A 101,241-nucleotide genomic window follows, 5' to 3' on the forward strand; every position below is an offset into this window, starting at 1 on the left:
GGCTGATTCTGAGCAGAGAGTGCATGCTTCAGGATTCATCTTGGTACTTCTGTTAGCAGTCATATCATCTAAACACTAGAGACTCAGTTCCGCTGGCAGCCTTACACGCCCATGTCTCCACCATATGTAGCAGACGGTGTCAAACATGGTGGAGGCAATTGGATCGTGAGCTGTTCTTTTCCTTCTCCATGTTTTTATCTCGCCATGATTCTGGTACAAGCTAACCTTGGTTTCAAGTGTCAATTTCTTTTCAGAACTATGCAAGTCCTCTGTGAGATATTTTATAGTAAATTCTGAAATTCCTAAGCAGTATTTAATCCTTTGAAGCCAAAAGTGACGTGGTGATTGACACATTCACTTTGCAAGTGAAAGGTTTGTTTCCAGCCAGTGACACAAATGAGCATACATCCTAAAACTTGGCCAAACATGTGGAGTCACCCGCTGAAGCAAAATTACAAACACTGTTTAATCATCCAGATTTATACCTAAAATCAGTTTTGATAAATTGTAAAAACAATACAGTCTGTTCAGATGATACTGAGCAACTAACAGTAGTAACACTACTGTAATAACACTCGTGCTCACATGTCACAGCGATAGTCACTATATGACTATCGCTGTGACATGTGAGCACGAGTTGTCACAGTGATAGTCATCTAGTGAACACAAACCGGGCATTGTGACAATGAAAACACATCCCTGTACAACTACTTCACCAGTTTTCTTTATTGACATTTGCAAATGACAAAAAGAAAGTTATCGTCTGATTCAGTGTGTTCACTGACAAACACACAGACTGCAGGTGCTGACGGATCCCTCTTTACAGGCACATTTTAATACATTTGAAAAAATATATATCATATTTTTAAAGTTTAAAGTAAAGGTAAAAATAAGCTACATGTATTAAGTGTTCTCTAATAAATCAGAGAAAAGCATTTAGCTGTGCAACAAAAACAAATCTGAAAAAAAAACAGATGCATGTAAAAATGTGCAAAAAGGAGATTTTCAAAGTAAAAATATGGTTGCTTGATATGTTCTCCAGCTGTTATCAAAACAAGGAGGACGTAAAATAGAACGATGCAGCGCAGGGTTTGCTATCAACTTATAAATATCAAAGACTGTAGATGCCTAAACAGAGGGAGTCTGAGGGAGGGAGGAGGAAGCGTCGTGAGTGATGGGCGACTGGAAAAAGCAGTTGCTTTTATGCGAAGGTAAGGAACCGGGATCGGAGAGAGAGGGGGAAGACAATGGAGAAGGGAAAAAAGCGAGATGGATCACTTTCCCATATTGCATGTGTAGAAGAATCCATCATCTTGTGGAGCCAGATGTGCGTCATTCACATCAAACTTTCCAAATTAAAAGGCCACCTCACCCTTCCACTCCCCTCCATAATCCAGGCTCCATCTCCCTCTCTCGTACCATTAAGCCTCTTTCTGCTTTTACACACACACATGCTGGCAAACTTAAACACATACTTAAACGCACACGTGCTGTACATTGAAACTCACTAACTTTTTCTTCTTATTTTTCCAAGGGAAGTTGCTGAGAAGGCTCATTTCTGATGTTTTTGCAACAGCGACATAGCCTTAGGATGCAAAACATTTCTGAACTGCCAGACGAGGCATTGTGGGTTATCTTATCTGATGTGAAAAGGGGTGGTGAATGTTATTTGCATGCTGCATTGATGCTCAAATAGCAGTTTGAATGCTTCCTCAGCAGAGGAGGACTGTGATTGTACATTTGGCAAGCAAACAAGTGTATCAGATGATATCAGCCTTGGCCTACTTAACTGTCCTGGGTGAGACACAAGAGTCTGTACCATAAAAACTTCCCTCATCTCATACTGTACGTACATCTTTATCCAACTCCAACTTTCCTCAAACTTACATACATATGCGTCCTTTCTGTGTGTTCAAGTTTCTCGACCCTTTGTCTGTTGCACTTTATGACAGCGTTATGTTAAAACCCCCGCATTACAGCCATTAAAAAAAAAAAAGTAATAGAAAAGCTCTGTAAGTTGCTGGATGCAGTTTAAAGCTGTGGAGACAATGCTGCCCTTTAGCCTGATACACAGACGCACACTGGACTCGTTGCGCTGCCGAAGCCCTGTCTGTATTTCACGCGCACGGGAAGTGACAAAAGCAAGAGAAGCCAGACGAGAGAGGATGGGAGACAAGTACTTTTGGACAGGAGAGGAACAGAAACAAGACGGGAGATGAAAGGAAAAGGTGGGAGAAAGACAGTAATAAGGAGTTGAAAGTGAGCGAATTGTAAATGAGTAGACGACATTCTGACAGCCGAGCAGCCGGACACATGATGGAACTTTCATCCTTCACCGTACTGTGTCATTGCCCTAATAAATGGAGAGTGAGAGATATACTTTTTTCCCCATTTTCCTTGGGATAGGTGGGCACGTGATAAGTGAAAAAGCAGAGAAACACCCTCACCCGAGAGTCTTTTGCTCTCTTTCTGTCATTCTTACACACACACACCCACGGTAAGGAGACCAACTTTTCCTTTCTTTGAGGGACTACTCTTTAGCTGCGCTGCCAGATGAGGTCTGATACCTGCGATTCCACAGTTAATCCTGGTTAGAATTCAAATAGCGGGGAAATTACGGTCTTTCTCTTACTTTCCTTCCTTGCTTCCATTTTCGCTGCGACATCTCCCCTCTTTCAATCTCACTCGCTCTCTTTTCTCGGGGCCGGGCGCAGAAAAAGCCTGACCTCTGCGTTTTCTCCCGTCCTTAAGATTGGTTTTAAATACTCAGCAGATTAAAGCACAGGCATGAAAGCTCACATTAGCCATATATTTAAAAATCCCCCTGGCCGATAATCCATGTATTTGTCAGAATCAAACAGGGGAATAGAAAAGGGACCAATGACATGATGAGTAGCCTGAGCCAGACGTATTGTGAAGGGGAATTAGAAGGAGAGAGATACATTTAGTAGAATGTGGCCCAAGAAGAAAAGTCCTTCAAGATGATTATTGAAATTCACTGAAGACTGGCTCACGTGAGCGTTTGACAGGACAAAAAGCACTGTTGCAATTTGACGACCTCTGATGGCCTTCACTGTCTTTCTATTTCTCTCTGCAGTGCACGCACACACATACGCACACGTATTGAGTGACCTGTTATGATGAAGGTCTGATCTAATGTGTATTTCCTGCACCCTGCACGATGCTTAAAGGCAGTTCCTATTCTTGAAATATTAACATTCACTGTTTTTCTATAAAAAAGGCAATTTTTGTAAACCAGAGGAGAATGAATATTAAAGCCAAAATGTGCTCTGTATTTTTATTAATATTCCCAGAAACCTAATATTTGGACATTGTTAACCAGTGACATAAACCTACAGTAAAAATGTATTATTTTTTTTAAATTATTAAGTTCAATCTTCAATTTCAGACTCACCACCACCGTCTTATCTGATGCAGCCAGACCACAAATTGCAAATATTAATTTAGGCACTATTTGGATATTACACTTTAAATACAAGCAGAAATAGGATGAATAAATTATTGTGGCATGTATTTGTTTGATGTTCTTGTTTTACAGAAATTTGCAAGAACATTTTTACCTTATATGTGTGTATGTGTGTGTATTTATATATGTGTGTATACATAATACAGTGAGTAATATTCATAAACAGTTGTTAGCTAAACTACTAATATTAAGCTGCCAAGAGAAATTAAAGATGAGCAGATGAATAGTCTGGGGAACTTAGATGTGTAGGTCAAAAGAAATCATTGAGCCTTTCACAACCACAGCACATATACACAAACAGACCCAGCAAATGTCAATAACCAGATACATTGAATTGGAGATCAAAACTTATATTAAAAAGGCGTGCTGCATTCAATGGCATAAAACATCCAAGGTTGCAAAAAAAGAAAAAAGAAAAAGAAAATACAAGACATTAATTTTTATTAATTATTTATTTTTTTTATCCGATTCATCTCCGATGAGTGAACATTATTAAAGAGAGCATTTAATGACACAAGGGGACAAAAAAAAAATTGCGATGCATTCTTGAATGATTGTGAGGGGAGAGTGGGCTTGTTTGCAATAAATGAAGGTTATGTATTTTCAATGTCAACAACATCATAGTGATTTAATTAAATGTGTTTTTTTGTGCGTTTCAGTTGTCGGTCCTTTGAAGTGTGGGTCAAAGGGCAAGGAGTTCTGCAGCCAGAGTGTGAATGTGCTTGCTTCATTGGCTAGGTGTTGCTTATAATTAGCTTTTCTCACTTCATTCTTTACATTTTTTTTATTATTTCTATCCCCCTTTGGTGATTCATGTCCTTTACATACTGATAAATTCTGATGTTTTGCATAAAAATGTGCAGCTCTCAATCACAAAATTCATATTTGACTTTCACCTTATTTTCTTTTAATATATGATGGATGATGAATATTCATTTCTGTTTTATTCCTGTAAAGCAAGCATTTCTTTCTGACACCTTTCAACTTATCCGGTCTAGTTTGTTGTTTTGAGGTTGTTGCATTTGTCAGCTTAATAGTGACAGCCACGCTAGTGTGGCAGAGCTCGCTGGGCTAAATCTTCAATACAGTATAGAAAAGCCACACACCACATCTTCAGAAACACACGCGCACATCAAAAAGGTTGCCCAAGAAAGCCAGTTCTATCCTATCCTTTCTCTCCATCTCTCTATAGCCTCTTTCTCTCTCTCTCACTCTCATTTCTTAAACCAGTCACTGACAGCACACAATGCAGAGGTAAAAATCATAGAGGCTTCCACATCTTTCCGAGTGTGTGTGTGTGTGTGCGTGTGTGTGTGTGTGTGTGTGCGTGTGTGTGTGTGTGTGTGTGTGTGTGTGTGTGTGTGTGTGTGTGTGTGTGTGTGTGTGTGTGTGCGTGCAATGCTTTTAGAGACAAAGACCCCTGCTGTAGGGAGTCCTGTGGGAAAGGCGTGCGGCCGGAAGATGTGAGCGCACTGGCGAGTGATAATGTCAGCTAGAGAGATACGGCGTGTCATTTTACACAACCACACATCAAAAAAGACAGTGGGGGGAGAGAGAGGAGAAGACAGCATGTCATTTGTTTGCTTTGATACAAGATCGCACCGAGGGAGGGAATGGAAGGCTCTGCAAATGCGTGTCTGTGTGTGTGTGTGTGTGTCTGTGTGCGTCTTTTTTGACAGTGTGTTTGTATATCCAGCACGTGAGCAGATGAAGGGATAATATTTCAGGGGTATTTACTAAATGTCTTATATTGAGTTACACTTAAATAGACACACATGAAGACTGGCACGGTCCGGCTAGGCATTTCTTCTGTACGCAGCATCGTGAAGGCCCCAGTCGAACACCCTGACACTGAAGATTTGTGTTTAGATTGACATTTTCCTCTACTTTCAGCCAGTATCAAGGGATTGCTTTGACCTGTGAGGATTATAAATTTATGTTATTCACTATCTACCATAAAGTTGTCTGAATACATTGCTCGGCACATAAAAGTGACATTTTGCGTTGTTGATCTGTGGCATGTATACAAAATGCATACCTGTGGTCACTGAGAACTTGTGTGTGGCTAAGGGAATGATACTCCACTAGTGTACTCTATTACAGATACACACCCTGCACTTGAAATGTGTCAAAGTAAAGGCACTCATATTACAGTAAAATGGGACTGATGTACAATTAAATATAATGCTACATTATTAATTGCTGATTAATGTGCAATTCTCATTTGAATCTAGCTGCCAGGGGCAACCAGTAACTACAGCTGTAATACAGATTTATTGGGGAAAAGAAGTGGAGTTCCTTTTAAACTGTAATGGGGTAAAACTGTAAAGGGCTATAAAAATGTAAAAGCGTTGAGAAGAGTAGAGAAGTTTTACAACAGTATCAAGAACACTTCTATTTAATTCAATTCAAATGTATTTACATAGGACCAAATCAGAACAGCAGTCACCTCAAGGTGCTTTATTTTGTAAGATAAAGATCTAATACACAGAAAACCCCAACAATAGAACAATTCCCTTTGATCAAGCACTTGGCGACAGTGGGAAGGAAAAACTCCCTTTTAACAGGAAGAAAGCTCCAGCAGAACCAGGCTCAGGGAGGGACAGACATCTGAAATGGGCAGGTGGGGGTGATGGGAGGGAGACAGGACTATATATATATATATATATATATATATATATATATATATATATATATATATATATATATAGATAGATAGATAGATAGATATAGATATATACACGTGTGTGTGTGTGTTTAAATTTTCACTGTGACACCTGCACCATAACACATAATAAGCTTCATCACCATATTGGTATTAAAGATGAGGTAGGAATACGTGCCTATATGAATGCTTACTTGTGTGTGAAAATATCCACACAGAGATGCTTTTAAAACGTAACACAGCGTAGACGTACACTGCTGCACATTTTCAGGCTGTGGGGCCATCTAATCTTATGCTTTAAACTTGAACTTTAAATGTGTTTAAGAAAAGAAAATGTATAAACTGTCATAATCAAAATGAATCCTTGTGCTTAATAGTCAAAATGCCAAGATTTTAACTTTCCCTAAGAAAGTTCAAATAAATGATAATTAAAATCCTTCTCCAGCTTTGATTCAGCAGCTACTTGGACAGTTAATCCTTCACTCTTGAAACACAATTCTTTTTCTTAAAGTGTGTATTTTTTATGCTGAAAACTTTGCTTCAAAGAAAATGATGTTTTTGCTGGTTGAGGGCATGGGCTTTCTCGAACGTATTCTTTAGCTCTTTTCTGGGTAGCCTCAGTTTTTCTTGTGTTTTTTTGTCGGCGTGAGTTTGTACCTGTCAGATTTCCACAGCAGCTTGGCGGGAACTCATTCCCTTGAATCGACTGCTCAGCCGCAAGTGCTTTAAAGTAAAGTGAGTCCTTGAGTTTCAGTCTCTCTGGCCATCTCTGCGTTTTGGAAGAAGTGTGCGGGTGTGTGTTAAAGCAGCTTGTTAACACGTACGCCACTGCCTTGGCCGAGCCTCTCTAATTATTCCCTTCCAACGAAGGGCCGAGACAAGGAGAGAGTGGTGATAAACACATTTTCTTAGCACGTCTTTCCCCTTTCCATTTGCTTCAGTAAGTGTGCGCCTGTATGTGTGTCTGGTTGTGTGATGCGGAGCAGCTGTGACAGTAAACAAGTTAATGAGTGGCTAATAGAAAGCAGGTGGTGATTGGTTATGATCCTCCCAGCAATCAGTGTATATTCAGAGATTTATACAGATGCCACTGTCTGCACCAAGGTCACATAGGCACAATCACCCTGTCTCCACAGTTTCTGTACTAGAGCAGATGAAGAGATGCTCTGTAAAGATTCCCCCAGTCAATTATTATTGTTGCATTCCCAGCTGTGAGATAGCATTGGTGCATTTGAGCAACAGTCTGCTGTTGTCTTTGCATAACCACAGAGGCGGCATGTGTGTTAGTGTGTGTGTGTGTGCATGCTGCCTCCCCACTTTGTCTTTATTTGTAAACATGCACACTCACATGTGTAGGAAAGTGGGTGTATGCACATATGAGCGTGTTTGCGAATGTTTGGATAATTTGCTCTCTGTGCACTGTTCCCTCTCTGTTTATTTGTATACGCCTGTTTGTTTGAGGCCCCTCTCTGGGTTCGACTTTCAAGGCATTGTGGGAGATTTTGTAGGAGTTGTTTGTAAACATCAACAGCAGTAAGTTTTATTTTATTGTAGCTTTATTTTATGACATTATTCCCAGATGGCTGAATAAAGCCTGCAGGTTTTTTTTGCTAATGCGTCTACCACACATCCTGCAGTCCTTTAACTCGTCCTCGCCACCACGCAGATGTTTTCTTTTTCTTTTAGATGCAAACCGACAACACGGTCTTTCCTCTTTTTTTCTCTCTCCTCCTCTTACAGTATACACCCAGGACCAGAATCCCCTCCTCTTTTCTATAAATCCCAAACCCTGTGTTGAATGGATCAGGACTTATTCAAGTTGGAGGCAGGAGCTTTTTTTTCCTCATTTTTACCAGCTCTGTGACACTGTGGGTGAGCGCTCCCATATTTCTCTTTAATTAAGCCAGGGAAAACCTTGTAGTACAGCCAACCCAGCTCATGTAGCCACTTATGTTTTAATTTAATTACCTGTCCACTTTGATAATTATTCCTCCTGATTAACAGGGAGAGAAGGGTTCCTAAATGGGATGGAAGATGGGTTAGAGGTCCAAACATCGTTTTCCTCCTTTCACCAAGAACAAGAATGAGGGTACTGAATTTAGATGTCCAGGTCAGCTTGGACTGGCTTGACTTTATTCAGGCAGTGCAGAGCACCGAGTCCTCTCATTTCCCTGTTTTATATTTAATCCTGCGATTTTATGCAGCTGTAACCCCAAAACAGACAACAACACACAACTCATCATTCTGCAGGCAGGCGGGGGTGATTGAAATCTTTAGTCAAAATGTCAGCAGTTACACAACAACAAGCACAAGAATGATTCAGCCTCTTTGCTCTCTGCTGTGCTTCGCACATAGTTTTCAGATGCAGGATGCAGGTTGATGTTAACTAACCATGTTCACCCTGCTGGGATTGGGTTAGAAACTTTCTTTAAGAGCCCTTGCGTGGGTTTTTCCAGATCCAACTTTAAAAAAAAAAAAGAAAAAAGGTGCACCTTCCTAATCACATCCACTTAGAAAAGCATCACTCATCACCATCCAGTTGCTCACATTAGCGCCCGTCAATTCTCGGGAGATTTATTTCAGACATATGACAAAGTGTTCCTGGCAAAATCCGTCAGGCTCAGAGGAGTAAGTAAAGGAATATATGGGTGCTCATATACACTCACACACGCAAACACACACCCAAACATTTGCACGCCGACACACACACATGTGGAGACACACATATTTTTAGTGCTATTGATCGTGTTAATGAATGTGTTGTGATTTACTGCAGTGGTGGCCGATTGTTAGGTGGTGTCGTGATGGACTGCCATCATTTTCCAAAGGTAAAAGCATAGATAGAGGAAAGGCAGGAGGGCAGAATCCCATTTAATGGCCAAAGCAAAATTATTCCTTGATCTTTCTTTGAGTTATAGCTTCGTTTTTTTCCCCTCCTCCTCCCCCACTTTTTTTTTTCTCCAGCGACAGGTATGATGTAATTTCCAAATTTCATCAGAGACAGTAATCTCAACACTGATTATCCTGTCAATTAGTAAATGAATGTGGTGGCAAGGGAGGGGGGGGAAGCTGGTAATAACTCTGCAAAAAGGAGTTGTCAAGCTTCCAAAATACATAAAGGACACAGTGAGGTAGGCAGACAGTAAAATTTATCTAATCACAATATAACTGTCTATTCTGAAGGGAAGTGCATAACAAGAGTGAACCTACTAAAACGGATTTTATACCTGTTTTTATTTTAGGAATACAGCATTTTTTATTATTATTTTTTTTAGGATGGCATAAATCTTTCCGACATAAATCCATATAGGATATTATTTGGCATAAAAACCTTTTTTAATGAAATTACATTAACAAAAGTCAAGAGGAACAAGCATCTAAGAGACAATAAAGAAGCTATATGGAGAATTTTGCCATTTTTTTTTAAGTTTGCAAGGTTTATTTATTCTTTTTACGATTTACTTTTTTATTTACAGATACATTCGTAACTCTGACATGCAGACACGTAGAAAAAGCGATCATTTCATGGCAGACTTTGTCCTGTTTTAAACGATCGTTCTTTGTTACTGGTGGGGTTTTTTTTTTGGGAGCTCAAACTTTGCGCAGGATAACATCTGTTCCTCTCTGCCGCCACAATAGCGCAACTCAACCAGGATGCAAAAGCGAGGTCAAAAGATCAGTGCCTTCCCTCATCCGTGCGCATGCACGCCCACACACGCGCGCACACTTCTCCGGGGAGCGACGGAGAGATGCCTCTCACTGGCTGCTGTTTTATTATGCGCCGGGGCTTTGCATGGATAGGACGAAAACGCGCACCTGCTTTAGAGGCATTACGGTAGCACAGCAAACTGTCCTCCCGCAACACACACTCCGCACTCGTACACACACTCGTACACACATACAGCTCCAGTGATTCAACCCTGATTTCCAGCGAACGAGCAAGCAACAGACGGGATGGCAAAAAAGTGAAGACCGTTGGAGAGGTTATACGCGCTGAGTGAGCCTGCTGAGGAGAGAGCTGGGGCTTGGGGGGAGAGGAGAAAAAAGCGGAGGCAACTAAACAACAAACAGAAACGAGAAGCTGCGTTGTTTCTCCGCGGCAACTTGCGCTCAGTGCCAGAGTTTTAGCGGCAGTATTGTTCTGACTTCACTCCAGAGGGGCCACTCCGAGGAGAGAGGACGCACACAAAAGGGGAAAGGAAAGGACTAACGAGCACGTTTTTTTTTTTTTTTTTTTTTTTTTTGGTCGTTTAAAGTAATGGTCCTGCCGTCTTAGATCCTAGATTTCTCTGTCTCTCTCTGCTCTCTGTTTCTTTCCACTTTTATTTTTATATTTTTTTTTAAATTTTACGTCCCTTCGGTTTGTGTCCCCCCTTTTGTCGCCGCGAGAGAGTGGACGCGCCGGGGTTTGAGGAGCAGAAGCGGGGCTGCCCACATGGTCCAACCACTGGCGTGAAAGTTGACTTCTTCAGAAACCAAGAGAACAGGTTGATGCATTATCTACACGTTTCCCCCTTCTTCTTATCTTCCTCACTTTCCCCTCACTCTGTGCTCCCATTGAAACTCTCCGACACACACGCTGCTAGACGCTTTTAAAGCGACGCACTTCAACTTTTCATGGCACGTTGTGAAACTCCTCCAGGTCTGCCTAATAATGTGATAGAGTATTAAAGTAGGTACGATCCAGCGGCCACACTAGGGAGGTTTTTGTTTTTCTCTTTTTCTTTCTCCCTCCTCCGTACTTTTTCTGTTTCATTCTAACTCTGACTTTTTCCTGGCGTGAAACTTTTTTATTTTTATTTTCATACTTTCTGTTCTAAAAAAGAAAACATATTTAAAGCAGCTGTTTTCGTCCTTTCAGTGTTCTCAGTAGAATGAAAAATCGAAGTTTCTTTCTACCTCATCACTAGTTTCACGCCAACCTATATCCACAGAGTTCAAATCCAGCCTCCTTTAAATCGTCGTTTATTTAACTGGATATTACGGTGTAGTTTGTAAATTCTCTAGAGCCTACTTTGGATGACTCGGAGGGATACCATTTTTTGCGTAATGTGTCATTGTCCGAGGTTTTCGCTTATGAGACCAGAGAAAGGAAAAAAAGTTTATTTCTCACAGGTTTAGGACGAGCTAAGATTTCGGGAGTGGACTCAAACGTAGGGAATAAACTTGTTGATATCGCTCGTTATATTTGATCATACGCGTGGACGTGGCTTATGTGGTGGCAATTTTACACGAACGGTCACAGGCAGCCGTGTGAGAACCACTTGCTTTGCCATCGCTTCATACCTCTCTACCTCACAGCTGGGTTTAGTGTCTTTTATTATTGAACTTTAGTTTCCTACAATTAAACATTAACGTTTAAAAATAAAAAAGAAAGGCAGTTAAACTTCTTACTTACAGAAAATCCCAGAACAAAAGAAACAAAAGAACAAACAACTTTCTTATTGACACGTTTAGAAGGTCTGAGGACATTAGTGCCTTTAGGATTTAGGACTTTTCTCTGACCACTGAGGTTTGAGGTGCCCGTTGTGGTTTCCTTATTTGAGCTGAATTAAATATCCTAAATGATATCTTAAATAATAGCAGCTCTGTTCTTTAGAGAGGGACGTTTTACCAGCTGAACGTGGAGGAAAACTTCTCCCTGCGTTGTAAAACTTCCAGTTCCAGTTTCAACGTGAACTTTTGAACGCTTTATGTACATAAGCAGGATTATGGACAGTGATTTTACGTACATTATAACCCTGACGCGTTTTAGGGTTTTTTTCAGAATCTGTAATTTAAAGTGATTTAATTAAAAAGAATGCACGTTATATACTTTCTAGATTATAATATAATAAATCTACTGACATAGAATTTTTTTTTTAAGAAATTGAACACAACCTCTGTGTGACACATGTTTTTCCCTTCTTCTCGCGCTCATAAACCGACTAAAAGTAGGCCTGCACCACAAAGGAAAATACTTCTTTTTTCTTCCCGCGAACTATTTACTGCGACTTGTTTTAAAAAATAAGAAAAGTATTCTGCAGAGATAAAAACGTTTAATGTGGATTTTCTTGTGTGCACGGCGTGCAGCACAAAAGCAACTTTTGGGCCGTTGAAACAAAGTTGCTGATCTTTTTGTCTTTTGAGGGTTTTTGATTTTCTTCCATTTCCATGAAATAAAATTGCCTTTATCAAATATGAGATATCGGGCTGGGCACACAGAGACTCTCGATTGAAACCTTCAGATCAAGAAAAAAAAGAGGGCGAAATGAAATGACAATTCGTTGCTGTTAGTTGTCTGTCACCGAGAGAAAAGCGTACAGGCCGTGTGGGTGCTCACCCTGACACGGGCATTATTGCCCCGTGATTGATGGGCGCCGGGGCATTTGGCATAATTAATTTTATTTACTGTGTCCTCTCTCTCTCTTTCTCTCCCTCTCTCTCCCTCTATCTCGCTCGCTCTCTCCTGTTGTGCCCCCTCCCACCCTCCTCTGTGGTGGCATTTCCGCGACGTGATGACATACTTTTAATTGCACTTTAATAGAAGATCCAGCGGGAATGAAAAAGCTCTTAATCACGTTTTATGACCTTGTCACAGTTCTGGTGTCAGACAGGAAAGCAGGTATTTTGTGGTGGCTCCGAGCCCGTGCTGTAAAGTGTATACCGATTTTCTTTCCTTCATTTTTTTTTAAGATTATTTCATCTTCATCTATCACACCACAAGCTGTGGAAAACGCACCTTAAAATAGTTAATGCACAGTGGCCTTCATGCAGATACAAACCCTGTTGCTGTTCATTTTAGCCATCTATCCTGGAAGGGAATTTAAACTGTGTGTGTTGATTGGTAAATGTAGTAGAAGAGGCTGACTGCATGTTTTATAAGATGTTTTATAAGCATATTTTTTTTAAAATCCTGAATAACTGGACCAAACCAAGCTGGCAGTAACTCAGTACTATCAGATAAACCTTTTTTTTTTTTTTTTTTTTTTTTACAGGCTTAACCATTTTGCCAAATATGGTAAAATGTTTCCTAAAATTATGGAAAATGTAAATCTTATATTTGTGAAGGTTATTAATATTATTAAATTAGGTATTTCACAGCTGCCTGATCTTTCAGCTGCTTAAGTTCTTTTTGTTGCAGTAAAAGCACAGCAGCTGTGTTGACTCAGTTTAAGAATGATCTTTGGAGTTGGAGCTATGACTTCTCAGCACCCATGCCAGGTTACTACACAGTTTTAGCTGTTTTTAAGTTTCTGTTTCAAGTGACCGCGTTATGAAGAAGAAGCCTCATGGAGCTCAAGTAGAAGTGTGAAACACTGCTGAAGAATAGAGTACAGGATTGTTTTTATTTCTTCTTCTCCTTTAAAAAAAAACATTTGCCTACCACATAAAGCCTGAAAAAAAATCGGTGTGAAGTTATCATTTTCGTGTAATGCTTATCATTGATAGGCTATCACATTAGTGACAGGCTTTTCATGAAAACACAATAAGAGACAGTGAAACAAAAGAGTGTTTGAGAGGCAGAAGTAGTTATTTAGTTTTTTTTTGTTGTAAAAAGAGTGTACGTGTGCAGGAAGCCAGAGGTGTCAAAGGCAGATTGACTCTCTGCTCTTTGTCGGCTATTGTTTGCCTGTGTCTGTGTGTTTGCTTGGCATTGCCACCTTTTTTTCATCTGACTTGCATCAACACTTTTTCCCGTCTTTGGTGGTGTTTTTCTTCTTTTTTCTCTCCTCCCTCCCAGCAGCTGTGTCTTTTCCATGTCCTGTTTCTCACATACTGCTGATTTTTAATCGCTTTCAGATGCACAGTTGTCTCTGTTATGCTTTCTGACACCTTTCCTAAATGATGATATTTTATTTTTCAGCTTGGTCCCAAGTATGTGATCGTGTGCCGGGGTGTGACTGGAAGAGTCATGTGCGAGACCGTCTAGAGACGGGTAGTAATGGCTTTGAATCTCGTGCGCTTTAAAACCCCTTCAGCAGGATTAAAAGCCACCAACATGATTGTGTTAGTCCATAAACTCGCTCAGAGAGTCCTTACATGAGCGCATGGGAATGTATGTGTGAAAAGAGTGTATATATCAGAGTGCGGGAGTGTGTGTATACGAGAGTGCTTTTTCTCAATTCACCTGTCCTGCTCGAGTGAAAATGGACATTATTTCAAGTTTTAAATGTCCTGTGCGTCGGTAGCATTGATGGCTCGCCTGTCCGTCTCTTCATCTCTCGTGCTCTCTTCATTAAAACCCTCCTGCTATCCGAAACCCACAAGTCTGAGTGGGCTTTTGGCTCCAAAGTGATGTTGAAGAGCACCCGTATATGACACTGCTATACATGTAGGGTTTGACCTGTGATAGATATTCACAGATTTACTTCTATTGCAGCACTTAGTGCTTTACCTGCTTAAAAAAAGCTGAAATGGTTAAATTTTCGATATCCTTTATTTGAGAAAAGCAAAAAAAAAAAAAAAAAAAAGCACAAAAAAGGAAGAAAACCCGTGCTGGGAGAGGGAGCGTGTTTTTAGATGGGCTTATTTCAAGTGTCGGTCCTGAAGCTGACATTATTGCAGGGCTGCATGTATTTGAGGTGAACATGCGTCGGGCTTTAAGCGCGGAAAAGACAAGGATATGAGATATTCTGCTGATCGTAGCAATTCTATAAATGTTTGTTAAAATTTCAATTTGAATTAGGTGTATCAGAGATTTTCATAGAAATGTTTTTTCCCCCTTTTCACATTTTTCTGTGATTTAAAAAGAAATTAAGTGTAATAACAATTTGGCATTACAGTATAAATTATTTTACATTGTTAAAAAAATTCTTGAAATTGTGTATGTGTTATTGTATATGGACAGCTCAGAGGGTGGGTTAATGTTCTGGTTGTGAATTAAAGTCGGTGAGTGCACAGTGAAACTGCCGGCACATTGCTTTACACTGAGGCCTGATTATACATGTGGTTCTAATTGAACCTGTTATTTAGCAGAAGTTAAAGGCTGAATAATTTCTATGAAAGCGTGAACATCTGTCTGTGTGTGTGTGTGTGTGTTTGTGCGCGCGCAATAAGTCCCAAACATTTTTCAAAGATAAGATGTGTGGTTTTTTTTTTTTTTTGGGGGGGGGGGTGTTGACAGGTCAGAAGAGGTGTTGTACAGTGAAGTTTCAGGAAAAGTAAAAACAAAAGAAGGAAGATGTTTTAGCAAGTTGAGCAGCTGTGCAGGAGAGATGATGTTGTTTGCTTGCTTTTTCCTTTGCCTTTTGTGGCTTTTGAAAGAGCTGTCACTGCTTATGTGGTGACAGCTGAGCCGGATTCCTCTCTAAAATTTAGGCGCTCTTTCCCCCGCGGTGAATGATAAGGTAATCATTTTGTCTGACACGGTGGTTTAGCCTGTGGTCATTAACATGTCAGAGCATTTATGATGAGACGTTTCATACGTTTTTCTATTTGTGTTTGGGATGACTAGGATGCAGGCTGGCTCCGGAGATGTTCCTAAAGCTCCACAGAGCGCCGGCCCATTAACAGCTGATTGATGTGGGAAGGAGTGACCCGAAATCTCAGAGAGGAAGCGACTGTTTCCTATGGGCGGGGAGTGAGGGTGGTGGGGTGTGGAGAGAGAGATAGAAAATATGAGAGAAAGCCTCTGCGAAGTGAAGGAAACAGCGGCACGAGGGTTATAGGCATGGGTTATTATAGCTGAGGAAGCATTAGATCAGCCTCTCCAAAGTGCGCTTGGCACCTGAGGCCATGTGGAGCAGAGAGTTGGAGCTGAAGGAGAGGGCCGTGGCTGTGGAGCTCGAAGGACTGAAAGCAGATCGCGAAGTAAGGCAGTTGTGGCGCTATCAGGTTTGATTTCAGAGACAGAGAGGGAGGATCTCAGAAGATCGTGGCGTCAGTGGCACTGATCAGGTGGAGCACTTGAGATGGTCAGTGTAAGCAGAAAAAAAATTACCCTCAGAGAACGCTATTGTGTTCAAGCGGAGCATCTTCATAAAGAGAAAAAAAAAATCAGTGGTTGCATCCCCCGCTAACTCTGCATTGCTTCTGACAGCTGTATTTGTGTTATGGATTTTCCTTCACTCTATCCCATCTCCCTTTTCCTTTTCCCCTGCCTCCCTCTCTCAGTAGTCGGCTCCCCTCCTCTCCATCGCCTCCACCCTATGACCTTTTGTAAGCACTTCATCAGAGAGCTGTTGGTGTTTTCTAAAGCACTGCGACAAACTGACAGGGCAGCCGTCAATCGAGCGGGTAACCGAGGGAGCGGAGCAGTGGAAAGCTTCACTCAGAGCAACAATGTGACTAAACTTTCTGCAGCACTGCTTTAATGTGTATTGAAAGGATGGCTGTGAAGGGTAGGTGACAGCTGTGAAGCACAAGACTCAGGATCATATAGATGCACGCACACACATTTTTGCACATTTCATAAACGCTCTGACTGTAGAGACGCATTAAACAGCACTTGAGTGCTCGTTTGTCCGTGGTGCTGTGGCGGTATAATCTGCCGAGGATGAGTGAACGCTCTGATGAAACGCTAAGATTCACACCAGAGTAGCGCGCAGTCCATAAAGTATTACCTACAAAAAAACCCTCCTAAAATCTTTGCTTATTACTTACTTTCGACATTATAATTTCTTTTTTTCAGATCTAGCGCTTGTGTGATGCATTTTACCTTTTTTTTTATTAGCTTTTGTGATTTGCATCAGATTCTTTGAATTACCTCAACAATAACGACTGTGGATTAACACACGATGACAGGGAATAAGCACTGCAGCAGTTTTCCCTTGTCCCTGTTGTTTTCCATCCTGGTCCAGGGAGGTAATAACCATTCAAATGCGTCTCATTATATTTCAAATCCGTAAAGTATCGGGATGTTGGCTAACCCAGGCGAAAGTAAGGCTGGATCGCTGGCATGCACTCCTCTTTTATGGTATTAGTATTTGTGGTATTAGTTCCGGGGGACATGGGATGCCTACTTAAGCTATTAGCATGTGAGGCGCCGTGGGATGATCCATCCCCTGACAGGACGAGCTGTTAACCAGTGTTAAACCAAATCACAATAGGCTGCCTGGGTTGACGGATTGACGGCGCCTCTCACCACTTGACTGGGCCGCCCCTTCCTTCCCTTTTCTAAACTTCACGCACAGATTTGATTTTACTTCCTTAAAACTTCTGAAAGAGATTTTTAAAAATGTAAAATAGGGGAAAAAAACAGACGATTTGGCCAACAAATGCCAACTCTCTCTCTTAACTTCTCGCTTCACTCTGCTTACTTTTTGCTTTGGTCTGAAGGTGAAGAAGACTATGCAGGCTTTGCCCAGTGGGGTGCGGACTCTGGCTTTTGTGGTGGGCTTTCAGATAGTGAGAGGCAGAGGAGGGGATGACAGCTACTGCTAGAGGTTCGCTACATGGGGGATTGCTTATAGATGCAAAGGACACAGTTGTGGTCCGCATGTGCGTACCCTTATTTTCTCTGCATGTAAGCGTGCACATCCAACTGCAATTAACTGTCAGTCAGTGGGTGACCCTCCACCCCGTTCTCTCTCCCTTTCTCTGGCTCTCTCCCAGAATTCATCAAGTTTCGGGCTTTGTTTTTCAGACAGCTCGCGGAGGGAAAGAAAAGCAAACAGGTCGTTACTTTTCCGACATGTTTTTTCAAAACGTGTTTAACCGATAACGATGCTACCTCTCGTTATTTTTATAGGCTGTTTCATCTGCACTGAAGACCGATTTAAAATTAAGGAAAAAAACAAAAAAACTTTTCAGGGCAGATTGTGCGAGCTGTGTGCTTGAGTAGCTTCTGGAGCTTCACTAGCGGCCGTGTTTTTTTTTTCTTCCACCCTTTGGCTGCTTGCTGAGCATTGAAACTCTGTTAGTGCGCATACACATGCAAGCCTGTGTGTGGTGGGCATTGTTGACCGAGAGACATCTGCCACTAGATTATTCCCAGCTGTTATCTGAATAATTGTGTAATCCCCCCACCACCGCCGCCACCCCCACCCATCCTCGCTGCCTCTGTCTTTTACTCCCTCCTTCGATCCCCTGGCTCACTCCTCCTCCTTCTTCTCCTCCTTTGCTCCCTTCTTGCCCCCACATCTCGTCTTCCTCAGACTGATGAGACGGAGAGTGATGAGTCTCTTTTCTGGGTGTCACACTGGGCCTTCTCAGGAGTGTTTATGAATGTGTGAGTTTGAGTATGTGCACATGTGTGTGTGTGTGTCTCTGTGGCTCCTGGTCACCGGTCATTGTCTGACATTTGTAGGAGGATTTGAGCACACCCCACACATGCACACTCACCTCCCTCCACCTCTCCTTCCCTCTCGGGGAAATAAAAGTAGCCTAATCCTGCCAGATCAAGGCTGCTGTCCACCACAGCTTTACCAGCCTGTGAATTAGAGCCCGCTCTCATGTTCCTGAGGAGAGGGAACGAAGAGCATGTAGGTGGGTGTGTTTGCGTTGTGAGCCGCTGGCCTGTGAAGCAGCGTTAACTGTCTGGAGGGGGGGAAGAAGACAGCAAAGAGCGATGAGAAAAAAACAAGGTGCAAACACAAGTGGAAAAGCAGGAAACGTGATATTGGTTGGAAGAAGTTGGGTCTTTTTGTTTTAACAAAATGCACCTACACTTTAAAAAAAAAAAAGAATTTACATGTGCCGTAGTTTTTTTTCTTCTTCCAGTTCAGTACATCGACTTCAGATTTAAAATGAAAAACAGAGAGAAGCTTTAGTTTAGGCTTTAAAAAATTAATTAAAATCATATTTTCTTGGATTAAAAGAAGAATACATCATTCGAATACACTTCTGTCACATTCTCACTGTTTCGCTGTATCTACAAAGGGACAACACAATGTTTAAACACAGACACTTTTTCCGCCTTCACAGACAGTTTCGGTTGACTTTTAATGAGACACATGTGTCTCTCATTAAAAAAAAGAAGAACATTTAATCAGGTCTTTTTTAAAAAATATATAGAGATTGCAGTAAACAGTCAATTTCTTCTGCTCTGCTTGTGTGTGTGTGTGTGTGTGTTTTAAACAGGCTGTTATACAAATCTATCAGGTTTGCTTCACTCAGAAGGGCACTCGCGTATACTCAGCATGCGTGCCTGCATTTGCTAGGGCTGCCTTCTCTTCGGGTCCATGGTTGGTCGAAAAGTGTTCTTTTCCCTGTTGGAGCTCCAATAGTCGCTCAGTGTGAAGGACTCAACACTTGCTGTCTGTCTTCTCTCCTTCTTGCCTCTTATTGTGTTGCACTTTCTCCTGTTCATGTGTTTTTTTTGTTGTTTTTTTTACCCCCCCCCCCATCCGCACTCTCCCTCTCCGGTACTCTCCTCCTCTCCTTGTCAAGCCCGGTGTCTAATTATCACAGCTCTGTGTTCCCTCAGCCTCTTCATTACATCCAAGATGTCATCACAGTTTAACTCCAACATTTGCTACCTCTGCTTGGGCCCCTTTTCAATAGCTATAATTTATTCCGGATTACTGAAATGACAAGCGTGTGAGTGAGAATTTTTCAAAATGACTAAAATGCTTTTACAACAAATTTAAAACGTTACAGAAAACAGCTATAATAACCCGTGCCTTTCTTTTCTTCTTTTTTTTTTGTACATCTATTTTTTTTTAAAAGAAACATTTTATGGAAGTTTATGCAAGAAAGGCAGGCAACTATTACTTTATTCTATATTTTAAAAAAACGGCATTTTTAGCTGCAAACTTATTCAACTGTGCTTCTACTCTTTGAATGGATTATGTCGGTGTGTTGAAATACATCTGAAAATTTTATTCAGTCCGTTTTGGGATTGTTAAAAAATATTGTAGTGTTTTGTCAGCCCACCTACTTGTCCCTGGACAAAAGGTTGTCCCTCGCACTGTAAAGATACACAGACCTTAGAAATGATTCTCTGACAAAAACAACATAGAGGAGGAAAAAAATAGATTTCTGCTTTGTATTTTGCCTTTATTATTTCCAGAATGATGTGTTTTTTTATTAAGAACTGGAGTGAACACTAGAATATTTTTTTCATCCAAGATTAAGAGCTTGAATAGTAGCCGTAGGGTTGTGAGATTAGCAGATGCCACAAGGCCGATTTTTCCCGCTGAAGGTCAGTGCTGCCGTATGCAACCTGTAGCCCTAATCGGTAACTTCTGCTACTGCAGGTTTCCATTGTCTAAAGGTCAGTCAGGAACAGCGCATTAGCCTCGGAAAGTAGTTAGCATAAACGAGGGAGGGGACTGAGGGAGGAACGAAGGACTAAAGTACAAAAACGAGGACAGGAGGGAGGGTGAGTGGCAATGAAACCCTGGCATGCTTTGTGGTGTCAGGCAGGCGTACGGCTTCTGGGGGCTTTGTGAAAAGTTTGCCTGCGAAACTTTGCTGAAGGCTGGGTTTGGTTTGAGCAGCTCCCCCAGGGGTTCGCTCAGCGAGAGAGAGAGAGAGAGAGAGAGAGAGAGAGACGGTGGAGGTGGAAGAGGAGGAGGAGGTGGGAAGGGACGCGAAAATGCAAAGACAAGGAAAGGGGAGCAGAGCACAGAGAGCGGGGATGCCATCACAGTTGTCCGTTGTTATGGGGCACAGGCCCTTAGTCGCTGATCTAAGAAACACAACCATTGACTCACGCCCCCTCCTAATCCCTCCCCATTTTTTCCTCTTTCCTTTTCACCCTCCCCTCTCTTTCCTTATATTCTCTTTCTTCCTACTCCGCCTGACTTCTGTCTATCTTTTCCCTTATTTTTGTCTTATTTAATTTTCTTGACAGATCTGCGCTGTGGACTGGGCGCTGGTTATTAACATACACTCCTATTTGTTAGAGCACTGGCTGGGACTATTTACTGGTAATGAGGATAGGGGTCCTGTGCTGTTAGTAACTTGCTTGACCTCCAGTCGCGGGGTCAAGTTCATCCCGAGGAGGGGCAGATCTCTAGTTTCTCAGCCCAATCACGTGACTGCACCATCAGGGGTTGTCGAGGTGTGTGTGTGTGTGTTGAGGGGGACCATAGTGGGAGGAGGTCCTCTTCATCCCAAATTTGAATTTCTCATCCCCTTCTCTTCCCTCTCCGTCCGCTCCTTTGTCCCCTCTCTTCCCACAGGGTTAATTGAAGGGGAAATTGATAGTTCTGTGCGGTAATTGTGGCTTTGAGAATTCTGCGTCTCCCACAGAGAAAGATGAGGGCAGCTGTACCAAAGACAGTGTAATGTGTTGTAACAGGGGAAAAAAGAGAGAAAAATATGGTCAGAGAGGCAGATGGTAAAAAGAAGAAGAAGAAGAAGAAAAACGAACACCCACACCTCTACCATTTCCCCCCTGGGCGGGGGTTTGATTGGTTGATGAGGGAGCTGGTTGATTGGCTGATTGGCTGATGAACTGAGTTTTTTTTTTTTTTTTTTTTCGTGCAACTTTACTAGCCAGGCTCTAATAATCATTCAATTCATCATCCAATCAGAGAGACTCACCATACTGCTCCGTATCCTCACTGATTCTCCTTTTAATTCTCCTTTTGACCACCCCTCACCCCCTCCACCCCTCTACCCTTCTCCAATCCTCCCATACCTCCCCAAGGAGTCTGGGATGGACAGATGAGAGGAGCCCGCTGTATCTGTTCCGTTCTGCTCTGCTGCTTTCTGAAGTAGAGAGAGACAAACTTATATTCCACCGATACCAGCCCTGAATGGACTCTCTCTCTCCTCTCTCGCTCTCTCCTTCAAGAGGGGCTTTTCTTTCCCAGGGGCAGAGCTTCATAATTAGTCTTCTTCTGGAAATAGAAAACTAGTTTTCTGAAGTGACGTCAACCTCCAATGTGTATTTTTTAAGCTGCACATCTGAATTAAAAAAAAAAACTGAAGTGAAATCTGTTCTAGGTATCACTAAATCATTTTTTTATTACCATTCACTTTGTAGCATTTTCTTCTTCTTTTTTTTTTTTATCTGTCTTACAAAAATGTCAAAACTGACACTTGGATTTCTCAAATTTATTGACTTAAAGCGAGCATGGTTGGATAGAGGTTTTCTTTTTTTTTCCCTTTAGGAAAAGCAGGTGTTGTTTTAGCTCCTGCTTTAGTTGTTTAGTCTCAGCTCAGGCCACCTCAAGGCTGTCACCCAGGCAACATTTCATTGTTGTCTTTACACTATTTAATTTTCATCAGTGTGCACTAAAAATCTGTCAGTGTATTCATTTCTCTCTTTGACTTTATCTCTGCTATTGATTTAGATTTTTCGGCCCTGTTTTTTTCACCTCTTTTTTTTTTCTCTACCCCCCCCACCCGCCTTCAGCATCCACACCCACCCGCCCGCTCCCCTCTGTCTCTCCCCGGCACTCTCCTTTTCTCTTCCCCTCCCCTTTTCCTTTCGCTTTCTCTGTCCGTTAATGAGAATGTGTTAACGAGAAAGAAAGATCTATTGGGTATAGCACAATTTATCAGAAAGGCAGAGGTTTGGTAGGGGGAAAAAAAAGGCGACGGGCCCTTCAAAGAAGTCCTATTCTTGTGGTTGTGAATGTTTGATGAGACAGTGAAAAGTTCCCCCTCTAACGTCATGGTGTCTGAACAGAAGAGAACAGAACCGTTCTAATCATGCCGCACAGAAAAAATGACTTCCAACCCGATTTAATTAACTGATAAGAAACGGCTTCAAATTAATTTTTCAAGGATGTTAGATTTTGATTAAGAAACTCCTAAAAGAAATAGACGAATAATCAATTTTTTAATCAACTTACCCAAATGGTAACTGGTTAATATGATAATTCTAGCAATTAGGGCAAATATTGTCGAGCAGCAGTTTCTATGCATCCTGTTAAAGGAATTATAATATCTTTACATCTAATTATCATGGTTATTTAATTTTTTTGTATGGCTACCTCTCAATTTTACCATTCAATTTTTTTTCATCTGCCATTATAGGGATAATGAAAAGAGAGTTGGAAAGTGTAATAAGATGAAACTTTTATAAGGGCCAACCTGAATGGGGCTTTTCACGCGCCCTGATTGGATAGATATTTAGGAAAAGGAAAGGCGAGTTGCTCAGAATGACATTATTTCAGCTCGTTTTACATGTAAAGCTGAGATGGATCTTTAGATGTGGGATTCTTTTATTTCGTCAGCAGATTAAAGTAGCTAATAGCTCCTGGCTTCTCCGTGTGTAGCCTCTCTTATTCATAGGCAGGCAGGTAGGCGCGCCCATGAATATGCACACCATGCCTAATCCGCAAAGTTTGAAATCATCTATTTAATTTGGAGAGAGAGGGGAAAAAAACAGATGCAGCTTTTTCAAGTGAAGGAAAGGTTACGCTGTTCACCTGCTAGTGGCCATAAAGTGTTTGCGTGTATCCATTTGTGTGCACATGTATGTGTGTGTGTGTTTCCCTAATTGGACAGGTACTGTAGCAGAGGTGAAGAGGGGCCAGTTAAAGAAAGGGAGGTGGCCGGGGGGAAGCACAGAGATAGAGCTGGCAGGGGGTCTGGGGCTTTGGGAGAGCATCAGAGAGACAGAGTTCTTTACTTCAAAGACGGCTTACAGCTTGGACAAACGCAAACCGTGCTCACATGCCACTGCAGCACACACACACACACACACACACACACTCCACATTCAGTGGCTCTTTTGCCTCTCATGAGATGAATATCCATCCCCTCTCGTACTCCTCTCTCTGCGTCTCTGCTATATCCCTCGCTCCCTGCATGCTGAACATCAGTGGAGTCATGCGTTCAGAGGGAAATATTGACAAAGCGTTTGGAGAGATGGAATGGTTCCTTTAATTATATGCTGCTCTTATGATGCATGGTGTTTCTGTCTGGCTGCTTACGCACCCACACATCCAGACACACACACAGAGGCACGAGCGTGCTGATCAGCTGAATAGGTATTCCTGGCACAAGCCCCTGTATTGAGCGTACATATTCAATTAGCAAAACTCATTAGCAAAACTTGGCATTTGTTGTTGTTTTTTTTCCCCCGCCTTGCTCAGAATTAATGGTTTTGATATGCTAATTAGCGGGTAATTTAATTTCAAAAGGCCTCAATTAACAGCAGCGTTGTGGACACGACGAAGTTAAGCAGCATAATCTAATTTGCATTAGTAACGAGCAGGGAGTAATTAGTCTCTAATTAGCCACTTCAGACAGCACTTGTGTTTACTTTCCTAATGAAGTGGAGGGCCTTTCTTTTTTCATGCAGAGAAGCCCACGTGTGTACATGCAAGTGTGTTTATGAGGGGGCAAGCGTGTGTGTGTGTGTGTGCGTGCTTGTCTGTGTGTTCTTGTGCATGACTGGTAAGGGGGTGGGACCAAAGGCAGAGCGGCATATGGCTTACAGTTTGGCTCCAGTTACACACAGCCCCCCCACCACCCTCCACACAAAAATACTTACTCGCACACAAACAAACACTCAGACACACTCAAACATAGAGGTTAGGCCTCGCCGTCTTACGTAACTGGACACGCACGTACAGTAGCGTTCGCTCCACTGAAACATCTCTGTGAGCTCACTTACACGTGCCACAAGACACTGGTTGAGTGTGTTTGAGTGGATTTGTCTCGATAGTATTTCCCCTGGTGTCATTTTTTTGTGTTTGTGTTGCAATAGCTTGCAATGTTTACCTCTTTTAAATATATATAGTCATGTATTTTCTAATGGCTCTTTTTATATTGCGGTGTGTGTTGTTACAAACCCTTGTTGCCAGTTTGTCTAATGCAGGGTTTATTTCTGGTACATGGAGGGCAAGGAGCAGCTCCGCAGATGGATAAACAAACAGGCCACGTGGCTGTTTTTATTCTTTGCATTGCTGTGTTTTAAAGGCTCTGGAAACTTGTGCTGAGTAACGATACAGGAAAATATTGGACAAAATAAAATGCAGATTTTTTGTGTGTGTGTGTATGTGTGTGTGTGTGTGAACAGTTTGAACTTTTCCATTCATAGTTGTGTCAAAAACAAGTTGAAAACAACAGGCTTCCTCCTGGGCTTTTGTTGGGAATCGAGACGGTGTGGAAGGGTTTCAAGGGGAGTAACATAGTGGGGTTTTAGGGAAGGGGGGACAAGCAGCTGCCCTCTAAGCCCAAATCTGTTGTTCAGAGGAGGTGGAGGAGGGTGGAGAAACACCACAAGAGTCCCACAAAGAAAAACGCACACTTTGTTCACTTTGTGTGCAGACAGGGCTATAGTCTCAGATTATGCTACATATGTTTATCCCTAGATATTATTGTCTCATAATCTTAATTTTTACCCATAATCCAGTGCATAGGACATCAGAATACTTTAATCCCTAAGGAAATTATGTACATTGGTGAACAACTAGAGCTCATCCACGACATTAGAGACAATGCCAGTAACTGGTAGCCACTCTGATGGAAGGTGTTTCTTCTGAAGGCTTTTCTCCAACCTTCCCTGGGAACAATAGACACAGAGGTCACAAAGTTCGGTGACTTTCTTCTGAAAAGTGCAGGGTCAGAGCGCTGGTTGGCAGAAGTAGTCAGCACTCAGTGGACAGGACTTGGAAGCCATATAAACACGCGCGTGCACACACACACACACACACACTGTGAATGCACGGCAACCCGTAGTGTTGAACTTGTATGATTTACACGCGCCAAGAGCAGAAGCTGGAAAGAATTCAATAAATATAATGAATGAAGGCGCTGCAGTGATTATGAGCCTGTTTCCAAAGCTGACCTCTACCATAACACACACACTCGCAGATTTATAGGCACAAACATCCACAGATATACACGGAAACACTAACACATACACATCCATAAATAGGCAACTGATTTACAAATGAGCTGACCTGTGTGTTGGCCTTGCTCTCAGATAGGCTCGCATCCCCGCCAGGATGCATAAATCACTATGGACATGCATATGCATGAGCATCTGAGGAGGTGGGATAAGTGTGTGTCCGCATGCATGTGTACGTGTGTGTGTGGAAAAACCAGGCAGCAGCAGTGTTTGTATCGATCATTGAGGCTTAGTTAAGTGCCTTTTATTTCACTGAGTTAAAGTCAAGGACCATGGACAGGCCTCTCTCCAGAGCGCGTTGGTTTTGAATGGAGAGAAAGCAAGAAAGAAAGAAAAAGGAAGAGAAACTCTTAACTGTTCTTTTTCCCTCTTTTTCTTTTTTCTTTCTTTCTTTTTTTTTAGTGGCATCTAGGGATAGCACATCACATTAATGGAACAGAGATGACGTTTCACATCTCGTCTCTCTCTGGAAGAAGTGGTTTTTGGGGTTGGACCTTTGCCTGATGTATATATGTGTGTGTGTGTGATGTGAGCTGCTTTAACCTCCTCTTGTTTTATGGACTTATACACGGCTCTGGATCTCACTGCCGCTAGATTAATTTACACACCACTCACACAGGCTTGCCAAATCTCCCTCTGTCTCTCTCTCTCTCTCTCTCGCTTCCTCCCTCCATCCAAAGACAGAGCAGAAATTGCCTAGTGAGGTAAATAAATTACTTCCATCGATTGCTGTAGTTGTGGAGTGACTTTATCGCAGTTTGACTTGTCCAGATACAGATCAGCATGTGACAGCATGTTTTTATAATGTGCCACTACGTGTGCGATTTAGTTTGTGTGTGTGTGAGTGAGGGTATTTGTCGGCTGCAGAAATCACTAATTGATGGGTATCTCGGCATATTAAAAGTTACTCTTAGTGGTGCAGCATTTTCCACAAGCCGTGTGTGTGTGTGTGTGTGAGAGAGAGAGAGAGAGAGAGAGCATGTGTGTCTAACTGAAACAGGCCTCCATATGCTATGCATATTGAAACACAGAAGAATTAGGGTTGGTGCTTTTAGAGAGGGGTTTGCAGCCCACATTATGGCCACATAAGTTGTTGTCTGATTGCGTTTATTGCTGCTTTGTTATCCATTAGCACTAAACTGATAGCAGCTGCAGAGAGATGATATCTTAATATCGCTCACGCTGATACCCACCTCTGATAAGCTTTATCTCATAGCTGTTTCATGTGTGGACACTGCAGTATGTGTGTAATAAGCCTTTAGGCATACCCTAACCTCCATGCTCCAGATTTCACCTAATTGAAAAAGGTTAAAAGTTCACCCCAAAAAAGTGCAGAGGCCTCGCGCCCGTGCATGTATAGCAGTCTGGGCCACATGCTGTTTTAATAGTCGCTGCGCTGACGTTACTGCCAAGGCCAAGAAGCCACCGTTAAAAAGACAGGGCTCTGGAAAAAGAGTGAGAAAAGGCCCCATCTGTTTGCGTTAAACAGTGGAAGAACTGACCAGTGAGGGAGCAAATGAGCGGCAGACTGCTAAAAGATATCTGCCGCAGCTTTTCTTCACTCGTTCTGCTCAACCTTGATTGCTCAGTAAGCAGCTTCTTTTATCCTACAGCTCTTCTTTTATCTCACTAATTTAACACTTTTTTTCCTCATTGAGGTAATGGTATTTGCTTTTGTCTGACAGCATTTTTTCTATTCTAAAATAAAGACACTTTAACGGGCCTAAAAGAAAAGTAGCACGTGAATGCAGTTCAAATGACAAGGAATAAAACGGTTAAGCCTGAGAGCTGGCAGCTTTTTAAAACTATATATACACACACACATATATATATATATATATATATACACACACACACACACACACACACACACACACATACATATATATATATATATATATATATATATATATATATATATATATATATATATATATATATATATATATATATATATATATGTATGTATGTATATATATATATATATGTATGTATGTATGTATGTATATGTATTTTATTTACTCTTGAACATTATTACTCATGTTTTATTCTGACCGGCCTGTCTGTCATCTACCATATCAGATTATTTTCTGAATCAGATGCTCCTGATTTGGGAATTAATTAGGCAGTGCGGTGGCGTCAGGGTTGAGATGTTGGGCTTGTTCGCTCGCTATTTTAGTAGCTAATTACTGAGGGGGAGAGTGTTAATTGGAATTCTCTTAGATAATGTGAACTCCTCTTTCCCTTTTCTCCACCACCTCCATTAGAGTTTAATACAAAACTGCAGAAATAACAGACTCTCTCTCTCTCTCTGTCTCTTTTTATTCTTTAATTATTTGTTTATTTCCTTGATGTTTCTGACAGAAGCTCAGCTGATCCACTTGGACAGGTCATGCTGGTTCTGTGTACACGTGTAGCGTAGCCTGTGGATTCGTGTTGTACTGAACTGACATATAGATCAGTAATCCACTCAGAGTTCAACGGGATATAGACTTCTTTGCCCTCACTGACTAGCAGCCTGTTAGCTTTAACGTGGCACAAAAGGTACAGAGACGCAGTGGCACAGAGGCATATCACGCCGGCAAAGAACAGAAGTGTTTTGGTAAAAGAGGGCTCGATTAAAACCCTCATTTAAAGTTTAACTTCATTTAAAGTTGTGTAAAAAAGTGTAATTTTGATAAAAACCTTCTATGAGGACTTGATCGTTTTATTTATTTATTTAGTTTTTGCTGAACTTAATGAGTAAAAGTGGTTTAATGTGCATTTTGAGTTTTTTTCATGGGGGGGGGTGTTAAATTGCTAATTCTGTGGTGTGTACGTAGGAGGATAAAACAAAAAAACAACAAAAAAAGATTTCAATTTTAACGACTGAAATGAAACAATAGTTGCATTTGGATGTTGTTATAAAGGGAGCGAATGGCTGACTAGATAAACAGACTTCTATTGCTGGCGCAGGAGCACCCACTTGGGGGTCTTTTTCATATCTGTGCTCTGTTTAAAAATTTAACTCCTAGCCAGCATCAAGCAGAGAGGGTAAAAATTAATATACAGCGAAAGAAGACTAATCAGAGATCTGTGGTTTTATTAGAATTCCTCTGTCGTGTTAAACTGTGACAAAAACATTATTTAACATCTTTACCTCCACTTCAGCCACTCAGAAAGGCTCAGCACACACACACACACACACACACAGAAGGCCGTACAGTATTTTAATATCACTGCTTGTATATTCTAATCCTGACACCACTTGAAATATAATTCTTTCCCCTATTTTAAATCATGGATGTGAAATTGCATTAAGGCAAGAGTGTGTGGGCATGAAAGCAGGGATGTTAAATGGACATATGAATGCAGGGGTGAATCCTAACCTATTAAGTACTTTCCTTATTATTTCTGAAAGTGGAGCGTGATAATTAGTTTGGTTGAAATCCTATAGTGGGGTGGAGGTATGGGTCTCAATAGTTGAGCCAAATTAATTTCTTCTGTCACCTTGAGCATACGTTCCTCTTAATAGGTTTAATTTATTTCACGGTGATTATCTTCTTCTATTTTTTTCTTTTTTTTTAAAACCACTTGACTGTGATGTTCATATTCACAGCAAAATCCGCTTCAGCCTTTTGCACATGAATGGTATATTCATACCTAAATATGATATATCTGCACAGCGTCATTACTGCCTGGCTGCTGAGTCTGTGCACTCTGAGAGATGGCACTGCGCCGTTTTCCCAGGGGTCCCTGCTGCCGCTGCTATTGCGGCCCAGTTGTCATGTGATCCATGTGTCTGGCTAAGAGCTCAGTTTTTCTCAGGAGTCACTCCAAGTCTTTTTAGTCCTAAAAGTTAACAATCATTCTTGATGTTAAATCCATCAGAAACCTCCATGTGCCACGAGGTCGCTTTAATAATCTCCCCTGTGTGTGTGTGTGTGCGTGTGTGTGTGTGTGTGTGTGTGTGTGGAGGTTAGGGTGGGCCATGGGAAAGTGGCATACCTGAGCGGATTACAACGATCCCAAGGACAGCTTTCCGTGGGACAGATTGAAATACTAATTTCTTGCAAATCCGAGCACAGTGCCATTTTGTAACATCTCACACACCCCGGGCCCTTTTCTATCCAAAAGAACATGAGTCACTGCGAGACGAGCATACCTTGAGGGTATGCTTGTGTGGGTGTGTGTGTGTGTGTGTGTGTGTGTGTGCATTGCGCCCCACCCCGGTGTGTATGGTTTGTTTTTGATCCACCAAGGATCACTCTAGTTGCCCTCTCTGGTTTCAACTTACACTGGTAAATTACACCCAATCACTGAAATTACATCCTATTTGCTCTCTCTCTCTCTGTGCGTGTGTGTGCGTGTGTGTGTTTGTCTTGATTGTTGACGTCATCTCGCAGAGCTGTTCTCGATGTCAGGTTTGATTAAACTGAATGAAGTCCAACTGTTTTTGTGTTTTCGTCATTTAGGGGAAGTAAAATGGAAATGCAGCTGTTGTGTTGTGCGCGCGTGTGTGTGTTGGAGAAAACTGGTTTGTGGTGTGCGCCGGCGAGTGTGTAAGACTGGTTGTCAGCTGGTGAGCAGCAGAGACGCGGTGCATATAGAGAAACTGGTGTGCAAGTCTCAGTTTTCATTTGAGCTGCTGCAGTACGGGAAGTCTGATGGGTTAAAACTCAGATGGAGAAGCTGCAGTCTGCCAATTAGTGCACCAGATGTCAGTTATTGTTGGACTAAGATTATGGCAATAACTACAACAGGCCAACGGTTATGAGCGTGTGTGTGTGTGTGTGTGTAAGTGAGCTAACTCCAGCGTGATAGATTTTAAACAATCTTCGTTTGGGACTTGCTCTCCTATTTTATTACTCTTCTGGCACCTGTAGTGTTTTTCAGAATTCCATCTCTCTTCTTTCTCTCTTTCTGTGTAGTTTTTCTGCATTTTGGAAATGTAAACACTTACAAAATACATCCAGATGTTACCAGCTGTGCTCCGCCACCGCAAACACTGGGCAGGCAGCGTGTGTGCGTGTGCGCCTCAAAGGCTCCTTTCTCAACTCTTCACTCTCAGACAGACAAAATGATTCTGTTGTATACCTCTGCTTCTTTGTCTGAGCGCGAGCAGGTTTTTAACTATGGTGTAAAACAGTGTGTTTTGACTATTGAACTATCAAAGTTGTTCAAAGCTGCTGAATTAAAGGCTCAAAAAAGTAGGAAAAAGAATGATTTCATCAAAAAACTGACCTCATGTAGAGCCCATCTTCTGCTCCTCTCTCTCCCTGGCATAAGCACGTGCTCCAGCATGCAGCCTCATCTCCTGCAGGACTACCCTTTTTATGGCTCCATGCAGATTTGCCATCACGACAGATTGGACCGAGTTCAACTACTCTGCGTAGGCAACGGTGATAAGGGTCTAATTGCGAGGTGAATGGTGTTAACGTTTGTTTACAAAATGCCCTTTACGGTGTGCACACATGCACATACGCAGCCTCACACACAATTACCTGTTCGGCGGCGTTCTAATTAGCAGATGTCCTTCGTTAATGATACGATGGTATTACTGGTGTTTCTGTCTCGCTCAGTCTCACAAATGCTCCTGTACCCAACAGGTGAACATATTTAAATGCCAGCCACATGCTGTTTCAGATGTTTCAGCATGCTGTATATTTGGATGATGTGTGTGTGTGTGTGAGTGTATGAGTGTGCATTTGTTGATGCGCTATGGTCATTGCTGAATCCTTGCTCCTTGGGGAGTAATTACAGAGGAGATCTTCTGGCCGCTTTCTCTCATTAGTGTGAATATGGAAAGAAATTGTAGGACCTCAGTTTGCATGAGTAACACACAAAACACACACAGAGGTCTGTGTGTGTGTGCGCGCGCGCGCAGTGCCGAGGCTAATGCCATGACTTCAGCCTGGAAGCACATGGTGCACTTCTTTTGCCGCATGTCTATTTCAGCCATCGCCTCTGTGTGCGTTTGCATCTGTTTGTGTGTGTTTCTCCTATTCCGCAGCATCTGGCCTGAGCCCTGCTCGGTCCTTCAATTCAAACTGCAGGTTGTTTGTTTGGGTTTGCCCTTACAAACACACCATTAGCCATGTCCTCTGCTCTCAGGACTATTCCTGGCTCTGGCCTCAGTTTAGCTCAGGCCTGCTGCCTGGCTCACTTGGAGGTCCCTGCAGGCAAACCTCAGTCCTACCAGAATCCAGGAAGATCCGAACCACAGCGCACCGCCTAGCCACCACAGGGAAACTCTAGCTGCTTCGACCAGGCTCACCCCACAGCAAGCCTTAAAAGTCAGCTGGAGGGCTTTAATGTGTGTTTTCTAAAGCACATCCTTTCTGTTTGATAGTCAACCAGTCATGATGCAACAAGTCCACTTTTTTCTGCAAACAAACAGGAACGGGCAAGATACAGGCCCCAGCCTTTGTGACTAACACTCGGGTGAAAAAACAAAAAGGATTTGGGAATGAGAGATGAAAAGTGAAGGAGCCAAAGAGAGAGTGAGAGGCAGCAGAGACAGAAAGAAAACAACAAAGGTGGTCAGGACAAAAGCAGTATTGTATCACTGGAATGACTTGTGAGTTGAAAGCCTTAAAAGTCCTCCCTAGAGCCAGGTCATAAAGCCCAGAGACGGGCTTGGCAGCCGAGGCCAGAGCCAGACAGCCCTGGCAGTCGAGCCCAGAGAGCTTCCAGTAACAGGAGATGTAAAAGTCAATTTGCCGTGAAAAAGGTAAACAATCGGAAATGACAAATATGCAGGTTCTTTCCATTGCTCTTTTTTTCATCTCTTGCTATTTTCAGTGTTATTACAGAAGACAAATGCAGGAGAATGACTAGTCGGGAGTCATGTAGCGAGGGATCCCAGAAACATTCAAGGGGGAGAGTGAGAGAGAGAGGGATTTTTGCCTCCCCCTTCTTTTTCACTTCCTGAAACAGTCATGCTTGACTTTTCCTCTCAGCAGTTGAAATACATAGACTCCACATTTGAGTGCGAACAAACAGTTTCGCAGAAGGACAAGTAAGCGGTCCTGATTAAAGAGGTGTAGGTCAATACAACCATGCGGATGGAGAAATGATTGAGGGATTTGGAGATGACAGGAGGGAGAGAAGGGGGGGATGAATCCCTGGGGGCCTGTTTAGTGGTTAGGGGCCCTTGGGGGCCCCGGCGGAGAGCTCCATTAGTGGAACGATCTAAGCATAGGGGGAGCTGGTCCTGTGGCGGGCCTTTCGAGGCAGGGGCCGATCTGTTTAGCAGCAGTTTGTCTGCATTGCTCATAACATTGATCCTGTGTTGAACTGCAGCCGTAGGAAAGCTCTTTGCTGCTGAATAGACTGAGCAGCGGAGTATTGATGAAGCAGAGTGGACCAGCGGAGAGCCCTGCATCCCGTTGGTCATCGGTTAAGACAGACAGATCTTGGTCAATACATACACCCTACGGCTGCCTTATGGCATGTTAAATCGGTCCGCATATGTGCATGTGTGAGCAACATTTAATGTCTTATTGAATGTAATCCTCTTTGCTTTCTCCACTCGTCCTTCTCAGATTAACAGATCTGCCGTGACTGGCTGGAGGGAAAAGAAAGAAAGAAGGGGGGGGGAACAAGTGAAAAAAACAAACATGTTTCCCAGGCTCCAATTAGCCCACTTTTATTGACCCTAGATGTACCCCCTCCTCTTTACTCTATGAAGTCTTTCTAGTCATAGTGCACCGCAAATTGGCTCCTCTTTTTTATTTCTTTAAAATCTGCACATTTCCAGATTGAGACACATTGACGGGAGCCGTGTTTACGTGTGTTTTTATATGCGAGTCTTTGCCACCGTCTCCTCGCGTCCCCGTGTGTCTGCACTGTAGGATATGTGTGTTTTGCGGTTGTTGTGTTTGTACAACATCAGTCGCTGAACGCTCACAAACAAAACAGTAGAATCCTTCGCACAGAAGCCCTCAATTCTTAATGAGATAATGACATGCTAACATACTCACAGCAGCAGCTCTGTTTACAGATGAAGACAAACCACAAACAAGACACAGACATGCTGAGCCCTTTAGCTTTCTTTTTTTTTTTCCTACACGCTTTCGTTTTTTTTCTTCCTTTTACTCCTTTCCCCTCTTCCCGAGCTATGACTTTGTGTGTTCGCCAAGACATTGTGAGAATAACAGGTGGGGAACATCTTGATGGTGTGTGTTTCTGTGTGTGCGCGCCCAGTGAGTGTCTCTGATAGAAATGCTCATAGGCAGTAATGAGACAAGCGCTATAATGTGGCTGCAGACCAGATTCCCTAATAAGAGAAGAATGCTGTCCGTGGCATCCAGAGTTTTCCACTGGAATCACACATTCATCCAGCCTGTTTCCTGCCCCGGGGTCTTCCTCTCGGCATGAGCAGATGAGGAGAGGGAACCCTCTGTCTCCCTGTCCTGCTCCCTGCTCTTCCCATTGTCCCTATCCCCTCCCTCGCCACATCCTTCTTCTCATCCATTTCATCACCCCCCCCCCCCCCTCCCCTCCCTCATCGGTCGGGGTCAGTTGATGTGGGCTATCGCAGCTCTGACTTTCTTTCTCTCTGTTGGATCGTGCTACTCTGCCTCTGGAGTGAAAAAAAGCACATGACTCACAAAGTGAGTCAGACCAATTCTGGCTTATTGCTGAGGAAATGGTGGTGGATTCGGAGGGAAGGTGTCTTTCTCGGGTTGTTACAGGAAACACACACATACCCACGCACCCAACACACACTTATGCACGCATACAGCTGGGTAACAAAAAAAACCCCAAAGTCTCCGAATTAATGGAATTCTTAGTCTAGCTTTAGAGCAACTTTAAACAAACCAAGACAGAAGTTTAAAAATTCACATTCAAACACTTTAACCTTGAAATCTCCCCTGCCAAGGCACTAGCTCCCTCTTTTTTTTCATCTGTTAAATGTTTGAGTGTTTGATAGTTTGAGGTCTATAGCAGAACCCGCCCGGGAATTAATGTCATTCATATGCCCTGCGGAAATTACTTTTGAAATGCATATAATCTAAAACATGCAAATGAGGCTGACTTTGTGCACCCTGTTTAATATGAATTATCATTTTGTGAATACCTATTATTACTGCGTACATTTCTCCAATTATATTGTTCTTTTTTTGTCACTTTTGCATACGAACGCACACGTGCACATCAGGAGCGCCAGAAACGAGCGTGCACGCGTGTATGCTCGGTCACGGCGGCGTGCGGGCGCACACGTAGGCCCGCACGCGCAACACACACACACACTCAGAAGAATGTCTTTGTGATGGGTGTATTTTAATGAGGAGTAATAAGGATGGTAATGACCCAGTCCACTTCACTCACTCTCAGTCTTTGTTACTCCCTCTATTTCCCTGCGTCTCTTGCCCACTGCCTGGCACACAGCTGTTAGTTTACATAAAGCCAATGAGAAGAGTTCATTTAAAGAAAAAAAATGGGGGGGGGGGGGGGCAATTAAATGCATGTAGATGCCTTTTGCAGATTCTGCACAACTCCAAAAGTCCTTAAACAGCAAATGAAAATAACAAGGCAGCAAATACAAGTGTTGCTCATCCAATTTTCATCAGCTGACTGAAATATTGATGCGTTTTAAAAGTGAACTGTGCGTGTTTAGTTTTGTCTCTTCCTTTTCTGGTGATAGAGCACAGCTATTAATGTCCTTGTCCAAGAGGCAGACTTCTTTTTTTTACTCTTTTCTCCTAAATTGAATTGAAGGCATCCCCTTTTCAAACGAATTACTCTATTAATTTATTTATACTGTGCCATAAATTATTCTATTAATATTAGCATGTACCAAATTAGTATTACTTCTCTCAGTGTTCCTTCTACTTCTATTAATTAGCATGCTTGTCACTATAACAAAGATTTTTCTTTCTCTGATAAATTATAAAGGAGACATTTTTTAATACAATGAGAACTGCCTGAGAAATGATTAATATTTTAGTTGTGGCCTGTAAGACAAAAGTGAGGAGAAAAGAGCGAGAAGAACAGAAAAACTAACAATAACATGCAATACATTACAGACTTTCATTGGTTTGCAGCACTGTTGGTTTTTATTTTTATTTTCTAAAAAGGGGGGGCACAAGAAGTTGTGTGAGTGCTCTGAATGCTCAGGGATATCATCTTGTTTTAGCACTTTTGGATAGAATGTGAGTTAATTTAGTCTGTAGCAGCTTGGACCAAGTTCAAAAGTACTAAAATCCAATTAATTTGAAAACTGGACATGCTATCATTTTCTCTGCATGTCTCCTTTAAAGTCTGGCCTGTTTTTACTGTGGACTTATTCAATTATATTTGATTAAACTCGTTCCGATCCAATCTATTAATTAACTAGGAAATGCAAAGTGCCCGACTTGAAAGCCGATGTACAAAATTATATCATGTCCACTTTGATATTTATTTATTTATATTTTATACACCACTATTTTTTTTTCTTCGAATAATCCATCATAACCCTTTATTATTGTAGGTTGCTCTTCCCCCATTTTACGCTAATATTAAATCTTTTCACTTTATCTTCCTTTCAATGCAAATTTTTGATCGTAAATGAAATTTCGCCTCACCTAAAGGCTACTACGACACACGTACGCGTCACGCTTCCTCTTTCTGTTTCCTCCACAATTTTGCCTTTTCACGCCATAAAACATAAAACGTCCCATTTGATTGAAATTAGGTACTTGGTAATTTATTCAGTGAACGTGGAAGATATTGGTGTCAGGTTTTTCTACATATTAAGCAAATGAAATTCCACTTTTTACACACACACACACGCACACGAATGTACGGGCATATTTGTCTTATCAAATTTGAAAAGACTGAAGACTGAAATTGTGTTAGAATGTGTGCATTTGAATTCTAACATTAAGGGTTGCATATTAGGTCACACTGACCACATCGCATATTGTTTGCGTGTCACTTCTGTGGCCCAAATATGTAAATCTCAACATACTTACGTCTCAGTTTACTCATCTGTTTCACCTTCATGTCATGTGACTGTGTCCCAGCTGACACCCTTCATCCGTATTCCTCAAAAAAATTTCTCTGCCTCTCTCTTTCTTTGTCCCTCTCTGCACCCCTCACCCCTCCCTCCCCCTTCACAGTGAAGGTCATTCTAATAAAGAGCTCTCGTAGGACAGAGCTGCTAATTGCTCCGCGGCGCTCTAGCTGGTTTCAGATCCAAATAAAGGCACATCGCCTTTTTCAAAAAAGCTCCTTTCCTTGCCCTGCATTCCTCCACCGCCCTCTTCACCTCTGTTCCACCATGTTAAGTACAATCTGAGTAATATTTGTGTGAACCGTATTAGCCTGACCCTCAGCCTCCATTACCTCTCAAGACAGAGGGAAGAGATGAAGGTAAAATCTGGGATTTTGTACCTTCATGATCACGGGGTGATTTTCAACTGGCAAATGAGCACATGAACATGCACGTGCACAAGTTTTACCTCTTTAGGAATGTACAACCCGTGATCTTAGGCTGAGATAAATGAGGTGTGCATGAAGCCCATGCTTTCTACAAATATTCGTGTGTGTGGTGCATTTATGTATGTGTGTATCTTTGTTTCCAGTATTGTGAACAGACGGCAGTCTCCAAGCTGGTAAATCACTTACTGCACTCTAAAAGAAGGGTCGAGGTGAAGGCAGGAGTGTATGTTTGCCCCGGTCATACACACATACGGAGCGATCTCATCGGTGCGGAATGTGCTGTGTGTTTACCTATGGCTCCAGAACCCACCTGACCGAGGGAGGCTAATCTTTATGGGCTCTGTAAACAGGGACTTTGTCTTCTGAGAACTGCAGGAGGGCAAGAAGACACACAATTCACACAGCATGCAAACATAGACGTGCACAATAGATAGAAGAGGCAAAAAGCATACTGCAAGTTAGCATACATACTCTACAACAGTACACAGAAAGGCGCACATGCATGTGCAGAGACACATGCACACGCAAAAGTGCTATTAAATGCTTACCCAAACTAAACACCATATGGCAGACAGTCCTGCAGAAGTATAGAAAAACTCCTCATGTTTTCATAGTGAGGGATTTTCTTATCATCTGCACTCTGAGCCCCCTCTCTTCTTCTCTCCACTCCCTAACAAAAGCACCGGCTTCTTCATTAGCCAGCTGCACAGCACAGTGGAGGTCAGAGTACAGGCCAGTGCTGCTAGCTCCTCTTTCTGGGTTGATGATGCTCTTTGAAGCCAGTCAGTCAGCCAGCCAGCCGGTAGTAGATATTGGCCCACATCTGACTGACTATCTGTCTGGGATAATGGAGTTCACCTGTTAGCACTGGAGCAGGGCCAGGGCAGCCGCAGACATCTAGCATTAGCCCTTTTGCTGTTAGCCAACCTGTTAGCGCTGGCTGACAGCCAAAGTAGCCCGGAGCAGTGCTGCTAGCAGCTGCTAGCTTTAGCTCTCTGCTGAAGTCTACCTGGCTGGTATATGTCTGGTTTATGCGCACACGTTTTTTTGTTTTTCTTTTGTGCCTGTGTGTGAATGTAGTGTGTTATTTCCTCACTTCACCTTTGACCTCATTCTTTTTTTTTTATTGAAACTAATACACGTCAGCTCAGAAATGCCACACAGATATCCCTCCTATTCCTCTTCCTCTCATTCTCTTCTTTCGCTTTCTTCTCAAGGATAGAAGGAGAAGACAGCTTAAGATCTCTGAAACATCCACAGAGGCTAGGTGTTAGCTGTACTTTATGTAGACTGGATCAAAAGATTTTAACATTGAATATTTTTGGATTAAACTGAATGCAACAAAGCAATTCGGTGTCTTGACAGAGAACTGGTAACATTTTGTTAATAAGCAGTGAAATAAGGCAAATATAGTTAGCACTATGAATATGCTTCACAACAATGCATGCTCTGTTGACAGTAATTAGTTTAACTGACTTTAGAGTGACTGTTCTTAACAAGTCTGCTAAGCATGTCCTGACACGCACACGGTAGCCTCATTGGTTAAATAGTCATTTGCTTGTGTAAAAAGGTAAAGCGTTAGGTGCTTTGATAGCAAGATGTTGTAGAACTCCTCCAATAGTCACTGCTTTATTTATTAAAGCAAATATATCTACTTATTGCTTTTCATTTCTTTCTATTGTTTTACACCCAACAGCAGAGTATGTCATTGTGGCAGATAAGTACAATTTGCTCAGTGTTTCGGGTTGTGTTTCTCACTCATTAACCAACAAATGGATTTATGAAGACATAAGTGGCCAGATCTGATAGTTGGATTTGTTCTGGCGTTTGGGGTTAAATCAGATTCCCTCGGGGATAGTGTCACAGTTTATTTAGCACCGGAGTCTGACAGCTTGTTGGGTGAGAGTGTGAGAATATGGGCGTGTAAGTGTTTACTAAATCATGATCTGTCTTTGCATGACAGTGTTCCTGTCCTTGTCAAAGCGCAAATGTAGAGCAGCTTAGGCTCTTTGTAATGTTTTCAGGAGACAAATCCTTTAGCTTTCCCCAGTGACAGTAAATAGGACGTTCTTTGGACAGAGTGACAATAACGACTGCAATTCCCTTTCCTTCCTCTGAGACTGTCATTTGTAATGAAGTAAAGTCCTCGCAGTTGTAACAGTTAACCAGATATTTTGTGCATCCACAGAGCCGCTCTTTGTCAACTCTGAATTGAGATTCCTGATTACAAAACAGGTTAGAGCTGTGGCTCCTCAGATACTGTCTTCAGAAGACGGTCTCACTTGCTCACAAATATTGATTGAACTATCAGAGATCATAGACATAACCTATGTGGGTTCTATTTCAGGGTGAAAACTTTAATGTTTTCCAGGGTTGAACCTGCCACTAGTTGCCAGGCATAACCAGAGGGAGAAAGACGGCATGAAGAGAGCAGGAGAGATAATTCAAGAGTCAGATGAAAGTAGATAGATGATGGAGTGTAGATACTGGTACAGACATTTTTTCCCCCTTACCCCCTCCCTCCTCCACTCACTCTCCCTCCCACTCTTATTCCCTCAGTTCTTTGCCTAATAAGCAGCGTTCCTGTGAGCTGATGCAAGGCGGAGGAAACAGAACAGGCGTTCTGGGAGTGCAGGAAATATTCCCACATGAGGCATAACATGATAAAGACTTATTATCTCACTAAGCTGCTGTAAACACAGATGCACACATAAATGCACGCCGTACACAAATCTCTCCCCCGTCTCGCACAAACACACATGCATTCGCAGAAAGTGAAACCGGTCCGGCTTTACAAAGTTCCTGATGAGCAGTGACCAGGAGGAATCTGACAGAGCAAATACCACAGACAAAGCCTGGGAGTCAGCCGCGGTGAGCCAGCTTACTGGGCATTTGGCTCGGCTTGTTTGAACTTCACACACCCAGAGCAATGGGAGGAAACAGAGTGAGAGTTTTTTGTTCTGATCATTATTATTAATGCTGTGTTTTTGGGAACATCTGAACAAGCTACAGTACGTGTTGCAACAAGACTCGTCCCAACGCCTCTCGGCTCATCAATCTCACCAGACGCACACATAAACACATGCACCAAGCGTTCGCAGTGAGCTAATCCATTACAGTACAAAGCTAGGTGTCAGCCTCTTAGACAAACACACACAAACACTCACGTATACGCCAGAGTCATCAGAAACATGTTGAGTCCCATTACCCTCCTTCTCTTCTCCATCCCAATTAAAAGGCAAAAGAGGCCTTTTATTTCCCTCTCTTCCAAACACATTCTTTATCTCTCTGATCTGCACTCCGCCCTCCCTTGCTCAGTCCCCTCGGGGTAGTGGGAATGTCTCTCCCCACACACTCTCAGGTCAGGGGTTCAGCAAGAGAGGGTCTGAGCATGTAACGAGATTGAGAGAGCAAGAAAGGCGCAGATTGAGAGCGGGGTAGCGGGCTGAGGCAGGCCTTTGCACGGGCAGCTCCTCTTCGCTGCCAGAAACACTTAAATGTAAAAATCGTGTGTGTCTGTGTGTGTGTATCATAACCCTAATCAAAGACTTCAGGGTAGATTTATGCCCCTGCCTTTTTCCCGACCTCCATTACACCAACTTATATACACCCATTACAGGATATGACAGAGTACACACCCTTTAGATGGGCATACCACCACACTGGCCTGTGTGTGTGTGTGTGTGTGTGTGTGTATAAAAGACAAGGCATGTGCTTGCAGCTTTAAACACTTCCCACTTTCCCATTAGGTCCTTGTCCACCTGCAAGCTCCATCTCTCTGTCTGTCTTTATCTCTCTTCCCCTCATTGCTAATAAGGTCAATGAGAAAGAGTAAAAAGCAGATGGGTCTACAGTACATTACGGCATGGCACAATATAGTGTGGGATAGATAGCAGACCGGTGATTCATGCTTAGTGAAATGTGTGATGATGTGAGGAGTTTTCTACCGCAGTGCAAAGTCAGTGGACTGTGCGGCGAGATGTGTTGATCACTCAGCACTATGCCTTGCTTCATAATATTACCTCAGGGAGTAGTTTGACCTAGCAGGGGTCTGGATGAAGGCAGGAGGAGATGAGGGGTTGGGGTGGGGGTGGGACAATGAAAAAGAGAGCGAAAGAGTGCACTGAGGAGAGGAGTGAGGTTGGAGATTAAGTGACTAGCTTTAAATGTCACAATAACGCTCTACTTCTCACTCTTAACTTCACAGGCGGATGGGTGCCAGGAGGGAGACAGGGGAGAGTTAATGGGGAGGAAAAATACTGCAGTGTGATTTGTGGCTCTCGAATGGCGCTGCTTGTTAGGGAAGAGTCTCGAACTGGTGAAATATGTCAGTAAGCACCTTGTACTTTTAAAGGTTTAGCTCGCAATATTTTAAAAAATAATAATCCGTATGGCAAAAAATGGTCTCGCCACAGTGGCCAAACAGTAGCTCGTCTGGGACTGAAACCGGAGAGAGAGGTTTTCATATAAACGAAGACATTCTGAATCCTTCTCATAGAATTCCTCGATGATCCACGTTCGCCCTGTGCGCTTAAGTGGCACTGATAGCTTGCATGGATTTATTTCCACGTTCTAAGGCCTTGCGACGCTTGCCTCCAATACTTTTGATTCTATCCCCAGAAAAAAAAAGTGATATAGAGTGGAACTGACACAAAAGAGCGGAAAATTTATATCCGGGTTTTGCAAAACCTTTAAAAGTGGAACTATCAGCAGGGCTGGAGACCTCATCAATGAGAAAACCTGTTTTGTTTTGTTTTTTTGGGGGGGGGGGAGTATGATTTGAGAGAACTGACCATTTAACAAGCCCATCCACCTGCACACACTTGTAACCTCCCCCTACATACACACAAACATGCTAAGGTCCCTGTCCCCCAGCAAACATTTGGCAGCATTCCATTAACAAAGCCACCAGCGATTTCTCACCCTCACCTGCTGTCAGAGAGAAAAAAAATATGCACACACACACTCATGTTCACCTACTCTTGCCTCAGAGGAAAAGAAAAGTTAGATTCTCCCATGAAATAGCTTTTATTGTTTCCCCAGAAGGCATGGGTTGTACGCCTCTGAAACAACACACACATGCGTTACACGCGCGCACACAGACGCAGACGGCAGGTAGAATGCCTCGATGGCGTTTTGTGTACCCACTCCGGAATGCTGAAGTAAAAGCAAAGAGAACTTTCCCCTTTTAAAGTGTGCACTTGCATGTTTGTGTGTGTCTGTGTGTGTTAATTTCTAAAACTGGATGAGGCAGAAAGACGAGATTGAGCTTGTCATTAGGAGTTCACAGCCTGCGTGCTTGTGTGAAGGTTTGTTTTGTTTTGTATTAGCTGAGCTTGTGTGTGTTCGGCGCACGCAGAGTGTGTGTCTCTGTGTCTCCTCTCTCCCACGCTCGAGCTCCTAACGATGGCAAATGCGCCTGTGTGTTTGCGAGGCGTTGTTTCTCAAAAACAACAACACATCCAGGAACGACTCGTTTTGTCGGGTTTTGTGGAAGGAACACGCTCTAATTAGAGAGGCCCTCTGAAGGTGCATCAAACAGATCTTTCTCAAAGAGCAACCAGCTCATGTCTCACACACAGCGCACACATGCCACCTCTGATTATTGGAGAAATGTGTGTGTTATTTAACTATATAGCAGAGTATTAACAGACTTGTCAGTTTAGATTTGCTGCACATGTGATCCTAATCCATTGTGTATGCTCAGAGACACACACATTTACATGGAGACACACACAAAAAAGTGTCTGCTTTAGGTGTTGCTTTGTGGCCTCTTGGGCAGGTTTGTGCATGACCGCGAGCCCTTTTTAGAAAGGAAAGTGTATATGCACGTATACGCACACTGTTCTCTCTCTCTCTCCTTCAGCTTAACTTTAGTTTCCCAACTTGATCCGTTCTATCAGATAAGAGCTGAAACTGCCCAGGTCAGTTTTGTTCAACCTGTGACACGCCCTTCTGTCCTCAGGTGCCAGTGATGATGGTGGAATCAGCCTCTGAGACCATTCGTACGACGCCGTCCAACCAGAACGGAGTCAGCAGCCTCAGTAGCCAGTCGGATGGAGGGGGCGGTAGAGAGGGTGGGTCCAACGGAGACACCAATGGAGAGATCAGCCCAGTTGACTTACTCCACCTGCAACAGCAACAGGTGTGTGCTTTAGTGTTGCATATATGTGTGCGCATGTTGTTTTTAGGCCTTTGTGGGGTCTCCCTATGGGTGTAATGCATGCTTTTTGCACTGTGTTTCCACCTGTCTATATGTACTCATGAGACTTGTTTTGCAACCCTTGTGCAACTCGTGATTGTATATATGGCACATCGTATGGAGCAGCATGTACACGTGAGGTCATTGCATAACGTACAGATGTGACAGCACTCGAGTGGCCACACAGTAATAGTTAGCTTTGTGTGTGCGAACAGTGAAAAGCTCTGACAGGTTGGCTGGTCGTTGCTTTAATTAGCCACTCTTCGTAATGTGCCAAATAATTCCACTGGGACACAGTTCCCCGCATTAATTCCTACTCGTGAGATTCCCAGTGATGGATATTTACACAGTCCTCACAATCCTGAAGAAGAAAACAGGGAAGAATGAGCTATTGTAGGTAAGCTCTGTGTGTGTGTACATTTCAGATCCTTATTTTTATGACACACTCCATATAGCACTCGGATGTGTGTTCATAACGTCTGGAGCTATGCTATTCTTCTTCTGTCTTTCTCGCTCTCTCTCTCTCACACAGACACACACACACACACACACACACACAGACACACACACACACACACACACATACACACACACACACACACTGGCCACTGCGTCAAATGGAATTTCCAAACTTTTCCCGGAACTTCTTGGATGAAAATTTTATTTCTCATTCCCCTCAGAATCCACATAACTCTCTACTGATTACTGTCTGAAGGACCCTGGACCTTTACACGTACTACAAACTTACAAACACACACACACACAGAATTTCACAACTTTTTTTTCATATAAAGGTCTCTACACTAGTCATTTGTCCGTAAATACACAAAAATGTCCGCCATGCTGTCGTCTAATGATCTAATGGTGGAAACTTAGTGATTCATGTTTTTCAGTAAATGTTGAGGCGTTTTCTTTATTGAATAGATTAATAGATAGAACACATTTTTGTCCTCCTGTTTATTTTTTTATGCATGTTTTGTATGTTTGCCCGTCACAGAGGGTCAGTGTGGGTTTCTGGGTTCTTTCTAGTGAGGAAACCCAGGGGGGCAAAAAATCAGGGTTTCCTCCCTGCTGCTAAAATTATTCCCCCCTAATTATAATGGTGGAGCCTTAGGTGAATGAAGAACACTCGAAGCCCTTCACTCCTGTCCTGCCCTCCCTCCTCCTTCCCATGACTGCATCCTCACCCTGCTTCCTCAGCAACCTTCAGCCGAGGACACACACACACACAGAGACACACACTGCCACGCACAAATGCACACATTTAAACACCAAACCTGTAGCTCATACAAAGCAGGTCTTTATTCTCTCGGACGTGTCTATGCTCTCTATGTTTTTGCACCTGTGTGTGTATATAGGTGTGTGTATGTGTGCGTGAACCCTGGTATTTCCTCTCTCGAGCGGGTTACCAACCACAAACATAGCTCCCTCTCTCTTTCCATCTTTTTCTCTTCCTCTCTTTTGCTGTACTAACCCCCCACCCCCTCACCCCAGCCACTATGGACCATGAAAGACAAGCACAACCTTTCCTCCAGATCCCAACGCTCACCTCACAAAAATGTTACATCCACATATGTGACTGTAAATTTGCATTGTGGTAGTTCTTTATGAACAGCTTTTTTTCTTTTCTTTTTTTTTTTAACTCGATTCTCGCGAAGTTGACTTGTTAAGAGTTAAAGGTGTGGTCTTCCTGTGCCGTACATGTTTGTTTTTTTTCCGTCTGGAACCATTGTGTTCTTTTTTACTTGATTTATGGGTGTTTCACAGCAATGCATTTTGGATTGTGACGCGTAGTTTTTGCATACATGCGATTATGTTGAGGACTCTTAAACATGTGTCTGCTTAAAATGCTATTAGAATCACCTGTACCATGTCTTTTCACTGACTTAAGATTCACGCGTACATTTACAAGCTTGCGTGCCACCTTCAGCCCTTCGAAATATCACAAGCCTTTGTTTCCCTTCACACACCTCCCAAACTCTCCGCTCTCGTTGCCTCACTCCCTGGATAAGATTAAAGCACCTTGGAGTGTTTATTTCTTTGATAGGAGCTGAGTTTTTTAAGTTTATCTTTTATCTTTCATCTGTTTTATTTTTTAAACTTTGTTATTATTAATATTTTATCCATGTTTAAATGAAAGATCTTAGAAAATATTAAAATATACTATATGTAGTTTAAATGCAGCAGGAGTTAAGATGTTATTTTTGTTGTTGTATCCTAACTTTTATTGAGAGTGAATTTTGTTATTTAACCTCCTAGGACCTGCCGTCTACATATGCGGACATCACATTTTGGGGTATTTAGACCAAAATACTCAATTTTGCTCTACATGGGCCTGATATCCATTTACGAGGACATTATACTGCTACTGTTCTATCAAAATTTTAAATGAATATCCTCATATGTGGCTCTTATTTTTCTTAAAAACAAAAATAAGGTGAAAAAAATAATCTGGTAATTCTTTGTTTTTACATTCATCGGCCCCCAATATGCCCAAATATCAAAAAGAAATTAAAAATGCATGCTGTGGAAGAGTTCGGGTCTTAGGAGGTTAAAAGAGAACATTATACTTTAAGACATTTTCATACGACTTTACTAAGTTTTATTAGATTTATTTCTTTCATAGTCAGTCTTTAAAAACTAGAAGGAAAATGTCTTAGCTTTAGATTTCAATTTAGGATTTCTAACTTTTTAGTCTGTACTGGTCTTTTGATTTTCGTCCTTTCATATTCAGACTTGATTGTAAAATAATGGTATATATATATATATATAATATATATACACACATACACATTTTTTTTTAACTTAAGACGCTACCTAAATCTCATGGACATACCTCCTGCTCCCTTTCCTCCTTTTATCTCCACGCTTGAGTCTCTCACCTGAAGCTATAGTGTAGACCAGCGTTGCCAATGCGCACTGGAGCAGAAAAGATATACACACTGACATACTGGGATCCTGACAGCTCAGTGTTGTCAGAACACAAAGCCATCTTTTCCTTGGGCCTCTTGGGAACCTGAGAGAAATCACAGCCATCTCCAGCCATCAAACCTCTAAACTGGCCTCTGTCTTTGGAGTCTAATTTTTTTTTTTTTTATTTTTGTCTGTCATAGGTAGAGAAAATCAGAAAGATAGGAAAGTAAATGATGAGGGATAAACAAAGAAGAGAAATTGGAAGATGGGACTACCAGTCAGCATGAATGAAGGTAAAAGGACGGGTGAAGAGGCAGCACTGGGACGGAGAAGGGGGGGTGGGGTGGGGGGGCATTTGTGGGCTGGAAAGAAGAAATAGAGGGATGAGGGAGGGGTGTAATGCTGAGACGTGTCAGAAAAGGGCGCCTGGGCCTCCCTGTGGAATGTGGCCTGTCTGCCTCCCCAGAAAGAACAGAGCAGGAAAGAGGGAAGAAAGTGAAAAGGGGGTGAAGACCAGTTTTGCCCCATCATCGTGGAGAGAGATGAAGGGAGGGCAAGGAGGGAAAACAATGAGCCGAGTTACAGAGCGAGAGGAGAGCGAGGTGGAAAAGTGAGAGTGCGGTGGAGAGTGTATGGCAGTTTGTTGAGGTGCCGGGTGTGGACGTGAAATGATGCATAGCAGAAGAGAAATGTAAGCAGGATAAATCCTAACAAACCTCAAAGTGTGTGTGTATGTGTGGCTGGGTGGAGGGTTCACTGACGAGAACCAGGTGTCTCCTATTCTCTCCTTCCCTTTAAGTCTCTCCTACCACCTTTTTCCTTGTTTTTGGCAGATTTTAAGTCTATGCTGTACGTTGCTGCGACCCCCTCTCTCTTCTCACCCATTTCTGTCTCTTCTCCCCCCTCCCATTGCTGTCAATTAATCGCTTCTGGTGATGAGAGGAAGAGAGGAGAAGAAAGTAGGAAAGAGAGTGAGATGGTGACAAAAAGGTGCCGTTTCCTCTTGGCAGGGCTACTCATCAGTTGCCTAAACCAGCCAGACAGGAGTTTTTCCCCTCTCTCTTGTGCTTAACTCACTCTTACGCGCAAATAGAAAGTGAGAAGCAGACTGTAGCAGTGGTCTCCATCCCCCAAGGGTTTAAAAGGAACATTGGTTGAGAAAAAGGCAGTTTTAGAAATTGGTTTGGAGCTTCGATCCCCACTCCCATTTGTCATGTTCTATTTTTTCCTCAGTGCCTCCCTCGTTTTGCGCACGTGTGCACGCTCGCACACACTCGGATACTAGCGATCTTTGTCGCGCTCGCTTTTTCGTATACGCTCACACAGACACATATAGGAAGTTACACACGTGCACAGAGCTGATGTGAGTTAATGAAGGGTGTAATTAAGGAGCCGCAGTGATGACTGGAGATCAGGGGGAACCGATACAGATCTCAGATATACACAAACACTGATGAAAGATAGCTGTTTTGTGTGTGTGTGTGCATTGTGTGTGTGTGCACGTTCAAGAGTGAACATTTGGGTTTGATGCTGGGAGTGCTTTGCGGACAGATGTATGAGAATGCTGTGTGTGTGTGAGCATGTTAACAGATGATGAGAGATGCTGGATGATTCATATAACGTATGGCTTCCTGTTAGATTGGCTAGACTCAGTAATTATGGCCCGTATGAATGGAGGTGGGGAGGTTTTGAGCCATATGGGATTCGCTAGCTTTGGCTGAAAAGGCTTTGCTGAATTATGGAAGGTGAATGTTGGTCACTGGGACTGTTGTGTCTTGTTTGACCTCCAGCACTCAACAGAGTTCAGTTTCAGGTCAGGAGTGCAGAGAAGATTGAGGTGAAGGGGTGACTTGAAAAGAGAAGGTAGAAGGGAAAAGATAATTTCAGTTACTGGTTCTGGATTATTAGGAATAATCAAATTCAGCTCCTTTTTAGTGCATCTGCACAACAGTTTATATACCAATGCATTTTTCTTGCCTGTCTGCATGCATGCATGCATAAACCCATAACTGTTTGTCTGTCATGTGTTCTGGTCACTAAATCAGTCCCACTCTTCTCCCTGAGTGCTGTCACCTCCTAAAAGCTTTCCCTCGGTCTTGCCCAGGCCTTCGTCTTTATGTGGGAGGTCAGTATGGTTCACAGGTCACCAGAGGTCATGCTGAGACAGAGGAGGGGCGAATAGGGTTGCCTACCATCACAGAACACCCACTGCTATTACCGCATTGATACAAAGAGACCTATAGAGCAACTACTTCCTCTAGGAGTCTTAAAAGGAATAGCAGTACCCTTTTTGTGTCTTCCTTGAATTTGACTTCTTTACTTTTTCTTTACTCGTTGGGATCTCAGAAAATCAATCTGTTTGTCTTAACCAGTACTTCATACTTAATAATCAGGATGATTTAAGACATGAACACACAACAAATATAATCGGCTACCCTGACTATCTTTTGAGATCCGGATATACGGAAGCACTCTACTGCAAATCTTTAAAGCTTCTGGGTGCTTGCTTATTAGCATACAAACATCTACCTAAAGAACAAATATTCATCAATACCCAAAATATAGCGTTAGTGTTCAAAGGTGTTCAATTGACCCCCCCCCTCCTCAAATTTCTCTTTTTTTTCCACATACCTAATTCTAATAGTATTTTTTTGTGTCAATAAAAGAATTTTTAATGCTTTCTCCAGCCAAGCTATTGAAATGCGGAGTTTGTTTTTTTGTTTGCACTTTTGTTCTCTCAGTTCTTTTGCATTTCTCCCCCGTGACCTCCTCATAATACATGCTCATTCTCTAGCTAAAGAGGAAAAATCCACCATAGTTTAGCACATTTCTGAAATTATAGCAGAAATATTCACCACAGTTTTCACATCAACTTGAGCAGTACTGTAAAACTGTAAACTCCTTAATACGGTCTTCCACATAAGTATGCTACAGGACTATAGCAAAAGACGGAGAGTAGACATGGTTCAGCAGACCAGATGAGCTAGCATGGACATAGTCATGGTTGATTGATCCAACCGGTCAAGGGACCCAGAGATGAAAATAGACAGCACGAACACACAAAAAAAATGTGTGTTTGTGTGTGTTTGTCCTGTCTCTGTTGTGGAGACAGTGTTATACTCACACATACCTGGGCACCTGTAGGGGTTAGGTTGGGTTTGGTTGCCATGGGAGTGTTTGAAAGCACTCACACTGGGTAGGCCTGGCGGTGTTGTCAGGTAAATAACACACACATGCACACAAGACACGTCGAGGAATGGGCTGCAGCAGACACAGTTTATGGAGGTTAAAAAGTTGAGTGAAATAGGACTTCCACTCCTCAACCTGTCACCATGGTGACTGAAGGCTGTTACAAGGTCACAGGTCACAAAACAAAGCTGAAAGACCTCATTATTATTAGTAAGAGCTTGTGTGTGTGTGTGTGTCTGGGGATGCTTCTCCAGACATAATTGGTTTTAACTGACATGAGATCAGGTGCTCTGTTTCAGAGTTCATCTGGAATAAGGCACCAAGACAGGACAGCTTTAGTCTGCAACCATGCACTCCACTTATTTGCCAAACAAGGAAACGTGTAAGTTAAATATGTTGTTGCACAGGTGGCCGCGCACAGTTAAGGTTCATGAATGTTTCACGTGTGTGGCGGCAGACAAATCTACTTAGTATCATAGAAATAATGTGGCAATGTGTATTGTTTTTCTTGGGTTACTGTATCCATAACCTGGCTTAGCATGGCATTTTGTACAAGCACTTTGGTGGGATGATCCCAAAAAACTGATACTTGCACACTCTGGATTGAGCCGCAAATGAATCTGCACAATCATAAAAGTTCTTGCCTGCATGTGTAGAAGGGTAATTGGTAAAGAAAGCAGCTTTTTAACCCTTTTAGTCGTGCATATTCACAAAATGTTTTGCTCCAGTTTGATCAGATTTGACTGCTGATGCTATGCGCGCAGTCATTAAAATGTTAACTCTTGCCCCGTGTCTTTAGTTGCAGGATTGGTCTTGTTAGCTAAAAATAATCTATCCAGATGTGTGCCTAAGGATGAGACTTGCTTCTAGGAGAACTTCTTGTGTTATGAGGTCCTCCTATCGGGACGATCGTGGCTCAAGAGTTGGGAGTTTGCCTTGTAATCGGAAGGTTGCCGGTTCGAGCCCCGGTATGGACAGTCTTGGTCATTGTGTCCTTGGGCAAGACACCCGTTGCCTACTGGTGGTGGTCAGAGGTCCGGCAGCCTCGCCTCTGTCAGTGCGCCCTAGGGTGGCTGTGGCTATAATATAGCTTGCCATCACCAGTGTGTGAATGGGTGGATGACTGCATTTGCAAAGCGCTTTGGGGTCCTTAGGGACTAGTAAAGCACTATACAAATAAAGGCCATTTACCATTTCCTATCCCGGTCCAAGTGCTGTTACTTCTTACTACTTAAATCTACAGAACTAGATGGACACTGAGAGGGGAACAAGAGGAAAGTAAAGACAAAATGTGCAACGCTTGCAAGGCTGCCGGGCAAGCAGTTACCCTGGAAACAGTTGAGAGCCCAGGATGCACACAATGAACACACACATATACACACTACACACACAAAAGCTGCAGAGGCCTAAAGTGTTGCTAATTAGCTAGTCTGTGCTGGTCCTTTGTGTGAGCCATTTTAAAGGAGAGATTAGAGTCAACAGGGAGGACGAGAGGAATGTAGCTCTTCTCTTTCCCTTTCTTTTTTTGCCTTCTTCTTGAGCTCTGGAACCGTGCACGGCACCCTCCTTTCACCTGATAGAAAGAATGCCTTTGTTGTCTTGCTAGTTAAGTTTTCCATAACTGAAACACATCACAAATAGCCATAGTTGTAAGTGTTGCAAGTGAAAAGTATAAAAATTGTGTAATCTAGTAAAAAGTAATATGTTAAGTAGGGAAATGGATTAAAGCAGTTGTTTTGTGAATGATGAAGACTAAAGAAAGCCATAAAAACTGCCATGAGCAGACTTTTCATGCTGAAATTTCCTTTTCTTTCTGGCTGGTTTCTGGTTTTGTATTATTTTAACCTAAAAATGTGCCTCACTACATCTCTTACTAAATCACACAGTCTAGCGTGCACACATAGTTCCCCATTTCCCCTTTTTTAAGAGCACACCCCAACCCTGCTCCTCATTTGGGGAAGTTAAAGATTTTGTGCTTGTTTAGTTAAACTTATTGTACAGCAGCCAGCCTTTGTTGTACTGCCCACTTCCGCTGTGTGTGTGTGTGTGTGTGTGTGTGTGTGTGTGTGTGTGTGTGTGTGTGTGTGTGTGTGTGTGTGTGTGTGTGTGGTAAGGGTGGGTGTTAGGGTGTGTCTATCTCCATCTCTACAGCCACAACCAGGTGTAAAAACCCTCTGAACCAAAGACATGAAAGAGTTTTATTTCCATCGAAGCGGGCAGGCGGGCTAATGCTTTTACAGGCCACTGACTAGGACTGCGCTTTTCTGTTTAACCAATAGACTTCTGAGTGTGCGCATTTCTCTTTGTGTGTACGTTTTTGTGCATGCATGTGCACATGGCAGACAGTCTTTGTTTGTGTATGTATGTATGTGTTTTTCCTCTGTCTCGCGCGCTGGGTCTTGGCAGTGTCTTGCATGTGTTATTAGTTTGCTTTTTTTTCCCCCCACGTTTTTTTTTTTTTCGGTTATTAATAATAAGAGTTAAACGGTTTCCATATGTGAGGCCTGGTTGCCAGGCTAGTGCTATCCTCATCATGGTTTGGGCAGGAGAAATGGCTGAAACGTCACCCAGCTAAGACCTGCACCTATGTGGCCTTATCTTCCCAGGAGCATGACCCGACTACTAAACTGTCCTACCTTATACGAGATGAGTGCTAAATATTATAAGTGTGTGTGTGTGTGTTTTCCTCTATGGGTTGGGTCTGTCTGGAGCGAGACCTTCCTCTCCTGCCAAACGAGCTGTGTTGAAAACCGCAGGGAAACTGCATATGTGTATATAATATATGACGTGTATTTGTGTGTGAGTGTGCGCACGCGCGTGTGTGTGTAAGGAAACTGCTGTAGAGCTATTTGCCATCAATTAGCCGCCTGGACTGAGCTGAGGCCTACAGTACAGAGGGAGCTGCTTTTATATTCCCTAGGAAGGGAGTTCCTCTTTCTTTCTGTCCCTCCTCACCTCATCATTATCTTTAATTGTCTATTTCTCCGTGCCCTTTTCCCTTCACTTAACAGAAAATAGCCGAAAAGCTCTCATGTTGGATTTAAGATGTGTGTATATGATGATGAATTGTGTCATGATATAAAACAGTTCTGGGTATTCGTTCAGCTCTTTTTTTATGACCATGGGTATACCCCCGTGAATCAATAGAAACATTAGATGAGTGTCGGGACATAGTTGAAGGGGAGAGGTTTTCTCGTTTCACAAAACAGTTTTGAACTGAAGAGAACCATCTGGAAGTCGGCAGGGTCCCCGGAGTTTAGAACAGGTCCCTTCTGTGAAAAATAGTATGTGAAAAAAAAAAATCTAAAATCAGCCAGGGTTTTCAAACACTACGACGTATTTTGAAGTTCTTTTGGAGTTTGTGAGTTTTTATAGCATTGGCTCTTGAATACGGTCTTTCCTCTCTTTAATGGTCAGTCTGGGGCCCAGAGAAGCTTGCTTCAGCCATTTTAAAAACCTCAGCACTCAAACGGTGCCTTTATATTGCGGAAACATTACATTAAATAGCTGAACGGGCCTGCCGCTGGCCGGTGGTTCCGAAGGTGTCCCAGGCTGAGGAATTCGGTGTTGCTTAAGCTCCGCTAAATTGGTGGACAACTGGTCTGAAATCCACGTTTGAGGGAGCGAAAACAAATGACAGGAAAGCTGGTGAAGGGGAGGGCGGAAAGACCTGATTAATACCAGAAAAAGAGAAGGCGTGCACGATGAGGAGTCGGAGGAAAGGGTTGAAGGCTTGGCAGAGGGTAGTTTATTTGTAACCCACCGTGAAATTGACAGGCTTTAGAAGGCTTTGGTTCAAGCTGCAAATTCCTTCTGCATATATGTTTACCCCGTGGAAACCCCTGATCTGTCTTAAATATACTCGCCATTGCCTGTTTCCTTTGTGGCATTGTTGTATGTACGCTAAATCAATAAGGTCATGACTGGCATGGTGAATAACACTACCTAAAACTCCTTTATTTTCTCCGCAATGATTCCTTCTGTAGACACCGCCGTCGCAGTGGCTCAGCAGACTTTTTTTCCTCCTTTCTGTGCTACAAAGGAGCCTATATTTGTGTCCTTGCAAAATCCTGCAAAATTCCCATTAAATTTAATGTCTGCTGGAAAAAATGAGCATCAGTGAAATCAGCTGCTGTAATGTTTGGTTGGAATAAAAACTTCCTGACTGCAGCCTTGATGACGACAGTTCCATAAAAGCTCTTTACCAATATAAAACTGTGCAAGATGGTTAATACATATCTGTTACAACAACTTTTAAATACTTTACATGAGAATGCCGTTCATTCAGTCGTCACTATAGCCGTCTTTTGTCTGTCAGTCAAAGGCGGAAGGCGAGGGTCCCCTCTTAAGCCCAACAGCTGCATTCACAAGACTTTGCTTCCATTGGAAGACCCGGACAATCTATTTTAGGCCTGCGCCTAACCCGTACCTGCTGTCAGAATTTGCTGTTGTGAAGAAGGGTATGGATAACAGATTTCTAGAGATGAGAGGCCAGGGGTTCAGAAAGACAGAATACTTGGAGGAGTGCCAAGCAAATATTTGTGTGTATTATATGGCGAGGTAGAGTGAAGGTGGGAGACAGATCAGGTGATGTAGACGGAGAGAAATAAAGTGATCTGGGAAAGCAATCTGGTTTATGTGGTGACTGACAGTGATGCATTTGATACATGAGATTTCACTGTGGCTGTAACCAAGCCCTCACTCATATATGCCCCAAAGTCATAGAGCAATCTCACTAACTGTCACCTCTTCAGGAATCTCACTTTGTGTACAGTGTGTGTGTGTAAATACTGGGCCTATCTCTGTAGGCAGGTGAGCTGATACTATACTGTGTATCATCATCCTTTTAACAAATTTACATGCTTTGTAGATTGTATTACATCTGTTCAGTCTTGTTTCATCTTCTCTCTGATCATGATTCCCTCTGAGTAGCAAGAGAAAGAGAAGGAATCAAAGATAAGAGAGATTAGAGCCAGGAAAACTAGTGGAGTAGCACAGAACGAGCCAAAGAAAAAGAGGGAGTAAATTAAAGTCGAGGGGGGATTTTAGTGGAGTTTGAGGGTTTTTTTGGTGCCAAAGTGAGGAGAAGCAGCGCACATGGATACAAGGGATCACTGGATGACCCAGGAGGATGGCAGCATCCACACAGCTTTAGCTTGGCTTTCAGCTTCAATAACAGCCCTCCAGAAAGGAGATAGCGAGAGAGAGGGAAGACTTGGGGGGGGGGGTCCACTTCTTTCTGAACCCAGCCTCTCCTGCTGATCCAAAATCAGAAGGCATGCAGACCTTAGAGAAGCAGCAGGGTGTGACATGCTCTTTTCTGCATCTTCACCCTGAATCTATCTGCCCGTGTCTCCATCTATTGCTCTTTCCCGGAGAAGGGAGCGGATAGAGCACTGGAGACGAGGTGCATTACGAGCCACCATTCCCAGGCTGTTGAGCTAGTAGGGGCGGACTGGGGATATTTGTTTGGTGTTGAAGTTATCTACTGCCTCAGACGCTGCACAGACATGTGAATCACCAGCTGCTAGAGCCTAGTTTAGCTCCCTTGTCACTAAATGCAACAATAAGCTTTTCCCTCGCGCTCACTTGTGCTCCTTTTCTTTGTACACTCTTCTTCTTGGTCTAAGAGCAAAGAAATCTGATACCACCTGCCTCCCCCTTGCCCTTCCTAACTCCCTCACCTCCTCCTCCTCCTTCTCCTCCTTCTCCCCCAAGGACAGCCCACTGTCTGCCCCGGGGGCTGTTTATCTATGGGGGGATGCGGGGAGGAGAGGGTAAAAGGGGGACGATTTTGTTTCGTTTCGGCCGTCAACAATGGACCTCAGTCAGTGCTGACGGATTACTCCAACATATGGTACCCACCTGTCTCTTTCTCTCTCGCCCTCCCCTGCGTCTGCCCCCCCCCACACCCCCCACCCTTTTTCCTTCACTGTGTCTCTCTGTTTAGATTTCTTTGCTTATTCCTGCATTCTCTTTCTCTCTGTCACCCAAACACACTGGGCGGATTAGAGGCCAGATTCATCACACACACAGAGACCTGTTTGCTTTAGCAACCTGAGCCAGGCACGGGTGCGCACATACAGACACACACAGGTCTACTTTAGGAGGCTCGGATTTGCTACATGTTTGTTGAGACCTTCTAGTTTGCATCTAACATTTAATTCGTTTGCATCTAACATCCCAGCTGTAGGTGAAGAAGAAGCTATTTTCAGACATACAGATGTGCACATGTTCATAAAGATACTGCAGTAAAGATACCTGCAACAAAAAAATCACCATTCTCGTCTCTTTTCTTCTAGTCGTTTTCAGATTTCAATTAAACGCGTAGTTGTTGGGCATTTTTTTGGAAACCTGAGCGAAAGTAGCCGTGTGTGTGTGTGTGACCCTGCTGAATTAAAAAATGCACTGTTATTAAAGGCTGTGTCAGAGGCGATGATTTACAGAGGGGAGCGATGACAAGTCATAAGAACTCACACACCAAACTGACATACACACTTGCGCACTCAGTGTGCTCTCGAGCCTCCAAGCTGAGCAGTGACCTCCTCACCCCTCCTTCCCCTTCCTCCTCCTCCCTCCCTCCCTCCCTCTCTCACTCTAATAAAATCTGTCTGACACCACTGATGTGTGTATATGTGTGTGCGTGCGCGTGTGCGTTTGTGTGTGTGTGTGTGTGAGTGCTCAGCGGCAGCACAAAGACTCTGTTGTTGGGCCTCCCTCTTAGGCCTCCCTCATATTTTCTTTAAAGGTGCAGTGCGCCCCCAAGAATGCCACAGGGGGAGCGGGGGGAGTCTTAGAGGAGCTGGTGTAAGTGTGTGGGTGGGTTAAGGGGGCAGGAGGCATGCTTTGTAATGCTACAGCTCGCCCAGGTCACACAGAGAAAAAGGCAAGGAGTGAGCATAAAGAGTAGAAATGAAAGAGAAGGGTCAGAGAAGAGAAGTGCTTCTTGACAAAGTAGACCTGAGAGGCTTTGGCTGCGGTTGCTGGTGGCATTTGTGTGCGTGCGCACTAAGCCTGCGGCCCTCTTTCTAGTGTTGTTCAAAGTTGAAAGTTCAAGGTTCCGTTTATTCATCCACAAGGTAATGGGAATTACAGTGTGAGTAAAACCTCACAATATAAGCCATACATGTGGTGGAAGCAAGGAGTGACAATTACATATGGTGCCAATAGTACTAAAGACAAGCTTCCAAGTGACAATACACAAGAAGAGGAGGAGGTTTGTTTTTTTTAAAACTTACTAAGGTCATTATTTTCTAAATCCTAACATCTTGATTTGTGTTGTCACTCTTGAACCGCAATCTTTGTAACGGAAGAATGAAGTAATGTTTACATAATCAGCTACTTCTTGAGCTTCCTATCCAAACTTATGGTTAGTTGCTGTACCGAGCAACATGAGGAAAATACAGGAAATTTATGATTGACTGCCTTTTAGTGAGTTCAGGTACCCGAGGGAGAGGAAACAATTTAATAATATTGTTCGGTGAGTTTCAGTGGAATAGCAGCATGGTATTACGGTCATCTTTTGTTACGGTTTAAGTTTAAATAAATGTTACCAAGATTGTTGTAATTAAAAACAGACAGCTTTAGACATTAGGGAAGGCTGAAAGGTTTTGTGGGATGTTGACGATATAGAATAGATTCTGTAAATATCAATAATGAAAAAATACCCGACCCTAAGCCGCCTTGTATTACCATCTGTTCTAGTCGCTAAACATTTTTTGTATTTATGGTGTATACAGATGCCCTAATGGTAGCTAGCTGGGAATTTTTTCCTCTTTGCTGTCCAGCAGAACTTGCAGATTATTTATACGTATATAAATATCTGCATTTTTAACTTAATTCTTGTGTCTCAGACACTCACACATGCATGGATGCAGGCACACGAGAGGAGACAGGCATCACCTCTGCTTGGTTGTAGCGTTTATGAAAGCCATAAATGGCTCTTTAATATAGTGGTAATCAGGGTGGTAATTTGGGTGGAATTGTCCCTTATTGTTGCCAGACATGCCTCCCCAGCTCCTGCCAACATACAGCCATATGCACACACATACACACACACACACCCACACAGACAAACACACATACTCACTCCTGGGCAGACAGGGTGTTCAAGGAGTAATTCACACCACATGCCAACAAACTGGGCGGTTGTTTTTTTTTTTGGTGTGTCTATGTGTGTGTATGAGTGTGTGTGTCTGTGCTGCTTAAAAGCTGAGGTCAAACCAGTAAATGGGAGGGGGGTTCCCAAGATTTTTGTCAAAGTGTTAAAATTCGTGTGTGCGTGTGTGTGTGTGTATACAGGCACGTCCTCAGCCGTGTCCGTGTGTGCGTTTTAATTGCGGTCTCAGCAAAAGTAGCAAGTGTGCTCGATACAGATGGTTTTCATCACTCTGACTGCACAGAAAACTTCTCTTTCTTTTCAGCCTCGGTTTAATCTCTCCTCTCTGCTTTTGTAATTAAACGTTGCCTAATGCACCCAAGCTTCTAATTCGACAATTCATTAAATAAGCACGAGTGTAAAGTAAGCGTGTGCTGCACCGTTTCACTGTACTGTGTGTTGTGAAATGATGCACTAGATTCTTGTGCGCTGCAGTTGAGTAAGAGCTTCCAGGGTAAAGAACATCCCTCATTCTGGCCGTTAATTTGTGGCACGCACACACACACACACACACAGGCACAAACACACATAGGGACTTTCATAAATCAATATTTACTAAGGAACCTTTCCCCTTTGAGTCAGAGGAAGCAAATGTGCATCCTGCTGTCTCCCCTCTCTAACTCTCTGTCATGAGCTCTTGTGCGTGGTTGCATGTGTGTGTGTGTGTGGGTCTGTGCGCTTACGGTAAGTGCAAGGCGGCTCTGTTTTGAGATGGGTGTTTTCTTGTTTTGTTTTCTGAGCAGTTCAAACATTCCAACAAAAATGCCTGTTTCCTCAGGGACTGATTTGTCTCGGTGATAGAGAGTTTCACTCTTTAGCACTGTGACAAATAACACAACAAAGGAAAGAAAAACATAAAAAAAAAAACCCAAAACGAAACAAATATAATTAATACAGTTAAAGGCGTTAAAAGACATTGAGAAAAGGTGCCTTATGTTGAGAGGGCAGGAGAGATGGCTGAGGCAGATTCCAGATTAATCAGTAAAACTCAAGCAGAGTGAAAGAATGGAAACAGCTAGTGAGCAATGGTGACACTGGTTTAGATGGACAGCACTGGAGGGCAGACACGATAGAAATGGGAAGAGAAGGGAGAGTGAAGAGCTAGGTGGGGGTTAGTCACAGCTTTTCAGGGAATACCAAGCCAAACGGTTCCTTACATCACTCTGACACACACACACACACACACACACACACACACACACACACACACACACACACACACAAAACACCCACCATTCAAAAGACACACATGAAGATGTTGCTGACACACTTCTGCCTCACAGGATGTGGAAAACCCGCTCTACACTTTCCCCTGAGGAGGAGAAAGAAAGTGAACAGAGGGGGGAAAAGAAAGGGCATCGGTGAAAAAAAGGGAATGGGCAGAGGAGACGGTGGGAGATTTTTTTTTTAAGTCAAGAGGACGTTTTGAATGAGTTGAGAAAGAACTCGGACACACCAACAGATATAAAAACTCAAGCAGGCTGTCAGCCAGGTGCATACCTCAGATTGAGGAAATCAGATTTGGAGAAGAGAGCAGGTACTGAAAGTGTGCACGCTCAGACGCTATGGGTGCATGGTGATATGAAACTGCACACATTGGGCTTTTTGCTTTTCTTTTTTTTGTAAATGTTAAGCATTACTTTGAAAGTGCGTGACTTTTTCGAGTTGCTTAACACAGAAAATACTGCACTGTACGACTGTGCGTGCACGATAAACATCTGATCATCTCCAATTCTCTCTCGCAGGCCCTCCAGGCAGCCAGACAATTCCTCCTCCAGCAGGCCTCTGGACTCAACTCCCCTGGCAGCAACGAGGTCAAACAGAGCCCAGTGCAGGTCAGAGCACACACACACGCACTCACACACACTAGCACACACATAGTTGCTGCTTTGTCACAATCTGCATGATATTAAGCCTCTGTCAGCCGCAACTTTGTTTTCACCAACTGCCACGTCACCTGCAGTCAATGATATAGGTGCATACTTTTGTTTCCCTTTTTCACTCTCTATCTGTGTGTATCTCTCTCTCGATTTCAGTGAGTGTGTGTGTGTGTGCGTGATTGTTAGTGAGTGATTGAATGAGGCCTTTGTAGTGATTGGGTAGCGAGTCTGTGTTTTTTTTTTTTTTTTTGTCTTTTCAGAGTTGAATTCAGCAGTAAGTGGAGAGAGCGGGGTTAGCTGGAGTGCAGGATCCCTGCTAAAAGACACTTGAGGAGGATATAGATACACACACAGAGTTACAACACATGCTTTATAGCTAGCAGTGTATGTTGATAGATATCACACAAGACATTCCTCTTGGTAATTCTTTTCGGTTATATAATATGCAGGCCGCATGCAAAAGCGTGATTTGTAGCTGTGTCGCATATCCATAAAGCTGGATCGTGGGTCTATTAGAGCAGCAAGCAGTCCGGTTATTGCACTGCTCTTCTCATTAGCATGCCACATTATAAACACACGGCCGCACCATCACAATATGGGAAACGCAGAAAAGGGGAAGAGAGAGAAAGACAGATGTGAGTCAGAAACAAGCATGAGGTAAGATTTACTGTGTGGTGTCTAAACCCGGTAAGGCACTTTTGGGGGGGAAAATAGGGCTTACTGATTTATAAAGCAAGGTAATAACACTCTGCATAAAGATCTGCAATTTTCATCTATATATGCAGCAACATTCCCGTTAAAGCATTTTCATTTCAACTCCTAAATATATAGAAAATACATCTAAAAGTCAAAGCTTTTCAGCAGCAGCACAGGGATGTTCGGAGCTGTGTGCTTTACTGTGAATAGCAGAATCTTCCGTGGCTGATCAGAAACAGTAATAAGATCACATAAAGCATCATCAAGAGAAAGCCCAAAAGTAAAGAATTTGAACTGTCGGCCACGCGGTTTAATTGCCAAGTGACCTCTGAGAAGTGCAAAAAATGCCACTGAATTAATGACTGCTTATTACTCAAGATGTCAAAAAAAAGAAAAAAAAGATTCCAAAAATGGGATTTTACAGCTTACACTTTAATCAAAACCTGAATCGCTATTTACTTTGGCAGGTGTAGAAATGAGGTTTTATGACATAAGCAAATAAAATAAATACTGTTTTATACCATATCTGGGTTTTGAAACTCTTAGTTTCTCCTACTATTTTGACTATTCGTTGCTCGGTCTCTGGCTTGCAGAATGACCTCCGTGGCTTTAATCCAGGCTGGCGGTCAATCCGTGTTGGGCTCAACTTTGCTTTGGCGAACAGGAGTTTACTTAAAGGATAGAAATTTAATTAAATGCTACATTACAGCTCTTCACTTCCTGGCTCATCTTAAAAGAGAACTAAAAGAGATAGGAGGAGGGGGTGGGGAGGGAGTAAGAGAACGTAAGCATGTAGGGGGAAGTGAAACTGGGAGTTAACACGCAGTGTAATTCTGATGTTAGCCATTGAAGAGTGACGAGAATGTTGACATTCATTTTCACATGAATGGGATAAAGTGCAGGTCGAACGCGCGTTCACTTGACCTGCTTGAAATGCGCATCACTTATAAGAAAGAAGTGTAACCTTCCACTGCCTGCTCCTTCCTCTCTCTCTGTGCCGCCCTGCTCCTCTCCTGACTCTCCATCTCTGTCTTGTTTGTCTTGTTTGTTGCTGTGTGGCCTGCCTAACCTCTCTACTCTCCGGGGCATCAATGCTACATCTCTGTTGTCTGAGCTGTCAGCTCACATGGCCCCACACATCCTGCCAACACACACACAGATACACTTGGATTTACATTTGCGTGTGTGTGTGTTTGCTCCTGAGTCCTTCCAGACACAAACACAGCAGCACAAAGTATACGCCGGTTGTTGTTCCTGTGTGTCGCTTCGGCACTGAAGTTGTTTACAATAAATCAGGCTGGTAAGGGTGGCAGGTAGACATCTCTTAATTACTGTAATTTCCAGCTCTATGATCGCCTTTAAATCTCGGCGACTGCGCTCGGTTTCTTTAATTGAAGCAATCATCCATTGGCCACAGAGAGGGTGACGTGAACGGTGGCGTGAGCGAAGGTAGACATTTAATCTGGTCATTTGTAAAGGTGGCAGAAAGCGACTGTGCGGTGGCACGGTGGCTCCACATCAGGCACAAAATGGCCGTCCTCAGGTTGGCTCCTGCTGGGCTCGCTCTCACACATGCAAATGAGCCTGAGCCAATAATGAGATCTTTAGGAGCTCGATAATTAGATTTTTCCCTTCTCTCCGAGGGAGAACCGCAGAGGCAGACAGGGTGAGCGGGAAGACTTCCTTTCGTGTCTTGACTTCTCTGGAGAAGCCTCGGTCTGCGCTTGACAAGCCACCCACCCCCTCTCCCGTACCCACCCACCATATCCTATGCCCCCACGCCTTCCCCATCATATTTCTATTCTTTTCTTTATTTATAATAGAGGGGAGGATCTGAGCAGAGAGCAAAAGAAACTCTCAGATTGTATCTGCCTTTTGATTGGTTGCTCAGAGATGGTCTCTGTGTTTGGCTGGATGTGCGAGATGGTATCAGTGCACTTTGTGTGTGTGTGTGCGTCTGTGCGCTCACACGTGTGTGTGTGTGTGTCACTGTCATGTCACGTTCAGGAAAAACCCGACAATAGCTCGAGTCTCGAGACAAGCAATTGAAGGAGAAATCGATTGTGTGCGACACAATTGCAGCGGCAGTGACTAAAAAGAAGAAAATATTTTAACAATTGATTATTTATTAGATAGCAGTGTATTAACAACTGGTTCAAGAAATGAACACAAGTGATACTTAATAACGATGCCTGGGAATTGTAGCTCTTTAGATTACAGTCTGACAATTGGACAAATAGATTGGGGAAGTTGTGTTTATGATCTTGCCACAAAGGCAGCTGGTTCATTTCACACTTTAAATGTGTGTTTGTCGTTGGCGTTGGACATAATTGACCACAGTTACCTTAATTGGGAGCAGCAGAAGTGCTACTGAGAGAATTGGTGGGCAAAGTTGGCAGACGGTGTTGGAATTGGCGGATTACCCAGCATGATACGATGCGTCCGTGACCTGCCACACCTTCTCTACAATGGACTCACTTGGCAGATACTTACACTCCAGGGTGGGCACGGGCAGAAACATATGCACCGTTTTGGCAGACACGCGCCTGGCACACTTAGCAAACTGGTACTTGGCATGCACACATACAGATTAACGCACGTGCTTGGCTGTGGCCCATACGTATGTAATTGAATAGCGCGGTGTCCCGTTTTCATGTATTATTGAGGAGCTCGTTTAATTAGGAAAAAAATGAAAAGACTCATTAGAGATATGTTAATTAGCTTGGCTCTCTGCTCTCTGGAGAGGTCTGACACCAGCGCAGTGGGATGAGGAAGAGAAGGAGGCGCACGAGGCGAAAACTGAGTCATGCCGCTCGTCACGTCGGGATTTTTTTATGAATGCAGCTACTTTAAAAAAAAAAAAAAATCAGTTTTAAAATATTAATATCTGTCGTGTTTGTCTTTGTATTGCTAAATGATTTCCTCCACTTGCCTTTTTTAAACTACCACGTATATATTGTTGAAATGTTGAAAACTAAACATAAGGATTGAGGGGTGGGGGGTGTTCGAAGTCTTTTAACTAATCAACAAAAGTACTTGGAAAGATGAGTGTTTTGCCCCCTAGAGTCTGCAGAATTGAAGCAGTTCCTTCTTTCATTCTCTTTTATTTCCTTTCAAAGTGTTTTTCCCAAAGCACTTCTTTTGTCCACTCAATGAAAGTGCTTAGTTGGCAGTTTCTCTTATTTGATGTGGAGGGAATTGTGGCTGTGTGTGCACGTATTTGTGTGCAGTTTAGCGTGTGTGTGTGTGTGTGTGTGTGTGTGTTTTGGGGGGTAGTATGGGATCCTGACAGTTTGCGAAGGGTGTATGAGAGGAGGCTGAGCAGCCAGTAGATTGGGCTTGGCTCTGGTCAGAGGGGTGGACAGACAGACGAGGAGGATGGAAAGGAAAGGTTTGGGTCTGGCCACTGAAGTGTGAAACTCTTATTTTGTGATTTGAAACATGAGTGAAATCAGTAATGAAATATGGTCGATAACGGCCTCTCACACTTCCCAATGAAGGGCCCGGAGTGTGTGTGTGTGTCTGTGTGTGTGTTTCTGGAAATGTGTTGTCATTTTTATTCTGGAGCACTGGGGCGTTAGATGGAGGGAGGCAGCGGAGGAGGAGAGCTTGGTGGAGGGGGGGGGTTATCCACTTGAACTTACTGGTCTTTCACTGTCCTCTCTCAAGTTTTCTTTTTTTTTCTCTCTTTTTCATTTGTCTAGCCCCTGTCAGAGAAAGCTATGTTTTATATGCCTCCACATACAGTACATACTGTTTGTATATGAGTATAAGAGTCAAAGCGTGCATGGCCAGCGAGCACGGGACCAGCTTCAAGATCCCTTCAATTCTTCCCTTTTTGCTCTAAAAGACCCGTTCTTAATAATTATATTCACACACTTTTTGAACTAAAATATTTTATAGCATTTTACAAGTATGTAAAACACTATTTATTATTTCGTTTAATCCAGAACGTTTTGTCCCCAGTTAAAGTCATTTTACTGTTTCTTAACAAGCCGCTTAAACAAATATGTTCATTGTTCATCGCGACAACGACAGAAGCATTACACAGCAAAAAAAAAAGGTTTGAAATACGGAGCATGTCCATATCATCCCCGGCCTCACCTGGCTTCGCTCATCAGTTTCCTTCAGAATAATGTGGCCCCTAGCCCCACTGCAGATTAGCTGGAGGAGGGGTACTCACCACACACAATGGGGCCCTTTTACTTTCAGTGAAGGCCCTGGCCCCGAGTTCCAAACAACACTCTCAGCACAGTAGGCACTCCTTCTCTCTTCACTCAAATGCTTTTCTCTTCTGCTTCTCTCTTTTCCCCTCTTACCCCTGCAAATCCCCACCCACCCCAAGCTCTCCTCTCAGTCCTTGGCATGATGAGGACAGACAGGCTGTTTACCTGGAGGGGCTGAAAGATGGAGGGAGCAATAGAGATGATAGCTGGAGAATAAACAAATCCTAAACCAGCAAGAAACGAGAGCGCTCGCCTCACACTGTTAAAACCTTTACGTGTAAGGACGCTGCATGGTGCTGAAACACACACAACCAAACGCAGTTGACCGGTGCCAGAAGAAGAAAAAAAAGACAACAATGCTTTGTCATGTGATTTGCAAACTTCTTTGCGACCTGTGTCCATGGAATAATGATTGAAAAACACTTTTTCAAGTAACTCAGAATGAAACATACTGAAACAAAAATAAATATCAACAGAAAAAAACAACTGTCCATAGGCCTATCTTTAAAGCTGGTTGGACAAAAGCACGAGTATAAGAACAGAAATGGAATTCGGCCAATTACAGCTGGACGATGAGCGTTCCCTACAAATCCATTTTCAATCCTGATTACTCGCTAACTTTAGAAACATTCTGTATTCATAGAACTTTTTTAAACGTCACCTTTTAACAGTAAAAATCCTTGAACTGAAGGTGGTGGGTGACACAGTTAAAAGTTCGGCCCAGACTATAGGGTCCATGAAGCCCGTCTTGCAAGGACAGCCGCCGGTCCCTGAGGTGTGCTGATGCAGACTGAGCGTCTTGGGAGATCTACGCCAAAGCCTCGGGGAGAGTGACACGAGGGAGAACAATGGAGAGGGGGACCAATGGAGGGTTTTTGCAGGATCACCTGAAACTGCATGACTTTTACTTTCTCAAGAGAAACTTTCTCAACCAAAGTCACATTTTCCTTCAGCTTGGGACAAGCTAAACTATATAGAGATGTACTTCTTTCTTTTTAAAGGCGCTTAAAAGTCACGAAGGCCGCTGACAAACTCACCAAGTTGGTAACAATGGCTGCACAGTGTTGGAACCTCAAACAAAAAGTTTGGTTTCTGAAATGATTCGCTATCTTTTTTATTTGCTTCAGTGAGTTCTATTCTCTCTCATACTCATATTTCTCATATTTCTATTTGCTATTTATGAAGTTTTGTGTGGTTGCGGTCACACAAACCAGATTCCAGAAGCTATATGCACCTGCATCTGTGTGGGTGTGTGTGTATAAGTGTGTTTGTGTGTGTGCATGTCACACACACACACACACACTTTGCGGGGTGAGGTGGTAATGCTCAGTGACAAGGATAAACAGCACTGGGGTTTGCTCCCACCAACAGGCGGGGTGAAGAGGAGGAGGAGAGGAGGTCTGTGTCAGCCTCTCTCTCCTTTCCTCCTGCTCTCTCCTTGTCATTTTTTCAATTATCCTTCTCTCCTGTGTGTCCCCATAGACCCAGAGGCAGGGGCTGCATCATTTAGAGCGAGAGCCTGTTTAGATTCTGATTATAGCCTCCTTTCTTCTCGCCACTCACTGCCATCACTCGCACACTTAGATACATGTTGTGGCTTCACATATTTGAGCCAGCATGAGGTGGAGAACTGTAGAAGTACTTTTATCTCATTGTGAAGCTCCAGGAGGGGGTGTTGTGCTGAGGGCACAGTAATTCTTTTATAAATTGTCAACATGATCTTTTTGTTTCTCTGAATATAAGGAGTTGTGTCACGGCCCAGAAAGACTGCTTTTGTGTATTTCAAAGGTGATCATTCTGGTGCGTAAACATACTTTAGAAATATATATGATGGCTCAGGAGGCTGTGCATTGACCGTATTTATTGCAGTCAGCTGTCTCAGCTGGGAACGTGAAGTCTAAAGTCCAAAGTTCACTTCCAAATTAGCGGCGATGCATTCGTTTACCTAGCATTCTTCTGTGTAAACATAATAGCGAGCTGCACAGAGCCTATTCCCTCTGGCTGCACGCTGGTTTAATATCAGATCGCCATCCTTCGCATCTTCTAAAGGTTTCATCATGGAAAGCGGTGAAAGGCTTTCCTCCTTGTTAGAATGAAAAGTCATCAAGGGAGGAGAGGAGAGAGGGATGGAGCCTCATTGAAATGCAAGTTACATTCCCCTATTTCTCTCTCTTCACTCCTTTGGGACTTTATGCCTTTCTCCCCGTTCTCCTTCCCATCTTTCAGGCGCTCCCTTGCTCCCCCTCTTCCTTTGTTAATCAGTTAAACTCCCTCTTCAAACAACCCCTCTAATTACTCCTCCACTCTCTGTAAACGACAGGGCTGTCTCCTGTTTCTCTCCTCTTCGCTCGATCCCCATCTCCCCGGGCTCCCTCTATCCATGGCAAGGGTTGACCTCTGTCAGCCGCTGGCCCTCTCGACAGCGTGCGTCTTGGTGCGTGCGTGCGTGCATGTGCGTCTACTAATGACGGATTCTTACATGGAAATGATAGGAGAGACAGCTTAGATTTTTGAAATCGTGGCATTGTTCACTGTCAGACTTTTAAATGTGTGCACGTGAGCACGTTCGTGCACACGCGTCGTCGCTGCTTGAAGCTCGAGGCCGCACTTTCCTCTTTAAGCAAACCTCCCCGGTCGTGTTCCTTCCTCACACACATCTCTCATCTCCACCCATTATAATCCACTTCTTTTTTCATTCCTCCCTATCTTCTTCCATTTCTTGCTTTTGTGGATGGTATCCGTCCTCCTCCACTTTCTCTTCTCATCCCTCCGCTCACTTCCCCTCAGAATCACCTCTCGCCGACTAATCTGCCGCGCATCTCTCTCTTTTAAATTAACATGCAACGTGAAAAAAAATGGACGACAGCGGGAAAAAAAATTAAATGCATTTAATAAATGGCTGACTTCAAATCGCCTGGCTTTTCAGACTCTCCCTATTCACAGTCCAATGAAAGGGGAGAAATCATTCACCAGGAGAGACAAAGCCGAATGAAAATATAATTCTGCATTGTGAGGCGCTTTTGTCCTGGCCCGTCAAATCGCTAATGGCGAGGCTTTTGTTTTGTGGCGGCGCTCTCAGGCTGGCGGTGTCGTATGGCGGTGGCAACGCATGCCCCATAATCACCACGCTTTGTGATATTAGATTATAGGGGCAATTAATGGCGTCAAACCTTAACTACTCAGCATTCAGCCTGCCACACACACGTTCAGCTTTAAACGCATGCACGTTCGCACACACACACACACACTCACACACACCTTCACCCACATTCGCACGCACACATACAGTACACTATATCTGCACTTGTACACAGGAACGCACATTCGGCTCTGGCGTCAGAACGTCAGCCAACACACAGAAAGGTGCTATATCTCCAGTAATTATTACGCCTGCGACTTGAAAATGTCGATGGCGGTGTGTATAAAATAGAGTGTATGAGTTGTCAGGAAGGAAGAATGGGATGCACAAGAGCAATTAATTACAGCTTTTCATTTGGCAGCTTAGAATGACAAGGCCCAGCGGCGGGGGCAAGCTGGCATGACGCCAAGCGGCACCCATCACCGCCCCCATCTTGCTCGCTGTTCCACCACCTCCCCCATCTCCTTTGCCTATTCCTTTACCAACTGCCACAACACCACCATTTTCCTTGCTCATCCCCTTCTGACTCTGTCTTTTCTTCTTCTTCTTCTCCTCCCTTCCTCTCAGCTCACACACCCACCCGCCCTCACACAACAGCACATTTATATCGCAACTCAATCCTCTTCTACTTCCGTAGCCCAGATTCACCTGTGCCCTGCCCTCTTCCTACCCCTCCTCCATCCTTTCATCATTGTGTGTGGTTCAAAGTGTCCTTAATTAGGTAAGCCTGGTTTCATAAAGGGATAGACAAAGTCTGGGGACACTGTTAGCACTGAGTAGAAGAAAAAGAGCAAGAGGACAGATGGCATGGAAGTGTTGCTTTTTGGTTTGTTTTTTCTTTATGGCCAATCTTGTTTACAAGGTCAAATCAGCTCTATACAAATTTCATGTACCGCTAACAGCTGACCTGCTGCCACCCTCCATACCTGAACTTAGGTGGTGAGTGGAAAGAGCCTAAGGGTGGGGTGGGGGGGGACGACACACACATTAGCACACAAATGCATGCACACGCATACAGTTGATCAAGAGGTGGATTAATAATTTATATATCAAAAAGTGAAAATCGGGAAATGGGCAATTACTTCATTTTCCTGTGAAATAGCCATAATATCTGAGCAGAGATATTAAAACAGCTCAATACAAACTTTATTATTTATGTGGAGAGAAGGAAGAGGTTGTTATCACTCAGTCTATAACCAGAGAAAAAGAGTTCTCAAACACAACCGCCCCCACCCCCACCCCACACAGCCCTCCTCCCACCTCCGTAAATATCTCTTAGTTTCTCATCTATTAGCTGCGCTAATTAACTGTAGTTGTTGCCACAGTGAATAAATGCAAAATTGCTTTGTCAGCAGGATTTTGCCAGAGTGGTTTTTCAGATGTTGTGTCTGCATTTATGCATGTGCATGTTTGTCTCAGTTTCTGATTTTATGTGGTAAGCTTGTCTTCAGTTGTCATCAGATTAGTATCTGCACGTCTCTGTGTACAGTGCATATGCATTAAGAGCTGCTTGCACAACACCATCTACAAAAAATCACCATATCGCTCTCCCTGTAACCCCCCCCTCTCTCACTTTCACTTTCTTTAGCAGCCTGCAGCGCTATCTCGTGAGATATTCATCTCATCAGATATCCACTTTGTTTTTCCTTTCTTCTTAGCCGGGCTTGACTGTGAGGAAAAGAGAATCGCAGGCAGTCGTAATCATGTGTTTATAAAACCAGATAAGATTTTATTTTTATTTTTTGTATAAGCCTATTGCATATCTGTCCTTTTATCTTGGGATTTTGCCACAGAAATAGTTTTTAATAGTGGCAGCTTTGTGTAGGAACTTGTCAACAATATGTTTTATAGCATGCCTATTTTTGTCTAATGTTGCCAGCATTTCTTAACAGTATCTGAAAGCAAAGAACAAGAGACAAGATAACTCTCCAGCTTACTCGTCTGCACCGTCATACTGTATAACCTCCTTTCAATGGGGCATTCAGGTGCAGGCACAGTCATGCTTAAAGCTTGCTGCGCTGGCTCTGCCTTTTGACACAAAGCTTAACTTAGCTTAAGTGGCTGACTTATCCTACTTTTGCTTGACAATATCTAGGTGTGTTAATAATTTATAATGTATGTGCTCCCCTGTTCTGTCTTTAGGTCCCGGTGTCTATGGCTATGATGAGTCCACAGATGATCACTCCACAGCAGATGCAACAGATCCTGTCCCCTCCTCAGCTTCAGGCCTTGCTGCAGCAACAGCAGGCTCTCATGCTACAGCAGGTAAGAAGCGGATTCTCACACACACAACACACACACACACACACACACACACACACACACACACACACACACACACACACACACACACACGCTTTATCTGGACCCAGTCCCAGCCTGACATGTTCGGATGTGTCTGTTTTAGTAGCCGCTGACACACAATGGGTGCGATTGTATCTCATTCAACGCTCTGAGATCTTTGAAGATAAACACACGTCCACATTTCCACTCATACACACATTGTCATTTCAACTGCCTCTTCTTTAGCATTGTTGTTAGGAGACAGGGCACGCTTCCGCCCGCGGGAACACACGAACACACCTATGCACGCGCACACACGTGCTTTTTGGCATCACCCTGTGAATCACGGTGATTAAGAAGTGTGTTGATGCCCGGCAGGTGATAGAGGAGTTGCCATGTCGACACACAAACCAATAAACACTCTTCATCTGCAACACATTTGTCAAATGCTTAGCCACACCAACCCCCATGACCTGCTACCTGCACAGGCAAACGCTCTTAAAGGCTGCAAACATGACCACTAACAGTGCAGGGACAGAGAAGTAATTGCTTAGTAGGGGATATCGAGAAAACACGGCTTGGGCAAAGCCAGAGCAGACAGAAGATTTAATAAGAAGTGGTAGCTTTAGGCGTGTATAAATTGCAGCGGGAAGATCTGACAACATGTATCATAATGGAAATGTGAAATGTGGTGGCTTTCTATAAACAGACATGCAGATGGCTAAGAACCTCTTCACCAGCTCTTTTTTTCCTCTTTTCTTTTCTATAACGAGGAAAAAGGAGGAGGTGGGACGGGGGGTTGATAATGCACACTCACTCACAGCATCAATAATAAAACCACTGAGTTTAACATTGCTCTCCCACTTAATTAACCACAGTATGGACTACGCACTTAGTGTATATCTGCAAATCAGGCACTATTACACACACACACACACACACACACACACACAGAACAGTCAACCAACATATCACTCACTGGAGCATTAAATTTCATATCCCCATGGCAATAGAACATTGTGTAAGAGTGTGTAAGTAAGTTTTACAGCCCACTGCTACACAGCAGTTGTGTGTTTGCACAGGCACTGACTTGTGGATCTTGCGTGTATGTTTATGTGTGTGTGTTTTAACCTTTAAGTTTCCTCCAACCTTTACTTTACTTATGCTACAGTTGTTCTGCTTTTCTTTAGTGTGTGTTCACTAAAGTCAAGGTCATGGTAATAGGCTGGAGAGGTGAGTGCCTCACTTACACATACACTTAATGTACAGAGCCACTGAATCAAATCATTAAAAAGACCTTAATTATCACTTAATTATTCCCTCAACTCACCACTCTCCAGCTAAGTGTGTGTGTTTGTGTGTGTGTGTGTGCGCGCGCGCGTGTGTGCGTGCGCTTGCATATGCATTTGTCTGTGTGATTATGAGGCGATCAGGGCTAGTGACGCGGAAAAGAGAGATTAAGTCCGCCTAAGGAGCGATAAAAGAGAAGAAAGACAGATGGAAAAGAAAAAAAGAGAGCAGCAAGAAGGAATGAGCCCCGCATTTAAAATAAATTAAGGACAAGAAGGAACATCGTGGTAGCAAGCACAGTAAATTATGCTAAAATGAAGCTACGTCTGGGATAAGATTGAAACTGGAAAATGTAAAACAGCTTTGCACAAAAGGAGCATTACATTTCATAGTGTGTGTGGTGAGGATGGGCAGTGGTGTGTAGTCTGTTCACTGTAGGGTCAGACGGATGAGAGACCGAAGCAACTGCTGTGCTGTGAAGTCATTCTCTGCTGAAAAGCCTCTTTGAACATTTGATGCACCATGAAACAAAGACAAACTGCAGACGGACACATGTACAAGCTGTTCTCAGGAGGATAACCCACACACAGACTAACAAAGACTCGCACACACTGTGGCCAGTGTGAGTTTTCCTGTCAGCCTTGCTCTACTCTCAGCAAGATTATAATCTTAATGGAGCTTCCTGGGTAAATTAATGATTACAAACTCAAACAAACAGACAAGCTGTGGCCGGTCAGATCCTCTGTATGTGTATGGGGGGGGGGCTTAGTACTTTACAAAAAAGAATGAAACAAAAGAGTCAGAGTACATGGGAAGTATAGACAGTGAAACGAGTAAAAGCAAACAAATAGAAATGAAAAAGTATGAACAAAAAGCTATCAAACGTTTTTTAAAGGCTTTCACAAAAAGAGGAGCTTTAAGAGGATCTGAACCTTTCCCAACAGAGGTGCGTTTGAGAACAGATCTGTCCAAAGCAGCTACAAAGTGAGTGCGATGTCTCATAGTGCCAATGTGTGAACAGAGCAGGAAATAATCCTGTGTCGTCCCTCCTGTACGCCCTGCTCACCTAAACCAAATGGAAGATTTCAAGCAAGAAGAGCACGCGATAAACAGACTATCTCCCGTTGTGTGCTACATTTGTCCAGAGTTAATGCATAAAAACAGCTTAACTGTATCTGAGTTCAGTCGACAGAAGGTTCAGTGGTGTGGGGGCTCCAACAAGGGGTGCTGTTCTTTGGTGCAAATGCTGAATGGAGGTTTTGCTCATGTCCCAGCAAAGTTCCATTCATCAAGCTGAGAACAGCTTGCATATGTACAAGCATGTAAACCTTTTTGTATGCCAGCAATTTAAGAAATGACCCACTTACAAAGATAATTTTAAGCTGACAGAACCTAGACTAAACAACTTTTTTTTAATAAAGCTGGCACTACAAATAAGAGTCCGAGCCCAGCCCATTTCATATTATTTTACAGAGGTTATCCCCAGTAGAGCTAATGGCATTTGGACGACTAGACAGAATAAAAAATATTAAATCTGAAGAAATTTCAGAACAAATGGGATTTCATATCAGAGAATCAAGTAGTGAGGTTTGCTAGGCTCCTAGGACATGTGGGTTGTTTTTTTTTTTTTTACCAATCTATTTAGCTGTAGAAATGCTAATGCACATTATGACTTTGAGTAACCTTGCCAGGAGGCAGCATGCCTGTAGAAAAGAGAAGGGGGCAAAGAACGGAGCCTTGAGGGACTCCATAACTCAATGGGGCCACTGAAGACATTTAAGTTAGCCAGAGTGAAAGAAAAAGCTATGTTGTAGAGGTTTGAGGCTGGTAAGCTAAAAGTCGAGCCTTTGTTTCCTACCAAAGTCTGTAAGTGATGTAAGAGGATACTATGAGTGACTGTATCAAAGGCAGCACACTAAATCTAAAGGTATTAAAGGGGAGCAATCACTTAAATCTGCAGTATGAAGGAGACTGTTAGAAACCTCAGTAGCAATGGATGGACACATTTTAAATAACCACATGTATCCTAAGGGCCATACCTCCTATCTGCATGCAGTCTAAAAACAGGGTATGTAAGATTCGGTGACTCATAACCCTTAGCAGAACAGTGTAGGTATTCACACGAACCTAGCAGGTGTTTTATGACAGCACATCACCAAATAGACTAAGTGCTGCCTCAAAGTATATCAAAGTATATCTGCTTGTGCATTTTTTCTCTGCAGGTTTAGAACAGTCCTGTTCAGTCTTGCAGTGCTGGTGTGTGTGTGTGTCTTAGTGTGTAAGTAGTGTGTGCCAACCGCCATTTCAGACCTTTAGATTTATTTCTGCACTGCAGTATAATGCATGTCTAGTGCATTATATTTACAATATTCAGGTGTGTTTCTGTTCCATTGCTCTTGTATCTGGTTGCACGGTCAGTCAGTCGGATCTTTCTATAACCGAACTTGAACCCTGTGAATAATCCAGCACCGGCGGTTAGCTTTGACATATACAATTACCTCGCTACACAGCTTGACACATACTAACAGCTCAGTGCAGTACTTCAGCGGGCTTTGTCGGGCCTGTGTTTGCTTGTTGCATGTGGTTTGTCAATAAACCACACACCACCACAACAATAAACTGCGGCCTTCGCTGCAAGGAGAGGAATCAAAGCAACTGCATTCCTTGCGACTGCCATTCACGTTAGTGCATTTTGGCGATATTGGGTCATTTCACTGTTGGAAACCTGTAGCATTGTTGAAGCTTTTACAAAGTGTGTTGTGACCGACTTGCTTCACATTTCTCTCCCCACCCATCCACCCACCCCACCTCCCTTTCTGCATCTGTCTCCAGTTACAGGAGTATTATAAGAAGCAGCAGGAGCAGTTACATCTCCAGCTTCTGACTCAGCAGCAGCAGCAGCAGCAGCAGCAGCAACAACAGCAGCAGCAGCAGCAGCAGCAGGCCGGGAAGCAAGCAGCAAAAGAGGTGAACTTAACCAAGCGCACACTCACTCAGCTCAAGTACACTCTAAAGTACACAAGTACTCTTAAAAGCAGTAAAAGTGGGTGACATGGGAGAAAACCATAAGGGGAAGAAAAAAAGTCACATGGAGGATCTGATGTATAGACTGCAGGACACATATAGCTCTCTCCTTCCTGTTTTCTTTCACTCTCCTTTTCATCCAGTTGTCAACTTCAGGGATGCATGCACATATTTGTCTTTCTTAAGAATTAGTAAATATGGGTTTTCATTCTTTTTTCACATCCGCATGCTATGTTGAGGCAGTAAAGGAGTGCTGTGCTAAGCCAACTGCTACCCTGCCAAAGTATTCATTTGCATGCCTTCTGCTCTAAGACTGAAGGGAAATCTCTCTGTAGGAGGGGTCTGCCACACTTTAATTGTCAATTAACCCCACCAACACTAAGAGTCTGCCTTCATTTCACTCTTTTTCTCTCGCGCTCTGTCTCACACACAGAGATTTGCACAAACACACACACTGTACCGGGTTTAACCACAGCTGTGTTACAGTAGGATAACAGAGGATCAACTGGGATCACATCACGGCAAAACAAAGCGAATCGAAATCGATGAGACACGATTACTGTCATAACCTATGGGTGTGCGTGCGTGCCTATTTGTATTTGACTGTACTGTATGAATGATCATTAGCCAAAAAGCTTCCAAAGATGCCCAGGACAATGCAGGAGGCAGACTTAAGGAGAAGAACCCCATGAGACTTTTCTGATAAACGCATGAGGAGACACATCCTAGATTTCTCCCCCTCTCCCAGCGGGTAGACCAACCACGGTCAACCAACTCGACCGTGACCAAAGCAAACCAGTTGTGGTTGAGTCGCATGTTGCGATGGTGTCTGAAACGCTTTCCCTTTCTCCCTCCGCTCTGCTGCTGTCCCAGTTTTCAGGTTTGTTGTCCTGCAACAACTAGACAAGTGCCAACACTGGTCATACAGCGACACAGACACGCAGAGAGAGAGAGAGAGGAAGACTTGATGTGTCACGGTTCAAAGCACAAATACACGCGTGCACACACACACCTGAGGGACTATGCCTCCCTACAGGGATTCATACAACTCATGTGACTTATAGGCCACTTGCGGCAGTCTGTATATTTCGGGTGCTACAAGGCATCATTCACAACCAAAACACCAAGTGTTTTCCCCTCAATTGTCCTGTAAAATAAGTGCACGGTATTGAGACAGTCACTGTTTTCCATTGTGAGTGTCATATTGTTTGGAAGTTTCCAGGTAGCCGTAACAGTTCATATTTCTTCCGGACATATAAAACTAGCCAGGCTGTAAATTTGAGCCGCCTATATATAGAGAAAGGAAGCTTGAAGTGTTTGTGGACTAGTGTATTTGACTGACTTTTTGCCCCTTTCCATCTCCTCTGCAATCCTCTTTTCAATTTCCTCACGGTGGAAATGATGCATTGAAAGAGTGTGTACATACGTATGTGTAAAGCTAGTGTTTTGCACCGGCTGGAGTATTTGGGGACTGGTCAGGAGTCAGCTTAATGAAGTGACTCTGACCATCACTAGACATGCGTACTTTGTGTGTGTCCATCCACAGTGCTAGTGTGCATCTACTGAATGGCCTTTTTCGTGTGTGTGTGCGTGTGTGTGCATGTCGGTGTGACTGGCAGGCTCAGACAGTGTGTGATGTGCTCATAAATCACATTGACAGCCTGTTACTGCGCTAGCTTTGGCCACTCAGCCACAGCTAATGTAAACAGAACGCAGGCGCACACACACGCACACACAATGTGTGTTTTAAAAAAACCATAGCCATATCTCAGGAGAGAATGAGAGACAGAGGAGGGACTGGAAGAAAGAAAATGGACAGACAAGTAGAGAAGGAGGGGCACTGGGGTCAAAAGAGAGCGAAAGAGAGGGAGGAGGCAGTTCAGTCAGGACACTCTAATCTTGATAAACCATTTATTGCAACTAATGAGAACTTGGCAATCCGCTTCCAAGAAACAGACTATGAAAGTATGGCACAGGCTTTGTCGGCACTACAACACCTCTTGTGTATGAGAAAGCTTAGTTTCACAGTTACACTGCAGTTGCAGTACAGTACAACAAACGAGTGCCATCTTTAACAAACGATACAATTATAATGTGAGGAAGGTGTAGCAGAAAATAAGGTGTAGGAAGCTGTGGTCACAAATAATTGAACTACTTATATTTGTGTCTGTAGTTACCAATTAAACAGACATAAACACACACACACAAAAATCAGACACAATTAGCATCAATACGTTTCTCAGGTCTCCACTTGTTTTTTGATTGGTTATTTTTTTGTTTTTCATAGATTTATTCCCTTAGAATGCAGTACTATGTATTTACATTAATTAATTGGAATCAGTGGCGGATTTTGCTGAACATGCACACAGGGATTTGAAAGATGAAATAATTTCCCTTTCATGCTAAGTGACACATTTGAACACATGAGAACAGCAGCCATTTGTGAGATATGACACCATCTGTGTCTAAACGTCACTTACAAGTGGTGTTTGTCAAGCCGGGCCTCTGATGTTCAGCACATCATATGATACAGTTTCATTGAACCGTTTCATTGAAAGATGTATTTCCTCCTTTTTTTAAATCAGTGTAATCAATATAAAGGGTAATTGTAACTACTCTCTTATGCTCCCCTGCCCACACGCACACACACATGCATATACTCCCCCATCAGACTCCACACACCACCACCACACTACTTCTCCCCAGACACCAAGTCTGAAAGGAAATGACCTGTTTGCCCTTCCTGTGAGTTCTTTTCTGTTCAAAGAGGTCCAGACTGCCACTCTTTTTCACACACACTTTCACACACATACATTCTCACACAATGAGGAGTTGTATTTATTTATTTTTTCTCCACTACTTATCTGTGGGAGATAAAGTCCATCTCTCTCAGGGGTTGCAACATAGGTCTGCACCGAAATGGGAGAGGAGGAAAGGGGACATTTATCACCATAACACACACTAACATTATTGCTAAATGACATGCAGTCTCCTGCACTCTCCCCTCAAACATTTCACCCCTTCTCTACATCCTTCACAGCTTGGCATCCCTTATGGGTTACTTGCTTCATGCTTTTATTTATTCTGTGTGGTGATTTTAAATATCTTATTATCTTACCTGAATGTTGGAATAGGATATGTATACCAAATGAACTCATTTAACTACATTTTCCGCTTTTCAGCATAGTTTAAAAACTCATTTTAAGAGTGATACCTTTATAAATTTGTATTTTTTGTTGTTGTAAATTATAGTTACAAGCAGATTTTTGTCTAGTAGAGCTCACAATACATTTACAGTATGACATTGTATTTTGGCTGGCGTAACGCTTTCCATATGGATCATGAAAAAATTGAGACAACATAAAATAAGAATGAATAAACTTCTTCACCAACTTAGGTACATTGAGCACTGAGTTTCCTAACTGCTTTACCCTCTGCCTTTTATCTTGTGGCTTACAGCAGTTAGGCAGTAAGCAGCTGGCCTTCCAGCAGCAGCTGATCCAGATGCAGCAGCTTCAGCAGCAGCACATCCTCAACCTCCAGAGACAGGGCCTGGTTCCACTGCAGCCCACCGCCGCCATGCAGACTCTGCAGCAAGGTATATGCACATGAACACACATTCATGAAAAGAACTGTAACTCTGTAGCACTCCGGTGACACAAACACATCTTAACAAGCGTGTGCACACACATGGGCGTACACACAGGCAGGCCTGTACCCAGTGCTGCCTGTGAAGCCCGTTAAGTTAATCAGCCTATAAAAGATAAAAGGAAACGTGATTGGTGGGTTTGTGGAAAGTACTCATTTGGGTAATAGGTAAAATATGGCACTAAGCCCTCCTGCTTAGAGAAATGTGTGCATGTGCTTGGGCAAATGTTTGTACGCATGTGTGTGTACTTGAGATTAGCCAGATACAAGAACATCATCGTTTTGCTATTGCTGTGCCCACTGGATTGTGGGTTTTTTTTTGTGTATTCTTACGTGTAACTTCTCCCACAATCCCTTCATTTTGTCAGCAGAGTTTTAGAATGATAAATGTTGACTGGTGACTGGCCCGCCCTGAGTATATGTGTCCTGTGTGTGTATCTGTGTCCATTTGTTTTCCGTGCTCTTAGCACAGCAGCCCTCGACACACACATACACACTATCTCACTCACAGAGAATGCTTTAGAGGCTCTAAAGTGGCCGTAACATTGCTAAAGCGCTGACTGAGTTGACCAAACAGACCGATTTCCTTCCCTCTGGCTGTCTGATCCCTGATCTCTCTTTTTCTCTCATGCACAGTCACATGCAGTCTCACACGCACACACTCACATACAACAAAGAAACTGTGTTTAACTAATCAAAAGTGAAATTCAAATCAATTTAATACTGGAAAAATTGCTCAAAAAGCGTGTGTATACATGTGTGCTTTATGTGCTAGAGGACAGGGTGTTTGTTTGTGTGAGGTGAGGACAAATAGATATGCCAGTTTACACAGAGTGGAAAAAGCCAATGGATACTTACTAAGTGCAAATGAAAAAGACAGGGGCTACATTTCTGTTAGAAGTGTAATTTTTCAGGCAGTTTCAAACATTTGGCTTTGGCATCTCCTTTTTTCTTTCTTTCTCCTTCCGTATCAGACTGGAATTTCCCTGCAGTGTGAAAGAGCTGGTCCATTGTGACGGCTCAGCCAGGCGTGAGCCAGAAGCATTCCTCTGACCAGCCATGCCACGCAAACACACAAACACTCGAGCATAAACACTCGCACCTTTACACACAAATGCACACACTATTGCCCCGCCTCAAAGGACTGTTGTGTTCATTGTGTAGGTGGTGGCATTAGGGGTCCTGCTTTGGTTTCAGTTTATTTCTCTGACCGCAGTAGGATGGAGGTGCTGCGTAGACCTCTCGTAACTGCCTTATGACAAAGCCTAATAAGTTCATGCCAAAAAGGAAAAAAAGAAGAAGAAGAAGAAAGAGCACTAAATAAATTTTAACTGCAATAAGACAGACCAAACAGTGTGCAAGGAACCGTTTCAGCAGCTTTTGAAACTTTCAGACAAATCAGTTACTTATTTTGAATTCGCCCAGTTTAATTTTAGAACTCCCCAGCATGTGTTTGTCCACGGTTATTAATGTGAAAGAAAAATGAACCCTCATGACCAAATATGGCCAAGCACGTTTGGCAGAAACTTTTAGCAAGAACACTCTGATCTCCTCAAATATTTTGCATCTTTAAGCTCTAGCTGGAGGAAATTACAACAGCAGTTTTCATCTCATTTCATGTTTGTTTTTTTAACCTTCCTTTTTTTCCTTGTCGCTCATCAATAAACTACAGACTTTTGCCAAGAAATCGCCTACATTTTCCTCTCAAATTCCAATTTTGTGACTGGATTGTGCTGTGAGCCGCTTTCTATAGCGGTCTTTACCTACCTCACACTTTCGCTCTGTGAGCACATCCATGCTTTTTGTGTGGAGCTGTCCCGATAATACATATATGTGCATACCCATACAAAGACATCGACGCACACGGCACCTCATTCTTCCAGAGTGAGAACTTTTGTTTTGGCGGGACCGCAGAAGAATGCAGACAAAGCAGACATAATATTTGGATTGCTGCAAAGTCTCCGTATGAGTTTGTGTCAATGTGTGTGTGTGTGTATCCGCGTGTGTGCATGCTACAAGATCCACTGGAGTGGGCTGTGGCGTTTTAGGCGTCTCTCTCGCTGTGAAATTGGAGCAGAAATAACAAAGCTATGACTCGAAAGCTTAAAGTGTGCACCCACCCATTTCACACAAATAGTGGTGGCAACGGGAGCAGTGGAGCTGCTGGACAGTAGCAGTTGCAACAAAGTTTAGCTACTTAATTAAGAATACTGGCTTTCTGGGGGGACAATAAAAAGGTCCGTTTTTAAGATGTTCTGTTTTCCACTCTAAACCGCTCTTAAACACAGGGACAGTTAAAGTAGCACGTGTGTGTTTTATGTCTGCTATCATTTAAGATTAGTTTCAGCTATCGCTGCTACTCTGTGTGTGTCTGCACGTCGGTACAATTATCTGGTTTATAGTTAACCGTATTTCTTCTTCCATTTATTAGAATCAGCTTACCTTAAATATCCTATCATCACATTTGTGCATGAACATTTGAACTTGATGGACGGGTTAAGTGGGACCAGTTGCTAAGTTAAATCTGTGTCCTTGCCTGCAGCGATGTGTCCGTCAGACCTACAGCAACTGTGGAAGGATGTGTCGGGGGTGCCGAGCAGCGAGGAGGCCCTGAAACAGGCCGAGGGCCTCGACTTGAGCACCAACAGCTCCAATTCTACCTCAGCCTTCCCCAAAGCTGCCAGTGCTCACCTTCCACTGCACAGCCTGCCCAATGGACAGAGCCACACCCCAAAGAGAGACAGGTACAGTGATGTGGAAACAAGTATGACTTCCTGATGATAGCCACAGGTAATGTGGCTATCACAGTCTGTTCTCTGTGTGACTCTCTTCCGGTCTCTCTTATTTAGTCGTTCTCACTGTGTCATTTTTTTCTTAAATTTGAACCTTCTTTTGGACACACAGAAAAAAACGGGTACAAAACATGCACATTCAGCATATCACACATCAGTGTGGCATAAACTTCGCTCAGATCATTTGATAGGAGGTGTGTCGGCCACATGTCAGTATGGTGCAGACACAAAGTTAGGAAAGAAGACAAGACGATAGTAGATTCGGGAGAGGGGAAGTAGCAGGAAGTAGATAAATTCTACTCAAGTAGATAAATTCCTCAGTCGAGCGTGATCATTTCCAGGGATGCATGTGCTGGGGGGATGCACTAACACACACTGTGTTGTCCCATGGCTGTGTTGGCTGCTCATGGGCTTGTCTCCGTCTTTAAGAGCCAGACTGTTTGAGTGGATATCCTCCTTCACCAAGGCAGACAGCGGAGATGACCATGTCCCTCTTTACTCCAAAGGCAGCCAACCCCCCAGCAGCCAGTGAGTAGCACATGCACGTACACACACGTACACACACAGTCACAAGTGGGCAAGTCTAAGACAAGAAGATACACTAGAGGTGGGTGGTTTGAAGTGTCCTTCAGCACTGATTTACTGCTTGTACCAGTGGCATTGTTGATCCTGACTCCTGACCTCATTTCAGAGGGGGGTCAGGGTGGCTGGACAAGTGTTAATTAAGAGAGGTTCTATTAGTTAATCAAATATATCACACATGGTCATGCTGAAGCTACAGTGTGCTGGCAGTACTCCGACAGAGTTGGCTTAGAAGATCACAAAGGGGATAGCATTAGCCTGCTAAGCTAATGCATGGCTGATGTGGAGGAGAATGCGGTTGCCAGCAGTTTGTCATGTCTGCCGTCTGAGCTGCTTCTGAGTTGACTCAACCACAGCCAACACACATACACACAACATACACTCCAACCTCAGCCTGCACATATGATCAGGAAGAGGTGAAAAGCAAAGAGAGGGAGAGAGACATGTTTCCATCTGCAAGACAAATGGTTTTTGTTAGACAACCTTATGATGTTGATTTGGGAGAATCCCCATTCCAGTCCACGCACACACATATGTACACACTCGCACGCACATGCACACGCACACACTCATGCAAACACGCACATACACAGTCATGTAAATATATGTGGAGACAGCAGTCGCCGGCAGAGGTCCAAGTCTGAACCACATCTGCTACTGGACCTGCCACACACACATGCACGGATACAGTTATTTTACCCTGGGTCCAAACCAAACCTGGCCTAGTCTTTCATCATCAGACACACATATAAATACACACACTGTCATAAATATGAAGAGATACGCACTCAAAAAACACACACATAAGCTCACCACAAAAGAACAACCAGCACATGACGGCAACCGCCACCAATCAGTCATGGCTGGTTGGTCCCGTGCCGGCTCTGTGTCAGCTCCTGAAACATTAGAACATACACCAAAACCAACACACACATGCAAAGCACACGCCAGGAACAGAAAGACAGGTCATGGACTCCAGAATGTGAGGTTGCTGGACCAATTCCCCTGTTTGCCTGGCTTCTGTGACTGACCCCACTCTGTTCTATTCCTCCTGTCTCTGCACTTGGCTTCGTGAACTGTACTAATGACTGCTAACCAAACTCAGATGGCTGTATTGATGCTATTGATGCTGCTGCTGCTATTGCTGCTACACGGTTTTTGTTTTCTTTGTTTTTGCATGTGTATGTATGTGAAAGTGTGACATGTTAATGCTTTTCTTCTTAATATTCTAAGCACTTACTTTGACTTTATCTACTGTTTCATGTGGATAACAAATATATAATGTCACTGTTGTCTCTGTTTGTGTGTGTCTTTCTCTCCACAGTCATGAGGAGCACACTGGCTCCCATCCCCTCTATGGCCATGGAGAGTGTAAGTGGCCTGGCTGTGAAGCACTGTGTGAGGACATGGGACAGTTCATCAAGTAAGTCACCAGCCAGTGAAAAAATAAGCACTCAGAAAAATCAATAAAGATATTTGCACTGCACTGGGGGTTTCAAACAGAAGGCCTGGGGGCCAGAATTGGCCCAGCAAAGACTCAAATTGGGCTCAATGAATGACGTTAGAACAAGTGAAGGAGGGCAGGAAATTTGGAATTTTAACTGTGTCTTCATAAGTTTTAAAGATTTTCTTACTTATTACGACCTCCCCCATGGCCAGTCAAACTACACCAAAGCAAATACGTGACTGACAAAAGATTAAATGACAGAAAACTACTAAAGAAATATATGGGGCGGGGGTGGGGGTTGTTCCACTGAGAGTACAATAGAAAAATATAAAATTTCTTTCCGAGACACACTTTTAAAAGTATTAATTTTTTATTAAGGTATCTCAGGGATTAAATGTTTACTTTAACTTCTTTACACTGACAGAAAGTGGAGTCTGGCCAATTTAAGATCAAATTGTGGCCCACAGCGTAAAATCGGACAACCCTACACTACATTTGATTGACATATCTGTTAATCTGATTGCCACTTACATCACATGCCTAGTATATATTTAATAGTGCAAGTAGAAGAAAAGTCAAAGTGGAAAAGGTTCTGTTTTGACCCCACTTCTGTTATTGTCCATTTTCCATTTCCATCCCCTTTACAGCTGTTAAAGAGTTTGTTATAGGGACATGCATATATTTCCCTTGGAGAGGTCATAATAGTAATATTTCTAGATGTGTTCAAATTCTCTGTTAAAAAGAAATCACACAGTTAAAGATAATCAAAGTCTGTTCAGTAATTAGTTTGCATTATTTACAGTTTCAAATGGCAATGAAACTGTAAAACTGTAAACGTTAAATATTTCTGCAATCCTCGACCAAAGTTCAGGTTTGATTCAAACATTAAAAGTTCTTTCTTTTTTTTTTACCACCAGTACAAAACAACCATTTTTTAAAATTTAAACCAATAAAACTCACAATGTCTGATTTAGATTACCTGTATGAACTAAAGGTGAGGCAAAACAAAGAAAAGCTAATAATGCTAATAATGTACATGTCAATCATACACATCACTTCTGCGTTTCCTGGCTAATTCATTTGTTGCAATATGTTACATCACATTAGCTCCCAGGCACATGCATGCATACGTGTACAAACACACGTTGGTACACAGATTCACTTCGTTTTTCTCTGAGTCTTTGTCTTCCTTGAAGAACAGAATCCTCCATCTCCATAATTCCATGTTTGCACGTGCATTTTTATACATCACATTGTTGCTTGAGTAGAGGCAGACAACTGGTCTAGCTATGTAGAATTATCACTGATGTGCTTTAAAAATATTGGTCTGTAAGCCATTCTGTAATTTGGTAGGCTTTTATGATTTTTGGTCTCTGTGAGAGCAAGAAACCCCTCTCTCACTTCTTTTCGCTCTGCATCCTTCTACTTAACTTTCACTCCTCCCTCTGTTATTTACCAGTTTGGATACACTGTGCGATGCTGATGCAGTATTCGGCCTTGACATTCTCCTACCACCTCCTGTCACACGTAGCACCGTGGACTTCCCCATGGCACCGTGGCTGATAATGAAGGCTTCACAAGCCTCTAATGAAGCCTTAAACAAACTCACACTCATTATCTATGTGAAACTCTTAGCTATTTGGACAGTGGAGATATTAATAAGCCTGGGTGATGAAATACGTATTCGTACACACACACACGCACACACACCATCACAGAACTGTGAATAGTGATTGTGATGGCATCGGACAGTCAGATCAAAGCTAGCAGGCAGGCTGGGAAAGTTTGGAGAGGAAAGCTGTTGTTTGGTGTCTCATTTCATGTAGCCCCAGGGCAGATGGAAGGAGAGTGAAAGAGTGTGTTTGTGTGTGTATGTAAGAGAGAGAGCGAGAGAGGGAGGAAGATGAAAAAATAGAGGCAGCGACACACAGTGCCATCAGTCTAACCGTGCGCTCCCTTCCAGCGAGCCTTAGTCATCGCCCCAGGAGGGAAAAGGGTAGAGCAAAAGAACAGAGGAAGGAGACACTTCACTATTTCAAGTCTTTCTTCTCTCCTCTTGTCTCTGCCCACCTTCCCTCCCTCCTCCTCCCTGTCCTCTGGTATAATACTCTGGCTGTGGCTGGTGGAGCTGGGTGTAATGTGGGTTAAAGCCTTGTCTGCCTGCACTCAGAGGAGTAAACAGAGCCTCATTGTCGGGACACATCGAGAAAGAAAAAAAAAACCCCGCTACTGTTTATGGCCCAGCTATAGAGAGAGGGAAGGGTTTGGGGGGCAGATTCAGTTGGAATGAGTGTGAATCATGGGCATTTGGGGAGTTGCGGGGGAAGAGGAGTGGGAAGGGGAGAGTCGACAAAAGTATAAGTGACGGAGAGGGAGAGAGAGAGCGAGTGAGAGGGGTGAGATCATGTTTTTGTTATTATTATCGTGCACTTGTGTTGAGCCATCTATCTGCCTAGATTAGCCCCGCCATGACATCATTGTTTTTCTTTCATTTCTAGTCTTCGCCTGATGTTGCCCAACTTTCTACTTTCTGCTAGACTCGCACACACGCACAATGCTGTACGTGCCGTGCAAACGCGCATTTCCGCACTTTTCCGCACTTTCACAACAAGCAAGTGACTTTATGAACATTAAAAGTTAACACAGCAGGACATCTAATGAGTCAGCCTGGCTTAACTACCCTCACACAACGACATATATATGACCGCGCAATCTCATGCACAGACAGCAGCAACCTGGGAATAACCTTGGCGATGACAGTGCAGAGAGAGAGAGAGAGAGAAAGGGAAGGTGGAAGGGAGACAGGGAGGGGTGATCTGGGAAAGATCAGAAGGTCCCAGGTCCTCCCACATTTGAGGAAACAAATAGCGCCACCATTCCGACACACATACACACACACCACACAGATGCACACCAGCGTTAATATGTGGAGAGGAGTTTAACAGAAAGTCTTAAGATAAGGCTTTGTGCAATAACACATGAGCTCATATCCAGGTGGTTGTCTTGGATCATGGTTCACTAAGCACCAATGAAGTATACACACACACACACACACACACACACACACACACACACAAAATACAGCTGCCGCGTCCTTCAGTAGACAAAATAAACTTCCAAGATTGTGATTTATTTTTCTAGCACTGAAGCAGCTTAGATCTCAGTTTAAATAAATGTAAAAGAGCCGAGTTTTGTTACTTCATCATCCAGGACCTGCGAGCTGATTCAACAATAATCCTATTGACTTAAAAATCTTAATTGAGTGGGGACTAGCAGCTCTTTGATCTTGGCGCTTTAAAAAAAAATTTTTTATTTGCAAGCAGATATCAAATCACTTCCCAGAAAATGAGTAAATTACTGATACTCTCTCATCCCCTCTAGGCACTTGAACAACGAGCATGCCCTAGATGACCGCAGCACTGCTCAGTGCCGAGTCCAGATGCAGGTGGTTCAGCAGCTGGAGATACAGGTGAGCAAGAACACCTCATTTTCGTTTGCTCACAAACAAAGTCATGAAGACTGTTTCAGCCTGTCAATGGCCGCAACTCGTCTGAGGCAGGGCAGAGTTTATGGAGAGCAGTGGAGCTTGTAATTTAAAAGGAGCAGTCAGCAGGGAAGCTGCCATTGCTGCTCCAATTATAAAGCTTCTCTGGTCGCCAGCAAGAGAGAGTGAGGCTGAGAGGAGGGGAGGAGGGAGGGAAGAGAAAAGAAAAAGGAAAAGAAAAGAGAGAGTGAGACAGAAGCTAGAGAGTGGAGGGCCAGGCTGCAAGGAGTCTCTTGTTCTCAGAGTGGTTCATGCACGCAAACCCTCTTGAAACATCTGAATGGTCCGGCAGAAGCAAAATAACGAGAAGTGAAATGCTGTTCTTAAACGGCGCCGAATGTGAGAAAGTTCCAAACAAAGTTCAAATACAAAGACGAGTCTTTTGGCGCGCATCGGGACATTCGGTTTACTGAACACAGCGGCCATGTCCCTGTGTGTGTTTTTGTGTGTCCGGTGGGTGGGTGGGGGGTCCAGAATTAGGGTTAGCTTTTGTGTTTGGCAGTAGTGGTAAACAGCGTTTAGCTCAGCCCCTGAAGCCACCACCAGGGAACACAAAGTGACAGAGAGGCAGCTGGTGTCACATCACATCAGGACAGCCGTCTCTCTCTCCTTCGACATGTCACTTCATCGGCATCCCACCGCTCTGCCCCTCGCGTGCACGAACACGCACACGGCACACACACACATGCGTGAAGCGTGTTTTAAATTTCTCATATTTGCACTCGGACACACATCGCCGCGTTCGCCTTGGCGTGGATCCGTTTTTTTGCTTTTCTAGAGGCGACACTTGTGTACGCTGCTACTCCAGCACAAACACACACACACGGGATTCAGCTCAGACTGTAACATCACCCTTTAAACAGCGGTTATCAAAGTCAAATGAGGACAGTTGTGTCTGCAGACTCGTGTGAGCGTCCGAGAGGGTGCCTGGTGCTGAGGTGGCTCACGCTCATGTTCTTCGTGGTGCTTGACCGGTTTTGGAATTGTAGGATGTGCCAATACCACACTATAAATGAAAGGGTTGTGAAATTAAATGTATATCAAAGTAATCCTGTCCACGCTCGTGTCTTTCAGCTGGCGAAAGAGAGCGAGCGACTCCAGGCCATGATGACCCACCTGCATATGCGCCCCTCAGAGCCAAAGCCTTTTAACCAACCTGTGAGTACACAGTCCAGTCACGTGACATGTGACCCCAAACCTAACGCTCTTCCTTCTTATTCACCCACAATCTTCTTTTAATAGCTCACTTTCTTTATTTCTACCCTTCTGGGTACAGTAACCTTCCTCTGTTACTGTTCAGTTTGGTATCGACGCCCCCTATTGACCAATGAGAGTTAATGTGTTTTTCATGAATCATAAAGGCCTACTTTTTAATTTTCCTTATACTTTGCTACACATTTCCACACTTTTTTCATCTCTTTCCTCACTCTCCTTTTCTCTGTCTTTAACTTGCAATGATACAGTGCATCGAATTTCCCAGAAGAGTAGGCTTTCACAATGTTTTAATTCCACATGCAAAGTTAGAGATTGCAACAAATCCCCACATTCAAACTGTGTCAGAGTTTCCTTTCATTTTTCTAAACAAATCCTGCATTTGAGAATTAAGATTTCCCAGCCTGTCTATGAGAGAGAGCAGTTAAAACAGCCTCTCACAATGTTGTCAGTGTGTGCCAACAACATAGGATAGAAATTTGACATGGCGCGTGCGTCTGTGTGTGTCCACACTGGTTGGCGAGGTTGTTATTAGGTATCTAATGAATATTTCATTATTCAGATTGACGAGGAGTCTTATTAAAATATGAAGATGTTGAAATTAATTGTCAATTAGAGGCAGAGTGTCTTAATTTGAGGATATAAATGGGTGCAGCCGAGTGGCAATGTGTGTGCGCGTGTGCTCGCGTGTACTTGTGCGCCTGCCTGGATGATGTGTTGATCGCAGGGGGATCAGCTGCCATTTTCATCTAATGGGAAATCAGGAAGAGGCGTGTTCTGTCACCACTGGAGAAGAGCCTCAGGGTCAGGGATTGGAGAAGGAGGGGCAGAGGAGGAGCATCAGGAATGGAAACAAAGCTTGGCCTCAATTAACAGTGTTCGACTGTTGCCGTGGTGATGGGGCAGGGTTGCAGCTTTAATGAAGTACCTGTTAAACAGCCCCGCCCTCTCCAGTCAGCTTAAATGGTACAGAGAGGGGGCAGAGTAAAGAGGAGGCGATTCAACACATTTTGCATACATCTAGACAACACACACACGCACACACACTTAGTGGTTTTAATTAGTCCTAAACTAGCAGCCTTACAACAGCTCTCCCAGAAAGACTGGATGTAGTGGTTCTGTGTGTGTGTGTGTGTGTGTGTGTGTGTGTGTGTGTGTGTGTGTGTGTGTGTGTGTGTGTGCATTCAAGTGTGTATCTGTGCAAGGCTCTGCCTAATTGGGCCGAATTGGTCCGTGAAGACTTCGCCACCGCAAAGCGCATGTGTGTGTTCCCTCCTTAAAAACATGCTGTCGTGTGGTTTTGTTTTTGTAAGCTCAGGGTTAATTGCAGCCAGTGCAGTGTGTGTATAAGTATATGTGTGTGTTCAAGCGCTCAAGTGTGTATGAGTGTGTGTGGTTCTGCACAAATGATAGGACCACATTTTCACAGGGAGTGTTGAAGGCCTTTCTTTTCTTGTGAGTTAACATTAGTAGTGGCCCCTGAATAAAGCAGCCTATTATGATAGGTTAGATAATGTCAAATTAATGGTTGGTATAATTTTCAGTCATCAGGAAGGAAGTGGGCCTGCCGGTGTGTGTGTCTGCATTTCTGTCCTCTATGTACAGCATAGCAGGGGAACTTAATAATAGTATTCCGCTTCTGAGCTGAAACATGAATTTTCTGGGTGAAATGCCTGAGGTGAGGCGTCTTTTCACCTCCTCCTTGCCATGATTTTAAAGAAAGAAAGATAATCTTTCTTTGTAACCAGCTCCAGACCTTGACAGATGACAAAGGGTTAAGGTAAACATAAGGTCCGCCTTAATTAAATAGAAAACCTATTTGACGTTCCAGAACTAAAAAGTTCAACACACTAAGTACATAAATAATAAAGTTAGACAATGAAGTTTTATAAGCCCAACCTAAATAACAGTCTTCATGGAAAGGACCATGAAAAGGATCTTTTTCTCTTTTTTTGTGCTTTGAAACAATTTGCCCATTCTGTGTGTATCGTTTTCTAGCTGAACCTGGCTTCCAGCGGCTCTCTCTTAAAGCGGGACAGCGAGGCCTACCCAGAGGGTCTTCCCCACCCCCCCACCTCGGCTGCCACCCCCATCACCCCACTGCGCCAGGGGCCTTCAGTCATCAGCTCCTCCAGCCTGCACACACACTCCCACTCACACACGCACGCTGTTGGGCCCATACGCAGGCGCAACTCCGACAAGTACTGCACCCCGATCGCCTCAGGTAGACTGAAATATCCATCTTCACCATCGCCTGATGCTTACAGTACTTTACTGAGAATACCATTACTTGTTAGTGATGCAACATAGTCTTTCTGGAGTCCAGAAAGACCTGAGGTGTTGACTGCTGCTTTACATTTATATATTTTTGCATTTTATTTTGCCAAAGCCAAAAAAGAGGGCATTTCCTAGCATCTCAGTGATTTCATGTACCTGAAAAATATTATAGTGTTAGTTTTATTAGTTCAGAAACTCTGCATAAGCTCATGTGAGCTCATTTGAAATGTCTTCTGTCTTTCAGAGCTCGCCCAGAACTGTGAGTTCTACAAGAATGCTGATGTCAGGCCTCCCTTTACCTACGCCTCTCTTATACGTCATGTGAGTCTCTCTAATGATTCTTATCAGCATCTCTCCGTCTGTGTCCTCCTCTAACCTTTTTGTTCCATTTCTCCTCTCTTTTAGGCCATTTTGGAGTCCCCAGACAGACAGTTGACTCTCAACGAGATTTACAATTGGTTTACACGAAAGTTTGCCTATTTCAGGAGAAACACAGCCACGTGGAAGGTAAAGGCACACCGCATGCGCCTTTGCACTTTCCCATTTGTGTGGCTTTTGAATCCCCTCCGTATTGCAGTTATACTAATCTCTGGTTTTGGTACAACACGGTATTCAGTGAATCTAAAATAAACGAGAGCAGAAGTAAAACGAGCCAATTAACAAACTAGTTTAGAGCTGTTTAGATGATAGAGCAAAACAAGCTGGGCCATATCTAGTAAATGAAAGTCTGGAATTCAGCATAATATTTTGGCTAAAACAACAACTGGGCTGGGTTTAAAGCTGATTATTGCACACATAAATTTGGTCTGTGCTCTCTGCTGAAGCCCCTAACCCAAGAAGATGCAAACTTATTAGATGTATTTGAAACACTGAAAAAAAATGACTGTACTTTGCAGACAACTGTGTCAGTTTAAAGGCCTAACCTGAACACTTACATAGTGATACGAGTACAATAACAGTCACGGTCTGAACACCCCTGCATACGCAGATTCTTAGGCTGACTTTGCTCAGCACCCACCAATATGACTGATTTGACAGTTATTGGCTGTTTCTGTCCTTTATGAGACACTTTTCCTCTGCTCTCTTTCTTTATCGCTCCCTCTCTTTCCTTCTTAGGACTAAACAATTTTCTCACCTGTAACGCGGCACATGGAGTGTTGACCCCACTTAGTCAAGCAAAGACACTTCTAGCCGTTATGCAGCCTCATTACAGAGAAACACATACAGAGCTAACACACACTGCTCATGATCGCACACTATATTGCCCATTTCTCCCTCTTCATCCTTCTCTCTAATACACACACACAGACACACACCTGGCCTGATCTCACCATTGTAGGTGACCCATTTTTACTGAAACCTCACACTAATTTGGGTGTCAGAAAGAGGGAATGTGAGGGAAGGAGCGAAGGAGTGAGAAGGGGACGACCACAGGCTTCTTCTAATAGCCCAAACCAAGGAGGGAAGGATGAGATGAAGACAGAGGGAGAGTTGTGCAAATGGTTAACACAGGCTAGCCAGGAATATCTTTACCTCCTCATCTGACTTTTATGAATTTTAACTATTAATGTCTGGCGTCTGCTTCCTGTGCCGCTGGCCTAGAAGACCTTTAAATATAGCTCTGCATGGCCTTATGTATTTATATAGCAGCCCAGTGAGTCAAATGGGGCCGTAGAGATATATGTCCTTTAATAAGCCGTTATATTTCATGAGCAGAGCAGCGGTGTCAGGGAGTGGAAGTCATTGATCAGAGAAAGAGAGGGGCAGAAAATGAAGAAGAGATGGGAGAGAGAAAGAAAAAGATGATTGAGAGAAGAGAGGAAATGAGTGCTAAGTGTTTTTTCAAGGTGCTGCAAGATGGGCTGGGGTCTGTTATTTTTTAATGTAGATTCTCATAGTAATAATCTTCTTTTTTGTAGGTGTTTTTCTTTTATCATTAAATTTAAAAAATGAAATTTATGTTGAAGAAATGCAATCAGGGCCAGATTAGAGGCTGTACTGGCACTTGCTTGTTTGTTCACTACATCTACTTATATGTAGCATCACATGCAGGTAGCCTGGCCCTGAATGCATCAAGTCAGAAACATCAACGTGTTCAAATATTAGCAATATAATAGCAATAGGACTCGGATTAACATCTGTGAACCTTCAATGCTTACTTTCTTTCATTTGTGAGGTACACAATTGGATCTTTCTTCCAAAATTTCAACCCCCCCCCCCCCCCCCCCCCCCCCCCACACACACACACACACATGCACACACTTCTCCCAGCCGAAGGGAGTGGAGATGAGTGGCACATGTGCTGTGACCCACTGTAAATGACTGCTAATGTTTTAACTGGGAGAATTAGGCTTTCATCACGGAGACGAATGCAAATCGCACTGCAATAGCACTGGCGTCTGGAGTGTGTCTGTGTGCTTGTGTGTGTGTTTGCGCTGTCAGGGTGGCGGGCAGAGATTGGGGTCAGACTCATTTACAAAACTTAGCATCACGGCTCGGGGGTTGAGGGGATGCGGGGGAGAGAAAGGGTTCCTCCACTGATTATGGCTTGTGTAATTACGTGTCTGTGTGTTTGTATGTGTGTGAGTGTGCGCGCGCATGTGTGTATCTGCGTGTGTAATTACGGCAAGGAGTGATGCATGCCTGGCCTGTCCCTCCCTCTCGGCTTAGAACAGCGTGTCAGAGAGAATATGCAGGATTTAATTATAGACGAATTAAAATTGGTAATGAAATTGGGCATGAACAAACTACAAATAGCAGATGAAAAGGGAGGCCTGTCCCTGGGGGGTTGAGACGAAGATAGCGGTGTGCCCGCCTGCTTGGCTGTCTGAGAGCTTGTGGATGTGTGTGTTTCTGTGAGAGTGTGTGTGCTGATGATGACTGATTAGAAGCATTCTGTGATAAAATAACAGTACTAGAGAACCGCTGCCTTGTGTTAGCGCTGCACAGGGAGCTACATTGAGGTGCAAAGTGATGGCTGAAGAAGTTGCGGCTGCTATCCTTAAAGTCGCATTACTTATTAACTTGTGATGGAAAGCTCGTATTCTTGCCTCCAACTGGGTGACAGACTTAGTGTAAGGGTAGAAAAGTGTGGTTACGCTTTTCACTTCCTGTTACAACTTTTGCATTACACTTTAGGTAAAACCGAAGACCATGGATGAAATCTTATGAAATTAACAGCAGTCATCAGGAAACATTAGTACTACTAAACCAGTAGTAGTACTTATTAAATTCATCACTTTGCGGGATAAGTTGAGAAAGTGTTTTACAGTTATTTCAATAAGCCTGTGCATTAATGCAAAATGAGGTTCTTCATCCCTTTTGGAACATTTATGAGGCAAGAAAGGAGGCCGACTAATTTTAATGCTAAATTAAAAAAAATGAATAATCGTTTCTGCAAAGAGAGTCCAAGGAAAGTTAAAGCAAAATAAAACCTGAAATCTCAGCGTCAAGTTAAATATTAAACAATGAAAATGCAATAGTAGCTGATTGATCCTCGGTGACTCTTTTTGCCTCTTTTCACTCTTCGTCTCCTCAGAATGCCGTGCGCCACAACCTGAGTCTGCACAAGTGTTTTGTTCGTGTTGAGAATGTGAAGGGGGCCGTGTGGACTGTGGATGAAGTTGAATACCAAAAGAGGAGACCACCAAAGATGACCGGGTAAGCACCACACACATACACAGAGTCAAGTGAACACGCTGTCACATGCGCACGCACGTTTGCTTTCTTGATGCACAGTTGAGGCTGATGTGAGTGTGAGCTTATCGGTGCTGGCACTATGATTGCTTAAATGGACCCACTATTATTACCGAGAGGCCAACTCGGGAATCAAGTAAAAACAAAGTAGGGGCTGCCGGCCATTAATGTACATACTGTGTGTGTGTGCGTGTGCGTTTTTCCCTGTTTGTCGACTCCATTAGTAAGCAGCTGTGTGAGATGCAAGACAGGAAAAAACCTTGTTAGCGCGTGTAAACAGATGTTCTTTCCAACCACCAGAGAATCCAGGGATAATTATGCACACACACCTGCACACCAGATATCAGAGACTTTCATGTGCATGTTTTTAGCATCTGTTTACAGTCTGTGGATATTTCAGTAACAAACATATTTGTGGAATTTGTTGCAACGCTTTTGGTGATGTGACATCTTTCTCACATGTGTATGCAATCTGTGATCCTCAACCTCCTTTTTCTCCTTGTTTGTGCTTGTGTGTGTGTGTGTGTGTGTGTGTGTGTGTGTGTGTGTGTGTGTGTGTGTGTGTGTGTGTGTGTGCGCGCTTTATTTGTAGAAGTCCCACTCTGGTGAAAAACATGATTTCAGGACTCGGCTTTGGATCCCTAAATGCCAGCTACCAGGTAACGCTCCTTCCCCCTACCACCCCACTTCTCTCAATCTCTTTTTCTGTCTCCACCTTTCACTCTCTCTTTCACACACACTCACACACACACACACCTAGTAGCCAGTCATAATCAAGGACACTAATATCAATTCCCTCTTATAATTAGCCAATTCCCTAACGACGTTCACACCACCTCCCCTCTTCTTCCTCCCACATTAACACACAGTCTCACCTCCCACCTTGCTTTTTCACACACGCGCCACCTTCATCACTGTGTGCGCGCCACAAGTATGCAAACACACACCGGTCCCACCTCTTCTCCTTGTTTTAGTGCAGATGTACAAATCAAAAATGCACACACACACAGACACACACACATATGCGCATGTGCAGTTTTGGAGACCGAGATGATTTATAGCAGCAAGTAGTTGTCAATTAAGGTTACTGCATAAAATTATCGCCTGCCCTAGAAAACTCACCTCTGAGCCACTGAGAATTCCTTTTGTCTTTTTTTCCCCCTTCTTCTGGTGAGAGGGGAAGGTGGGGTAAGTATACCAAGCAGGGCCCCAACCTGTGTCTTCAAACATCTGGATTTAGAATAGCGGCCGAGGCAGCTCTCTTTAGTTCTATTCTCTCTCCTGCAGATGCGGAAGCTGCGCGGTGTGTGTTTAGATTGAGGTTGTAGCTCAGTCTCTCTTAACAACACTGCTGAGACTTTTATGTCAACACACACACGCGCTTATGACAGGGACTTAAATGTAAAAGCACGGACCTTGATATGGAAAGCACTGTATGTAAGTGCCCCCTAGTGGTTTGTCGTGCTCACTGGCACTCTGTATAGAAGAGCTTTAAGAGGTACAGAAAGGAAAATCTTCCTTATCATCCAATTACATATTTTAGGCAGACCTCCATTTCAGCTCGGTTTATAAAAACACTCTAATATCATTAAAGATTAAATATATCAATAGAGATGTTTCTATTTGTCACATTTCTTTTATAGCTCCACATATTTTTTCTCCAAACATGATAACTTGTATATTTAAAGTGACCACACGGCTCGCTTGTTTCCAGGCGGCTCTGGCAGAAAGCAGTCTGTCCCTGCTGAACAGCCCACCCCTGGTGACCCCTCAGTCTGCGCACAGCCTCAACATGCTGCATGTGGGCCACGATGATGTCAGCTCCACTGTGGAGCAGGTCAACAGCAATGGCAGTTGCAGCCCCACGCTCAGTCCTCAACAGTACAGGTATGTGGTGCATAAAGGCGCACGTGTAAACTCCCACATGCAGAACATACAGGTGCAGTCAGGAAAAACAGGATGCCCATAATATTATGTCCATATGCTAAGCGTATCGACACAGATATATTTTTGGTTTAGTGTAGGAGAGCTTTATGTAGATGCCTAAATTTTAAAATTATAAAAAAAATTTTTTAAAGTGGCAATATTAAAGAGAACCTTGTCCCCTGGGTTTAAGTAAAAAGTAGACTTTAAGTAAATGAACAGGTGTCACTGGAGAGTTTAAGTTCTATTATAACCTAAGCAAATTTCCCGAGGCCTCAATCACAGAAGTAACTAATCTACTGGTTACATTTTACAGGATACATCAGCCAGCAGCAACAAAATATCCCATTTCCCAGTGCTAATGTGTGCAAGTTGTTGTATCAGGAATATTGCAGCTCATTAAATAAAATTGTATAAATGCAACCAGAAGCTATCGTAAACCATGGCAAGACTTCTGGAAACAGGAAATCCTTGTGGCATATTTAAAGATTATTTTTTCTTCTTTTCAGCATTTCAAAAACTTAAAAAGTCTGAAAGACAGCATCTGATGATTTGTTCTTCCGCTCTCTCTTCCAGCCACCCAGTGCATGTGAAGGAAGAGCCCACTGAAGTGGTGGAGGAGGACAGCCGGTCAGTATCGCTCCTGGCTGGTGTCACACACAGCCTGCCATTGCCAAGCGATGAGCGTGACCTGGAGGAGGATCTTCCCACAGAGGAGCTGGAGTAGGACAGATCTCAGACAAGCCGGAAGGACGGGACTTTTTGAGACCAATCCCCGAGCCCTTCTCGCCTGTGTGAAGAGGAAAAAAATTACCAACAGTACACTTACGAGAAAACAGATAAGAGAGAAAAATAAGAGAATGTTCTTTTGTTTTTAAGAAAATTCAAGCAACTAAGGACGACATTGAGTAACTTCAAAAAAACAAACAAAAAAAAAACAACAGGGTTAGATGACCTTCGTTACTTTCAGACACAAAAATAAGACTGTGGAGCACTGCTTTACCTCCATGTGTTGCTTTCTCAACACTTGGCTCAAAGGTATGACACCACTTAATGCATACACACTCACACAAACACGCACACACACTCATTCACTTGTCACACCATGTCTTGTCATTCTCCCTGGAAAAATTGCCCTCTTTGTAGAGAACCTCTAGAGGAGTGGACATAGACACAAACACGCGCGCACACACACTCTCTCCTCCTCGGCCTACCACCCTGCATACACCCTCCTCTCTGTTGTCTCGGGCTGCCTGGCTAGCCATTTTATCTCTACGTCAGTTGAGAGGACACCTAGATGTGTGTGTTAGAAAGAACACACACGTACACACACACACACACGCAGAGGATCATGTGTATATAGATGGGAGCGGTCATCAGGGGCTGTGCAGTATACCTCTCCTTCTTCGCCCTAGTCCAGTCACTTGCTTTTTCCATTTCCTTTGATCCGATTAGACTAAAACTGTTGGGCTTCTCGATGAGGAGGAAGGAAGAATACTTACAAAGATTACCTCCAACAGTACTCTAACACTTCTGCAAAGCAGGTACCCGCGTCCACATCTGCGTGTGACCGGCCCTGGTCCCTGCCCAAACTTCTGCCAGCAGCAAGACACTTAGTGAGGGACTTCTTTAAAACTCTTTGATTCTATGTGGGGGGAAAAAAGAACACACATCCCTGCCCCTCCTGCATCCTCTCCCATTCCACATCCCCACCCCCAGAAGACTGCAGGAATAGGACCGTTTGGTGCTGTTCTTCTTCTCTCGTCCATCTGCAGATGGAGTGATGAGCACGGAACACGTTTGAGAAAGAGAAGAAAAAAGAGGGGAATCTGTAAGAAACGATGGAGAAAGTGTCTACCGGAATATTGTGACTAAAAAAAAATGAAACTGTTCATGATTATGGAATATAACAAGAAAAAAAATGTGTGGTAGCTTTTTGTCATTTCCTTTTTTTTTTATTTGTTGTTGTTATCATTGTTTATTTTTGAGGATCAATATTTCCAAGGTGGCGTTCTGTTTTGACGTACCTTTTCTATGGATGCTGTTTATGTTTTTTGTATTGTAAGTTGTTTAGTTTACTCTGGTTGTTCACACCATTCCAAATGAGTATTGGCAAAAAACAAAAAACACAAAAAAAAGCTCAGTATTGTCCCAATTTACCTGATCCTTTAATCCCGCCCCTTTCCCTTTCTGTCCCCAGCGTAGCAGGCAAGAAATTGGGAGATAGCACTTAAAGTTGCCGTTGTCCAGACAGATTATTTAACAGCTGAATCTTTTTTTTTTCTTCTTCTAATTATCTCTCACTCGCTTGTTTTTGGTTGTGTATTTAGTTGGGAAATATCCATGATGCTTTAAAACTATATATAGATATATTATTATTGCAGTCAGAGAATACCTCATCCCACAGAGGTTCTGCCTGGAACTGTGTCCAAATCGTTAAAGAAATAAGGGGGGATTCTTTCTGTGGGACACCAAATGTGGCAACTCTGCTCAGCTTCGATTCAAAGCTCTGTGGTTGTAATAGTTACTGTGTAGAAGCTAGCTGCAATTCACTGTGTGAGTTTATGTTAAAGGAATAGCACGTGAGATTTCTTTGTTTCCATTAGCAGAAAAGCATTACTGTTCTCTACAGTGCCATACCAAATTTAACATTTATTTTTAATCTATTATCTGCCTATTCCCGTTTTTATTTTTGTTACAGGTAACCAAAGAAATATGTAGAAAACCAAAAACCCTGTAGTTCATTTTTCCCTTTGTTTTTTTTTTAAATTCTTTTATTTAATTTTTTTTAAGAACTGTCCAAAAGTCAACAAACCAGGAGTTTGAATTCTTATTGTTGTATTCATATAACTATTGTGTTGAAAAATTATACCTGACTTACAGTGCTGACCATTCCAAAAACCAAAGTGTGTAAAGCAAACTACAATTTGGAGACAGTTAGGAATGACCCACATTACTTATGAGGCCAAAAACTAGTATTAACAAACCTCGCACAGTTCCTCAGAAACACAGAAGAAAGAGAAAAGCACTTAGAGATGAAGCCCCGTCTCTCTCTCTCTCTCTCATACTCAGGCTCAGCTGTGTTCCAAACACAATCCTGGGAGTGGCCCGACTACAGTGTGAGCAGGCCTAAAAATAAAAAATAATATAAACACTCACGAAGCATTTGAACACAACAATTACCTTTCTGTCTGAGATTTAAAACAAAAGGTGAAATGGAAAAAAAATCTTTGAAACAGCTGCTGTTATATAGGTACTTTATATTGATACTGTTGAAGTTTTAAATCCATAAGAGAAAGCTCTTTACACATAAATGTTCAGCATTCACAGGAAGAAGTTGTGTACTGTAATCTGCTTTAAAAAAAAAAGTGATATCTTTGGGCAGGGAGGAGTTATTCCAAATATCTATTGATTATACAATAAAGAGGGAACAATGGAAAACAGCAAAAATATACCAATGTAAGAGGAAAACAACCAAGGGACGTTAAGTAATTTTAAAGATTGGTTCCTATTTTAATGTTTTGTTTTTATTATTATTATTATTTTGTCAAACTATCTCTTGCACTTCAGATGGGTTTTGTTATTTAACGAAAAAAAAAAATCACATTTCCGACGAGTTTGCGTTCACACAGGACTGTTTCCTGTCGCATTAGAGACTGATTTATTACAAAGTACAAAGTGGCAGACTGAAATCTTGAAGTGAGATTAAAAACCAAAAATAACACTACCTCCTTTTCAAAACAGTTCAACACATAGCCAACGGGAGACTGAAATCTCTTAAATATTGTTTTCTCCATTCATCCTCAATGATGATTTAAAAAAAAAAAAAGCCAAAATTGTTTTAACGCTTACTTTAAAAGTGGCAACAAAAAAAAGTATTTGGTGATCTGGACTCCCTAATACATCTGCTTGAGCCCAAAAAAACAAAATAAAACATAGAGGCGTTTCACTTTCCATAGATTTAAAAATGACTACCTCTCCTTAAACCACATCTGAAGCACTCTCTACGTCTCCAAATGTGCTGTAAAGTGCTCATTATCTATGAACAGTTTTCTATCAGCTGTTTCAAACTGACCATACTCCTGTACCCGATTAGCATCGAGCTATGTGAACAGCCTCTCAACTGTGTGCTTTGACTGTACGTGTGCATATTCATGATCAGGCGCAGCTCTCGGCCAATGAGAAGCTGGTCATTAATGGCTGCGTGTTGTTGCAGGGAGCTGGCTGTCAGATGTAGTGATGGGCTGAATATATTAGTGCCACACACACAAATAGACACACACATGCACACACAGAGGGGTATAATAGAAGTGTAGAAACAGGGCTAGGGGTTAGTGCAAACGGAGGCTCTGACCATCCAGATATCCAAAGACCCACAACACTGCAGCACCCCCTTTCACCAAAACACTCACAGAGACACTGAGAGGACTAACACATCACTACTAGTAATATCCAAACTAAGAGGAACTGCTGCATACAGTACATAGATGATCTCTGACTTGTGCTTTAAGGTACACCTGTAAACAAAGCTGTTTTATAAAGATGTAGATTGTTCACAGGTCACCATGTAACACTTCTGTTCTTTCTCCACCTTGGCATAACATGATGTATTCTTGTATATTGATGCTTGGCTTATCTCTCCAGGGCATTCTTTCCCATTTTGTCCTTTGATTTTTCTCTGTTGGGATTTCTTTCTCTTTTCTTTTTCTTTTCCTGAACCTGTTTAGCTATTGTAAAGCTTTCAGCTCTGATTCCTATACTGTACTGCTAATGCAGAAGTATATGTATTTATCATATTAAGTGCTGCAGGTATCTTGGTTTAATAGTTTGGGGTTTTTTCCAATGTTTTTTTGGTTTGTTTGTTTTCGGTTCTTCATAAAACGTCTGGGACGCTGATTTTTTTTTAAAAATGTATTATCTCTTTAAAAAAAAGAAAAAAATGAAAAGAACTAAAGTTAGATCAGTGGTTTAGGTAACACCTGTTTGTATATTTATCTTAGCTAGGTCTATTTTGATACTTTTTTGTCTCTGTACTGCATTTATGCATTTTTAAGGAAAGAAAAAAAAACAACATATGGAAAACAAACTAAAAAGTTTCTTCATTATGTATTGATACCTCAGAAGGACTTTTTTTCCGCAAAGACAGGACCAAAACCTCTGAAAAGAAAAAGAGAAAGAGGAAAAAAAAATTTAAGAATATGTAGCCCCTCTCTTGCTTTAAAAACTGCGGAGCTCTAGAAAGGTATTGCTGTTGGTCCTTTCAGGTGCCAATATGTGTCCCTGCTCCCCTTGACCCCCTCCCTCTGACCCCTGACCCCTGTCATTCCTGTGTTGAACTCCGACCCGCAGAGCTGTCAATCATCTGCAGGTGCCGTGGGGGTGTCACTGAGTCAAACACCTGGCAGGTGGTGACCAGCCAGAAACCTCATCTCCCAGTCCCACAAAGGCAGATCAAAGACTGACACTGTTGCATTTTTGATACTCGTCCTCTTGCGCAGTCTCAATACCAAAATGTGGAATGACTCTCAGAGATGCAGCTCATCCTCTGACTACCAAAGGCATTGCAAGCAAAACATTGCTTAGTCCAAACTCTTGAACTCTAACCAAACTGTAACCAAACCAATGCCACAACTTTAACCAAACAAAGACCAAGCTACTTCCAAAACTCTCCATCGACTTCACTGATCACCTTTACTGATAGCTGTTATCTCGCATACATCCACGTAATGGTGTTGTAGGAGCAGCCCACATCCGGTTGACTGGTGACTAGCTCAAAGGACATGGGGAGATCAAATCGTAATGTGTGATTGGACAGTTCTGAGGTGTCATACGAAGGGGAAGGGACTTTCAAAGTGGAGCATTTGCCTGACGG

At 43.1% G+C, this 101,241-nt stretch overlaps 1 protein-coding gene across 2 annotated transcripts; it reads left to right on the forward strand.

Moving 5' to 3' along the window:
* Nucleotides 1-9,928: 9,928 nt before the first annotated feature.
* foxp4 (forkhead box P4) lies at nt 9,929-99,293 on the forward strand. Of its 2 annotated transcripts, none has more exons than XM_040029256.1 (18): nt 9,929-16,048; nt 43,214-43,393; nt 59,456-59,545; nt 69,794-69,916; nt 74,057-74,191; nt 77,708-77,846; nt 80,439-80,640; nt 81,118-81,216; nt 82,595-82,693; nt 86,099-86,186; nt 87,336-87,419; nt 89,472-89,697; nt 89,995-90,071; nt 90,156-90,257; nt 93,289-93,410; nt 94,039-94,105; nt 95,161-95,333; nt 95,946-99,293. In XM_040029256.1, the coding sequence occupies exons 1-18, from the start codon at nt 16,046-16,048 to the stop codon at nt 96,094-96,096; spliced, it is 2,160 nt and encodes a 719-aa protein (XP_039885190.1). In that variant the 5' UTR covers nt 9,929-16,045; the 3' UTR covers nt 96,097-99,293. The 2 variants fall into 2 exon arrangements, with proteins under 2 accessions (XP_039885190.1, XP_039885191.1); XM_040029257.1 differs by having other exon boundaries at nt 9,930-10,639.
* Nucleotides 99,294-101,241: the final 1,948 nt, after the last annotated feature.

This window comes from Simochromis diagramma, unplaced genomic scaffold, assembly GCF_900408965.1.
Source record: "Simochromis diagramma unplaced genomic scaffold, fSimDia1.1 OVJJ01000483.1, whole genome shotgun sequence".
NCBI classification, from domain to species: Eukaryota; Metazoa; Chordata; class Actinopteri; order Cichliformes; family Cichlidae; genus Simochromis; species Simochromis diagramma.

Bases quoted from the DNA above. Each gene is read 5' to 3' on its own strand.
- foxp4 (XM_040029256.1), top strand. The intron at 69,917-74,056 runs GTAAGAAGCGGA...ATCTGTCTCCAG, and splicing joins AGGCTCTCATGCTACAGCAG to TTACAGGAGTATTATAAGAA. The intron at 80,641-81,117 runs GTACAGTGATGT...TCCGTCTTTAAG, and splicing joins CACACCCCAAAGAGAGACAG to AGCCAGACTGTTTGAGTGGA.